This window comes from Carya illinoinensis, chromosome 1 (genome assembly GCF_018687715.1).
Source record: "Carya illinoinensis cultivar Pawnee chromosome 1, C.illinoinensisPawnee_v1, whole genome shotgun sequence".
NCBI classification, from domain to species: domain Eukaryota; kingdom Viridiplantae; phylum Streptophyta; class Magnoliopsida; order Fagales; family Juglandaceae; genus Carya; species Carya illinoinensis.
The window spans coordinates 2,176,097-2,316,496 of record NC_056752.1 but is presented as its reverse complement, the minus strand read 5'-3'; the positions used below and the strand labels follow the sequence as shown (position 1 = coordinate 2,316,496).

Genomic DNA, 140,400 nt, shown 5'->3' with positions numbered 1-140,400 from the left:
AATAAATATAAATTTACATAAAAAATATATAATTTTTTAATAAAAAAATTCTTTTTAAAAAAAAATAACACAACATTTACGCATTTATTTATTACTCTAACTACCATTGATCCTGTATTCATTGAATCATTGGCATTGGTGTTCTTTTATAAGTCTTATGTCCTTCGGATACGCGTTTGAAAAGGTGTGCCCAAAACTCACGTCGCGTACATGAAATAACTCTACTTTTTCTTTTTATTTTCTTCATCTTCAGATCAAAACTTTTGAATTAGACGCAGATGTTTCAACTCTTTTGAATTTGACTGAACCGACTTCAAACATTTTGATTCATTCAACATTTCGATTTTGTAGACTTTTCCCATGAACCTCACACCAAGAACTAATAAAAAGTTTGGTTATTTTCCCTTCTTTTAATTTCGAGTGGCATTTTTCGTTCTTTAAAGTTGCGCTGAATGAATATGAAAGTCGGGAGGAATATGCCAGAGCTGTACCTAGTTCCATTTTGAGAAAAACAATGGTGGATTCGCGTCATGAACAGTGAAAGACCAGACTATATTTTTGTTTTGTCTTGTTCTTCTTTATTCTTGTCCAGCTGACCCGTTTTCCTGCCTTGAAGTATGACATCATGCAGGCTTAGGATGCCAAAAAGTGACAAAAGTTGTGGTTCTGCCTCGTTGGCTTCATTTCACAGCATCTATTATGTACCGTTTTAAATTTGAGAAATGGAAGCATTCTTAATCTTCTACAACTTTCTAATACAATAATATTATTTGAAATATTTATTTTGATTACTTGATGTGTTTAAAATTTTTTTAAAAAAAATATTATTTTATTAAAAAGATGTAGAAAAATTGTAGATGGGTGGTGTGGCTATCATTGCTCATTTGATTTATTTCTGTATCCATGGTAACATAGTTTGCATTCTTCTCCCAGTGAACCACTGTCTCTTCAAACTTGACATGAAAGTATTAGATGTACAAGTTCTAAAGGATTGATAAACACATCCTATAGAAACATCAATTTATTTCCTTAAAAATGTCTAATAGAAAGAATATGTAACTCCTTATAAAATTCAAGATGAATTTATTCATAAGTCATGTGAGACTTTTCAATACGCCCTCTCACGTATGGGCCAATATTTCCGATACCATCATCGTGGATAGGTCACAAGAACCCATCATCGATTATAGATTAGCCTAGCTCTTTGATACTATTTAAGAACATTCATTTTTTCTCTTAAAAGGCCTAATAGGAAAAGTATGATAACTCCTTATAAAATTCAAGATAAATTTACTCTTATACTGTGTGAAACTTCTCAATACATCCAAGAAAGTCCTAAGACATTAGTTTATATAAATTCAACAAGCAGATAGTCTGAAAATCGCCCCGTTAGAAGATGGCAACTGGCATTTGGGGGTAGTTTATGGCAATGACTTGTCCTGCTTTTGCTATTTTTTTTTACAGGTTTACCCAGGTTTAGGTTATAGATGGGGCAATTAATCATGCATTCTATATTTTAACAACATTTTCATCTTAAAAGGCTGAAACTCATAGCTTTAAGCTTTTCGTGTATTAAGTGAACAACAGTGCGTCTATATCCTCTTAGATACTGCACATAGTCATGATGTCATCACGAGGATGCTGGCTGGCTAATTTCAGGGGGGAGAATGGAAAAGGGGTCTGGCTATTGTCAAAGTTTACATGGCTCATCTCCCATTCTGCACAAGTAGTTCTACAAGCATTGCCCAATGTATTGAAGAGAAATTCTGCTCAATCCCAGCTCTATCTTGAGAAGAGTTAAAATTATCAGAGGTTCTCCTATTATAAAGAGTTACAAAAGCTAGCAGAAGTTGTAGCTACCCCATATTCAAACTGTGAAATAATGATGTAAAGTTCTACAAATTTCAAAAATTCGGCTTTTCCATCTTGGCATCTTCCTTGGGGGAACTTCTTCCTCTGTGCATGCTGGTAAAAAGCATGTGAATGACACAGTTGCATATCACGAACAAAAAGATCAGAAAATATGCCTGGAGTCTATTCACCTTATATGTGGTGTCAGTACAAGGTTGTGTTCTGATTTCTTTAGAAGCACGCCTTCGGAATGGACTCTTCCTGGAATGCATGTTTCAAGAGAGCCACTGTCCTTTAGCTCAGATGCTTGTGTATTGAAGGGAAGTGATACTGAAGCCGTGGCTCCCATCTCTATTTCTCTCAACAAATACAGTTCAGATACCCAAAAAGTTCACATGTCAGACCAAGTGCTTAACAATACAGCAAGCCCCGTGGATCGGGCACTTGGATGCTGCAAGCATATTGTTATAAAGAAAAATGAAAGAAAAAAATAAAGGAGAAAGGCCTGGTGACAAACCTAATGGATTGGAATCGAGATTGTTTACATTTGGTTCCTGATGTCGCAAAGCATCCCCCCTGCAGATTTCCTTCAGATCCAACAAATGTAAATTGGCTGGTATCATTTCCTTGATATCATATGCTTTATTCAAGCTTCTACCTTACCTCAGAAGACACATGCAGCTGAAACGGTCCTAAGTGAGCCTGGACTGGTGATTCCAACCCAAAAGAGGTTTGTGAATTGATTATGCTTGACATATTAGGTGCAGATGATGGCTGGTTTGAAGCTATGCGTTGGTTTGGTAGAGTGAACATGTCATGCAGCGGTGTTTCTTTGTTCAAAGAAGGTATTCCAGCAGTATTCAGATGCAGGGGCCTATATTCCTCACCAAAGTCCATTCTCATCTGGGAGAATTGAATAGGCTGCAATGCCCCTGGTAAGCACATAGGATGCAAACTGAAGCCATTTCTCATTGATAACATCTGAAACATGGATCACAAAGTAAACAAATCAGAATCAAATATATGAACTTCCAATCCATTTCTCATTGATTGCACCAGATTTTTGCATTAAAGGAGAGAAATGGAATATTAGCGAACTTCAACAGGATTAGGATTCAGAAATGATGTGAAGCTTTTCAAGATTATAGTGGCTTCCTCTAAAAAATTTTCTCACAGTTGGTTTCAATTACTGTATAATTTCATAGAAAAGTACACAAGACATAATTCACTTCAACAGTTAGTTATTGCGGTTTTCCAAACTAAAAGAAATTGTGGCGGTGGAAATCTGCAAGTGATTGGCAGAATCATGTAGGACATAGAACCCAACAGCTTATCTCTTGATGTTTCAGAAGAAACAAACTGACATAGGTAGGAATCAGTTATATTATGCTTGAGAGATTAATATAACAAAGGCTGCCGAACGGTTATCTAAGTGTTTGTAATATGAGTATTGGACTTGAAGTACTATATATGAGATTGCATCAATTTCAAAGTTGATCTGCTTTATCAACACTAGCTAGCAATATTTGTCCTTATCAAACCCTCTTAACTAAATTATCACAGATTAATCCGAATTTTGAGAGAGGGAGGGGGAAACTTGAAGTGTTGACTCCATAGTCAACACCCCTTCCAAAAGACTTTGGCTATTGGATCCTTCCACTCTTTCTCATGGATGTACTTTCAAAGGCAAGCACATATATCACATCACTGTGTCGTTATATAATTTTCCTTTTAGCTTTCACAATCGATTTCAAACTTTTTTAGCACACAAATCTTGAATTATGAAGTTTTCCACTGAAAAATCAGTGTGAACTTGTAGAAACCAAATCAAATTCTATTCAAGAGTTCTAAGCTATGTATGCAACAACACCAACACCATTCTGTTCCAAAGTATAAGGACAGGAGATTTTTTCTTTTATATGTTACACACAATACTAATTGGAGCCGTTAGAAGTCAACTCTCAACAATATGGGATAGGGGCAATGAGCTAGCTTAACCTGAATACTATTCGTACTGTTATCATAAAAGAAAGACTGGTAGCAGCAACTCAACCAGATGAGACGAGAAACCTAGAAAAGCAAAATGAAAACTTTTGTAGATTAAGGAACCAGTTCTTAACAGAGGGCCACAAACCTGAACTTGAAGCTGAAGCTGCTTTAAGTATTCAATTGCTTCATCAAGCATGGAAGCCTTATCTGTCTGCAGAAAATTAAAAATTATTCAATTCAATAGCCACAATAACTCTCATAAGTTGGAACCATTAAAGTGTTAAAAAGGACAAAGTTGGTTGCACGCGTGTTTGTGTACCTTGTTAGAGTTTGGAATCAGATTTTGCAATGCCTTCATTTTCTCATTAATCCTGCTCCTCCTTCTCTGCCCAACACCCCAAACATTAAAACCCAATACATAACAAAGAAAATAAAAAGGATAGATTTAAGACTACCCCCATTATAAATTCAGAAACAGAGCCTCAAATTGAAAGCCAATCTTAGTATCCTGGATGCCCCCTCCAAGAGGTAGATTAAAGTTGAATCTTGATGGAGCATCTGAAGGGAATCCTGGTGCTGCTCGGTGTGGAGGAGTAATACGTGATTTCCAAGGGAGTTTCCTATATGGTTTTTCTGTAAGTATAGGTACCAATACTTATGCTGAGATTTCAGCTTTAATTGGTAAGTGAAACGGACTCTTTGTTAGTTGTTAATTGTTTTAACAATAGAAAGCAGCCACCATGGGTTTATTTTGAGCTTTGGGAAGACATCATCAGGTTCTCAGAGCATCTTGATTTTTTGATTAAGCATATATACATAGAAGGAAACTTCCTTGCAGATGGCCTTGCTAATGTTGGAGCAGTGGGTGTTGATGGGTTCTTCACCTCTGTTGTTATGCTTCCAAAACAACTGGTGGGTGTTTATGTACTTGATAAATGTAATTTCCCATCTTTCAGATGTAGATAGTTTTCTACACCTATTGTAACTGTTAGACTATCAGAATCTTCATCAGCATCTTCAGCAGAAAATCCAGGAGCATGTGGGCCTATTATTCACTCTATCCATTCTGTTACTAATTCAAAATAATCCAGCTAGTTAGCTTAACTTTCTCCTACAAACGTGTACTTGATTGTTTCCTATTTTGCTCTCGTTTGTTTCCTTATTATACTCTTGACAGTTCGATTGTACATATATAAATATGATGAAAATCTACACGGCTTAAGCATGTTAGCCAAGCCAAAAGATATCTTGTGTGTTTATCTCTCTGTTGAATTCTTAAGATTTTACAGTAACTAGATCCTGATATTGTTAGGCGCGTATAGAATCTATGTTTACATAATTACATAGGTCTCGGTTTTAAATTTGGATTTATGATTTTTAAAGCTTTGTTTTGGGATTCTAATGTACCCCCCAAGCTTTGTTAGTAATATGGTATTCCTCAAGTGAGAGCAATTGATAAAATTGTGTACCGTCCTCTTCCTTAAAAAAAAAAATTGCAAGCCAACCTTTTCAGACAAGTTGTGAACTTCCGCAGCTCTACTCCTCTTGGATGAACTACGAGGAGGGATCGGCTTCTCAGACACATCTTCCACCAACGCTTCAAGACCCTCCTAGGTTCAGAAATCATCAAATAAATTAAATCAAAAAAGAATTAAAAAAAAAAGTAAGACAAACTTTGAGCTAGAAATTCTAATATAACACATTTTGATATTTAATGTTCTCCTGGTTCAAATTTCTATAGATGAAGAACCCCGACAAAAGCCAATTGTGATAAAGAATCGCAAGTCCCAAATTATGAAAAGATAAAGAATCGCAATTCGTTCTCTGCTTTTCCCACATTTTCTCTGCCACCAAAAGGAACAATGGCAACATGCAAACTCTAAAACCACCACGATATCGTATTCCTAGAAAGTTCAGAATCTCTACCAACCCAGTCAGACGCATGGTGCACTTTTAAACGAAGATCCCACTTTTCTCAAGCCTATAAAAGAATGAGAAACGAAAATTTAACTATGTTTGTACGACAACTTTCTCGGCAAGCAAACAGAAAGAAAAGTCCTGACTTTAAGAAAATACAATTACCTCGCTTTCACAGTCATACTCATCAGTCTCATTCTCGCTCGCTCCAAGCGAAGAGGTCGACAAATTGGAGAGGAAGACACCGGAGCCAGTGCTCATGGCACTAGAAGACTCAACAGCCGAGATCCCATCTTGGACGAGCGCTGATCGGCACGATGAACGGTGAGGATTTCCCGGCAAAACGTCGGAGTCGCAGAGCTGTGCTTGCTTACCCGTGTTGGACACAAAAGGAGATGAAGAAGAAGATGAACGGAGAAGGATTTGATGAAGAAAAAGCGAGATTTCGTCTGGAGCACCTGCATGAGAAGATGACGAAGGAAGCAGCTGAGGCTGAGAAGCTGAAGTTGAAGAAGAACATGAATTTTTGTCATACGCATACATATCCCCCATTACTTTCACTTTCTGGGTATTTTGGTTCTCACTAAAACAGAGTCAGAGAGAGAGAGAGAGAGAGAGAGAGATGGAGAAAGATTCTTTTGGTTATGGGCTTTGGTTTTCTTGCATTTGTTCCGCCAGTTGCTTGTCTTTATAAAACGAAAGTGATGTACTTGGCAGAAACACAGTGCGTGCGAGTGATTTTGTATAACTTCGGAAATTGTGGGCGGGGAGTTTATACTCGATAAAGATGAAAGCATAAACCCCACGCGCCATTACAGCGACTGGGGAGGAGAAAAGTTATTTTAAGATACTAACGAATTTTGATGGGCTGGAACTTTATTTTACGACTTTGTTAATTAGATAAACAATTATATACAGGGGTTTGGTTATTTAGATAAAAGTGAGGTGAAAGTTAAAAGTTAAATAAAATATTATTTTTTAATATTATTTTTATTTTAATATTTAAAAATTTTTAATTATTTATTATATTTTATATATAAGTTGAAATAAAATAATTTATGACAGATTTGGTAAGTAAGATAATAATTTTAAATTGAGATGAAAGTTTAAAATATTATTTTTAAATATTATTATTGTTTTGAGATTTGAAAATTTTATATTGGAATTTGAAAATTTTAAATTATTTATTATATTTTATATAAAAATTTAAAAAATTTGATATGTCTTCCAAAACTATCCTAATATGTGTAATCAAACTAGAAAATTATCATAAAATAAAAATTGAATGATTTGGTTTTACAAAATAAGCCTTATGATTTTCTCAAGCCTCTCTTTTTGGAGCTTTTTAGGAATACAGTGATGTTTTTACTTTTGTTTCTTAAAGAATTTTAGAGATGGAGATTCTTGTAGTACTCCAATTTTAGAGCAAATGTTTTGGAGATCTAAACATAGTTCGAGGATTCAAAAATGTTGAACATCTAAAGAATAACATATAACGTTTCAAAAATGTTGTAGAGCTCATTATTTCATTAAATTTTGATTTTACAATTTCAATAAGAGTAATATTATATGTAATATTAAAATATGTAAGCCCTACGTAATTTATTCGAAAAAAATTGAAATCCACAATTAAAAAATACTTTTTTTATATAGATTTTATTTTATCCATCATTTTTAAGTTGAATACGCGAGATTTGTATATTTTAAAATTATAAATATAATTTCTCTTATAATAATAATGTTTGAACTCTTATCCTTGTTTAACTTGGCATATATATATCTATAGTAGTTTTTTTACCTTTAGAGTTAACTTCTAAACGTCATTCATCTATTCTCAATCACACCTTAAGATTTTGAACCAAGTCATACGAAATGCAATTATATATCATGATCACAATTTACTCTAAAAGTTTTTACGTAATAATTTTTATATATGTAAGTTAAGGATAATACTAAACTTAAGTTAGCAGTCTTGCAAATCGAGTTTGCAGTTAACATGATCAGTGACATGTCAATTTGTAAAACCCATCTAGCCAGATCTTATTCTACCTATAACATTACTCATAAATTAGGGTCGATTTAGTTACTAAAAACTAAACTATTCCATCTCATCTAATTATTATAATTTTTTTAAATTTTCATATAAAATATAATAAATAATTTAATTTTTTTAAAATTTAAAGTAAAATTAATATTACAAAATTATATTATAACAATATTTTATTTAATTTTTAATAAAAATTTATTATCTCATTTTATTTTAAACGTATAGCCAAACGAAAATTTTCATCAAAGATTTCAATTTAACACTTACTAAGAAAGTGATGATATCCAATGGGAACTAACAAATGTGACAAATTAACTCAAGGCAAAAGCCCACAACAAAGTCAAGATGGCACACGGGGAATATCCCAATTGAGATGTAGAGAATAACCTCAATTCCTCAAATATCTTGGCATGCCTCCCCTTGTGTGCTTCGTATAAACAAATATTTTGTGCACTGAAAATAACAGCACAAACACCCAAAAACAAAGGATAAAGGGTCATGCTATGAGTCTACAGATAGGGATAGGTGACCGATGCTTTTAATTTTTTTCAAAAACATTAGGAAATATTTTTTAATATTTAACAAAAATAAAAAAGTAATTGAATGCAATTTTTAGTATTTCAAAAAATGCGCCCATCGGTACGAATGTTAGGTAGCTAGCATTTTTCAATGATAAAAGCCAAGCGGTTCTGAAATTATATCAAAATAAATTTATAATTTAATATGATAAATTATATTATAATATTATTTTTATTAAAAAAATATATTTAATATATCTTATAAAAATTATATTAATTTATAAATTTATTTTTATATAAAAATACACTATTTTCTATTTATTTTTTTTAATTGTTGGTCAGATCTATAACCGAGGTCTGACAATTTCTCTTTTACGGAATGGTCAGGACTGTCAAAATGTTAGAAAAGGGATAACAGGCATAGTAATCAAAAGCTGTTTCTTTTCTTTTTGTGTCAGGTGACCTCCACTCCCACCTCGCACGTGAGGCACAATTAAACATTTTCTCTTCTTTATTTTACTTTTCTTTTTTACTCATCTGTCCCTAATTTTAACATATTCGAGGTTTGACCCTCTCAACAAATTGCATTAGGGATCTGTACCTAAAGGAATTTCTGTCCCAGATTTTTGTGATTACTGGAAAAATGGCTTTACTCTGGTCCTGTCTCGTAGAAAAATACGGTTTTTTTTTTTTTTCTCTCATTTTATATCTTTCAAAAAATCTCCCATTTTTAATAATAAATAATAATATTAATAATTTATAGTTTTTGTCTAATTATTTTTGTACATGAATGCCAACCAACTCTCATCTATAAATAATAAATATGATAATAAAAAAATAGACCTTCACGAGTCAGTATACCGCCTCCCACTCCCCTGTCCATCTCTTTGATGTGATGTTTGCACATGTATTGTTATAGATTAAACGGGTCCAAATTTATTCACTAAATAAAAGTATATACACCGCCCTCTTTTGTTTCCATATATTTTATGGTTTATACAATTCAAATAAGAAATTTTATTGAAAATAAAATAAAATATTATTAAAATATAATTTTTTAATATTAATTTTATTATAAAATTTAAAAAAATTAAATTATTTATTATATTTTTATATAAATTTAAAAAATTATAATAATTATATGAGATAATATAATTTGATATTTAACAACCAAACTTGTTTTAAATCAATCATGTAGTTTAAAAACAAAAAAAAATTTAATTCTCAAAGTACAAGTCTTAAATAATAAGATACCATAAAATTAACAGTTTTGCTGCGCACAAATTGATATATTGATGTAATTATATTTTAAAATAATTAGTTAATTATATAATTAGAACTCCGTTGAAATATTATAAAGATAATAAATTTCTCTTTCACTAAACGGTGAGTAATTTATGTGAAAATAAGGCTTATCAATATATATTAAAATAATCCTAAATGGTAATACAATAATAGTAAAGAACTTTGCTATTCATAAGTTTCATATGCTACATAATTTTTTTAATTCTTTTTAAAAAAAGTTTGGTTTTATTTTTCTTAAAATAATTAAATTATTCTACTTATCATTCACATATCACATATTTATTAAGAGAAAAAATTAAAGACAAAAAATAAAAAAAATGATGTATGATGTATGAGATTTATGAATAGAATTTTACAATAGCAAGTAATCTTTGAAAGTGAGAATGAATAAGGTTACGTTTGGTTACACAAATTAGATCAAATGATATGAGATGAGAACTATACAAATAATAATGAAATAATATGAGTTAAGATGTTTTATACAGTTTTAGAAAAGTAGAGAAAAAATGGTTGAATAAAAATATTATAAATTTTAAATATTGTTATTATATAATTTTTTAATAATAAATTTTGTTTTAAAATTTGAAAAAATTAAATTATTTTTTATATTTTATTAAGAAATTTTAAAAAATTAATAATATTATGTATAGTTACTTTTATGTATTTTTTATACACTTGACTAATATGATTAATTTTAAAAAAATAAATATATAATTAATTATATATATAAAATATATAAAAATATATAAAAATGACTATAATTAAAATTTTTATATTATATAACAACACATAAATCTATCTCATCATCCAAACATCCGGTTAAAGTTCTGGTTGGACTGGGGACTAATTCTTGGACCGGAGAGTTACTCCCTTTGAATGAATGAAGATCGGTCAGACAGAATCAGACCTCTCACCATCTTCCTATCTATCTATCACCTCTTTTTCCTTCAACGCAACCCATCACTGTCTTGTCCGACCAAAACGTCACCTTAACCAGACACCAAATATTAATCTTCCCCCAACACACATTTATTAATTATATCTTCTGGCCTCAGTACAGTCACGTGTCCCCATCCCATTCGTTTATAAGATCTCAGTATCCAACCATCCTGTCTGTCCAACCTACGGACGGGACCACCGTAGTATCCGTGTCACATCATCGCACGTCATTCATACGTCCATCAACGACCACACACGGCAAGTAATATACACAGGAGGGAGGACTGTAAACGGGATAGGATGATTGGGTTTTCTCTCGAGATGTGCCCAGTTTTATTTCAAATCCTATGCCTGATCTGACGGTCTAGGATTGCTCTGAAGTCAAATCTGATGGGAGGGATTTGATTGGTGGGCCGTGAATTTTAGGAAAATTAGCATATATTCCCGAGGGAAAAAAACGAAAAGAAGGCAAAGAAGAAGGGGGAAGACGTACGCTCAGCGTACAGGCTATAGGCCCTCCCTCTATAGCTTTTGACTCCGGCTGTCACGAGGGATATAGAACCACTGAAACGTTGCTGGCGCGGGTGGATTTTTTATTTTCTTTTATTTTTATTTTTAATGATTAAATGCACACCTCTGAAATTCCGAATTAATTTTTGAATAATTTTATATATAATTATGAAGTAGATTGTAATTATTTAAAAAATAAATAAAATTTATTATTAAAAAATAAATTTAATTTTATTTGAATCTCTTATTTATTTCTTTTTTTTTAAATAATTACATATTATTTATATATTCATGATTATAATTATTATTTTTTTAATTCTTTTGCTTCTTTTAAGAAAAACTAATCTGTCTTTATTTTTTGTACTTTATTCCTTCCGGTTGTCTCGTCCCAACTCTCCTTAATTTTTGTTCCCCTAGCCGTTTAAGTTTCGTCCCAACTCTCATCTGTGAGGTGACTCGGACTATTTCGAAAGTGGTTGATTTGTCCGGTTTCCCTCTAAAGAACCACCTAAAGGATAGTTCTAGTTCTAGTGAGGTTAAGTCGGCTTATCTTTCCACCTCAACATTAGCTCAGGGATTTAATCACTTTTTAAGGTGGTTGGGTCTACGTCATGCTATGATATGATTTAATCAAACCAAGTTTCCTATCCATTATAATTAAGATTGTTTTGGGTATTTTAAATTAAGATTGTTTTGGGTATTTTAAATAAAGAAATGTTATAGATATAAAGAAATTTTATAAATTGATGTTACTTTATATCATCTATTAAATCTATTTTATAATATGACGTATCACATCAAATTATATTAGTTTATAAATTTACTTTATGTACGTGATTAACTTATTTATTTTTTAAGCCTTGGTTGATTTGGTAAAGTATAAGGTCAATTTTAATATATGATTTTCAAACAAATGGTTGGTTTTAGATGTCAGTAACCTACAAACTACAGCCTTTTTTAGCCAAAATTAATTGTCACCTCTATTCAACGTAACTTCACTCTTAGAAAATGTCCAAAAACTAACCCTAAGAGTCTAAGAGTATCAATTTTCAATCCTATCCATAATCTTTTCTAAGTGACGACATAAACTTTATGAGTTTTTTAATTAAAAAAATATAAAATTACTCCACAAACTTATTTGATGATTAGAAATCAGAATTAAATTTATTTTATAATAAATATTATTTTTAAGATTATTTTACAAGCCTAACATCTTATCAATCTTAAAGTTTGTCCATTTATGTATGTGTCGTTTGAATAGTAAGATAAGATGAGATAATTTTTTATGAAAGTTAAATAAAATATTATTAGAATATTATTTTTTAATATTATTATTATTTTGATATTTAAAAAAATTAAATTATTTATTATATTTTATTAAAAAATTTAAAAAAAATTATAATAATAAGATGGGATGATATCGTTTTATAATCAAACTAAACCTTAGTTGTTACAATCATTTCAATATTTTGGGCCTGACATAAGTTTGGTAACAGTCATTTCATACATAAAATGCCATTCCGTCCGCAAATAATTTGGTAACAGTCATTTCATCGTATTTTAAAAGAGACAAAAGGATAACAGATTACATCAATGCATCACATAAAAGGAAGTTTCACACCGAGATGTTTTTTCTGAGTCGTCCACCGTGCAGTGAAGATACGAGAAAAGGAAGTGATTTAGGGAGACAAGTGAAAAATAGTGGAATGAAGTAAACGTACACGATAGTGAAAGGTAATAATAAACACAAGAATGTGTTCAAACCGTTAAACCAGCAAGGCCATGTGCTCAAAGGTAGTAATGGTATAGGAGAAATGGCCACCGAAATAGACCAAGAAACTAGCTAGAAAAAAATAAATCTTTCTTATGTATAAAGTAATATGGAATAAGAACATGTTTCTCAGTTTGTATCCATTCCAATGGCAATGGCTGTCGAGATGCAGCCAAATGCACATCTGTCTGTCAGGTTAATAAGGTAAAGAAAAATGTTGGTGGTTTTCATCTTAGATTTTGACATTCATGGTCAAATTTATTGATGTGATCATTTAAGTAATTGACATATGAAGTCACTTAAAATATGTTTGGAAATAAATGATCTGAATATCAAGGTTATAACCAGATAATTTAGCCAAAGAACTATGTTGCAGCATCAAAGGAATAAGTTCAAAACCTGGTTTCATTCCGACATGGATAAGAGACAAGCCAAGAAAGCAGCCTTCACGTGAAAAAGGTTGCCATTTTAAAAGAGTTTCAAAACCTCAGTATGGTCTGGAAGTCATAAATTATACCAAATCACATCTAGCTGGAGGATACTGAAGATGCCATCCAAGGGAAGGAAAGCACTTTTCTGGTTTCAGCTCTAATTGAAATTTTGTAAAGGAGCCCTAAAACTAAGTTCCTCTCTCTCTATCAGTCAGGGCCTTCATTTTGCAAATGGGGCAGCAGTTCTTCTGCACTAGCCACTGTTTTATGCAGGTGAAGTGAAAGTTATGTCCACAATCCAGCTTCCCAAGATCATCTCCATCGATGTATTCCTCCTGCAAATAAGTGTTTCCAGAAATGGATAGATTAGAGACCATTAAAGCAAAGAAACTATAACTGAGATAGAATGAGCAGCTGCATGGAAGAATCTTGGTTGCAGGCTACTGAAATAACATACTAGGAAAACAATGTATTGTTCACAAATGAAATTTCGATACCAACTTCATGGAAGACACTGTATAATAGTATTATATATTATAGCTAAGGTAGGAAGGAAAAAAAAAAAAGAATGGCTCCTACCAGACAAATGCAGCACGATTCATCCTTCACTGGAGATCCGGGCTTATATTTCTGCTGCCTCAGATTTGCCACAATAGCTTCTTCACTCAATCCGATGCACACATCCCCTACGTGCTCTCCCAAAGCCAGTAATTGCTATACCCAAAATTTTTATTTTCAAACAATTTTCATAATGAATGATCAAAAGTAAACAGCAAGCAAAATAGTTTACACTAAGATACTTTCAGGTTACTGATTTTTTAGTTCTGTACTTGTAAGAACATGCAAGAAAATACTAAGCATGCAACATGCTATTTTTATGAAGTGTTTAAGAAAGCACCTCATAAGACATGCTATCTACATCAAAGTACATGTCGTCGGGAACTTCAACTTCATCATCCTCAGATATTTCATATAAAACTGAAGGATCCATAACCAAAACATCCTGGAATACCACATCAGTGAGATAGGATCTTAATGAGAATAAAGCAAAAGGGAGCTTGTTTTGTATAGTTGAACACCATTATTGCAAGAACTCCAAGATAATTATTTTCAGGAAGTGCACAGGTATGACGATTTTCCCATCAAGTTTTTTTTTTTAAACACCAGTAATGATTTCAGTATTCCCAAAGTGGAAGTTAAAGATGTTTAGCTTATAACAGCAGAGATGGAACTCCACAGCAACATGCAAAGATCAAGCTAAAGTGTACCTCAATTTGTAAAGTACCACCCCTACGAACAAGTGCCACAGCGTCTCTGACCTATTATGTAAAAAATAAGGAACTTCAACATCCGATGAAGAGATAGTATACTAATAAAATGTGATTAGGGGAGACGTATATATATTTTCTTTCTTCTGACCAGAAACAAATATTTTTATAGCTTGTAGGTGCAAGCACAAACAAAATTATCAAAACAGCAAGACAAATGCAGATGGGAAGTATAGTATTCGTCAAATGACCCTTCTTTTTTTTTTTATAAAGTATTGAACGTGATAGGACCAGTCCCTGATTTAAAAACCAATTTTCTATCAGAATAAACTGCAAAGCCAGTCTTCCTGCACAAAATATATGTTTACAGTTTATAAGTAGTTTGGAAATAAGTAGGAGAGGCAGCAGATGAACTTTTACCCACTTCTCTCAAAAACCTTCACTCACAGATTCCTACTTTCTTAAATAGCCTATCAACATGGGTGGCATCATGCATCCAGGATTTACAAGGCCCTCTAGAAGGAGGTTGTGGATTCCTCGTCATTGAGGACAAGAAGAAAAAAGTACTCTTAGACGTAACCATTAAATATCTTCTTCCATAAAAACTGAACTGCAAATGTTTGAACAGCTAGAGACACTGTCAACCATTGCTGTTCACTGGTAGACAATCAGAGGTAGCAAGTACCCTAATTCTAAGCAATATCTAAGGAAACAAAGCTCCCACATATAACCACCACATTCTGATGGCAAAGTTTGTGATTCCCCAACACCCATCAAAACAGAGAAACTACAATTGGGTTGGCTTTACCCATTACTACATGCTAATCAATTATTTTCAATGTGATCTTGTCCATATGATCACATTGAAAAAATACTGGATTTTGATCAGATTGCCTTCAATAATAAACTCATGCACAGAAGTGGGTAAACAATTAGAAGTTAGTATTCTATTGAGCAGACCTCAGATATCAGTCTGTTTGTCAACTGAGTTGCAACAATGGACTCCAACGCAAAGGGATTTTCAGGATGACTGCCATCTTGTCTCTCAGGACTTATCATCCATCCCGAAGTCTGATATACCTGAAAGGGTCGTACAATACCACCCCTAACTGAAAGATCCATTTCTCGTGCTGCAGCGGAAGTCCTTGCATGTAGTGGGCAGTAAGTACCCCACCCTCTGCACTCAAAGCGACTAAATGCGGTCATAGAGCGATTGATAAAATCTGAAAATCTCTGTCCATATAGTTCGGTCATGCTGGGTTCGGAAACCCGAGTAGGAGCAGATATGAAATGACCACACGAAAGAGTGCCATCTTGAGAGCTAGAAGAAATGTTTCCAGGAGAGTTTGAATTCCCATTGACAAAGTTAAAGGTTATTGGATACAGTGCCACATTTTCCCTATCAGTTTCGGGAACAAGCAGTGTGTTCCTTGAATTTTGTTCTTGCTGCAAAGTACTGCCACCATTGACAGCATGATCAGGAGTAGAGTCATGAGGAAGAGAAGATCCACCGGCTCTTGGCCATGTCAAATCATACCATGGTGAAGGCTGAAGATTTTGCAAATCATCTCGAACCTGTGAAAAAGCCTGCACTGGAGCAGTTCCATTAACCGGTAATGTTTCTGCTAAGCTTGAATTAGGAAATTGAGCAAATGGAGAGAACATGGTTGTTTGAATGGGTGACTGTAAATAAGAATTCCTTGTGGCCCCACTTGGCAACATACTAAGTTGTATAACATCTTGTGGATTTGCAGCTCTCCTAGGCCGAATATTTCTCTGCGAACATTCAACTTCTCCTGCCCCACTAGAAGTTTGGTGCATTCTAGAAACTGCCCCCATCATGCCAGCGCCAATTCTATCCCCCAACTGATCAGGATGACTTACACTTGGAGGAATACTCAGAGTTGATGTATTCAAGTTGCTTTTGACCTTTTCTTGAGCAAGAACAGCTTGCCATTCAGAATTTGCAGATTCTTGACCAGTACTAGAGCTTTCACCCAGATACAGTAGTCCAGGAGCATCTTCAGGTGGTCTTCTTTTGCAGGATATCCGCCTACCATCAGATGACAGACCCTCTCTGCCGTTATTTTCTTCCAACTCATATCCTGATATTCCAGAAGATATCATGACTGGTATAGAAGAATTGCTGGCAGGTGGATTTTGTTTAGCTTCTAGTCCATCGGAATTAAATAGACGCAAGCTTAAACCTGCCCCCATATCCTGATTGGCATCGCTATTACCGATCTCATGCAAGGCATTGAAGTCTATGTTGTGAACACCAGAACTGGACCCATGCAAGATTGATGTCCCATTTGTGACTTGAACATCAATCGGGATCACATTAGCGTTCTGTTGAAAAGGAGCAATATTTGGCTTGGAATGGCTTACTTCAAACGTTTGACCAGTTCCATCAGGGGCACCAATGGAAGAAAGCCATCCATGTCCACCTAATAACTCCTCAGGATTGACCTGGTTGTGGGGATTCACACAGGAACTAGATTGACCCATCCAGCTTATAACTGTAGGGCCAAAATCAACTGCAGAATTAGTTGGAACTCCATTATTCTGCAAAAACCCAGGATTGTTGACATTGGGCCCATGGTCAACATGAAAGGTCTCAGGAAATGAGTTGGAGCTGCTACCTTGACCGTTCATCTTGGCCAAGATATATTCACTTCAGAGGTTAAAAGATTTGCCAGAGGGAATTCAAACAGAAAAGTTCTCGGCAGACCTGAAATGACATCAGCTTGATATAATAAGATCTGGCATAATTCGATTCAATAATTTCATATCGGGAAAGCTTCCTAAAAATGAATATATCAGCAGCAGAATTTTAATAACAGCATCGCATTCATAAAACTGGAGAGAGAGAGAGAGAGAGAGAGAGAGAGAGAGAGAGAGAGAGAGAGAGAGAGAGAGAGAGAGAGAGAGAGAGAGAGAGAGAGAGAGAGAGAGAGAGAGAGAGAGAGAGAGAGAGAGAGAGAGAGAGAGAGAGAGAGAGAGAGAGAGCAACTCAAGAAACAAACATCTGTCCAGTTTCATCAATGCCTACCATAATATATTCAAGACTTTCTGTATTCACTCATTTTAAACGATATCTTACTATATCTCTACTCATTCATCGAAGTATTCCGCAAATCTAAATCTGAACTAACTTTAGATATGAACATTGTTTATTAGTTTTCTACCATTTTCTACAATTTAAATTCCAATCATAACTGGAGTTGCTAACAATAAATCTATTTTCCTTTCATTTCAGCTATACACAATAGTTAAGTAAACCTTCAAAGTGCACTTCTGCTTCCCCTGGGCCCTACCGATCCCTTTATTTATTTATCTCTACCCAAGGAGGATTGCACCAAGGCACAAGAAAGAGATCTCTCTAAAGTGAAGATCTTCAAGTTACTAGTCTTGTGACCAGCCACCTTATTTCATGTTCCTACTGAAGTAGCACTGTCATCAATCTTTCCTTGTCCAAATTATAGTAGAGGTTTTTGCGTTTGGATCCTGAGGTGATTTCGGATATTCTGTGAATAGTAAGTAAAAAGGAGTGAAAAAGTAATAATAAAAGATTGAATAGTAGTGAATAGTAGTACAAAATAAAAAAAAGTATGTGAAAAGTAATGATAAAACAATGAATAATAGTGGAGCATGCTGAGAATACTCCACCACCCAAACTGGTAGAGATTAACTCAAGTATAGTCTGTCAACTCACCAACAGGGATCTCCCCTTAACTATCCTATAAAATTTGTTTCTGTTCTCAACTCCTTGGTATCCATAAATCTAAATATTAGATGTTTTTAGGTTAATAGGGACCATGTGGAGATCCCTTTCTACACTATATATCAATAATCTAAAGATGTAGTCTCACTTGCAGATGTCTCCTTACAAACCCTTCTATCTTCTTTCCCTAGAATAATTATGTTATCTGGAAAAGTATATGGAGATTCATTCCCCATAACCAGTTCGAATCACCAATTGAACTAACCACTTGGTGACTAGGAGCATCTCCTCTTACAGGGAATGCTTGAAGCTTCCAAGCCTCAGATACAAGCTATTCAACACTAATTTTCTCATTTGTTCCCAAATATAGGTATAATTGACCACTTTTTCCCTTCCAAGCAGGTAGCTCTGTTTTTCTTTTAAAAAAGTTAATAATAAATTTACACAGCTAAACCAATAAATCAGTTTCTTGCAGATATTCACCCAATAAAACTAAAATAGGATCTAGGTTGAAAGTTAATAGTTGTGAAGTAACCTCCCTCCCTTACTAGGGCTCTAGTATCCTCTAAATGTGCCAATTGAAGTCTAGGACCTTAGACTTCAAGCAAAAGTGTAGAAAATGAATGGGACTGAGTTAAAGAAAGATGGCATGCTATATGTTGACCAAGTTACCTCAAACACGTTTTATTCAAGTCCCATATTATCAACAGTAATATGCCATTAAATTCCTCAGACAATTAAAATCACATTAGCTAAAGTGGCTAAAATACCATAACATGAAATTATAATTAACCAATTAATTATATTTTCTAAAAGGATGCGATGAATTAAGGTTACCCTCTATTCCATTCTTGATGTATTTTGATCAACCTTCCATTTATAGGCAACTTTATGTGTTCACACAATAAGTACAGCAAGAAACTACAAGTGGATTGCAATAGCACTCTACATTGTACAATATCTGACAATTAAGAATTGAAGATACACATCTCAAAAGCATAAAGCAACACATGTAATATTTATTATGCCCCCCACCTGCAATTTCTTCCGTACTCCAGCCGCGGTCTCACTCAGTGTGGGGAAAATATATTCAGTTACATAATTGCATGTTATATACAGAACACAAGAAATTAATATCAGAAGACTAAATAAAAGAGCATTAAATTTTCAGAAAGGACGCCCAAATGATTTACAAAGAAAAACTTAGAAGAAGATTATGTAAATTCAAAGCAGAAAAAAGTGTGAGTAATTGATAATAATTAAACCAGGCACACCAGCAATTACAATTGTGTTCAAATGTAATAATAATTTTTCATGCAATATGTCATGCCACTACAAAACCTGCTAATCTGATGCATTCTGTCCAAAACTGCAGTAGCAGTAGTTAGGTCAATTTTACTGTTAGCAATTTTTGTGACCAAAAGTGTGTATTAAAGGAGGACAAAATCAAGTGTATAATCAGGGATATAAGAAATGGAAGATGGTTGAAGAGACTAAAGACTTCCACAAGCAGAAAAAAACAAAAGGATCTGAACCAAATGCAAAAATAATATCTAGATAAAAGGCTTAAAAGCTAAACAAATTTATACTTAGTAGTTGAATAAGTATAAGCTGCTACCCATTCAAAATATTCTGAAAAAAAAAAAAAATGATAACTGGACAAATCAAAAATAAATAATGGTACTTTCAAAGATGAACACTAACTCACTCTTGCCTGTAAAAAAATCTCCAAGGAATTACCAGTCATCACAAAAAAGACTCATGCACTTGCAGGAATATGTAAGTGCACAAATAAATATAATTACTTGTATCACTTTCATAAATAGAGAAAGAGAAACATCCAATTAGACACTAGAATCTAAAATGTCATGCCCATCAGGCTCAAGAAGAGATTGTAAAGTATTTACATCAAATGGAGTGGAAGGGAAAAAAGTATTTTCCCGATGTCAGCCCTAACTAATGAGTAGGAAAGTTTTCTTCAAAAGTTTATGAAAACCAGGGGCAATATCAACTTGGCCACAAAAGCATCAGTCCAAACACGACCAAACCCCTACACTCTTTAAATTATGCAAGCACAAAGGGCGGTTATTGATGTTCATGAAACCATAAATACTTGGAGATTGGGATTATGAAATAAATAAAAATCATGAAATAAAAAAAGAATCACAAACATAAAGCCTTTTGCAGCCATTTAATGTAATACCCCATATGATAAAGATAAGGGTAGGTGGTGTATGAGATCCCACATTGCTTGGGAAGTTCTTGCTCTTTATAATGTTCCAATGGGGCTCCAATTGTATCATTGACTAGTCCTTTTGGAGTATAGGCCACGTGGTTTGAGCCTTCCATTGGGACATTACATTTAACCACATTGAAAATAAATACATTAGACAAATTTTACAATAGAAAATATACCATAAAGGTCAATACAACAGTTTAATGTATGCAACCCTACACAGCAGATGGAATAAAAAACCCGGATAAAAGACATGGCACTGATGCATGTGATAAGCATCACAACGAAACTTATAAATAAACCCATTATGAAATTAGTTAATAGCAACTAATAAGTTTTCAAAGAAAACTCTTCAAATCAAATGAAAAAATCAACCTCCCCGCTATTGGTCTCAATCTAAACAGATGCAACAAGGATACTCGGCAGTTATTCATCAAGGTGACATTCATCAAGGTGACATAAATCATGTAGAATCCTCATCAATCCAAAGATCTAGCCATGAACCACTAAAATATGCAGACAATAATGCATTTTCTTATAATTGCAATAATATGATACTGTTTAAGGAGAAAAGAAAATGCTAGAAAAAGGAGCTGCTTAGAGAGAGAGAGAGAAACGATTGAAGAAGAAGGGAACCTCTCTAACCAAACAACAATTCAAAAAGAATACGTAGTACCAGTGAATAGGCCCCAGGAGAGTTACAAAACAGAAATCCCAAAATTGAGGCTACATTGAGAGAAAGAATTTATACATTTAGTTTTAAAAGATGTAGCTGACAACTATTGATGCATGCATGACAAGAAAGCTATACAAAAGCATGAAACTAGATCCGTTGATGCATGTATAAAGAATTATTTGCAGTATTCAAATTGAAGCAACAGAACTGAAAAATTCATGAAATTGACAAGATATTAGCAAATTTCTTAAAGAGAGAGGACTCCAGTAATCTGTGTAACATATGAACCCAGAGCCCATAGATCACAAAGACACCTAGATGGCTAGATTATAAATAAAATTTCAAAAAAGTTTCAATGCTCTAGCTTTTCCCTATAGTAATTCATGACTTTGAAACAAAAATATGTTAAATTAGTCAAGAAATATTATTTCTTGCATTAGAAGAATCCGCACAGAACCGGTTTTATCCCAAGATCACCAGACATAAACTACTATCCTCAATCCACATACTCAGCCCCATATACATGCGCGCGCACGCACACATATACGTACACATAAATTGTGATTATACACATACCAATTTCCGTTTATGCCAATTGACCTTAAACAGACAGCAAAGGATAATCGGATCAAATTGATTGAACCAAATAAACAGTTCCAAAACATGACATCAAAACCCATAAGTTGAAAATCAAGCAGAGGTTAAAAAAATGCATATGGGCGATACTAGCATCCATATATCTCGCATATATACATTATAAAGGAAAGGGGCTATACCAAAGAGAAATGAGGATTGATGAATCCAAGAATTGAAGCCTATGCTACCTCAAAACAATGTCTTTCCCTCGCGGTTCGGTATGAACAAAATAAGAGAGAGAGGGCAGCTTAATAGAGTGAAATGGGGTGGGGCAATAATGGCAGGATTTGGAGGTATTTAAAGGGATGGTAATCAGGGAGAAACGGAAACTGCAAGGATAGACTGGAATCTTTATTTCGTTCAAGAACAGACAACTCTGATAGTAAGGTGGCATTGTTGGCCGTAAACCAATTGGTTGTAAATTCAATTTCAGACCCTCATTCAGGAAGCCTCGTGTCACTTCGCTCTGCATGACTCTCTCTCTCTCTAAGCGAAATATATGGAAACAACTGAGGCCCCCAGCCAGCCCCGTTATTTTGCTGGTACACCCAGTTGTATCTCTTGCTTGATTTCTTTCTCTCTGCACTCCTTTCTGGGTTTTGTTTCAAACTTCCCTTAGGAAACCTTTCCACACGCTTGTGTATGCTGACACGTGTATCCGATTATTATTAATATTTTTTTTTCCTTCATTCTGTTGTTTTTATTTCCCTTAAAGATTTGAATGGTTTTCTGAGATTGTTGGAAACTAAAGGATTAGGATTCATGAAATAAATTTTATTTATACATAAAACATCGAAAGTGATTTATGCCTGAAAATGGTCGAAGAAAATTCACTTTGAAGACTTTAGGATATAACTTTGGGTTATAAACATTACTAACTAAGTGCCAAAAATATTATTCATAGTCTATTTCAATAAGTTGGAATTTAATATTTTATCGTATCGTTTCAAATTAAGTGTCCTAATTATTAGACGGTTATGATACGATATTCTAGTTGACGGTTAAATTATTATTTAGACATAATCGTTATTTGTTGACCGGTATCTAATCACTCGAAGATAACAGCTATTCAACTCGATGACAAAATGGATGTTCTTATGTTGTTCTAGTTTAAATTTAAGGTTGTGCCTGTATTTTAGTCTAATTAGAGTTGTTATTAAATAATATAAGTACGATATTTTCTGTTATAAGTGAAGATTTATTAATAAAATTATGAGTATTATCGAATCGTTATTCAACGAATTCGATTGGTTTAAAATTTCAACTTTATGCTAAATCTATTGGATCTTATTCCTTAAGGTGGTTATATGTTGTTTAGAATGTGTGTCTTCTATGTCAATTTATAAAAACCACTAAATTTCCATACCATCATCAAGTCCATAAAAATCATTCACATCACTAATTCCCTATGATTACATTCCACTAATTTATTGAAGTACTTATGTAGCCAATATTTAAAGACCTATTTTAGAATATTTAAATGATAATTATTCATAATTAGTTTAAAAACTCAAAGTTCAATTTAAAGACGTTAAAAAAGATGACTAAGAAGCTCTTAACACCAATTTAATAAATTCAGAAAAATAAATAATCAATTAAAACTCTGTCTAAACTCAAGTAATTAAAGCTAGCATTAATGACGAATGTCACCCCTTCTTGTCAAAATGTATTTTAAATCGAATGTATTTATATAAAAATAATGTTATTTTTATAATTTTTTTTAAAATAATTATTATTTAAAATATAGTCACGTAAAAGATTGTAAACTTTTTTTAAAAAAAAATTTCCAATTAAAATGGGTTAAAATAATTTCTTATTAAAAAAAACTAAATGTAATTAAGAAATACTTACAAAAAAAAAATTACTTCTTCACGTATTAGTAATTCATATGCTGAAAATCAAGAAATTAGAAATTAAAATTTTGAATTTTAAAATAAAACTAAAAAAATAAATTTTATTTATAAAGTATAAATAAAATTATAAGTGCATATATCACTACTGTTTTCTATTACTTACTTGGCTCTCGTAACGCATAATCCATCCTTAGGTGTGAATAGATTCTGTTTGGCTGCTTAGGCAGTTTTCTCGAGAAAAGAGAGGAGGGTTACAAGTGTGAGGTGTCAGTTCTAAGATGAATACGTTACAAGGAACGTGGCGACAACATCCAAACTCAAGTTACTTACTTCCTGAAGTTGAGTCCAGAAAGCATCAATATTAGCTCCGTCAAGTTAGCCCGTTACAGTTGTAAGGTCAAGTTAGACGGTTACAGTTGTAAAGACAAGTATCCCAAATTAACTTTTCTACCGTAGTAACTACGTATACTTATAATCTTATTTACATTTTTATGTATAAAACTTATTTTTATCAGTCTTTTTTTAGTTCAAATTTTAAATCTTAAATTTCATAATATTCACCATATTAATAACTAACATGCCAGCATGTATTACATAAAAATAATCTTATAAATTGATGTGTCTTCATATGATTTATCAGATTATAAAATTATTTTTATTGTAAAATAAATACAACAAATTATATAAAATTATGCATGTCAGTTTGTGAGATTGTTTTTTTAATCTCTTTATAACTATAATAGATCTATTTTTTATATGCTTACGTGTTTTGGTGTAGGGTCCATTGAAGACGTACGTGAATCCTATGGGCATGTGAGGAGTTTATTCATAATGATGATTTTTGTGGAATATGAAGTTGTACAACTTAAAAAACAAATTTGAGTCAACTTTCCATTATAACAGAGATTGTCATTATTTAAGTCATAATTCGAAGTTATGATTGTTTTACTTTAAAGATGCCTATTGCACGCCCCATATATACAGCTTGGATGCCAAATTATTAAACACTTCAAAACTAGGCACTTGGCCTTCGCATCCATCAATTGCATTCGGAAGGCAAATAAGAGAGATTGTTAGGAGACAACCCAATTATAATGCAATATCACTCTGCGGAAGAATTAGTTTAGCCCAATAATAATTTAAAAGTTAGTCTCCTCTTTGGTTTGGTTTCCCTGACTTTAACAGAGGTGGTGTGTAGGGAGGTTCCTGTGGGTGCCTTCTCTTTGAGCCTCATCTTGGCGGGGAAATAGGGGAATGATAGAAGGCCTTGAGGATCTCTCGAGTCAACTTTGGTTGACTGAAGAGGAAGAAGTGATTATTAACATTCTAGTAGGGAATGCCTAGGAGATTCAGCGGAAAGGAGAAAGGAGTCTCGTTGGTAAGGTTTGTTCGAATCAATTAGTTGGAAAGGAAGTAATATCTAGCACAATGGTGAATATTTGGAGGGTTAGTAAGGGGGCAATTTTTCAGGAAATGAGTCAATTTTTCAATAAATGCAGATAAGCAACGAATTCTTGAAGGCAATCCATGACTGTTTGACAATAGCTAGTTTATCAAATTCTTTTTTTTTTTTTTTGTTTTTTTGTTTTCTAATGATGGAGCCCTCCAGCCTGAGAAGATTAAGTTTGAGTATGAAGTCTTTTGGATTCAAGTTCATAATTTTCCATTTGATTACATGAATAGAGAGTGTTGAATGCAAATTGGAGGTTCAGTGGGTAGAGTTCTTGAGGTAGATGTGGCGGATGATGGAATTGGATGGGGGAAGTCTCTAAGAGTGAAAGTAGAAGTTCCTTTATAGAAAGCTATCGATAGAGGAAGATTCCTTAATGTGAAGGGCAATAAGTTATGGGTGCACTTCAAATACAAAAAACTTCCAAAAATTTGTTTCAAATGTGGTGGGTTGTGGTTGCGTGCTGAAGTCAGTTATAGATGGAGATCCAATATTTCCCTTCCAGAATAGGAGAAAGGCAGTAAGGAAGAGTTTCAAAATTATGAAGGAAGTGATAAATGAGGTGAGGAGGAAAGGTCAGTGAGTAGCACCGATCAAGGGTGGCCATTGAAGAACATGGATGAGGGTTCAGAAAAAGGCAAGAGCAGAAAGTAAGGCAAAAATCAAGGGTCCGTTAGGATTGGTAAGGAACCGACAGAATTTGAGGACATGATAAGGGGAAATCTACTACTAGAGATTTTGAGGGGGCTTCGAATTTGATTGCTCATTTTTCGGGTTCTAAAATTCAAAGAGATCCCATTTTAAATAGGGATGAGGGTGACAGTGGGCAGGAAAAATATTTCAATAGATCGGGCTAGGATGGGTCTTGTTGCCAGTTAAGGCCCAATATGGTGTTTGAAGTTTTTGAGAGGCCCAATGAGATTTTAAGCTTAACAGTGGAAAAGCACACTGAGAATCAGTTAGGAGTGTCAAAGGATTTGGAGATTGTACTAGGTTTGGCAACTTTCAAGTGGGAGAAATACCAGTAAGGGGTAGCAAGTGGAAACGCCGAGCTCGTAAGCAATGTACGATTACATCTTTGACTGGTTGTTTATCTGGAAGTAAGAGGTAATCAAAGAATAAGGGAGAGATTGCCACTTTGCTTAAGGTAGCAAAATGAGGCTATTTTGATATTCAGGAGAGAAGTGCGAATTATTAATGGGAATGGCAGAGGATGCTTGTCAGCCCCGCCAGAAATTATGAAAATTTTAAATTAGAACTGTCAAGAGCTTAGAAACCCCTGAACAGTACAGAGCATTTGCTTATTAGTAAAGGAAAAGTAGCCCGATGTAGTATTTCTGATGGAAACCAAATTATCCAGTAATCATGCTAGAAATATTTAAAAAAGAATCAAGTATGAAGGATATTTATAGTGGATCCAGTGGGTAGGAGTGGGGGATTGATGATTATGTGAAAGCAGGATGTTCAGATTGAGCTTGTCAATAACTCTCAGAGACATATTAGTATAGTTGTTACATATGGCTCTTAACAGGTTTCTATGGGCACCCAAAGTCCAATCAACGGAAAGATGCCTAGAATCTTTATAAGTCTTTTAAACCTGAGGGTATGGGATGGTGTGTGATAGGAAATTTCAATGAGATTTTAGCAAATGATGAGAAGATGGGAGGAAGACCAATAAATGAAAAACAAATAGAGATTTTTAGAAGGAAAAAGAACACCATCAAGAAAATTGTGGATATCGATGGCAAGGTGCTAGCAGAGAAGGAAGAGATTGTGGCACGGGGAATAATTTCTTAGTTGCTTTTCAGTCTTCACATCCCATGGCAAGTAGTATAGAAACGTGGTTACAAGGTGTTGATGGGAGAGTGACAGGAGAAGGGCCTGGACAAAGAATTTACAATAGAGGAAGTAGATGAAGCTTTGAAGCATATGTCACCTTTTAAATCACTTAGGCCAGATGGTTTTTGTTGTCCAGATGACTAACACAAGAGGGGGGTGAATTGAGTTGTATTAAAAAAATAATAATTATAAATCAAATATATAATATAAAATATAAACAAAATATGAAATAATAATAAATATAAAGAGTAAGGGTAAGAGAGAAGCAAACTCAGTATGTTAACGAGGTTCGGCCCCACTGCCTACGTCCTCGCCTCAAGCTACTCCTTCAGGATTTCCAAATTCACTATTCAACCTCCTTCAGGTGGAGATAGAAACCTATTACACCTTTGAACAACACTGCTACAAAAGATCCGTATAGAACACCCTCTACACTTGCAATCACCTTACACGTGGTGATTCAACTATTCCCCGTGTAGAATACTTTCTATACGCACAAGGGTTATACACACCATTTTTCTGATACAAAAGCTGATAGTGGGTAGGTTATCAGAAAACACTCCTCAATGAGTGAAATAAGAACAATACATCGCAAACTATATCTCCCAAAATGAATAAGGATTAAGGCTCAATGCTTAGAGAAGAGAGAATGAAAGCTTTGAATGAATGTTGTATGCTCTTGGTGTTATGAATGTGAAGCTCTCAAATGATCTATTTATAAGCATATGAGACTTTATATTCAAATTAAAAAAGATTCACATGTCAAAGACAACATCATTCACTTTTTCAAAAAATTCAAATAAAAGGTTCTTCTTTTTCAATTGTCAAAAACAACATCATTCATTTTTCAAAAATTTCAAACATAATCTTTTACTTTTGGGATATGACAAAAGGAGCACACTTTTCTTTTCAAACAAATCAAAACTAATCTTTTACTTTTTGCATATGACAAAAGGAGCACACTTAAGTTTTCAAAAAATTCAAACTTAATCTTTTACTTTTTGCATATGACAAAAGGAGCACACTTTACTTTCAAATATTTCAAACAAAATCATCTACATTTTGCATAAGTCAAAAACAGCATCAATCACTTTTGAAAATATTCAAATAAAACATGCACATGTAAAAGATGACAATCAATCATCTTTAATATTTTCAAAATTCAACCCTTTAATCAAGGCATGCACATATAAAAAATGACAATCAATCATCTTTCAAAATTTTCAAATTTAATTTTCAAAAAAATTCATGTACATGTGGAAAATATATTTTAATGCTTTATGATAAAATATTAATTTTGAACCTTAATCCTAATTTCAAATTTTTAAGAGATTTACAACATTACTCTATAATTTTAATGTAAATTTGTTCCCTTCCTGCTCATACTTGTTTCCTTGATGTGCTTGACTCCATTGTATAGACAACTTGAGTTTGAGACTTCTTTATTCTTTGAATTCATTTGTTATCATCAAAATCTATGTGTAGATATATAATTACACAAACCTTGAAACCTTAGGTTCAACAATTTCCCCCTTTTTGATGATGACAAATATTTGATAGAACCTGAAACCTGTATTAATACTTAAACCCCCCCTGAGAATGTGCGTTAATTTTTCAAGCAAAAGTATGAATATAATTCCAAGCATATATAACAAGTTTAGCAATTCAAACAATATTAATGTTCTAGTCTAACACTTCTCCCCCTTTTGGCATCATTAAAAAAGGATCCGCAACAAGTAAATGAACTGAAGAAAACGGTGCATTAGTAGAAACTGTTGATAGTTGAAAAATAAATGGATCCGTCCGTGACCTGAGAAGTGTGGCTGGAGATTTGAAAAAATCGCCTGATGTTATTGACAAACGAGATTGAAGGCTCCGACTTTCTAAAAAGTCATTTTCACCAATCGGTAAAAAAAAATCACATTGCTCTTTGACTTGGATGATAGCTTGTCTTGTTCTTTATGCTATCTCTATAAAATCAGTCCTGAAGTTCATCCAATCCGCATCAAGTTTTCTTCTTATCTCTATAACTCATTTGCATTCATTCAACATTCTCGTTTTAAGCCTTCTATTCTTTTCTCAATGGCTCATTCTTCTAACATTTCTCTAGATCCATCTATGAGGCATTCTGCACCTCAACCTCCTGTTCTTTCAGCAGCTGCCATTGGTGCCATGTTGCAGCAAGAAAATAATAATTTGACTAATAAGTTAGATTCTGATGCTATCTATGACTTGGTGAATCTTGAAACTCGCTACTCTTCCTCTATTGTTGCTCTTTCCCAGCAGCTACAAGCCAAAAAACATGAAGTTAAAAAACTCAAAGAACAGATTGTTGTACTTCAACGAATTGTTCAAGAGTCTCACACAAGGGAAGGAATCATTCGGCAGAAGAATAAACAGTTGAAATCTTTATTAGATTCTTCATTCCGCTTGCTGGTTCCCATGGATAAGAATGTCATGATATTGTATGAAGAGAATGAGCGTCTTAAATATGAGGTTAAGAATCTCAAGTTTATGTAAAAGTATTTAAAAAATCTATCTCTATTTTTATTGACTCTGGTCTATCTTTTAAGAGATATTCATAGTATGCATCATACCTATTTCTCTTCTGATCATACATAATCTATCTTCTGGTAAAGGTTTTGTGAAAATATCTACTAATTGATCGTGTGTGTTTGTGAACTCTAGTATTATATCGCCTTTCTGCACATGATTTCGAAGAAAATGATATCTTATTTCAATATGCTTAGTTCTAGAATGTTGTATTGGGTTCTTTGAAATATTTATAGCACTTGTATTATCACATTTGATTGGAATGTGATTATACATGAGTTTAAAATCTTCAAGTTGTTGCTTCATGTAGAGAACTTGAACACAACAACTATCCGCAGCAACATATTCTGCCTCAGCAGTAGATAGTGTAACAGAATTTTGTTTTTTACTAAATCAGGAAACTAGTGCATGACCTAAGAAATGGCATGCTCCACTAGTACTTTTTCGATCTATTTTACAGCCAGCATAATCTGCATCTGTGTAGCTGATTAGATCGAAAGATGTGTGCTTAGGGTACCATAACCCTAGGTTAATTGTACTACTAAGATATCTAAGAATGCGCTTAACTGCAATTAAATGTGATTCTTTTGGAGATGATTGAAAGCGTGCACATAAACACATACTAAACATAATATCTGGTCTACTGGCTGTTAAATATAATAAGCTACCTGTGACGCCCCCAAATTCCGTTTGGGATTGGACGGACATTTGAAGCGTCGAGACATGCAACACAAGGTTACCTGCCCCCGTTCATGACATATAAGATGTAATAATCCTAACATGCATCTAACATTATGCAATATTCGCAGCGGATAATTTTTTTCTTTAGCAATACTATGCACCAAATTAAAATATCTCAAATACTTAAAACATACTTCATATATATAAAGATACATTGAATAACTAAGATCACAGAACTATTCCAAAATAGTTATGATCTAAAAGTACTGGAGATGCAACTCCATCGTACAAGTAGTAATTTAACTACTATATTAACCTTAACGACGCACCGTCGTTCAGTTGACTGTATCTAGTTGGTCAGCTCCTGATCTTCCTTCAGGTCCTGTAACAAGATCTACCATTCGGGGGGAATGGTAGTTGGGACTACCACAGTGAGATTTGATTACAAATCTCAGCAAGTTAACAAAAAACTTCCATACAGACTAATGATGCATGTATGACAGTAAAAGCATAAATGCATAATCAAATTCATAAGTAATTAAAGTATAACTTAGCGTACAACATAGAATAATTGACATAGCTTAAATTGAATCATGAACTAAACTTGACTTGACATGAATTTGATCTGAAACTTGACTTAGCATGAACTTGCTCTGAAACTTGAATTAACATGAAAAATACATACTCCACAGTTGTTGTGGCCCCATGTATTCTACGTGTAAATACATACTCCACAGTTGTTGTGGCCCCATGTATTCTACACAAACTTGACTTAACATTAAAAATACATACTCCACAGTTGTTGTGGCCCCATGTATTCTACACAATACATACTCCACAGTTGTTGTGGCCCCATGTATTCTACACAAACTTGACTTAACATTAAAAATACATACTCCACAGTTGTTGTGGCCCCATGTATTCTACACAAACTTTACTTAACATTAAAAATACATACTCCACAGTTGTTGTGGCCCCATGTATTCTACGTGTAAATACATACTCCACAGTTGTTGTGGCCCCATGTATTCTACACAAACTGAATGTATTCAAGATGAAACGTGACTGGAAAACGAAAGGACTGGAGCCCTGACGTAACATAACGTGATTTGAACATAATTTGAAATACATAACCAACTTGAAATAGTAACATTTCGTAACATGGCATAACATATAACAAACAACATATTTAGCATGACATATTTGTAATGTATAGTAATACATGACAGAATATATTGTGTAACAGATAAAAATTGATGACAGAATAAATTCTGTATAATAGACAATTACATGATAACTTGGCATGGCATGACATATATGATAACATACATACATACACTGTAATTCTTTTACTTAGCACACATACACAGTAGACTGCTAGTAAGTTAAAAGCTAACTTACCTCGATCTCCGCGTTTCTTATAAAACCTCAAGCGCGATCACGAGGAACTGTAATTAGTGATTCTAAAAGTTAGTACTAAATCACTAATAATTTAAAATATGGAAAAATACTAACTTAAAGAGTAAAATTTTCATTTTACTTTCTACATGTAGGAAAATGACCGTTTTACCCATAACTTAAGAATTTTGCATACTAACTCCAAAAGTCACCAAAATTTACATGCCTCATGTAAATTTTATCCTCAACTCAAATATCAATTTAGAAAAATTTAAAACTAATCACAACTATTAAAACTCCATAGGGCCGAAATTCTCATATGCTATTTCTATTGATTTTTGTTTCCAACTTGTTTTGATCAACCTTTTGATCTATGACTTATAAATACGTGATCTTCAAACCAAACCATCACATGGTTTAAAAAGATGTCCTAAAACATATATAAGCTTCTAATTCAAGATCACATGGTTAAAAATTAACCAAAACATAAATTTAGCCAAGAACATCCACACTTTGGCTTATCTGAATATCTCTTTGCATAAAATTTCATAACTTTGAAACTAACATCAAATATCTTCAAAATAATAATATAAAATGTATATAAGATGCTTAAGATCCTCCAATAAAATTATCAAAGTCATTAGAATAGGTTTAGACCACCAAAGAGTTAAACTTTCTCAAAATAGAAACTGTTTTTCTTCTTCCAGTTTCTAAGTTTCTAAATCTAAGCAAATATTTCATCAAAACCTTCAATCATGCAAAAACTCCTCAACCAATAGTCATATATACATGTTAACAATACTCCATAAAAATTTCGGACCAATATCTATCCATTAGCTTGGTCTAAAACTCCAAACTATAACATATTCTCCAGTTTATCTCCCAGAATGACCTTTTTATAGTTTACACAATATTTGACTGACCAAATGATCTTCAAATGGGGCAAATAAGATATCCATGTAAACTAGACTAAAAAAGGAACAACTTATATGAAGGATACTTTATGATAAAACACTTACAACAGCTTCGAAATGGGCATGCAAAAGAACTCCTAAAAGCTGTCCGAGAGAGAATGTTTGATATTCTTTTAAAGAAACGTGTAAATGAAGATAAGTTCGTGGGTGATGGCTGGAGATGCTTATGGAAGAGATAAGGGAGATGATAAGGCTGGAATTGAGAGTTGAGTGTGGTTTTCTCCCACCCAAAATATCTATAAAATATTATCTCAAAATATTCTATCCAATAATATCTATAAAAATCAGCTCAATATATTTTCCAAATGTGGAGTAGACTTGGAAGAGTAAGGTGGATAAAATCTTTCTATGTGTATTTTAAATCTCTATTCTTAAGATATTTTCCAAATGTGTATTTTGCTTAGGTATCATGATCTCACACCTTGATTTCCTTCACAATTCTATCTAATGGTTTCTCTTTGTGCCAAGTATCTAATACTATTCATTATGTGTGGTTAAGATCTTGCCAAGTGTCCAAATAAAATATCACTATCCTAATTTGGACATTTCACACTATGATTTTGAAAATACTGCGCTCAGTACATTTACCGAGGTTACTATTCACTCCAAAAATAAACGTAATAAACTTAGTACTGAAAAATTCTAAATATTCAATTAAGCCTAGTGGTGTAGACTATAATGTATTCTGACACTTTTAACTATCTCAAATAATTAAAATCGCACTTCTGGCATCATAGTGAGTGATAACACTAACTATGTTGACATGCTAAAATTTATGCGATTAGTCGATTCGTGTAAACTTACAGAGTTTTCACGAGGTTCCTAAAGTCAATAGAAATTCCTTAATTGAATTTCTAGCGGGCTGTTACACTACCAATCATACCTCGATATATCTCCGAGTCAACTGGCTTACCGGATTCATTTTTATCAAGTTTAGTTGATGGGCTCATTGGTGTTCCAATTTCCTTAGCATTTTCCATCCCAAATTTCTTCAGTAATTCTTTAATGTATTTTGATTGATTGATGAATGTCTCACTTTTTGTTAGCTTAATTTGCAATCCAAGAAAGAATTTAAGTTCTCCCATCATACTCATCTCAAATTCTTCCTGCATAGTTTTAGCAAAAACTTGACACATATTTTCATTAGTAGCACCGAATATTATATCATCAACATAAATCTGAATCAAAAGAATATCATCATTTTCATATTTAATGAAAAGAGTTGTGTCGATTTTTCCTCTTGAAAAACCTTTTTCAATCAAGAAACCACTGAGTCTCTCGTACCAAGCTCTAAGAGCTTGTTTAAATCTATATAGTACTTTTGTGAGTTTGAAAACATGATTTAGGGAAATATGATTTTCAAAACCTGGAGGTTGCTCAACATATACCTCTTCATTTATAAAACCATTTAAGAAAGCACTTTTAACATCTATTTTAAAAAATTTGAAATCTTTATAACAAGCATATGCAAGTAACATTCGAATAGCTTCTAATCTTGCGACTGGTGCATATGTTTCATCATAATCGATTCCTTCTTCTTGATTAAAACCTTGGGCTACAAGTCGAACCTTATTTCTAGTAATGACTCCGGACTCATCTTTCTTGTTTCTAAAAACCCATTTTGTTCCAATAATAGTATGATTTTTGGGTTTAAGAATAAGTGTTCAAACATCATTTCTTTCAAATTGATTCAATTCTTCTTGCATAACTAGAATCCAAGATTCATCAAAAAGTGTGTCATCAATATTTTTGGGTTCAATTTGAGATAGAAAAGCAGTATGATTGCAAATATTTCTAAGAGATGATCGAGTACTTACACCTCGTGAAGGTTCTCCCAAAATTTGTTCCACTGGATGATCTTTCACAAATTTTCACTGTTTGATTGCATCTTGTATTAAATTTTGATGATCTTTTCTGATGGCTCCATGTTGAACTTCCTCTATTGTTTTCTCTTTGTTGAAATTGAGACTTTCCGTGTTATTTATACCTCTTGTTTCTTCATCAATAGATTTCTTAAAGAGTGGAGAATTAGATTCATTAAATACTACATGCATAGATTCTTGTATAGTCAAAGTCTTTTTATTGAATACTTTATAAGCTTTACTATTAATAGAATACCCGAAAAAGATACTTTCATCAGATTTTGCATCAAACTTGCCTAAATTATCCCTGTTATTTAAAATAAAACATTTGCATCCAAATACATAAAAGTAACAAATGTTGAATTTTTTCTCATTCCAAATCTCATAGGGGGTTTTATCTAATTTCGACCTTAGCATAATTCTATTTATAATATAACATGCAGTACTTACCGTTTCGGCCCAAAAATAACTAGGTAAGTTGTTCTCATTGAGCATTGTTCTTGTTATCTCTTGAAGAGATCTATTTTTGATCTCTACTACCCCATTTTATTGAGGAGTTCGAGAAGTAGAAAAATTATACACAAAATCATTTTCATTACAAAATGTTTCAATATTTTTATTAACAAACTCTTTTCGCCTATCACTTCGGATACTTGAAATAGTATAGCCATTTTCATTTTGAATTCTCTTGCATAACTTGGTAAAGGCATTATGTGCCTCATCTTTATGAGCAAGAAAGATGATCCAAGTATATCTAGAGAAATCATCAACAATAACAAATGTATAATATTTTTCTTCTAGATTTGCAACTCTATTTGGTCTAAAAGGATCCATGTATATCAGTTGCAATGGTCTAGTAGTGGAAATATGTTTCTTAGTTTTAAAAGAAGTTTTTGTTTGTTTACCAAATTGGCATGCATCACAAATTTTGTCTTTAAGAAAATTTATTTTTGGTAAACCTCTCACAAGATCATTTTTTGAAAGTTTGAAAATAAGTTCCATGTTGGCATGACCTAATCTTCTATGCCATAGCCAACTAGTTTCATTTTGAACTAAAAATCAAATAGCATCTTGTGAGGTAATTTCTTCAAAATCGATTGTATAAACATTATTGTTTCTAAAAGTAATAAAACAAATATTACAATCATGATCATTCAAAATAATGTACTTATCCATTTTGAAAGTAACTGTAAATTTTTTATCACATAATTGAATTATACTCAAAAGATTATGTTTTAGACATTCAACAAGTAGAACATCTTCAATTATGAGAGAAGATTCATTACCAATTTTACCTATTCCCACGATCTTCCATTTCGAGTTGTCTCCAAATGTCACGTGTCCTTCTTCTTTAGATCTAAGATCAAAGAACTTAGTCTTGTCTCCCGTCATGTGTCTTGAACATCCACTATCTAAAAACCACTTGTTTTTACTTGTGGATGACTTCATGCATACCTATAAAAATAATTAAAATGATTTTTCTTGGTACCCAAGTTCTTTGAGTCCTTTATTTATTAGTATTAGAAAAAACAAGACTTTTAGGTACCCATATGGCCCTAATAGTCATTGTATGATTTCTTCTAATAGGACATGTATGATAATTATGACCATTTCTATTACAGAAATTGCAAATAGCATGTGACATATATGAAAAACTTGAATGATTATAATAATATCTTTTTTTTGACAAAATTATTTTTATGAAAAAAATTTTGATTATTGATCTTTGATGTAGAAGGATTATCAAAATTTTTTTTATAAGATTTGTATTTTTGTTTTGACATATATTCCAAATCTGCCTTATCAAAAACACATCTTTGACTACCAAGAAATTTTTCAAAATTTCTTTTTCCATTCGTAAAGTTTTCAATAATATTTTCTAAATCGGTTTTCTTCTTATTCAATTCAAGATTTTCATCTTTCAAAATGATACTTTCTTTTCTTAAAATTTCAATTTCATTTGTTAAAGAAAAATTTTTCTTTTTCAAAGCAGTATATTTGATACCCAATTTTTCAAATTCCTCATGAATCTCTTCTAAAATATTTTGCAATTCTTCATATGAAGGATCTTCAATATTATCAAAATTTGTTACCTCAATGTCATCTTTAGCCGTAAGATAAAGATTTGATGATCCTTCATTGCTTGCTTCACTATCTGAGCTACTTGAATCATCATCCCATGTAGCTTTCATTGCTTTCTTGCCCTTATTTCGATCTTTCTTTAACAGATGATAATCTGGCTTGATATGACCAGGCTTATTGCATTTATAACAAATTAAAGTGTCATTTTTACCTGAATCTTTTTTGGAAAACTTTTTGAAGGATTTTCTCGGAGGAGTTTTATTTTTCTTTAAGAACCTCTGAATTCTTCTTGTTATCATCGCAACTTCTTCATCTTTGTCTTTATTTTTCTCATCTTCATCACTTTCATTTTCATGAGGAACAACTTTAAGTGCCAAGCTCTTCTTTGGCTTTCATTCTTCTTCTCCTTTTTTCAATGTGTACTCATGGGTGATAAATGACCCGATGAGTTCATTCACTTCGAGCTTCTTGAGGTCTCTAACTTCAAGAATCGCTGTCATGTTTGATTCCCAGCGTTTTGGTAGAGAGTTGAGAATTTTTCTTACTATCTCCATCTTGGAATAAACTTTGCCAAGTGCTGTCAAGCTGTTTATGATGTTAGTAAAACGAGTGTGCATACTAGAAATAGATTCATCATCATTCATTTTAAACATTTCATATTCATGAGTAAGAATATAAATTTTTGATTCCTTGACTTGCGAAATTCCTTCATAAGTAACTTCTAAGTTATCCCAAATTTTTTTTGCTGTAGCACAAGTCATTATTCTATTAAACTCATTTCCATTGAGAGCATTAAATAATAAATTCATAGCAGTTAAATTCAAAGTATAAAGTCTATCGTCTTCACGATCAAACTCTTCTTCTTCCTTTTTGACCTTTACTCCATTAACCACTTTTGTTGGAATATAAGGAACATTTACAATGCATTTTCAGATTTTTCGACCTTGAGCCTGAAGGAACATTCTCATTCTAACTTTTCAGAATGAGTAATTATCTCCACAAAAGAGTGGAGACCGACTGCTAGATTGACCTTCACCAAATGAAGCTGAAATGTTAGCCATAAGATCTTAACTCAAAAGATAGTTAATCTTATAATAGAACTTTTAGTTCTGATACCAATTGTTGCCCAGATGATTAACACAAGAGGGGGGGGTGAATTGAGTTGTATTAAAAAAATAACAATTATAAATCAAATATATAATATAAAATATAAACAAAATATGAAATAACAATAAATATAAAGAATAAGGGTAAGAGAGAAGCAAACTCAATATGTTAACGAGGTTCGGCCCCACTGCCTATGTCCTCGCCTCAAGCTACCCTTTGAGGATTCCCAAATTCACTATTCAACCTCCTTCAGGTGGAGATAGAAACTCATTACACCTTTGAACAACACCGCTACAAAGGATCCGTGTAGAACACCCTCTACACTTGCAATCACCTTACACGTGGTGATTCAACTATTTCCCGTGTATAATACTTTCTACACGCACAAGGGTTATACACACCATTTTTCTGATAGAAAAGTTGATAGTGGGTAGGTTATCAGAAAACACTCCTCAGTGAGTGAAATAAGAACAATACAGCGCAAACTATATCTCTCAAAATGAACAAGAATTAAGGCTCAATGCTTAGAGAAAATAGAATGAAAGTTTTGAATGAATGTTGTATGCTCTTGGTGTTGTGAATGTGAAGCTCTTAAATGATCTATTTATAAGCATATGAGACTTCATATTCAAATTAAAAAAGATTCATATGTCAAAGACAATATCATTCACTTTTTCAAAAAATTCAAATAAAAGGTTCTTCTTTTTCAATTGTCAAAGACAACATCATTCATTTTTCAAAAACTTCAAATCTAGTCTTTTACTTTTGACATTTGACAAAAGGAGCACACTTTTCTTTTCAAACAAATCAAACCTAATCTTTTACTTTTTGCATATGACAAAAGGAGCACACTTTACTTTTCAAAAAATTCAAACCTAATATTTTACTTTTTGTATATGACAAAATGAGCACACTTTACTTTCAAATGTTTCAAACAAAATCATCTACCTTTTGCATAAGTAAAAAAAAAACATCAATCACTTTTGAAAATATTCAAATAAAACATGCACATGTGAAAGATGACAATCAATCATCTTTAATATTTTCAAAGTTCAACCCTTTAATTAAGGCATGCACATGTAAAAGATAACAATCAATCATCTTTCAAAATTTTCAAATTTAATTTTCAAAAAAATTCATGCACATGTAGAAAATGTATTTTAATGCTTTATGATAAAATATTAATTTTGAGCCTTAATCCTAATTTCGAATTTTTAAGAGATTTACAACATTACTCTGTAATTTTAATGTGAACTTGTTCCCTTCTTACTCATGCTTGTTTCCTTGATGTGCTTGACTCCATTGTGTAGACAACTTGAGTTTGAGACTTCTTTATTTTTTGAATTAATTTGTTATCATCAAAATCCATGTGTAGATATATAGTTACATAAACCTTGAAATCTTGAGTTCAACAGTTTTGGTGCGGGCTTTTACCAAAATAACTGGAAGATTGTTAGTGGTAATGTTACTCAGACAGTTCTGGATTTTCTGGGGGGTGGAGTTATGCCTAAGTCTCTGAATCACATATATATTGCTCTTATTCTTAAGGTAAATTCTCCTTAGCTGTTCATGATTTCAGACCTATTAGCTTGTGTAATATCTAGTACAAGTTGATCTCAAAATTATTGGCTAATAGGATGACGAAAGTTATCTCAAGGGTCATATATTGGAATCAAAGTGCTTTTATCCCTGGTAAGTTAATTACGAATAATATTATGGTTGCGTATGAATTACTTCATACTATGAAATCAAGATAACTGAGAAGGGAGGGATGTATAGTTATAAAGTTGGACATGTAAAATTCTTACGATAAAGTCGAGTAGAATTTTTTAGAAGCTATGATGGTGAAACTTGGCTTTGGCTTGAAATGGACAAAATGAATTATGCAGTGTGTTCATTCTATGAGCTATTCTGTCTTTATGAATGGGATGCTAGGTGATACTATTTTGCCTTCAATGGGATTGAGACAAGGTGATTCCTTATCAGCTTACCTATTTCTAATATGTGCTGAGGGTCTTAGTACCTTATTACAACAAGCTGAGGCAAAATGGGATATAAGGGGGGTGGCAGTGATAAGGGGAGGTTTGAAGATTAGTCACGTTCTTTTTGCTAACGATCGTATTATTTTTTGTAGAGTAAAGCATGAAGAATGGTATAATGTCAACAATATCCTCATAAGATATGAAAGGGCATCAGGATAGACTCTCAACAAGCAGAAAATTTCTATTCTTTTTAGCTCAAGCACCAAGGCAGCTTAGCTACCAGAGATTTAATTTTTCAACTAATTGAAGGTGTGATGTGCAATAATTATGATAAATGTTTAGGTTTGCCTACGGTGGTGAGGAAATCTAAATACAACACTTTAAGTGGGTTAAACGAGAAGATATGGAAGATGATTAATAGTTGGAAGACTGTACTTCTTTCAACAACGGGTAAGGAAATTCTCTCATTAAAAGTGTATTGCAAGCTATTCTTGCTTACACTATTGAGTCTTTTCAAATTACCTGGAAAGCTGTATAGGGAGATTGAAGCTATGTTGTCTAGGTTTTGGTGGATTCATAACAAGTCTGATAAAGGATTTCACTGGAGAAGCTGGGCCAAGTTGGGTGCTATAAAATTAAATGGAGGTTTGAGATTTAGGGATCTTGAGAGTTTTAATAAATCTTTTCTTACAAAACAAGGATGGAGATTTATTCAAGAGCCTACTTTTTCGATAGCTCAAATTTACAAGGAAAAGTATTTTCAAAAGACTCAATAGCTAGAGGCTAAGTTGGGGAATTGTCCATCTCATATATGGATAAGCTTATGGTCAACCTTGGACTTGTTGAAGGAGGGACTTGTCTGGAGGGTGGAGACTGGGAAAAACATACAAATGTGGAAAGATAAGTGGATTCCTAGTCCTCTTACTTATAAAGTTCAATCTCCCATTAGCATTTTTTATGTTGAAGCAAAAGTATCTACATTAATTGATGAAGATAGCAAGATGTGGAAAAGAGATATGGTAGAAACATTTTTTAATAAGGAGGAAGCTCATAGAATTTGTAGTATTCCCATTAGCATTAGGCGTTGAAGATAAATTAATATGGTGTAAGTCAGCTAAAGGGACATACATAGTGAAAAGTTCATACTTTGTGAATTTTATGAAAAAAGGGTAAAAAGTAGGGAAAACTTCTTGTACAGTTAGGGATAATGAGCAATGGAAAAAGATATGGCAAATGGAAGTCCCGACGCAATTGAAGCAGTTGATTTGGAAAGCACTTAACAATATTCTACATACTCAAGACAATTTGCACTAGAAGAAAATAGTGGAGAGTAGGATGTGTCCAATTTGTTGGTTGTAGGAAGAGACAATTGTTCACACACTTTGGAGTTGCCCTGCATTTTCAGATGTTTGGGCTGAAGAGGTTAGTCCTGTAAAAAAATGGCAAAGTGGACCTATGGATTTTATGCAGTTGTGGTTTGAGTCGTATACTCGATTAGCAACAGATAAATTAGAGTTGGTTTCAACTGTTTTTCATAAGGTATGGTCCAGAAGAAATGCCTTTGTTTTTTATGATAAGTTTAGAAGTCCAATAGCAGTCATGAAAATTGCAGTGAATAAAATTGAAGAATTTAAAGTAGCTCAACCAAAGAGACAATGCAGTATAATTAGGGAGATAGCAGTAAGGGACAGAAATTGTTGGGGAAAGCCAGCTAGTCCTTATTACAAAGACAATTTTGATGTTGCTTATGACAAGGTCAATGAGAGGGTGGGAATTGACATAGTAATCAAGGACCACAACGGAGATATAGTGGCAACTTTACTTGTACACAGAGCTTTCCTTGTTGAATGTTATTCTATGAACAGAGCATTGAGTCTGTGGGAAGAGTTAGGGCTAAGCAAGTTGTTTTTTAAGGGGATTCTAAGACAATGTTGGATGTTGTAAAGTCTGGGAGTGCGATTACTTCTTGGATGGGTCAAGTTATTGAAGACACGAAGAAACTCTTATCTACCCAATGTATATGGACCACTTCATTCACTTACAGAGAAGTAAATGTTGACAACATTTAGAAGTAAAAGAGAAACCTCAGTAATTGAATCCCCTTAAAAAACTTCATTCACTTACAGAGAAGTAATTGCACATAATGTTCTCTTTTATGTTTGACTTATCTTTGACTTATCTTTAAAATGTTGTCAACAGAGAAGTAATTATTTGACTTATCTTTTAAAATATTTTTTACTTCTAATTATGTTGTTGCACATGCTCTTGTCAAATTGGCTATTAAGGCAGAGTTTGAGTTTGTTTGGATAGAGGAGGGACCACCTCCTCTTGTTTCAAAAGATTAGTCTAGTAATGGTTGAAGTTATTGAATGAAGATGATCTTATTTTCTTTCAAAAAAAAAAATTAAAAGTTTAAATTAATATTGTATAATTTGTTAATTCAATAATACTATATACAATTCTAAAATGTATAACTATTACTTAGATTTTTTAATGCCTACCAGGTTTGTCCCGGACATTATGTTTTCTAATTACATCAACATCAATGAAAACTTTTGATTGGAAGCAGCCACGTGGTGGGATTTGTACCAATCAAAGTTTAGCCTGTTGACACCATAGACAATTAATTCACGAAAGGTGCTTGTGGCGATAGGCTATATAGCTGGCATCCTCCTGTTATCTTCTTTTGTGTGCTTCGCGTGTAGATCTGAAAGAGAAGATAAAAATAAAAAGAAAAATGCTAAAACGCACGACACTTTCAACACACGAAAGGCTACACCTTATGAAATGTCCAATTTACATTCTTTTAAGGCACAATCTCATATGTTTTCAGATCATCCTGACCCACGAGCATCAGTCGCAGTTCTCACCCATGAGCATTACACCCTTCTCGGCCGGCTGCTGCTCCCACATCTATTCTATTTTTGTACCCATGAAAACACTGCAAATCTTGGCCAACTGTTGCTCTACATTTTTTTTCAAATTTTTTTTTTAAAGCTGCAGAATGCCTAAAGTATACAAATTCAAATGAAGATAAAATAGATGTTATCACTTTAGTTAAAAATCATGAATTACACATACAAATGAAAATAAAGAATCATTTGGATTTAGAAGCACTTTCAATCTATCTAATTTTATTATTATAATTTTTTTAAATTTTTATATAAAATATAATAAACAATTCAATTTTTTTAAATTCTAAAACAATAATCATATTATTAAAAAAAATTAATTTTTATCTAAATTCATCTCATCTTATCTCATTATCTAAGTAACCTCAAAATGCAAAAAAGGTAATATTGGATTATCAAAAAAAAAAGTGTTTACAAATCACTTACACTCGTTAATGTAGCAGAAGTTCTTAATGTTATTTATTTTCGTGAAGTTGTGCGGGAGGATGAAAGAGCTGTACTGGAGGAGGGAGAAGGAGCTAGCTATTCTGCCACTTGAGTAGCACCGTTCTAATTGACTGCCAGTTACTTTTTTTTCTTTTATTGTTCATTTCACATATTTTGAATATATTTGAATTTTTTTTTTAAATATTAATACACTTAAAATTACTTCTTTAATCACTAAATAAATAAATAAAAAATTTACCGAATGCCGAATGATATACTTGAGAGATACATATTCGGCAGCAGCATATTAGCTTTTTTGGGAGGTAGAAATGCCATAAATCTTTAAGGTTGGGTTTGGATATTGAGTTTAGTTGAATAAAATATTATTAAAATATTAATTTTAAATATTATGAGTGTGTTGGAATTTAAAGAGGTTAAATTTTTTATTATATTTTATATAAAAATTTAAAAAAATATATAAAAATTTAAAAAATATATAATAATAAGATAAAATGAGTTGACGAAAATTCGATAACGAAACGAGACCTATAAAGCTTCGGTTTTACTTTTTCTTGTTTTATTTAGTTTTTTCTTTACCGACTCGGCACTATTCGTGCGCTACGAGGGGCTGTAGCAGCACTCAAATAAAAAACGTAAAGAGATATGATTTATATTTTATACATATTTTAAATAGACAAATTCTGTTTAAATTTTTGTACAGTGTCTCGTCATCATAAATTTATAGCAAATAATCCAAGAAACTTAGGGAATATGATTTAGATTTGAGTCTAATAATGGGAAATATTTTAATTACAAAGCAATTACATCAAAATAAACATACAAATTGATGTATTTTGATATAGTACGTCAGATTGTACAGTTATTTTTATAAAAAAATAGATCTAATAAATTTTATAAAATTATATCAATTTATGAATTTACTTTAAATTTACATGAAAATTGTTGATTTTAAACCCAGATATAAAACCAAATTATTCTATTCAAAAGCAACCTCATTAAAAAATCAAATCCAAATTATTTGAATCTGCGGGGGGGTATAATGAGCTCCAACGTAAAACTTACCAAAAAATCATAAAATTGAAGCCCATCAAGCTAGGGTGGAAGGAAGGAAGAGAAGCCGTAGACGAGGAGTTGATCAGACATAAAGTAAGATGTGGCATAAAATTAGAGGGGAGAAAACATAAAACACTATAGAAAAATTATAAACATGAGCTTACACACTATACATTATATATTTTTTTTCTTTTATCAAATGTTTGATATATGGATAATTAGTAAAACAAATTTAATTAGTTTAAGAAAAATAGATTTAAAAAATATAAAAAAAAAATGTGGTGTGTAATGTGTAAACTTATATATAGCAAAACTCGTTTAGTAAAAATTGAGAGTTTGTACCAACTATACTTATAATAGATTTTACACCTATAATAGTAAACGTAGGTCTAAGTGTCAAATTACGTAAACATTTAAGTTGCATTTGAATGTTAAGTTGAGTTCAGATTAATTGAGTTCTTTACAAATAATAGTGAGTTGAGATGGTTGAGTAAATTTTATGGAACCCACCTAAGATAAGTTTAGATGTATTTGAATGTTAAGAAGATTTTAAATGTATTTATAAGAAATTAAAAAATATTGTAGATATCGCATGTAAAGAGGTAACGAGTTGAAAAAAATTGTAGATCCCATGTATAAAGAGATATTGAATTGAGTGATATTTAATAATTTAGAAATTGTGTATTTAGATGTTGTCTTTTAATAATAAATATTAATGATATACCTGTAACTACTACAAATTTTATAAATTTACCATATACAGAGTTGAAAATAATATAAATTAAAAATTTTACGTATAATCATTTTTATAAATTCTTTTATATATTTTATTAATGTGATTGATTGTATAATATAAAAAAATTGATACAATTAATTATATTAATAGAATGTATAAAAATTATGTAAAAATTATATAATATTATTATAAATGAGGCTATTTAATTATTATACTTTAAAGTTTTCAATTTTTTTTTTTTTTTAAATGGCGAGGTCAATGAAAAGTTAAGCCGAGGACGCCCTCCCGTTATGATTTCCCAAAGAACGGAGGATCTGGACTTTGACCAAATACTGTGGGATTCTTGAAGTGGTGACGAAAACATGAGCGTTCGTGAAGATCCTCTCTTTTTTACTTTTGGCTCACGCAAGGAACCTGCAACTTTCTGACCCTTTCTAACACGTGCAAGAGAAAACCCAGAGGAAACCCCCCTCTCCCTTTGTGCTTGACATGGAGGAAGAGGCAGAGATTGATCGGTTACCGATGGACCTACTGGCTCAAATATTCGTTTTCATCTCTTCCTTCACTGATTTGGCTCAGTATGTCGTATTACTACATATTTGACAAATTTCTTATACCATGAAAATTGATTGTTTTATTGACAGCATGACATCCCCTTGTTTCAGGGCAAGCAGTGTGTGCAAGAAATGGAAACGGGGAGTGAAGCGGTCTCTGGCTCGGAGGGAGTCTCTGAGTTTTGCTGGTTGCAAGATGGATGATGAAACCATCGCCCGTCTCATTCGCCATGCTTACAGCCTCAAAGACATTGACATGTAATCTCTCTCTCTCTCTCTCTCTCTCTCTCTCTCTCTCAGCCACATGTTTCTCGAAATGTCCCTTTGCTGATTCTCTTTATAATTCGCATATAAGTGATGGGTATTATTGTCAGAGGGGATGGAAAGAATTCAACGGGGGGATTTTTATATTAGTGATGATTTTGTGGGATACATGTTCCATTTCCAGAGAATCTGCTATGGCCAGGTACAGTACCAAGGAAAAATAGTGTGTATTCTGATCATTTATGCCTTTCGGGATTTTTTTTTTTAAGTAATACTATTTTATTCAACCAATGCAAGAGGCGAAGCCCATTAAGATTCTGAAATGATAACAAAAGATACACCTAATTACATTCTAAGATTATGAAATGATAACAAAAACTCATGAACAGTCCCTCCATTAAGTACAATAGCTGAAAACCATCGAACCAATGAAAATACAAAAAGTTTCCAGATTTCCTCTGCAGTGCGCTCCCTGTTATTAAAACACCACTCATTCCTTTCCAACCAAATACACCACATAATGCACAAAGGAATCATCTTCCATGCAGCTGCCACTCGAGAACAACTATGAGGCCTCATTACCCAAACCAGCCCTGCTCTACTAAACACACCATCCCATAACACCTTAACCACCTCACAATGTAAAAGTAAATGGTCCACCGATTCACCATATTTCTTACACATGAAGCACAACTCCATGACAATCAAGCCACGCTTTCTCAAATTATCAATTGTCTGAAGATTCCCAAGTGATGCTGTCCAAATAAAAAAGGCAACCTTTGATGGCACATGAGCTCTCCAAATACTCTTCCACGGAAAAGAGAAGTGATGCTGAACAGTCAACATCTTTTAGTATGATCTAACAGAAACTTTTTACTCGATGTATGCTTCCATAACATTCGATCCCTCTCATTTCCTCCAATATCCAGAGAATACAACAAACTGAAAAAATTTGCAACCTCATCAAGTTCTTAATCCTGAACAGCTCTAATAAAACTAACATCCCATTGCACAAACCCATTAGATCGGGTCAACAAATCTGAAACAGAAGCCTTCTGATTTACAACCATTCTTAAAATAGCCCCAAAAACTCTAAAAAGAGCACGCTCACCACAGCAAACATCAAACCAGAAACGAATTCTTGAACCCTCTCCAACCTCAAACTTAATTTGTTTCACAAAATTATCCCACCCCTTTTGGATTATTTTGAAGGCTATAGCCTATAGGTGTGTATTTTCTTACCTTTTTATTGGATAGGCAGGTGTGTATTTTCTTTACTTCATTGGAGATAAATTGATCAAATAGCGCATTAGAAATTTTGGAAGATTGGTAGTCACTAACGTTGAGACGCCAGTTTAATATGGATACATGATATTAGTGCTCTTCACGGACGAGGAAGTTTGTTATTGATATCTTCCTCCAATTGGTGAATTTTGTATGTTGTTTAATTAGTGTCTATTTTCCTAGTAGTTCAATTCTTTGAGTAAGGCTAGACTTAGATTTTGGTGCAGAGATAAATTTGATCTGGGATTAAGCTAAATCCCAATGCGTAGTGCATGGTTATGCAGATGCCGCAACTCCCTACCTCAGTCCACTTCAGGTTAATCGTTAGTCATAGCTATGCCAATATTTCTCACAATAGTTTTTGCTAATTCACAAGAACAGAATATGAATAGACCTGTTTTTTTCTCACTTCTTGGGGAGTGGTCTGCATGCTTCTTGAATAGCTAAACCTACCCGTCATTAATGTCTGTGTAACAGGTTCTTTGTTATTGTGCTTAACAGCAAGCAGTACGAGTTTTGGAGTTAAAATGGGAGGCCTCACTTCATGGTGATCTAAAGAAGGGGGCCTTCAATAGCAAACCCAAACCCTTATTTCATGCAAACCTAGTGTGGCATTCAGTTAATCAACATGTGCTTTTGCCAAGTCTAGAATATAGTTCTTTTGCGTTGAGAATTGACCAGAGCCTGTCCAATATCCTTAATTAGTGGTGCCAGCTTTATATTTGGCCTACTGATAATCCAGGGGCTATAGTATTCTTTCTGATTTCCAGTTTCTTATTATGATTATATAGAGGTATCTTGGCTGCATTCTTATGTCTTCCATGGGGCTGAGCAGTAAAAAGGAATTCATGCAGCCATGGAAAAATATATATATATATATTTATCGACCCTAATCAGTTGAGATTAAAAGCATAATTGAGTTGAGTTAAGCTGAGAATGGCTGCAGTTTTTATATTATTCTGAAAAGCCAGTTGCATACTATGACTTATGAAAAAAGAAAAAACTAGTGACGGACCAACTCACGTAAAACATGGTTAATTCATTTTGAGGTTGAATGAGAATTTCGATGGTTTGAATTGGCAAGTAGATGGTCATTATATGGCAAACTAGTGACAGCTAACTCTTGATATCTTTCTGCAATAAATTGAGTAAAACTGTCATGTTCTGCATCAAGATTTAAAAGGGAGAAAATTTAATTTACAAGTTTCAAAATTCATGACTTATATTGTATTTTTTTCAGTTCAAAGAGCCGTTGGGGTTGCCAAATCACAGATAAAGGTCTTTACAGAATATCTTTGGCCAAGTGTGTCAGCAACCTGACATCCATATCTTTATGGGGTATGACAGGGGTCACGGACAAAGGTGTCGTTCAATTGGTACGTGATAGTTAGAATTAAGCCATGCAGACTAATTCTACAAAATTTCTTGCAACCAAGGATCATGGTTACACAGTTTTTGACGTCTTAATAGACGTGGTAATTTGACTTGAAATAGAATCTAGAACAGTAGGATATCACTTGGATAAAGAAGATCAAGGGTGGCGGTGCCATGCTATCCTGATTCAAGTGGGATCTAGAATTTGAAAACCATCACCCAAAGGTGCTTTTAGGAAAGCTGGTCTGAAACTTTTCACAACCAGTTTTGATGACAACTTATTTCTTTATTTTCCATTTTCATTGTTTAAAACTTTTCACTAACTACTATTTTCATTGTGAGTAGTAGTGAAAAAGTAATAATAGAATATTGAATAGTAGTGAAAAGTAATGAATAGTAATAAAAAGTAAGTGAAAAGTAATAATAAAGTAATGAATAGTAGCGGAGTATTCTAAGAATACTTGAGGTATTCTTGGTACCCAAACCTAGCCTAAATCATCCCAGAATTGATGTTTTCAAGAGATTTGTGGATTCATGCATTTTGCACTATTATATGAGATGATATTTTTTTCCCAACAGATGTCCAGAACTAATTCCTTGCAACACCTGAATATTGGTGGTACATTTATCACAGATGAATCTTTATTTGCCATTGCAGATAACTGTCCACATTTAAAGGTAAGTTAATTGGAATTTCATTGTAGCTATAACTTTTTTCCACAAGGGGTTTTGAACTTTTGAATATTGATTGCTATTTACGTCTAGTTCAGTTTTTTTTATCCCTAAGTATATCTGGACAACCCAAAGCATAAGTAGATGTCACAGATGCTCATGTTCATTGCAGACTTTAGTTCTGTGGAGCTGCCGTCACGTGACTGAGAATGGGCTTCTTGTTCTTGTAAATAAATGTCGGAAGCTTGAATCTATCAATGTATGGGGAACCAGAGTTCCGGTTGGCTGCTTCATGGGTTTGCTTACTATTCATCCAGGTCTTATGATAAAAATATGAGAGGGTTGCTCTGAAACACTTCTCTGTGGCCCCGCTGCATAAGTTATCATACGGTTGCTTTCTCAATTGCTGTGTACAGATTGGTTTTCTCTGTATATCCATCTCAAGGTGAGTTTATCACAATGAAACTACAATAATACCATTAAATTCTGCTTCCATGAATCAAAATTCAAAGGTCTGATTTTACTTTCACTATTTCTAAATCAATCTTGTGCGCCCTTTGGGTATTATATGTTGTTATGGGTTCGAGTCATGAATATTCAACTATATTAAGAACTTCCAAAATGTACGGAAATAATTAATATCTTGAATATAAGTTCACCAGGAAGCTATGTTTATTTATATATCCCTTCAGATGAGACCGAATAAAAATGCTTATTCGGGTGTCTACTAATGACAATGTTTGTTTGCTCTTAAAGAAAATTGGCATGCCTTGTATCATTTCTACCAAACAATTTAACATATTTAACTCTTTTTGTGATAACCATTTAGGGTATTTGAGGGAAAGTTATGAGTTCAAGTCTCTATAGGCGCAATGTTAAAGGAGATGAGATTAATAACATTTGCCAACAGAAGACCCGACCGAAACGCATGAAAAGAAACGTTAATTGAGCACAATGCAACCAATAGAATTTGACAAAATGGGAAATTAAATTTTGTACCCCAAAACTGCTAGCCGTTTTGCTGTATGATATCCAAACTACTACTTTTGAAACATTGTACTATCAAGTTACCAAAAAATCGGAATGTGCACTTTCTATTTAGATTCAGCAGTCACCGAAACAAAGGCATGTCAATTAATCAAAAGCGATGATTCAAAGGAATAATGTGTCAAAAGTGATATTTTGGGTAGATATGGCAAAGGGGATTGCTCGAGAAGAAATTGCAGGTCTACATCTTGCAAATTCAGCAGCAGTACTCAAAACAACTGCAACATTATGAGTTTCACCCCATTTTATCATTATAATGAAGCATCCATAGGAGCAGCGTCTTTACTAGAAAACAACCAAGATATGACATCTAGCAATCAAGGGTAATTATCCATATATTGGAAAAAGATTGCAAAGACAATCCCAACCAATTTGTAATTCAATAAATCTATTTATCATCCATTTTCTCATCCTCCTCTCATCATTCTAAGATGTGGCATTAGATGATTGGTTCACAAGTAAGGTATAATAAATAGTCTTCAATCATCTAATGCTATATCATAAGATGATGAAAGGATGATGAGAATTAGAATGATAAATAACATTACTCTTTATAATTATCTTAGTCACAAGCGGTGTTTCTCCCTGGCTTGACATCATATGCTGGTTACCAACTAGTTCTATTATACATTATTCCTACCAAGAAATTGAGCGGTTGCATTCATCAATGACCCCAAAAAACAAAAAGGTTGCTATGGATTTTGAGTGAGACATGCCATAAGAAGCCTTCATCTTATGAACCAAGAATAATCCACGTACGAGCAAATTTTGTCATTTGATTATTTTGTCAACCAACACCCTTGCTTCTAACCCGAACAGCTATGTTAGCTGCCGTTTGTCTCCCCACCCACAAATATAAAACGCCCACCCACTTGGACCAGTCCTAGTCATCGCCGTTCCAATAATGAGTATAAATTTCTTTCCTGAAATCGAAGCATTGGATTTCAGGATTCAACTGAGGCCTCTGAGAAGGACCTTGTGCAAAAGAGCTAAGAAGGGCAACAGATGTGCACCTCTGCATCAGTCAGAGATTTCACATGGCAGCAAAGAGAAAAGATATGATAAAATCTTGGTATCTGACACATATCGTGTTAAGGGAAAATGTGTACCTGAACCACTTCTTGGTACACTCGTTCCCTCCTATCTTTGTTTTCTTCCGGTCCAAACCCCTACCTCTTCGCCTTAATACAAGAACCTGACATGTTCTTCCTTTACAATGAGATTTCGTAACACCAACAAGCATTTCTTGACCCTCAACTGAATAAGCAAGGGATGCAGTATACCTATTTTGACTATAAGTTAAACGTGCTAACACACTAGCCTCTCATCAAGAAGTAGCCCATGCCTAGTCCTATAATGAGCCGTGGTAATCATAAGAAAACTGCCATCAATGGAAAATAAAACAAGAAAAGAACCAAGCAACTTGGAGAATGGGCTGTTGAAGCAGATCTTGAGAACTGAACAGATCCAGTAAAGCTTCCTGCAGTATTGGTTAATGGGCTTGGATTAGGAACAGGTACATTCTTGCATGACCCAAAAGGTGCTCCAGCCTGCAAAATCTCATCAATATTAGACACCTCCATGCATACAATAAAATGTCATAAGAAGAGCATGGACAAAAGCACATAGCATTCAGAAAATATTGCGGACAATGACATGCCCGCGTCGATGTCCTATGAAGGTCTTTAGAGTTGATACAAAACTGAAAAATGTAAAGATAAAGTTTTCTCCAACAAAATACTTTCATAAGAACAGTTCTTCCTCTCACCCCATTTGACAATTGTTGCATTTTCTTGCATGCAGGAAAAAAGAAGAGAGAAACAGAGCATGGTTTTATAATTTGGTGACTAGTCGCAATATTTGGTCCACTTTTGCTTCAGTAACCCTGAGTTGGGAGTAAAATCAAGGAGGAGACCATCTGTAAAGAACCTTGCTAAAAACATCAGGCAATCTCTGATGTTTGTTGTGAACTCTACTCAAAGTTGACAAACAATTTGGAACAGATAATTTTAGCCAGAGAAAAATCAGCCCAATATCTTGCAATCAATACAATATTGGATTTGAATAAAAAATCATTTTAAACATATGCTCAAGATCAAATGACAGCTCCTTCTCATATATAAGAAGCATGGAAAAAGAGATTATGGGTTCAAAACCCACCGGGTCCATCAAAATGCATAAGAGTTCATAATCTACCAAGAAACATGTGAAATTTGAGCAATAACAACTGAATTAAAGTGAGCAAACCTGGCAGGCAGTAACAGTACTACAACCACATAATGTCTGTCCATTCATTCTATCGGTAGCATCAAACGCGCCTCCTCCATCACTCCTCTGCAATATGTTTTTATCACAGTTATGATGTTTACATGGAATATATTTTCATTTCTGACCCATCCATGAATTAAATCTCCATTACCATGTAAAAGTTGACAGCCAAGAAGTTAGGCATCGAGTTCCCTGCTGCTTTGTAACAGGTACCAACCATCTCAGCCAGTGGAGTTGAATGCTCCTTGCAAGCTTCAGCCTCAACTGGAATTGTTGGGAAGTAATTCTGAAAGAACAGAGATGCACTTCTTGAATTCAGCGGCTTTGACTCTTTTCTCTTAGGACATGAACCTCTTACCACCCCAGGATCTCCAGCTGAAACCAAATCCATTAATAGACCATTTTGGACATTGTGGATAAAGTCATAACAACATTACATTCTTATAAAGCTCACCTTCATTTTCCACCATGTACTTCCACTGATAAGCAATTCCTTCATCCGCTTCCTTTGAAGTGGCAGAAGTAAAAACTAGGAGCCGGTGATTGTCTTGCACCATCTCAGTCACAGTGGGCCAATCTTCACCCTTTTTGGGCATCTTGGACACGGGAAACCAATACTTGTCCAACCCAGCATTGGCAAACAGATTTGTCAACCCTTTGGGAGTTTGCACATAGTCCTCAATAATGATGGTCACAATCTCTGTTGGGTTTTCACTCAAGAATGCTTCCACTTCCTTCAAAGTGTTAATTGCAGGTTGCTGAAAGATTTCAGTGGATACATTATTAAATTTCTTTATGACACTTGTGAAAAGATGACTTCAAAAGCCAGAAGTTGAGGAAGAGAGTATTACAAATGCAGTGAAGTTGAAACATTGCCCTCGAAACGAGTGGCAGAGCCAGATATCATTATCGAAATCGTACATATCCAACATCAATCCCCTCACTCCGTTCTGAACAACACCCATGAAACAACAACACATTAACTGAAGAAAGGTCCTAACAGACATAAAAAGACAACTATTTCTCATACAAAGTATCGTCGCCATAAGTGAGCTCAGCTGCTCATCACTTTGTTTATCAGTATAAAGAACACTAATATATGTAACATTCAGTTTTATTTTATTCTCACAAACCCAAAAAAGGCATCAATGAAATATATTTTTTTTAAAAAACTTGGGCAATAAAAAATAAAACCACATACTCTCAGCTGATTAGTCACGGGGTCTTCTTGATTGTAAAATGTCAGTCTCTGAACACCCGGCAAAGGCGGTGCATCAACAATACTAAACGAATTGTGAGTCACCACCCATGAATACTTATTGAAAGGAAGCCCATTAACCTGGAGACGAAAGGATTGCATTTCAAAGCCACCACCAAATCCACGTAGAACAAGAGATTTAAGACAGCAGATTCAAGCAATTCAGCTCACGTCCATCAAAAAATTTCGAAAACTAAATGCTTACAATTGAAGTGGGAATGGTGGCTTGGCCTCTGGTGCAGAAAGGCTGAGTCTTGCCCAGAGCAGGGCAGTTGCCACAGTAGAGGCCTGCCCCACAGTCTGTGGCAGCCGAACAAGCTTCCAGAACCTGGAAACTCTCGAAAGCTCAGTTCTAAACTCAGAGAAAGGAATTGAATTCACACAGATCTTGAACCAAATGAAATTTTACCACAGAGAGAGAGAGAGAGAGAGAGAGAGAGAGAGAGAGAGAGAAGAGGAACTAACCTGGCAATTCCCATTCGAGCAAGCAGTGGAAGTGGAGAAAAGGACAGAGAAGAAGAGGGAAAGAAAGAGGTACACAATAGCAGGAGCTCTGCACATTCTTCGGTGGTCCGGAAAGCACGCCAACATGGGCAGCTTCCGATGCAGAGCTTCAGAAGCTGTGCGCGTGTGAGAAAGAGAGAGAGAGAGAGAAAGAGAGAGAGAGGGTCACAAAGCAAAAGAGGAATGTTTATACTCTGTAGGGGAGATGACAAGTTTCTTTTGAGATTTTTTTTTTTTTTTTTTTTTTTTTTTTCTGAGTTTCTTTGGAGACTAAACGCGGGCTTTATGCTTTTCTCGCCTTTGTTTCTCTCTTATTTTAAGGTACCAACCGCAACCAAAACACTTTTTTGTTTTGTTTTGCCAAGGTGGAGTTGCACTTAGAGTTAGGACAGCTAGAGCAACGACGTCGTTTCTATTCATGAAATAACTGCATGTTGTGTTTATCAAAGTTCGCTTGGTAAGATAACCTCCCAAAACCTGGAAAATAATATATCGAAGAGAGAGATGAATTGGAATAAAGATGGACCAAACTACTTATGAATGTTTGGTTTTGGTTTTGGTTATGTTTTTCTGTTCTTTTCCATTTTGTCTATGTTGCTATTAATTGTGGTTTTGGCAATCTTAAAGCATTGGGTTTTGGCATTTCAAACAACCCACCCCCCTTCCTCCTCTTTTTTCACCTACTTTTGAAGTGCTTCTCACATGGTGGGGTAGCCTGCTTCTGCTCAGCTGAGCAATGTCTGGCGACCGTTTGCCTTTGCGCGCCCCAACATGATTGGACCTCGCCTAGCAATAAATAAAACATTTATGAATTGCAATCGTGTAGACTAAATGAATAATGACCTCATCACTATTTTACTATTTTTTTACTAATTTTTTAATTTTTTTTACAAAAAATTTTACTTAATAGTTAAAAAAGCAACTATTTATAAAATTATATATTTTTTATTTTTTTTAATAATTAAAGATATTACAAAAATATTTAAAAAAAAAAAAAAGTAATAAAGTGGCGGTAGAAGGATGTAAGTCTATCGTTACCCAGATTAGACTGCTTTGGTCGGTAAGAAAAAACCTCCCTACATTAATCATCAGTTTGGACTTTTGATTCCTTTCCCAAGCGATCAGGGCACATGGTGGGATTTTTGGCCTATAAATGTCTCCTTATATAAAAAATACTTGATGTTAAATGACGAATCATATCGTTAAATCACTAAGCTTGTAGTTCTTTTTCTTTTTTTCCTTTTTGTGAATATATTCAACTCTGAAGTAAATTGAGTTGTTAGAGAATATTCAAGTTAAAATATGGAGATGGCAATGAACGCCACTCTCCCAAAATCAATAAGTATCAAGAATACTCCTTTCCCTATGGTGTCAATGGGAGTAATGCCTCTTCCTGTAAAAGAATGACAAAAATTTTGAATGAGACGTTGAATAAATCCATAGATTATGCGAGCTTCTTGGCACGGCCACTTGAAGGAGCACCGTCCTCCTTTTTTGATCCAGATGCCTCGGGCTTTCGTGCCCAGGCAGGAGCTCTGTCTGGTTCGTATCGGTAATCATAAAAGAGTTCCTCCCCAGCACAAATTCGTTCCTTGGCAAATATACCCACTCTGTGATCCCCGGCAACCATAATAACCTACCTCGAGAGTTTCATTGAACACAATTAGTAATCGGGAGGACACTGCTACTTTCGTACTTTGCAGAATCAGATAATAGGGTAACCACAACCAATGGCAGTCAAAATGGTACCTTAGCATAACAATTTGGATCTGGAGAGTGGTTGGCAAACTTCAATTTGTCACCCTTCCGGTATGCATCAAGGACAAACTGCACAAACAATTTCACAATCTCAATTCATATTTGGAATATAGAAGAAATCTAGATTAGATTCAATCTTCATTAAAAAATCCAAAGATAGTATCTCCCTTGCCTGATCATTCAGATTGAAGAGAAACGAAGAATTTTCACGGTCATAAATCTTTCCACGTTTATCTGCTTCTCGATGCGAAATTAGCTCCCCAGTGTATTCACCAAGATATTCATGCTTGCTTACACTATTCTGGAGGATCGCTAAAAAAATGTCACAAGCAAGAAGGAAACCAAGCACAAGAATAACATCAGATTAATAGATTACCTTTAGGAAAGCTCCCCAGCCAGATACATCAGATCTACCAAGTAAAACCTGCACACAAATGGGAATCAAACTAGGGCCATTATAAGGGTACTGCAAAAAGTAAATAGCGTTTATAAAGCAGCAGTCTGAGCTTTCAATTTTCAAACAAAGCAAGGAGAAACTGGCAGAATACAAAATTCCATGACAAATATTACTGAAAGTGCATGAACATAGAGGGAAAACGATATAAAATATTCAACATAGACACAAAAAATAGAGTACTGTTGCAAAAGTTCACTAACCTACTAAAGTAGACAAGTTGAAATTTTACAATAACAATAAAACGCATATCAGTAAGCCCCTTTAAGTCTAATGAAAACTTGCATTCCTCAATTAAGTGACCCTCAAGGACAGCTACTTAAGGGCATATAGGAATAAGATAAGTTACTCATTTGCACACGTAAGAAAAGTTGACTGAATGGTGTTCACAAGGTAATATGGACTAATAACATAAGATGACAATTTGCAGATTAAAGAGTCACTTCACTTCGATATTTCTCCCCAAAACTAATAGAATAACCCACAAGAAAAGCTCCACCGAACCACTTGAATCAAATAAATTAGAAAATAAAGGGTAAAACCGGAAAAGGGGGGGGGGGGGGGGGGGGGGGGGGGGGGGGGGGGGGAAAGCGGGGGGATGTACAATTACCCTTTGTTGCTGTTTGAGAAGAAGCTTCATATTTCTACATTCATAATTATCACCTCTTTGACTTGGAACCCCAAAAGTACCATCTCCACAGCTGCAAAGCCAATTTTAATGGCACAAAACAGTCAATTTTTATGAAAGAGAGAATTAGAATTGGAATTTATTTAGCTAGCGAATACCATTACAAACACCATTACAAAATATAATCCTGAGGACCTGAATGCAACTAGGTTTTCAAGAAGAAAAATTGACAATGAATGACTTGCAAACCGTGATCCCTCTTTAGGGATATTTGTTATCCCTTTAAAAGGATTTTAAAACTTATTACCTAACGAGAATAAAAAATTCTTCAAACCCCACAGGTATAAGTGCATATTTTTTACCAGCTTTTCTAACTTAGCATATAACCAAACCTTTCGATTGGTCTAGTACTAGCTGATAGCATCATTCAATTTCAAAAACAAAACTGAAACATCAAATTGTATGGCATTTTCTTTTCTTTTTGTTTCTCCTCACCCCCATCCCCAGTTTGGATGAAGGAAACTGTACTTTTATTAACAAGGCAACCTCCAATCTAATATTCACTTACTGAATTTTACTTAAACTGCTTAAAAATAGTTACCTGATTTCTAGAAGTGATCATGTGTACAAGCAGAGAGCATGGGAATTTGCCTGATCCACCCGCTCAGTGATGTGTGCATGATTATTAATTGTCTTCCTAGACACAAGTTTTGTTAAAACATATTTCAACCTAAGGTCTATGAAGTTTTTATTTACAATTACAATCTCATCATAGTATTCTATCTCACATCAACATCCCCCATTTGTATTGCTGAACTACATTTCAACCAAAGAATCTCTTGCGGACAGATTGATAGAAAATGGTGAAACAAAAAATTAAAACATCAACAACTACAAACTCACCTGACCCAACAATTCCTACAAACATCTGGGTCACATTCTCTGTCTGCAGCAAAGCATGGACACTGACGACTTCGACATTGACTTTTAGCACAATGGCAGCCTCTAAAACGGTTCTTGCAACTCTTTGGACATCTAGATTAGGAAAAAATACATCAGCTGGAAGCATCCAGAAAAGTTTAGTAACTTGGCAGAAGGAAAGGGGAAAAACGAGAAAAGCCTTTGTATTTGATTTCAACAATAATCACATTAAAATAAAAAAGGAAACAAAACTCACCCACAGTACTTTTCACAGCAGGTCCCATTTTGAAGACAAGCACACTGCTTTCCACAAGCAGTTTGGCAACCACATGGATTGTACTGCCGGCATGGCTGATCTTTTCTCTCAGTAATTCGTTTCCTGATTGAATGGTAAGCAGCAGACTTCCAGGTATACTTCAAGCGACGAACCCTACCCCTCCTACGTAAAAATCTTGATCTTCTTCTCACTTCATTATTACCCTAGAGTTTATTTCACCCCAGGACAAAAATGGAATCGCTTGTTAAGGCAGGGAGGATTCTAAGACAGATGCACAAGCACAATAAATCACTAAGCATAGTTTGATTTAAATCAACCTTAGAATAGCCTTCAATAAGAGAGTTTGCACCGTCACCAGCTTGGCAGGACAGCTTACTCTCAGAGCAATTCATGTATTGAAAAACCTCCCAACATGTCTTCATACCATTTAGAAGGTTCCTTGCAATTAAACAACTGTCATGACACAAAAGGAACAAACATTAGTGGACAAATTGATAAGCAGTAGGAAGGAGATATCTCATGGTAATAATATGGCAACCAAAGAAATTCAGCAGGGGGAAGAGACAGGCAAAAAATTATCATGTCCGACCTTAGTAGTAGAAAACTACTAATATCCATGGTCTGAAACAAAACCCGAATGCTTTCAATAATTGTTTTATGGCTACATTTTACTTATCAAAAAAATTTATCTGACTCTCAGGCTAAACAGAGTTCAGAAGATTTCAAATATATGGCCAGACCAATTATCTCATGTATACATCATGTCCAATCGTAGTACCAATTATTATTTCAACAGAGAACTGGAAAATCAATATATTTGATACAACATAATTGTATCCACTGACCTATTCCTCCCAAAAATTTCGACACCTTTCTCAAAAAGGCCCTTTTCAAAAGCTTTCCAAGATTTATTATCACTCGATTCTTGTTTATATGCATTTTCATCTACGAACTCTTCTTTCCTCGAGTTGTCATCACTGCTAGCAGCAGGTAGATCTGTAATCATATCATTTGATGAACCATCAGGAACCTCACCCGGCACAACCTTGTAACTGGCTTGAATTGATGATTCCTTCCTTCTCAACCTTCCACTAGTTGGGGATTTCACATTCTTATGAATAGAAGAACTAGTATCATCATTTTCCTTACATGCATTAGATTTAGGTTTCATCTCGCCAGGACAAAGACCTCCACTCACAAAGGAATCACAATCATCAGAAGCTACCATTTTCTTCTGCTTTTTCTGCATGCAAACTAGAACACGTTCGGCAACTCGCTTGCTGTTCCTCTTACCAATTCCACATTTTCCTGAAAGCTTAGTTTTGCGAGGTGATGACTGGTGGGTAGAAGTGGTGTCATGCCCAGGGCCATTCTCAGAGTCACTGCTTTCTGATACATTCTTTGCATTTGATGAAGCACTTTCACTTTGGCAGGACTTCACCTTCTTTCTAGCAAGTGGACCAGACTTCTTCCTGGATGATATCTGAGCCCCAGCACTACCAGATGAAGGGGCAGATTTTTCTTCAAAATCACCATTAATGGAAGAGCTCCCTCTAGCTATTCTTTGTGACTTCAATGCCTGATATGAGTGAATATTAAGCTACTTAAAAGAGTATGTTTTCCAATTCTAAACACATTCCCAGATACACATATCACCACAGTAATGCACTGAACACATACAGATCGATAGCAATGTAGGCCACATGGTATATTTTCCTCATCCGAAGGGCGCCACAAAGGTTGTTTCTCAGTCTGAAAACAACTTGTATTAATAAAGAATGAAAGAATCCAGCAAGATATTTGGATTACCATTTATTAATTGAGGTAAAAATAAAAACTTACAGGAAATACAAGATCCTGTGAGCATCCATGTAATCTGCAATCAAAAACCTGCCAAAAGAAACAGAAGAAGGCAAACAAATCAAAAGAGTCATATCCATGATGTTAGCACAAAACATCACAGAAATGAGTAGAACACGAGGATGGTGCTTACAAGACATCGGCGACAAAATAGGTTGTCAAAAGAATCCAAAGCTGCGTCAAGATCTTTATCAAGAAGAGAATTCCCATTATGCAAAATGTCTTCATTATCACCATTCTTAGAACCTTCCACAGCCTTCTCTTCCTTAATAAGGGTTTCGTATCTTGCCTGTATAAGATGTTTGATCGTGTTTCATATCTCTGTAAAGCCAGCACAAACCAAATGGGAAACGGCTGGACCAAACTTTACACTATGACCAGTCCTAATCAGATCATAAATAGGATAGAAGCATGAAGAAGATACAAAAATGTTTCCCAAAGTTAAAATACAACAAACTAAAATGCAAACCTTGACTTCACAAGGGCTTCTAGAAAAACATTGTGCTAGTGCTTCCAGCACTTGATCTGATAAACCAACTTCCTTGACAGTCATGCTGGCAATGCCACAAGACTAGTGAGTTTCATTTCACATCGAGTATAAATCACTAAAAAAATACAATATAAAACATTTGTAGTATGACTGAAAAATAAGTCTTAAAACATAGCAATAACATAAATATGAAAAATCCATCTCAGGAGAAAATTCTGGAAAAAATAATAATTGAGTAGAGTAATAAGTAAACCACCCAACAAGTTTGTCAAGCAAATGAACAAAGACAACACAGTGTCAAATATGTAAGCAATGTACTTGGCACAATCATTAAAAAAACATGCCAAAAGTGTAACTCTCAAACGCCATACATTTCAATGAGGCGCAAGTCCTGATACACTTTCCATATCTTGAAAATGTTGAGAAAAGTTCTTACTATTTTTATCAGCTGAAAAACAAGTGCATATAAGGAGCCAATATCTCACAAAGAACGAATGAGAAAAACAGGAAAAAAAGTAAGTGGACATGGATGCTTCATCACAAGTTAACATCTAGAACTAATGTCAAAGCAGACCAGAAAACCACCTGAAGAGGCTTCCATCATGTGTAATGAAGGCACTGCTAAGAAATCAGAAAACGGGGGAAATAGTTCTTGAAGCAAATCCAAGCAATCGAAAAAAGGCCTTGTCTAGGTTATCAGGTTTGGTCCAAATACTTAACAAGAATGATGAAGCCAGAAGTTAGAACTGCACCTTCAAACCATCCAGAAGCTTCTGCAAACGTGAGGATTAAACAAGACAACACCACAGATTATTTAAAATTTCTCAATAACGAAAGGTTTGAGAAGGCACAAAAATGAGAGCATGAATGCTTTTCCTTTGTTGAAGGCTATCATTTGTCAAATACTAGCCAGGCCATAGTAGATTGGAATAAAAAAAGCTGCTGAGGATTCATAATTATCATCTGCTATGAAATTAGTCTCATTTACAGAATAAACTATGAATGGGGAGAGGGAGAGCGAGAAACACATACACACACAACAACAAAATGTATAATGTTAGTACACTATGGCCAATTTAATTGTTGTTGGGGAAGCTCAAGACAGATAACCAGGGCAAAGCCTATGGAAATTGCATTTTCTTTCTATAACAAAATAATGATCGTATGCAAATGCACTTGAAATAAAGCTTGGAAAGCAACCAACAAATCACAGACAACACATTAACAATTGCTGACATTTGAGGAACAAAAAGAAAGGGCAACAGAGAACACCGGCTTAAGACTTTTTTTCTATAAGCAAGAAATATTTATTAAAAAGTGCAAAAGGACCAACATAAGACATATGAACCATATTACTCAATACCAACCGAAGTATGTAATCTTCAGATTCTATAAAATCTCTCTTCTCTTCATCCTCAATTAGTTCTTCCTCACTGTCGCTACAAATTAGTGCTTCACCACCATTTTGATCGTAATAGATTCTTCGTCGACCAACCACTGATTGATCCTCTGTCATTCTTTGATTTCTGCACCAGAATTATCATAAGACCACCAATCTCGAGCTAGATAACAACTCTTTTTTTATAAGTTCGAGCTAGATAAAAACTAACTGCAATTAGAAATTGAAAATATGAAAATGACATCGGTAAGATACTATTCAATATAAATTTATATCTTCTTAACTGCCAGTGAGCTTTAGCTCAAATGGTATCTCTTTCCCACCATAAGAACCAGATAGGGGTACGGTTGTGGATTCAAAACCTACCAGATGGTTATGCAATTTACAAATTACAACAAAAAGAAGCAATTTATAAATCCTTAATCAGGTAAAAGCAGCATCCCCTGATTAAGCAACATCTAATGATTGGTAATGGAAAACCAGAATCCACAAACTAACAGTGATTACCACTTTGTGAAGAAGAAAAATTGGTAAAAATCACAATTTCGGTTTTAAACATGTAAGCAGATACGTCATTAATATATTGTGCAAGCAATAGAAGGTACCATCCACAGCCAAACTAGTAATTTTAAGGGAAAAGAGAATAAATCCCAACACACCTGTCCAAGAAAATCCATGTAGTATAAGGAGGCAATCTTTTTGCTTCTGAGATCTTAATGGGACGAACTGCATTCTTCACTGGAACATTAGATCCTAGAAGAACTGCAGTAGAAGCAGGGGCATCTTCTTGAGAGCTACTACTATCCATATCCCCATCACTTGCTTCAACACCATTATGCATATCAAGCGCGTCTTTCTGCCTCTTTGTCAGTAGATCTATACTTCTATCAGTATCATTAGTCCTACCGGTCCTTCTATCCATAGAAAATTTATAAAGATGGTTTGTCACACCAGCCAATTTCTGCCTATTTTCTTCCATTTTATTCTGATAATTAAGAACAAAAAATATTAACAAAGACAATCTCAAAATAGTACTCTCAAAAATAAAATATCAAGACCAAATATTATCAAAGGCATGATAAGAATGCACCTTTACAGAAACAGATCGGCCAGCAGCAACTTGCTTCTTTACAGAATCAATGACTGTTAAAATCTCCTTCCGAATCAGACTTGTTTCCTGCAGTTTCATCATCTGTAACCAATCAACAGGAGTATAAGCTACTTACCACATACAACTCATCTAATAATATAGTCTAAATTAACTTTCCTAAATCACATAAATAAGACATGCACCTTCCCTATTTCAGTAAAATTGATGTAACATACAATTCTTAAAAGCAAAACTCGATGACAATTTGCCTCATAATTATAACAATAATAAAGACAACAACAACAAAATTCTACAGAAACTCCAACTCAAAACCTAAACACAGCGTATTGCACAAGAGAAACTAGTTCATAGATAATTGCATCGAAATCTTTACTTATCCAAAAAAAAAAAAAAAAAATGCATCGAAATCTAATGTGTGAAAACGCTGCAACAGGTGAATTTTCAAAATTTTAAAAGCCTTCCACGAATTTCCTTCCAAGATTTAAGGTGGCATTAGACTTTCTAACGCGAATGCCGTGTGCTGTTGTACATTACGTGCACCAAATAGCCATGCATTTGACAGGCATCCATACCGTTTGCCCTAAAATTCACCGAAATCGACACCAAAACCTAATTAAGCCTTTCAATATACAATGCAGCTAACTATCTCTCTCTAAATAAACCGAATTTACAAAAAAATGTACAAACTTCCATTAACATCATTTCTTTTTAACAAAATAAGGTAATTGAGAAATTAATAAAACCAGAATTCCCATGGAATATATAGAGAGTACGAGATAGGAAGCTCATACCGAAGCGTCTTTGGGAGGATCCAATCCGGTGGTAGAGGCCGAAGGCGAGGCCTTGGACGCCATTGGTGGATACAACGGAGGTCTTTTGGCTTATCCGGACCCGATTCGGCAATGACGGCAGTTGGGATCGGGATCAGATTCATGCAGAGAATGATGCTGGAGATTTGTGGAGGAAAAGTACGTGCTGTAGGGTCTCCATGTTGTTATTTTTGGAGCGATTGAGATTTAGTGGTTGAATGGAAACCCTAGCTAGCCACGTCTTCCACGATTTGGGAATGTTTTGGCCGTTTTAGGTTTATTAGGGATTTTTTTAAAATTTAATAATAGTGTTTATAATACTCTGATTTTAATGGAGAGGTTGGAAAGCGCGTTTCAAACAGCTGGACTTCGTCGTTTTGATTGGTTAAATTATTTGGGGGGAAAAAGGTCAGTGCTGCTCTATTTTGAATTGTACACTGTACAATAGTAGCAGTATGGACTGCATCCCCTTTTGCTGTTTTTTTTTTTTTTTTTCCTAAGCAAATATTAAGTTGAGTTAAACTATAGGAAAACTCTTGATATAAGCAGTTTCAGTGCACCGATGCGCACCGATGTCCTACGTGGCTGTTTATTTAAACGGTGCGTTGGGAGTAAAAAGGGAGCGGGAATAAATTTTGTTTAGAATTGGGATTTGGTAATGAATTTCGCTTGCATCCCCCCCTCCCCCCTCTCTCCATTCTGTTCTCTTCACTTCTCCTCCCCATTCCCGTTCTTTGTGAAACACTTCTCCCCTCCCTTCTGATGTCTATCACTAGTCACTATCGCCGCGGAGTGCCTCTTCTCAAGTTTACTATATTTGGGTTCCGAACCCTAACCCAAAAGAGGAGTGTTGCTGTTGCTTCTTCTCCGTGATTTATCGTAATTGCATATTCTCTCTCTCTCTCTCTCTCTCTCTCTCTCTCTCTCTCTCTCTCTCTCTCTCTCTCTCTCTCTCTCTCTCTCTCTCTCTCTCTCTCTCTCTCTCTCTCTCTCTCTCTCTCTCTCTCTCTCTCTCTCTCTCTCTCTCTCTCTCTTCATTGCTTCGTATTTCTTCTTCTTGGGTAACGGAGTTAATCCTTTGCAGTTAATCCATTTCGCTGGGTAACGGAGTGTGGAATCTGAAGTCTTTGGTCCCAATCTGATTTTTCGTTTGGAATCAGCACCTGAAGGCGAGTTTTCGATTTAATTTTTTTCTTCTTTTTGAATCTCTATATCGCTAAAGTTTTAATGAAGATTGAGGAACAGTGGAGTATGTATTGTTTTTAATCTGTGTTTAATCACGGGAAGCTTGTATTACAGCTCTATGGACTTGAATCTGATTCTTTTCAAAGGGGAATATTTTTCTATTACTAATTATCATGAATTTCCGAGGTTCATATTAGTATCTAAATGCTTGTACGTATAGAAATGAGAAGGATATGTTACTGATTATGAAGTCATATTGACTTGTAAAAATTAACACTTTTTCCTGTTACAAAAGGTATGGAATGGGTGGATTTGGTTGAAAAAGTAAAAAATGGCAAGCTTTTGCTTTGGAATTTACTTGTAGATAGTGGTATCTATGAGAAAGGATTGGGAGTTTTCGATTCATAAGTAGCATACACTCAGGCTTCATGCTTATTGGCATAACATATTTTTGCTAAGTGGCCCGGTTGTGCAAACTGAGCACTAGATATGCAATTATTGTTGTCAAGCATTGTTCACAGCAATGCACTTCTGTTTAGAATGGAACATGCACTTGCTGGGTCCAATTAATTGGTTCGTTCATATTAGTTTCGTTCTCATCAATTAGGTATTATTAATCACACTTGTGGGGACATGTGTATGTGAACTTACATTTGGTGGAATTTCCCTTTTGGGATAGAGAAGTCTACTGACCACATTAAAAAAACCAGGAAAATGTTTAATTTTCTCTTCTTCTTTTTTTTTCCCCTATTAACATGCAACTTGAAGATACTAAGTGTTTTAGTGGAATTTCCCTTTGTTTTTTCATGTTGGAGCAGGTAAGGAAGCCCTACACCATTGTAAAACAAAGAGAAAAATGGACAAAGGAAGAGCACCAGAAGTTTATTGAAGCCTTAAGGCTTTTTGGTCGTGGTTGGCATCAAATCAAAGGTAAGACTGGCAATTGGTGATTTGGGATAGTTTATTCATATCTATTGGGCATCCAATCAAAGTGAAGTTTCTCTCATTTTATGCAGCACATGTAGGCACCAAAACTGAAATTCAGATTCGAAGTCATGCTCAAAAATTCTTCTCTAAGGTTTAATGCCTATATTCAAGGTCTAATTTCTATTATAAAGCATACACAGAATTGTAAAACTACTTCTAGATCAATTAAAATCATATAGAGTGCATTTTTTTGTGGGTTTGTCTAGTTATATCTTTCCTCTGCATTAACCTTTTTTTACTTACTGCTTTCAGGTGGTCCGGGCATCCAGCAACAGCATTGAAAACTCCATCAAACCAATTGAGATACCTCCTCCATGGCCAAAGAAGAAACGCTCGCATCCTTATGATTTTAATTCGCTTGATTCTCCTAATGGAATATCAATAACAAATCAAACTGAAAGGTCTCCATTGCCAAATTTATTGGTGGCCAAGGAAGGCACCAAATCAACTTGTAGTTGTGATGACAAAGTTTTGTATTTTGTTGTAATGGACGTAGCCAGTTGTATTTTGATTTAATGGACATAGTCATGTGTATTTTGTTGTAATGGACATAGCCATGTGTATTTTGATTTAATGAACGTGGTCATGTGTATTTTTTTTTCATGGATGCAAATATGACTATTTTGATTTAATGGACGTAGTCATGTGTATTTTCTTCACTTTGATTTAATGGATGTGCAATTGGATCAGATTTGGAAGATAACTTTTTCTCTAATGATCATATATCACTCATGTTTGGAACAGGTTTTACCTGGAACTTATTTAGGTGGACTTAATTTAACTTTGCTTTCTTGTACTTCGCAACACGAGCTTTAAACCATACGTGCATTGCACGTAGCTGTTGATCTTTTTCCTAGTGGTCTATTTTAGTTCAAATTTTCTTCACACCTGTTAATACTAATAACAAAACTCCCAACACAGAAAACTGCAATACATCAAATCTTTACCATAAGCAGCCCAAAAACTTATTTGTACAACCATTGAACCAAAGCAATTTGCAATAATGGTTCGTATTAAGCTCAGTAAAGGGTGTTCCCATGCTAACTACCCATGAAAAAAAGTGTGTCCTATGTTAACTAGGTTCTCCCAGTCCCAATAAATGAAAGCATAAATACTTTCTTCAGTAGGTGGTTAAAAGCATAAAACTCATAAATATGATTCCTTTTGTTTCCCGCATTTTCCCAACAATCAACGAATCCGAACTTTTGGAGAATTTAGTTAAAAAAAAAAATACAAGGGAGCCGTACTTTTTACCGATTGCAAAAGCAACAATAGTGGAGTGATTCCGCGTAAAGAAATACTTTTTCCCGACTTCCAATTTCCAATCCTCCCTCTCAGAAACTTGCAACTATCCTGTGCTTCTCAATTGCTTCTTTGCCTCATCTAAAATACAATGTATTGACAAACGACCTCAACCTCAATCACTCGTACAAAAAAAAAAAACTACTTGAAGTGCAACGAAACTAGAGAAAGGGAGTGCGAGAGATGACATATGAGAAGTTTCAATTCTTTTATTCTTTTCAGGAAGGAGATTTTTACATATAAACGTCATATGCTGGGTGCGAGGCTTACTGAGACTCCTATGTATTCTAATATAAAGTTTGAGACTGCATAGAAAGAGTTATGTAGTGCTCCAAGAAGATATCAATCAGAAGTAGCAGCTGCAACAGAGGCGATGGTCGTGGAGGGGAGACGAACGAGAGAGATAAAAATGGCAGAAATAACAAATCTTCTTCTTCACGTTTTGTTTTATTTCTGTTTCCCTCTTTTTTTAATATATTGTTCTTTTTTTATTGAAATTGCCAGGTCAGCATCGGTGCACAATGGTGCACAGGACGGCTTGCCTGTAGAAGAACTCTAAACTATAATGTAACAGCCCGCTAGAAATTCAATTGTGAAATTTCTATTAACTTTAGGAACCTCGTGAAAACTCCATAAATTTTCACGAATCCATTAATCGTATAGATTTTTGTCTAACTACATAGTTAGTGTTATTATTTACTATGGTATCAGAAGTGTGTTTTTGATTATTGGAGATAGTTAGAAGTGTCAAAATGTATTATGGTTTGTACCATTAGACTCGGAGGGTTATTTAAAGTCTTATGGTGCAATAACATTTTTTCATATTTTCGGACAAAACGTCTGTTCAAAACTGTAGATATTATTGGATAAAAAGAAATATCTTGAGGTAATTTTCATGAATATTATTGGGTAAAAATATTTTGAGTTGATTTTGTATAGATATTATTAAATAAAAATATCTTAAGTTGATTTTTTGTAGATACTATTGGATAGAATATTATGAGATAATCTTTTATAGATATTTTGGATAGGAGAAAACTACACTCAACTCTCAACTCCAGCCTCGTCTCTTCCATATCTCATCCATAAGTATCTCCAGCCACCTCTCCCCACGAAATTATCTTCATTTACACTTTCCATTGAAAGAATATCAAACACTCTCTCTCGGACAGCTTTTAGGAGGTCTTTTGCGCACCCATTTCGAAACTTTTTTCCTCGTGGTCGCACTTGAAGTTTTATAAGAAACGCGGAGATCGAGGTAAGTTAGTTTTTAACTTACTAGCAGTCTACTGTGTATGTGTGCTAAGTAAAGGAACTACAGTGTATGTATGTGTGTTATCATATATGTCATGCCATGCCAAGTTATCACGTAATTGTCTATTATACAGAATTTATTCTGTCGTCAATTTTTATCTGTTATATAATATATTCTGTCATGTATTACTGTACCTTACAAGTACGTCATACTAAGTATGCCATCTATTACATGTATGTCAAGTCATGTAATATTCATTGTTGCAAGTATGTCATGTTAAATATGTTATCTATTATATGTTATGCAATGTTACGAAATATTTCTATCTCAAGTTGGTCATGTATTTCAAGTTATATTCAAGTCATGTTATGTTACGTTAGGGCTTCAGTCATTTCGTATTCCAGTCACGTTTCATCTTGATTACTTATGTATGGGGTCACAGCAATTGTGACGCATACACTACGTGAGACACAGCAATTGTGACACGTAGAATACATGGGGCCACAACAACTGTGGAGTATGTATTTAAGCAGTTAAAGAATAAGTTTCCGTAGAATACATGGGGCCACAACAACTGTGGAGTATGTATTTTTCATGTTAAGTCAAGTTTGTGTAGAATACATGGGGCCACAACAACTGTGGAGTATGTATTTTTCATTTTAAGTCAAGTTTCAGATCAAGTTCATGTCAAGTCAAGTTCAGTTCATATTTCAATTTAAGTTATGTCAATTATGCTATGTTGTACGTCAAGTTATGCTTTAATTACTTATGAATTTGATTATGCATTTATGCTTTTACTGTCATGCATGCATCATTAGCTTGTGTGGAAGTTTTTTGTTAACTTACTGAGATTTGTAATCAAATCTCACTTTTGTAGTCCCAACTACTATTCCCTTCGAATGGTAGATCTTGTTACAGGACCTGAAGGAGAATCAGGAGCTGATCAACTAGACACAGTTGACTAAGCGACGGTGCGATGTCAATGTTAATATAGTAGTTAACGTAAATTACTACTTGTACAATGGAGTTGCATCTTTAGTACTTTTTGGATCATAACCATTTTGGACTAGTGTTGTGATCTATTCAATGGGTCTTTATGTATGAAGTAGGGGTGGACAGCGGGGGCCCGCCCCCCGCTACCCCGCCCCCGTCCGCCTCGCCTCCGCATGGGCGGACGGGGTACCCCGCACCGCACATGCCGGGGCGGGGGACCCCGCCCCACATGAAAAACACTAAGCGGGGGCGGGGGCCGGGCAGGGCTCAACCCCGCCCCGCTTTTCCCCCGCCCCGCATTTTATATTTATATTTATAAATATATATATTTTATATTTATAAATATATATATTTTTATTTTACAAATTGTATATATATAATATATTACAATTTGTTAAACTTGTTCACAAGAATCACAAGAGAGTTAAGTCCCACATTGCTCAAGTAAGACTCTTGTATGGCCTTAGAGTTCTATATAAATGAGGCCTAGGGTGCCCATGGCATATGCAAGCTTGTGATGAACAAATCTCATTCTCTTGTGATTCTTGTGAACAAGTTTAACAAATTTAAAAATTAGTAACATAATTTTTATGTTATTAGTTTTTAAATTATTATTGTATATATAAATTTTAATTTAAGATTTAATTATATAATAATTTGGGTCTAAAAATAATATTTTTAGACACAAAAATTTTTTTAAGCCTATTAAAATATGGGATTCTTGAAGTGGGCGGGGGGCGGGGCGGATGGGGTGTTCGCCCCACCCCCCCGGCACCGGAGCGGGGGGCCCCGCCCTCGCCTCACGGGGGCGGGGTGCGGATGAAATATTCATCCCCCGCATCATGCGGGGGCTGGGTACGGGGAAGGGGTGCACCCGCCCCGCATGATGCGGGAAGCACCCCTAGTATAAAGTATGTTTTAAGCATTTGAGATATTTTCAATTTGGTGCATAGTATTGCTAAAAAAAAAAAAAAAATTTATCCGCTGCGAATATTGCATAATGTTAGATGCATGTTAGGAACATTGCATCTTATATGTCATGAACGGGGGCAGGTAACCTTGTGTTGTATGTCTCGACGCTTCAAATATCCGTCCGATCCCAAACGGAATTTGGGGGCGTCACAGGGTGGTATCAGAGCAAATACGTCTCTGGGCAGTAAATCCACATGTCCTTAGAAAATGCACCAAACATTAGGCTTGAAATTTTAGTCTTCAGTAAACTTGAATTTCTTAAGGTATGAAAGGTAGTATGTGGTTTTTATACATATACTCGTGTGTTTCAAGAAGGGACACATGACTTGTGATAGAATACCTCGGAATCCTAAGGGAGATAACAATCAAGAGGATCAGAATTTCCCGATGGATGAAGGATTAGTTGAGGTAAACATAGTTAACGTTGATCTGATTGCAATTGATGGTAGTATTGCATTATTGTTATTTTGGAGTAGGTCAAGTCTTTGGGGTTGGTAAATTGTACATTGTTTGATTCAAACGAGTCATTGTTTCTATTAATTGTGGTAGTGCTTGAGAATTCAGCTTGGAAGCTGAATTGTTACCCTAGTGGTAAGAGTAACAATTTTCATTAGAAGTATTATTGTTCATACCAATGTAGATATAGAATGCCTTTTAGTAATATGAGAAAGGATATGTAGGATTGATGAATGATATTCCACATATTTGGAGGATTGTTTCGATTTTGAGAATACGATAGAAATTGTTTTTGGAAGAGTAATTTGATTAGGAGAAGCTTTAGGCTTAGTAGGATTCATTTATGATAATAGTATTACCACGCCGCCAATAAATGATTTCTGGCAAAGCACTATCTTTATGGATACATAGATCGATCTTCTTTTGAAGATTATTATATGGAGAGTAAAATCTTAGTCTTGAGGATTTATGTGAACATTAGAAACAAATCATTTAGAGTTAGAATAATTGATAACTCATGATGGATAGAAGAGTTATGACAATCATAAGAGAGAAAGTCTCAAGTTTATGTTATTAACTGGTCAGTTATCGAAGTACCACATAGGAAGATGACTGATTGTTGCGATTATAAAGAAGTAAGTTAGTCCTAGACCAGTAGAACTCCTTGAGGTTTTTATTAACTTGAAGATTACTGAAAGTTTGGATATGCATGATTAAATGCATATTTATATGAGTCATTGGATCATGTCATATATATGAAAATCCCTGAAAGAAATAAAATGGAGCACATAAAACATCTATCAGAAGATAGAAACACAAATATGAATATTTGTGAAGTATTATTTTATTATCATAAAGCAAAATTACAGAAATTTGAGGCTCTTTGCCTCAATCTTTAAACGCTCTTGCTCTTTAAAAATCTGCATGTCTTTCCTATCTAAAAGAGTAGCCACTCGAAAAGAAGAGTTAAGCAAAGATTTTAAATCTCTGTTCTCTCGCTTTACTGCTTCTATCTTCATGTTGGATTCCATAAGAAGCCTCTGAAGGATAGAAATTTTCTCGTGGAGTTTGTCAACCCCACCAGTCCTGGATTGCAGTCGCTGAGAATATGCGACAATCGCTGATGAGTATCGAGTACCGAGACTCACAAGCTCGTAGATAAGTTCATTATCTGACTTATTAGTCAGATCATTATTGGATTGCATTATAGCACCTACGGAAGAAGCATAAACAACTGGTGAACGAGGTGCAGAATACCTCATATTTTGGTAATGAGAAGATTGCTGAGCCATTGCAAAGTGAGTAAGCAGAAAGAGATTGCAGAGTAAGAATGCAGACTAATTTCAGAAAAGTGAAGAAGATGAGATGAGAAAGAAGATGAACTGAATAATTCTTTTATAGAGAAAATTATGACGAATCATCTCTCGTGAATCATTTCTCTACAAGAGACAAGAGCAATGTAGTATCATAGCTGCGGTGCCTGACAATTACAGAAGAACAAAGTAGTGTCGTAGCTATGCGGCTTGACAACTACAGAAGACCTATAAAAATCATGCGCATCAGAGTTGTCTGGTCTAAAAGAGAGGGCCACCGATTTAAAAAAAAAAAAAAAAAAAACAGAGAGAGAGAGAGGATAACGGCTTAATTTTGATGAATTCTCTACTAACTTTGGTATTTACAAGAACACTTAAAGTATATCGCCTATGTTTTTCTAAAGAAGAGTTTCGGAAGATTATTTACTTGAAATTTTAGGTTTGGAGAGTGTGTCGATACAACTTGACCAACCTTGTGGAAAGAAGTATAATATAATTGTTGATTAAAATAAGAGAATTAAGGAATGACATAATCTCAAAGGCAAATATATACGGGATAGACACCAGGTTGGTAAGTAACACATATTCCTTAACTTGTTATTTCTTACTTATTTCGATTTCGAGGACGAAATCTTTTTTTTAGGAGGGGAGATTGTAACAGCCCGGTAGAAATTCAATTGTGAAATTTCTATTAACCTTAGGAATCTCGTGAAAACCCCATAAGTTTTCACGAATCCATTAATCGTATAGGTTTTTGTCTAACTACATAGTTAGTGTTATTATTTACTATGGTATCAGAAGTGTGTTTTTGATTATTGGAGATAGTTAGAAGTGTCAAAATGTATTATGGTTTGTGCCATTAGACTCGGAGGGTTATTTAAAGTCTTATGGCGCAATAACATTTTTTTATATTTTCGGACAAAACGTCTGTTTAAAACTGTAGATATTATTGGATAAAAAGAAATATCTTGAGGTAATTTTCATGAATATTATTGGGTAAAAATATTTTGAGTTGATTTTTTATAGATATTATTAGATCAAAATATATTAAGTTGATTTTTTGTAGATACTATTGGATAGAATATTATGAGATAATCTTTTATAGATATTTTGGATAGGAGAAAACTACACTCAACTCTCAACTCCAGTCTCATCTCTTTCATATCTCATCCATAAGTATCTCCAGCCACCTCTCCCCACGAAATTATCTTCATTTACATTTTCCATTGAAAGAATATCAAACACTCTCTCTCGGACAGCTTTTAGGAGGTCTTTTGCGCACCCATTTTGAAACTTTTTTCCTCGTGGTCGCACTTGAAGTTTTATAAGAAACACGGAGATCGAGGTAAGTTAGTTTTTAACTTACTAGCAGTCTACTGTGTATGTGTGCTAAGTAAAGGAACTACAATGTATATATATGTGTTATCATATATGTCATGCCATGCCAAGTTATCACGTAATTGTCTATTATACAGAATTTATTCTGTCGTCAATTTTTATCTGTTATATAATATATTCTGTCATGTATTACTGTACCTTACAAGTACGTCATACTAAGTATGCCATCTATTACATGTATGTCAAGTCATGTAATATTCACTGTTGCAAGTATGTCATGTTAAATATGTTATCTATTATATGTTATGCAATGTTACGAAATATTTCTATCTCAAGTTGGTCATGTATTTCAAGTTATATTCAAGTCACGTTATGTTACGTCAGGGCTTCAGTCATTTCGTATTCCAGTCACGTTTCATCTTGATTATTTATGTATGGGGTCACAGTAATTGTGACGCATACACTACGTGAGACACAGCAATTGTGACACGTAGAATACATGGGACCACAACAACTGTGGAGTATGTATTTTTCATGTTAAGTCAAGTTTGTATAGAATACATGGGGCCATAACAACTGTGGAGTATGTATTTACACGTAGAATACATGGGGCCACAACAACTGTGGAGTATGTATTTTTCATGTTAAGTCAAGTTTCAGATCAAGTTCATGTCAAGTCAAGTTCAGTTCATATTTCAATTTAAGTTATGTCAATTATGCTATGTTGTACGCCAAGTTATGCTTTAATTACTTATGAATTTGATTATGCATTTATGCTTTTACTGTCATGCATGCATCATTAGCTTGTGTGGAAGTTTTTTGTTAACTTACTGAGATTTGTAATCAAATCTCACTTTGGTAGTCCCAACTACCATTCCCCCCGAATGGTAGATCTTGTTACAGGACCTGAAGGAGAATCAGGAACTGATCAACTAGACACAGTTGATTAAGCGACGGTGCGACGTCAATGTTAATATAGTAGTTAACGTAAATTACTACTTGTACAATGGAGTTGCATCTTCAGTACTTTTTGGATCATAACCATTTTGGACTAGTGTTGTGATCTATTCAATGGATCTTTATGTATGAAGTATGTTTTAAGTATTTGAGATATTTTCAATTTGGTGCATAGTATTGCTAAAAAAAAAAAAAAAATTTACCCGCTGCGAATATTACATAATGTTAGATGCATGTTAGGAATATTACATCTTATATGTCATGAACGGGGGCAGGTAACCTTGTGTTGCATGTCTCGACGCTTCAAATGTCCGTCCGATCCCAAACGGAATTTGGGGGCGTCACATATAAAGTAGTTACTATAGCAGTGCACACAACGCACACCTTACATTGTTTTTATTTTTGTAAATGTCTTGAATAAAGAAGGACAAATTCATAATTCATCCATTTACTTCTTCCCCTAATTCTAAAATCATCTTTTTCACATTTTGCTTTGTCTCCACTCTCTTCACTCTAATGATCGACGCCTATGTCGACACCACCTCCAAACTCTCACTGATTGAGCCTCATGTTGCTCCACACTTTTGCAAATACTATTACTTCATCGAAGCTCGGTCCACTCGTGTTGATCAATCAGCTTCATCACAGCTCGTGCCCCTTTATCACAAGTAGACGTCCACCTCCACACTCCACTACCCACTATACGCCTCACTGATTGAGTCTCGTGTTGCTCCACACTTTTGCAAATACTATTACTTCATCGAAGCTCGGTCCACTCGTGTTGATCAATCAGCTTCATCACAGCTCGTGCCCCTTTATCACAAGTAGACGTCCACCTCCACACTCCACTACCCACTATACGCCGCATGTATAAGCTCACTCCACCCTTGTGTTGCTCGTTCTATTAGTTTTCCTGGATCAAAGCTACAACAGAGCAAAGCTGTAAAGCTTTTGCAGCTTATTTCTCTATGGTGGATTTGCCCGTTTCCTACTTTATTAACAATGGTTTCCTACTTTATTAACAATGTTTTCAACATAGAAGAGTATTGAAATCATAAAATGAAGGCAAGGAAATAATAGGACAACAAGCTTTAACCATGTTGAAAATATTGTTAAAGCAAATAAATTTAAGAACAATAAGTTTTCAAATATAGAAACGAAAATAAGGAGTTTGAACTTTGAATTTTGACAATGCGAAGATGATCTTTTAACATTAAGGAATGACCAGATGCTAATGAAACTATTGTTGTTAATCAAATGAAGTGAAGATGAGTTGAGATGATATTTTTATTTTTATTTGACTTATTTTAAGTCAGATAAGTAGAGATAAGCTATGCATGTCATAGCATGCGTATGAATAATCATGATTTTAAGTTATAAACATGTAATATTTTATGGAAAATCTTATATTAAGTATGTTTATATTATGATGAGTTTTTAATTGAGTCACTAACTCATTTTAGTCGTTTTATGTATTTTAATAATCCAGAGTCCAAATATTTATAAAGGTAAAGCTACAAAATGAGATTTAGTCGAGGGAGGCGTGACAGTGGCCTAAATCATGTATACAAATGTTAAGTTATGATTTTATATGACATATTTTAAGAAATTTTAATAAATGCTTTTGTGCACTCTCTTTTATAATTTTATTATTTTTAATAAAGAATGATTTCATTATAAGGAATTTTTGTATTTGATGCTTCATTTAGATTAAAATAAAATATTTTAAAGTCAAATTTAATAGTAGCACTCTAGCTTCTCCAAAAATTTATAAAAGTGATTTTATTCTTAAATTTGGAGAGTGTGGTGTTACATTTTAAGATCCTTAACACAATCTTGAATAGGCCCTTGTTATGGATTTTGTTTTTTTTTTTTTTTTAAATAAATTTTTGAGAAGTGCTAAAAGCCTACAACTATAACAAGATTCTATAAAAATAAAATCACAAACTAATATTATTTTATACGGTACATTATATATATTTTATAATAAAAATAATTTTACAATTTAACGTATAATATTAAGTCACATTAATTTGTAAATTTATATTTATAATACTCTTTTGTGGTTAAATTATTACTACTAATGTGGCATACGCGTGACAATTGTGTCTACCACATTGGAGGAGTGACGGGCCTTGTATGCTAGGGTATTGTGAATACTTTCTACAATTTAAAATGGGATGAATACAATCAGAACCAACAATATTTAAAATGTTGTCTATATATGGTAGATGAGAATTCAAAACTAGTTTGGATATTAAGAAATCTAATAATATATTTAAATAGTAGTGAAATAATTTAAATTAATATTTTTATTGAGTTTTAAAAAAGAAAGAGAGAAAATGTTGAATAAAATTATAAAGTTAACAAATTGTTTGAATATTATTTTTATTTAGAAGTTTGAAAAAGTAGTATAGAGTTTTGTGTTTTATTTGGGAGCTTAAAAAATTTATAATAATTAAATGAAAAACGTTAAAAATTTAAATTAAGTAAATTTTTTTTTAATAATATTATGATTTCTTTTTAAAAAATAGAGTTTTGCTATATACAAGTACAGTCGCGCACTAAACTGTGTACCAATACTGACTTATTCATACTTAAAATTTAAATCAATACTGTTTTCAATAAAATTTACTTTTTGACTAATCATATCATATTGGTGTACAGATTAGTGCATAATTGTACTTGCAACTATATTTTTCCTAAAAAATATTTAAAAAAATCATTAAAAAAATACATAAAATATATTAGAGTTTTGTTACGTACAAACAAAATTACGTACTAATTTATGTACCAATACTGATTTTTTCATATTTAAAATTTAACTTAACATTGTCTTTAATAAAATTTATTTTTTGATCAATTATATTAAATTAATGCATATATTAATATATAATTATACTTATAATTATATTTTTTCAATACATTAACGGGAGCGTCCGGCGGGAGCACGCATCGGTGGGCGTGGACCTACCCAACAGAAAAAACAAAAGTAGAAATTGGGACCACGGCGGAAGTAACAAGGAAGATGACAGGTACACCAACAAGTTGTTATTCACCATAATTTTTTATTTTTATTTTTACACAATATTACATCGCTATTATAAAAAGAGAGCATCACACTTATACAGGCCATTGAACTAATTGCCTGGAAAAAATGCAAACAACAACACATGTATTTATATATTCGAATCTCAAATTAAAAAAAAAAAAATGACACCCTTCCCATGAATTCGAATGGATTGAAGTAATATTATGTATAATCATTGAATGCATAAACGTCACGTAATTGTTTTAAAAAAAAAATATGATTAACTATTAAAAAATTAAAATTTTTTCATATGAATTCGTTATTTACTCACTTTTAAAAAAAAAAATTATACGATGATCGGATACTGCAAATATTATTATTTTTTATTTTCTTTGGTTTCACCAATATTTATTTTTGGACTCAAATCTAGTTAATATTCCACCATCTTTGTTCTATCTGTATCGAGAATTTCATGAGGTGATAGCCTGCATAAACTCTGCATCCTTCGCCATCGCATCCAATGTCTCCGGCAAAAGGCAAGCTTCAAAATCAATGCTACCCTCTTCCTTCCCAGGGAACACCGTTAAATTCCCTTCGAATTTTAGCGAAACACCGTTTCGCACTGCGACCGGCCTTCCCCAACCAAAATCATTACCGTACACATTGAATCGTGGGGAGTTTCCGGTGAGCAGTTTAGTACTTCTCATGCCACTAAACTTTACCATCCTAGGGTTTTTCGACCAATCAACCAAGAACTTCCTCTGTTCTTCTTTAATTTTTGAAGCAAGCATATTATTTATATGCCAAGCTGCCCAACCATGTCCGTGCTGTATTAGATCTCCTACTGTGCTTGTGGCCATCACCGCTTGGGCCGCATTCCCGAAGTACTGATTCGGCAATGGGGGGTGCATTCTTTGCCTCGCCCCCACAGCAATCAAGTATTGAACCTCTTGATCATCATTCAGACGACGACTACGAGTTATGGATAGCCAAAAATAACCCAATAGTGCTTGCAAAGATGAGATCTTGTTAGTGTTCATTTCAGCGTTGGCCTTTGCTTTAAGTTCTGCTATCTTTTCTTTTGGAAAATGGAAATACCTCTGTTGCAGCGGTGGATGAACGACCCTCTCAACATTTTCTTTGTAAGGGTTTGGTATGTGGAGGGGGAAGTCGATGATACCGTCAAAAAAACTACGTTCGAATATTGGGAGCGGTGTCGATTTAACGTCATAGGAACCCCGGGAGATTTCAGACCAAGTATTGAAGAAATGCCAGAATGAAGCGCCATCGGCAACCGCATGATTTAGTGAACAACCGATGAAGAAGCCGTCGACAAGGACGGTTACTTGAACAGAGAGCAATGGCTTGGAATTAGTGCCTTCGTAGTTGAGAACACGATTCATAAGAAAGAAGGATTCCACAAATTGTGGAACGTAGATGGGGTCAAGAATATCAGCTACAGTGACACCGTCTGCAACTGCATGGACGAACTGGACTCCAAGATTATTGCAATCCACGAAGAAACTGGCGGTCTTATCGTCGTTTTCGATCATGACGAGGCGGCCGGCAAGGGGATAGAAAATGTCCAGTGTGCGGGAGAGGGAGGCTTTTAGGTGATCAATCACATCGTTTTTGGGTAGATGATGAGCATCTTGTTCTTGTGAAGGTTGAGGTTTGAGATGGAAGAGGAGGCCACCTTGCATATGCTCCTGCAAGAGGAAATTGAGATCCCATGGAGTTAGCTCCATCCTTCCAATTGAGTTACTCATGGATCGGATGGTATCGGTTGAAAGGAAGTGAACCATATTTTTCTGCATTCTGCTTAAGGAATGAAGTGCGTACTTGTGCTGTAACCTCCATTTTTCATGATATTTATAGGCAAATTATTTGCTGATAAACTAAGTTGTGATGAAGCTAACTAGATCAGCAAACAAGGAGTATGGTCAAAGGTATATATCAAATTAATTACGTATGTGGTAGCTAGGTTGGTATATAATACTATTTTTAATATAAATAATAATTTGTACAAATTTTAAATAGATAAATTTCATGTAGTCTCTTTGTTAAAAAGAATGGATCCCACTATGAAAAGTATAAAAAACTTATTTTTTATTTTTAAGAAAAATCTAATTGTAAGCAATTATGTATACTAATAAGCACACATATCCAACGTGATTGGTTAGAAAGTTCGACTTTAATAAAAATGATGTTAATTTAAATTTTAAATATGAATGCAACAACATTGATATGCGGATTGGTATGTATATTCGCTTGTATGTAACAAAATTCTTTTTTATTTTTTAAACTATGATTCATCTTTTTAAAAATGTTCTGTGTACATAAGATTTATCTATTAATTTGTATTTAATATTACTCATTCTTGTTAGTTGTCATTTATGAGCTGCAAAATATTGAAAACTTATAATTGTTTTACTATATACAAATAAAATTATGTATTAATCTGTATATCAATACTGATTTTTTCATATTTAAAATTTAAATTAACACTATTTTTAATAAAATTTATTTTTTAATTAATCACATTAAATTAATATATATATATTAATTTATAATTATATTTACAATTAGATTTTTTCTTTAATTAAAGTCGGTAGAAGAAAGGTGTATAGGTGCATGTCAACTGATATAGCCAGATGCGTTAGTAGTACTTTTCGTGGCACGTGCATTATTGTTAGTCGGTCATAGGATGAGTATAATTCAAGTCAATGGGGGGTAGGCTTTTAATACGTTTAATTAAGTACCACACGAGGAGTAGATCCGTAGAGTTTTTGGACGTTGGAAATAAAATGAAATAAAAATTTTATGAAGAGTAATAAAATAATTTTTTGTGAATAATTATGAGATAATTTAAATTAAATATTTATTAAATTTTGGAAAGTGAGAGAGTAATTTTTTAATATATTTATTTTTGAATATGAAAAAATTGACTTATTTTTTAATTAGAAGTTTATAAAAATTATAATTATTAAAAGTTAGAGAAAGTTAAAAAATTTAAAATTAATATTTTATTTAACTTTTAACTTTATCTTAATTATCATATCAAATAAAGTATAATTAACGTTACCGTGACGGTTTTTGTATGTAACTGTAGATAGTACTACACTAACCACAAAATCGCAAAAATGTTTTTTTATAAATATCATTCTCTTCCACGAGAGATGATTGAAAATCGAGTCCTCGTACTTTCAATTTCTTCGGAAAAAAACTTACAAAATAAGCAAAATTGTTAATTATTGAGAGCTATGTGTAGCAAACTTTTGAATGACGCAGCATGAAGGATGAGGATGAATTAGCATGAACGGGTATCAACTGAACTGACCAATTAATATTGTACGTAATTAATTAGTAGGTGTGAGATGAGGATGAATCGAAAATGATGGAGGGAGGTTTGGATGATAAATTGAATAAAATAATATTTTTATTTTAAATTTTAAATTATTTATTATATTTTATTTATAAATTTAAAAAAATTATAATTGAAAACCTAACGTCCGCTTGCTCATATATTTTGTTAATAGAAGTGCTCACTATTTCAAAACAAAAATGGGCTTTAATATATTATGAACAAAAGAAAAATAATATTTATAGTTTAAAAGTATGCAATGTCTGGTATTTATTTAAAAAAATTAAAATTTATATAAAAAAATTATTTTTTAATAATAATTTCTATTTTTATTTTAAAAGAAGTGTATGAAATTTAAAACAATATATATATTTTATTCTAAATAAAATAGGTAGTGGGCTAACTGGGCATAGCATGGTAGATCGTGTCGGGCCTTGACTTGGGCCCATGACAATTCATGGATCCACTGAGACCGAAAGAAAGAGAAGATAAAAGAAAGACGAACCGATAAGCACCAAAAGAAATCGGTTGCTGAAAGAATGAAGCTTGGTGGCGGCGTGGTGTACGGTGGTCCAAGTGGCGCCGCTCTGCCCACTCTGCTTCTCGGCCATGGAAGAACTCGTCTTCGTTGCTCTGCTTTCTCTCCAGCTCCCGGTAAGTCTTAATCATCAAACATCAAATTTATTTGCGCACGTAATGTAATGCAATGTGCGAATGGATTTGAAGTTAATTAACGTACTATTCGCGTGGTTCTGATTTTGGGAAGTGCTTGAGTTTCATTGTTGGCCTTGTTGAAAATGTAGACCACATGACTTTCATAAAGGATGTGGCGGCGGCTCAGCCTCCCGAGCATCTGGGTCAGTTGCTGGGAATGCTTAAGACTAGAGGTGGGTCATCATCCATTGCTCGAACTGTTAATCTTTTTTGTTTGGTAATCTGTAAATTTTACTGAAAATGAATATTATTCATATAGTTCAGTTAAAGGTTATGTTGTTCCTAGATTTTCCAGAGGTTGATAACGTTTTTTTTCTCGTCATTGGGTTTCAGTATTGTTATTATACATCTTGTTACATTATTGTGTAGTGCATATGTCCAATTCCAAAATAGCAAAACTTCAATCATTTCAGTGTTGTTTCCTTCAATGCCGTGTTATGACATTGAACATCTTGTTACTTAGACAGTTTCACGCGTGATGACATCTCATAGAGAGTAATAAGCTAATTACAATGCGAGTGAGTAGCTAATATAATACTATTGTGTCTGAACCCATAAACTTAACTTTTGGCTTCTTGTCACTTGAAGGCAATCCAGGTTTCTATTTCCCCTGCATTATTCATCACAGAATTTATATTTTTCTATGAAAAATGTAGTCGCAGAACTTATTCTTGCGATTCTTTCTTTTTACTGATTGAAAAAATGTTTGCAGAATTTTTTTAGCATGTGAAAACACAGTACTAAGTTACGGAACTTGGAGATTAAATACTTTGCCTCAGAATGAGAATTCATGCTTATAATTGAATGGGGCATTTTGGGTCCTTGATTTTTGTAGTCTTTGATCAGCAATCTCGTCAGACGGAAACATTCTATGAATTGCGTCATTGCAAAGAAAATGTCTGATAGTACAAAATAAAAACTAGTTGCAAGCACAATTACGTACTAATATGTGCATCAATTTAATGTGATTGGTCAAAAAGTAGATTTTATTGAAAACAGTGCTAATTTAAATTTTGAATATGAATGAATCAGTATTAGTACGCAGATTAGTACACGACTTTGTTTGTATATAGCAAAACTCCTGATATTATATGGGTTTTTGAGATTTTATCTACTTCCAGTGTTGTCTTCCTTCTTACTTTGCATACAAACATGCGGCAAGAGTCTTATGCCTTCCTCGAGTTTTCACTTTTCACCATCTATGTTTGCTGATGTTTCCTTGATATTCTAATCATGAATTTCCTCTGTCAAAAGTCTCGGCATCCAGGGAGCCAAAAAATATGGATTAGATGCATATACACTGCACAAGTACCATACAATGACCAACACTTTCCCCATGAGTTCTATACTTTTATATGTAGGAATACTTCTTGTTCCCCATTCTCATAACTCGGAATCCTAATGTGATTCTGCATATTTATTGATCGTAATAGGTGAATCCATTTTGTCTCCTGTAGCCAAGCAGGGGTTAATCCCCCTTGCCATTCCACTGACAAAAAACAGCTCAGGTATAGCTATGTCATTGCATGTATTTGGCACTGCATATACCTCAGAAATATATTGAGCTGAAGCGTTATATCATTGCCTTGTTATTAGGTGCTGTAACTGCACTGCTGAGATGGCCTACAGCTCCACCTGGGTATGTATAATTCACAACAATTTTGTGGATAATTTTGTTCTGCTTGATTGATCTTTGATAACCACAGGATGGAGATGCCAGTGGTGGAAGTCAGAAAGCATGGAGTATGGCTTTTAGCCAAGAATGTTAGTGACATGTGAATATTCTTGTGCATTACAGCATGGAAAGAATCCACTATAAATGCCTTTTCGTTTTGCCCCTCTTCTGGATACAGGTAGACCAATTTATGCACAGAATATTAGTTGAAGAAGATGCCAACAACCCTTCAGAAAGCAATGAGGAGCTATTTCATGCTGCAGCTGATGCTGGGGAGAAACTTTACAGAAAGGGTGACTATGCCAAGTCTCAGATCTCAAATCTAGATGTCTACCTCTTTAAAAAGGTATAATAAGGATTTCTGGTGGTACTCAACCATTGAATATGGTACTTGCACCGTTATGGATCTCAAATAGATTGTTAGAAACAATTCATCTTTCAGGTTGGTTTGTTTCCAGATGTCTTAGAGCGTAAAGTGAAGCGCCATTTTGAAGAGGGTGACCATGTAAGATGACTGATTTGGTGATGCTGTTTCTAAGTGGTATTTGGTTAGTGAAACATAAAATGTTAATTACTTATATGTGCTTTGTGAAAGGTTTCAGCTTTGGTGACTGGAGAATTTTATACCAAGAAGGAGCATTTTCCAGGATTTGCTCGACCATTTGTGTTCAATGCAGAGGTTTTACTGAGGTTCCCAGTATCATCTCTTACCGGCATCTCTCAGGAGTTCTAAACTTTTACTACATGCTTAGCTTTCATCCTCAAAGGAATTATTTTGGGCTATTTTATAGGGTTGGTCGTAAACTAGAAGCTAAAGACGCTGCCAGGGGAGCCCTAAAATCGCCATGGTGGACTTTGGGCTGTAAGTACCAGGTGTGGACCCTTTGCATGATATTTCCCGCATTGACTTTATAAGCTCTCTCTTATTTTGTTCTTTTCATACTTTCCTTTTTTGGTACTCTATGCAAGATTAGTCTACATGCAGGAAGTAGCAGAAATAGCACAATGGGAGGATGAGCAGATTGAGTACATTAAGGAGAAAGTGACAGAAGAGGGAAAGGAAGCTGATCTTAAGAAGGGAAAGGCGCCTGCTCAGGTACCAATACTTGCAGCTCAGTTACCTTCTCTGTTGGATACTATGGATACTCCAAGTGTCAAATCCATCTGAGAAGAATCATAACGGTAGTGTATGCCATCTTCATCCGTTCTACTTCTTGAAATCAAATGTGTAGGTTGCATTGGACGAAGCTGCCTTCTTGTTGGATTTATCCTCCATTGAAGGGAATTGGGATGACTCCGTGGAAAGGATTGCTGAATGTTATAAAGAGGCAGGACTCCCTGATGTTGCGAAATTTGTACTGTACAGAGATTGAGGAGGGAGTTATCCGTTTCTTTCTCTATCACTTTCTGTAAGCAATCTTATATACCTGTATAAGGTCAAATTTTGGATGTCATTATTGCTACTGAACGCAGAAGGGAATCATATAGAAGTGTTTTTGACTTATGGGCTCGTTATCGAGTATCATTATCAATTGATTTTTATTTGAAAGAAGCTTTTATTTATTTATTTTTGGAAGTTTCAACTGGTGATCAGGTGCCGGCTTTGGGTGCAGACTAACCACTAGTTTGAAATACGGCGGCGAATTTTGCTCGCTGAGATGTGGCGTATGCATCATGGGTTCATGGTGGTACTATAGGAAATATAATGGAATATTGTACTTGATAAAAGGATCACGTCGAGTTTATGTCTGTATTCAAGGAATTTGAAGTTGACTCTCATTTCGCAGTATGGGAGTTGTGAAAATTCTGTGCATACCAAAATGCACATAGAGCTGAGAATATTGCGTACGCTCGTCCTACCGTGCTGCAGAAATCTACCCAAACCAAATTATAGGCTTTGAATCCTTTTTTCATTGGGTTTTAGTGTTCACATAAGGGTTGTATGCATTCTTGTGCCGAAAGGGGGAAATGGAATAGAAATTACCGTGAAAATTCTAATATTTCTCTGGCATGGAAGATAGCAGACAAAGTCAATCACTGTTTTGAAAAACCAAGAACGTCGCATTTGCAATTTCTAATACGCAACTATCAAGCATGGCTCAAGTAAAAAGTTTTCACCTTTTAGGAGCATCTTCAGTGCGCTGTAACCTCTATAATTGTCAGGGCATCAGTTCTATATACAGCAGTAACAAACACAATATCAAATCCCCCCCCCCCCCCCCCCCCCCCCCCCCCCCCCCCCCCTCTCTCTCTCTCTCTCTCTCTCTCAAATGACTGGTAAATGCCAAGACTTGTTATCTCCCACTTTCCCCACTACAAACCAAACAACAACATTGGTGAAAAAGAAGGAACCTGAGCAACAAGCTTGCCATCACTTTATTACTATTAAGACGTTTGTCATGGGACAAACAGGAGAGGCGCTTTCTTGCTGGTACCCTTCTTTCTCCACAACAGCTTTCTCCATAAACTCCCACCTCCCCGTTTTTTGCTAGCCACAATAGCAAGGCTCCTGGCTGAGGTGTTGTCATCCTCGTATCTAACCCCATTTAAGACGACAATATTTTCTGGAGGCTGGAATGGCCCGTTAATTTTTCTTGTGAAATTTCCATCTATTTCTTTGGTCTTTGGAGATTGAAGATTCTTAGCTACAGCATCATCCTCCGCTAGCATCTTATCAAGTAAAGACGTGCGCTGGTTCATGATCTTATCCTTGGGTGGGGCTGGCATTGTAGCTGTGGTGGGGGTGGTGGGCATGGGGCTAGCTATGACCTTGTCAAAAAGGGCGGCTTCCTTTGGTGCAGCCAATGCCTTCAACTGCTTTCCAAGGTTTAGGATCTCTCCTGGCACTCTGCCAACTTCTCTGAAGCAGCTGTAATCTCCCAATCCTGCAAGATTGATCAACAGCACTATACTAAAGACCACAGTAATGTGCTAAAAATGCAACTTCAGTACTACCAAGTAAATATTGTAACGTTCATAAATTAGATGACCTTGGTAATAGTGATATTAAATATATTACAATAAATTTCTCTCATTTGCTTTTGTTTATTTTATTTTCAACATTAAGTCCTCGCTTTTTGCCAATGACAGATCCTCCTGTGCCATTCAAAAAGAGAAGAGAGGGGGTCGTAAAGCAAACCTAGCATTCTGTTTATTAGTTTTTATTTATAAAAACTAATTTTTTGTAGTCTGAAGTATATTCTCTCCAAGCAACAAGAAAAGTTTACCACTTAATACCTTCTCTGCATTGTAAATGTTCATCGATTATTTGTATACACTTCCAAAGACTACATTCTAGTGAGGCAGCTTCAGTTGTCATTAAATGTACCGGACCGTAAAAAAGATAAGAAAAATATGGAGTATTTCCCCCACAATCAAGGTACATCTAGTAAGAAAATAAGAACTTACAGTCCGAAGTTGCTTTTCTTCCTGATTGGGGTCACTGCTCGGGCTTCCTTCTTTGCAACGCTAAACATACATCAGATAAAAGAGAAACCTCAGTAATTCAAATAATTAGAAGTAAAAAATATTTTAAAAGATAAGTCAAATCGTAAAAAAAAAAATCTAAATATAAAGGTATATATATATACATACTAGTACCTTTCAAACTGGAGCTGCAGTTCAAGACATGTGGCCTCTAATTCTTCACAACAGTTCCTTTTGTCATCCAGCTCCACTTCTAGTGACGAAAACTTCTGTTGTGCTTCATTCAGTTCCACTCTGGCCACTGTAAGCTGTCTGTCAAGATCTTCATTTGTCAACTTGTGACTTTTGATTTGATTCTCAATCCTTTGTGTCGATTTTTTTAGAGTTTCCAGCTCTGTTTGCAAGCTTGCAATGGTTTTTTCGGATTCATGGAGCTGACTCATCAAGGATTCACTGGTATCAGTAGCTGACTGAGGCCTTCCTTCCAAGTCTTTCTTTGCAGACTTCAAATTCATAAGACGATTGCCATTTGAAGCAGCAGTGAGGGGCAAATATGATAAATATTCTCTTGGAACACGTCCTGCTTCGGAAAAATGGCCAATTCTTCCAACTTCTGCCTCGCTTTCACTTCGTGATTCATCACAATCAAAATGCTTCATAATCGCCTCCCTCATGTTGGAAACATCTTATAGGGAAAAGCAATGGTTCATAATCCACTCTAAAGAAATAGTTAATTCTTGGGCAAATTTGTCAATATTAGCCCTTCCACTCAACAGATCATCACAAATACGAACAAATTGTTGTAAAACAGCACCGAGTTCAGAAATTGTCCACTGGAAAACCCGGACCATGTACCCAGACGCTGTTTCCGAATTCTTGCATGTGAATGTATTGCCATGCTTTCTGGCCAACGTATCGGGGTTATCATAATCCAGAGATGACAAACTGATCCCTTCAATAAGCTCAATTATTTTTCCTATTGACTTTCTAAGATCCAATTGCAACTGCGGGTTGCTCTTTTCTGTCAACGAGACGTCAACATCTGATAAAACCATAGCTATTATAAAATAAAAATTCTATGTATAGTTATTTTTGTAGATTCTTTTGTGCACTTCAGTGATATGATTAGTTGTGTATTAAAAAAAAATTAATCCAACCAATCATATCAGTAGAGTGCGCAAGGAGTATGCAAAAATGACTGTACGTAGTATTACTCATTATAAAAAGATATCATATTATTAAACTTTGTTATTCACAATAATTTTTTATTTTTATTTTTACACAATATTACATCGCTATTATAAAAAGGGAGCATCACACTTATACAGGCCATTGAACTAATTGCCTGGAAAAAATGCAAACAACAACACAGGTATTTATATATTCCAATCTCAAATTTTTTTGGCACCCTTCCCATGAAATCGAATGGATTGAAGTAATATTATGTATAATCATTGAATGCATAAATGTCATGTAATTGTTTTAAAAAAGATTATGATTAATTATTAAAAAATTAAATTTTTTTCATATAAATTCATTATTTACTCATTTTAAAAAAAAAAATTATACGATAATTAGATACTTCACGACTGCAAATATTATTATTTTTTATTTTCTTTGATTTCACCAATATTTATTTTTGGACTCAAATCTAGTTAATATTCCACCATCTTTGTTCTATCTGTATCGAGAATTTCATAAGGTGATAGCCTGCATAAACTCTGCATCCTTTGCCATCGCATCCAATGTCTCTGGCAAAAGGCAAGCTTCGAAATCAATGCTACCCTCTTCCTTCCCAGGGAACACCATTAAATTTCCTTCGAACTTTAGCGAAACACCGTTTCGCACTGCGACCGGCCTTCCCCAACCAAAATCATTACCGTACACATTGAATCGTGGGGAGTTTCCGGTGAGCAGTTTGGTACTTCTCATGCCACTAAACTTTACCATCCTAGGGTTTTTCGACCAATCAACCAAGAACTTCCTCTGTTCTTCTTTAATTTTTGAAGCAAGCATATTATTTATATGCCAAGCTGCCCAACCATGTCCGTGCTGTATTAGATCTCCTACTGTGCTTGTGGCCATCCCCACTTGGGCCGCATTCCCGAAGTACTGATTCGGCAATGGCGGGTGCATTCTTTGCCTCACCCCCACAGCAATCAAGTACTGAACCTCTTGATCATCATTCAGACGACGACTACGAGTTATGGATAGCCAAAAATAACCCAATAGTGCTTGCAAAGATGAGATCTTGTCAGTGTTCATTTCAGCGTTGGCCTTTGCTTTAAGTTCTGCTATCTTTTCTTTTGGAAAATGGAAATACCTCTGTTGCAGCGGTGGATGAACGACCCTCTCAACATTTTCTTTGTAAGGGTTTGGTATGTGGAGGGGGAAGTCGATGATACCGTCAAAAAAACTACGTTCGAATATTGGGAGCGGTGTCGATTTAACGTCATAGGAACCCCGGGAGATTTCGGACCAAGTATTGAAGAAATGCCAGAATGAAGCGCCATCGGCAACCGCATGATTTAGTGAACAACCGATGAAGAAGCCGTCGACAAGGACGGTTACTTGAACAGAGAGCAATGGCTTGGAATTAGTGCTTTCGTAGTTGAGAACACGATTCATAAGAAAGAAGGATTCCACAATTTGTGGAACGTAAATGGGGTCAAGAATATCAGCTACAGTGACGCCGTCTGCAACTGCATGGACGAACTGGACTCCAAGATTATTGCAATCCACGAAGAAACTGGCGGTCTTATCGTCGTTTTCGATCATGACGAGGCGGCCGGCAAGGGGATAGAAAATGTCCAGTGTTCGGGAGAGGGAGGCTTTTAGGTGATCAATCACATCGTTTTTGGGTAAATGATGAGCATCTTGTTCTTGTGAAGGTTGAGGTTTGAGATGGAAGAGGAGGCCACCTTGCACATGCTCCTGCAAGAGCAAATTGAGATCCCATGGAGTTAGCTCCATCCTTCGAATTGAGTTACTCGTGGATCGGATGGTATCGGTTGAAAGGAAGCGAACCATGTTTTTCTGCATTCTGCTAAAGGAATGAAGTGCGTACTTGTGCTGTAACCTCCATTTTTCATGATATTTATAGGCAAATTATTTGCTAATAAACTAAGTTTTGATGAAGCTAACTAGATCAGCAAACGAAGGAGTATGGTCAAAGGTATATATCAAATTAATTACGAATGTGGTAGCTAGATTTGTATATAATACTATTTTTAATATAAGTAATGATTTATACAAATTTTAAATAGATAAGTTACGTGCAGTCTCTTTGCTAAAAAGAGTGGATCCCACTGTGAAAAGTGTTAAAAACTTATTTTTTATTTTTAAGAAAAATCTAATTGTAAGCAATTATGTGTACTAATGAGCACATATATTCAACGTGATTGGTTAGAAAGTTAAATTTTAATGAAAATGAAGCTAATTTAAATTTTAAATATGAATACAACAGCATTGATATGCGGATTGGTATGTAGATTTGCTTGTATGTAACAAATTTTTTTTTTTTTTAAATTATGATTCATCTTTTTACAAATGTTCTGTGTACATAGGATTTATTTATTAATTTGTACTTAATATTACTTATTATAGATGTGTTAGTTGTCATTTATGAGCTGCAAAATGCTAGAAACTTATAATTGTTTTGTTATATACAAACAAAGTTACGTATTAATTTGCATATCAATACTGATTTTTTCATATTTAAAATTTAAATTAGCACTGTTTTTAATAAGATTTACTTTTTAACCAATCACATTAAATCGGTACACATATTAATACACAATTATATTTGCAACTAGATTTTTCCTATAATTAAAGTCGGTAAAAGAAAGGTGTATAGGTGTGTTAGTTGTGTTACTCATTTTTCCTATAATTAGTTGCGTTACTCATTATAGATGTGTTAGTTGTCATTTATGAGTTGCAAAATGCTGAAAACTTATAATTGTTTTGCTATATATAAATAAAGTTACGTACTAATCTGCATACCAATACTGATTATTTCATATTTAAAATTTAAATTAGCACTGTTTTTAATAAGATTTACTTTTTGACCAATTACATTAGATTGGTACACATATTAATGCACAATTATATTTGCAACTAGATTTTTCCTATAATTAAAATCGGTAAAAGAAAGGTGTATAGGTGTGTTAGTTGTATTACTCATTTTTCCTATAATTAGTTATGTTACTCATTATAGATGTGTTAGTTGTCATTTATGAGCTGCAAAATGCTGAAAACTTATAATTGTTTTGCTATATATAAATAAAGTTACGTACTAATCTGCATACCAATACTGATTCTTTCATATTTAAAATTTAAATTAGCATTGTTTTTAATAAGATTTACTTTTTGACCTATTACATTAGATTGGTGCATATATTAATGTATAATTATGTTTGGAACTAGATTTTTCCTATAATTAAAGTCGGTAGAAGAAAGGTGTATAGGTGTGTTAGTTGTGTTACTCATTTTTCCTATAATTAGTTGTGTTACTCATTATAGATGTGTTAGTTGTCATTTATGAGCTGCAAAATACTGAAAACTTATAATTGTTTTGTTATATACAAACAAAGTTATGTACTAATCTACATATAAATACTGATTCTTGCATATTTAAAATTTAAATTGGCACTGTTTTTAATAATATTTACTTTTTGATCAATCACATTAGATTAGTGTACATATTAATATACAATTATATTTTCAACTAGATTTTTCCTATAATTAAAGTCGGTAGAAGAAAGGTGTATTAGGTGTGTTAGTTGTGTTACTCATTTTTCCTATAATTAGTTATGTTACTCATTATAGATGTGTTAGTTATCATTTATGAGCTGCAAAATGATGAAGATTTATAATTGTTTTGTTATATAAAAATAAAGTTACGTATTAATCTGTATATTAATATTAATTTTTTTATATTTAAAATTTAAATTAATATTATTTTTAATAAAATTTATTTTTTAATCAATTATATTAAATTAATGTACATATTAATACATGCTAAAGTCGGTAAAAGAAAGGTATACAGGTGCATATCAACTTATATAGGCAGATGCGTTGGTGGTACTTTTCGTGGGACGTGCATTATAGTTAGTCGGTCATAGGACGAGTATAATTCGAGTGAATGGGGGGTAGGCTTTTAATATGTTTAATTAAGTACCACACGAGGAGTAGATCCGTAGAGTTTTTGGATGTTGAAAATAAAATGAAATAAAAATTTTATGAATAGTAATAAAATAATTTTTTGTGAATAATAATGAGATAATTTAAATTAAATATTTATTAAATTTTGGAAAGTGAGAGAGTAATTTTTTAATATTTTTATTTTTGAATTTGAAAAATTGACTTATTTTTTTAATTAGAAATTTATAAAAATTATAATTATTAAAAGTTTGAAAAAATTAAAAAAATTTAAAATTAATATTTTATTTAACTTTTAACTTTACCTCAACTATCGTATCAAATAAAATATAATTAATATTGTCCTGATGGTTTTTGTATGCAACTGTGGATGGTACTACACTAACCACAAAATCGCAAAAATGTTTTTTTATAAATATCATTCTCTTCCACGAGAGATGATTGAAAATGGAGTCCTCGTATTTTCAATTTCTTCGGAAAAAACCTTACAAAATAAGCAAAATTGTTAATTATTGAGAGTTATGTGTTGCAAACTTTTGAATGACGTAGCACGAAGGCCGGCAGGTAAACGGGTATCAACTGAACTGACCAATTAATATTGTACGTAATTAATTAGTAGGTGTGAGATGAGGTTGAATCGAAAATGATGGAAGGAGGTTTGGATAATAAATTGAGATTAAAGTTAAATAAAATAATATTTTTATTTTAAAATTTTAAATTATTTATTATATTTTATTTATAAATTTAAAAAAATTAAAATTTAAAACCTAACGTTTGCTTGCTCATGTGCTTTGTTAATGGAAGTGCTCATTATTTCAAAACAAAAATGGGCTTTAATATATCATGAATAAAAGAAAATTAATATTTATATTTTAAAAGTGTGCAACGTATTTATTTAAAAAAATTAAAATTTATATAAAAAATTAATTTTTAATAAAAAATTTTATTTTTATTTTAGAAAAGTGTATGAAATTTGGACGTCTAAAACTATGTCTAACGTTATTCTAAATAAAATAGCTAGTGGGCTAACTGGGCATAGCATGGTAGATCGTGTCGGGCCTTGACTTGGGCCCATGACAATTCATGGATCCACTGAGACCGAAAGAAAGAGAAGATAAAAGAAAGACGAACCGATAAGCACCAAAAGAAATCGGTTGCTGAAAGAATGAAGCTTGGTGGCGGAGTGGTGTACGGTGGTCCAAGTGGCGCCGCTCTGCCCACTCTGCTTCTCGGCCATGGAAGAACTCGTCTTCGTTGCTCTGCTTTCTCTCCAGCTCCCGGTAAGTCTTAATCATCAAACATCAAATTTATTTGCGCACGTAATGTAATGCAATGTGCGAATGGATTTGAGGTTAATTAACGTACCATTCGCGTGGTTCTGATTTTGGGAAGTGCTTGAGTTTCATAGTTGGCCTTGTTGAAAATGTAGACCACATGACTTTCATAAAGGATGTGGCGGCGGCTCAGCCTCCCGAGCATCTGGGTCAGTTGCTGAGAATGCTTAAGACTAGAGGTGGGTCATCATCCATTGCTCGAACTCTTAATCTTTTTGTTTGGTAATCGGTAAATTTTATTGAAAAATGAATATTATTCATATAGTTCAGTTAAAGGTTATGTTGTTCCTAGATTTTCCAGAGGTTGATAACATTTTTTTTCTCGTCATTGGGATTTAGTGTTGTTATTATACATCTTGTTACATTATTGTGTAGTGCATATGTCCAATTCCAAAATAGCAAAACTTCAATCATTTCAATTTGTTGTTTCCTTCAATGCCGTGTTAGACAGTTTCACGCGTGATGAAATCTCGTAGAGAGTAATAAAGTAATTACAATGAGAGTGAGTAGCTAATATAATACTATTGCGTCTGAACCCATAAACTTAACTTTTGGCTTCTTGTCACTTGAAGGCCATCCAGGTTTCTATTTCCCCTGCATTATTCATCACAGAATTTATACTTTTCTATGAAAAATGTAGTCGCAGAACTTTTGCTTGCGATTCTTTCTTTTTACCGATTGAAAAAATATTTGCAGAATTTTTTTAGCATGCGAAAACACAGTACTAAGTTACAGAACTTGGAGATTAAATACTTTGCCTCAGAATGAGAATTCATGCTTATAATTGAATGGGGCATTTTGGGTCCTTGATTTTTGTAGTCTTTGATCAGCAATCTCGTCAGACCGAAACATTCTATGAATTGTGTCATTGCAAAGAAAATGTCTGATATTACGAAAAAAAACTAGTTGCAAGCTCAATTGTGTACTAATATGTGCACCAATCTAATGTGATTGGTCAAAAAATAGATTTTATTAAAAACAGTCCCAATTTAAATTTTGAATATGAATGGATCAGTATTGGTACGCAGATTAGTTCACAATTTTTCTTGTACATAGCAAAACTTCTGATATTATATGGGTCTTTGAGATTTTATCTACTTCCAGTGTTGTCTTCCTTCTTACTGTGCATACAAACATGCGGCAAGAGTCTCATGCCTTCCTCAAGTTTTCACTTTTCACCATCTATGTTTGCTGATGTTTCCTTGATATTCTAATCATGAATTTCCTCTGTCAAAAGTCTCGGCATCCAGGGAGCCAAAAAATATGGATCAGATGCATATACACTGCACAAGTACCATAAAATGACCAACACTTACCCCATGAGTTCTATACTTTTATATGTAGGAATACTTCTTGTTCCCCGTTCTCATAACTCGGAATCCTAATGTGATTCTGCATATTTATTGATCGTAATAGGTGAATCCATTTTGTCTCCTGGAGCCAAGCAGGGGTTAATCCCCCTTGCCATTCCACTGACAAAAAACAGCTCAGGTATAGCTATGTCATTGCATGTATTTGGCACTGCATATACCTCAGAAATATATTGAGCTGAAGCGTTATATCATTGCCTTGTTATTAGGTGCTGTAACTGCACTGCTGAGATGGCCTACAGCTCCACCTGGGTATGTATAATTCACAACAATTTTGTGGATAATTTTGTTCTGCTTGATTGATCTTTGATACCCACAGGATGGAGATGCCAGTGGTGGAAGTCAGAAAGCATGGAGTATGGCTTTTAGCCAAGAATGTTAGTGACGTGTGAATATTCTTGTGCATTACAGCATGGATAGAATCCACTATAAATGCCTTTTCGTTTTGCCCCTCTTCTGGATACAGGTAGACCGATTTATGCACAGAATATTAGTTGAAGAAGATGCCAACAGCCCTTCACAAAGCAACGACGAGCTATTTCATGCTGCAGCTGATGCTGGGGAGAAACTTTACAGAAAGGGTGACTATGCCAAGTCTCAGATCTCAAATCTAGATGTCTACCTCTTAAAAAAGGTATAATAAGGATTTCTGGTGGTACTCAACCATTGAATATGGTACTTGCACTGTTATGGATCTCAAATAGATTGTTAGAAACAATTCATCTTTCAGGTTGGTTTGTTTCCAGATGTCTTAGAGCGTAAAGTGAAGCGCCATTTTGAAGAGGGTGACCATGTAAGATGACTGATTTGGTGATGCTGTTTCTAAGTGGTATTTGGTTAGTGAAACATAAAATGTTAATTACTTATATGTGCTTTGTGAAAGGTTTCAGCTTTGGTGACTGGAGAATTTTATACCAAGAAGGAGCATTTTCCAGGATTTGCTCGACCATTTGTGTTCAATGCAGAGGTTTTACTGAGGTTCCCAGTATCATCTCTTACTGGCATCTCTCAGGAGTTCTAAACTTTTACTACATGCTTAGCTTTCATCCTCAAAGGAATTATTTTGGGCTATTTTATAGGGTTGGTCGTAAACTAGAAGCTAAAGACGCTGCCAGGGGAGCCCTAAAATCGCCATGGTGGACTTTGGGCTGTAAGTACCAGGTGTGGACCCTTTGCATGATATTTCCCGCATTGACTTTATAAGCTCTCTCTTATTTTGTTCTTTTCATATTCTCCTTTTTTGGTACTCTATGCAAGATTAGTCTACATGCAGGAAGTAGCAGAAATAGCACAATGGGAGGATGAGCAGATTGAGTACATTAAGGAGAAAGTGACAGAAGAGGGAAAGGAAGCTGATCTTAGGAAGGGAAAGGCGCCTGCTCAGGTACTAATACTTGCAGCTCAGTTACCTTCTCTGTTGGATACTATGGATACTCCAAGTGTCAAATCCATCTGAGAAGAATCATAACGGTAGTGTATGCCATCTTCATCCGTTCTACTTCTTGAAATCAAATGTGTAGGTTGCATTGGACGAAGCTGCCTTCTTGTTGGATTTATCCTCCATTGAAGGGAATTGGGATGACTCCGTGGAAAGGATTGCTGAATGTTATAAAGAGGCAGGACTCCCTGATGTTGCGAAATTTGTACTGTACAGAGATTGAGGAGGGAGTTATCCGTTTCTTTCTCTAGCACTTTCTGTAAGCAATCTTATATACCTGTATAAGGTCAAATTTTGGATGTCATTATTGCTACTGAACGCAGAAGGGAATCATTTAGAAGTGTTTTTGACTTATGGGCTCGTTATCGAGTATCATTATCAATTCATTTTTATTTGAAAGAAGCTTTTATTTATTTATTTTTTGAAGTTTCAACTGGTGATCAGGTGCCGGCTTTGGGTGGCAGACTAACCACTAGTTTGAAATACGGCGGCGAATTTTGCTCGCTGAGATGTGGCATATGCATCATGGGTTCATGGTGGTACTATAGGAAAAATAATGGAATATTGTACTTGATAAAAGGATCACGTCGAGTTTATGTCTGTATTCAAGGAATTTTAAGTTGACTCTCATTTCGCAGTATGGGAGTTGTGAAAATTCTGTGTATACCAAAATGCACATAGAGCTGAGAATTATTGCGTATGCTCGTCCTACCGTGCTGCAGAAATCTACCCAAACCAAATTATAGGCTTTGAATCCTTTTTTCATTGGGTTTTAGTGTTCACATAAGGGTTGTATGCATTCTTGTGCCGAAAGGGGGAAATGGAATAGAAATTACCATGACAATTCTTCTATTTCTCTGGCATGGAAGATAGCAGATAAAGTCAATCACTGTTTTGAAAAACCAAGAACGGCGCATTTGCAATTTCTAATACGCAACTATCAAGCATGGCTCAGGTAAAAAGTTTTCACCTTTTAGGAGCATCTTCAGTGCGCTGTAACCTCTATAATTGTCAGGGCATCAGTTCTATATACAGCAGTAACAAACACAATATCAAATCCCCCCCACCCCCTTCTCTCTCTCTCTCTCTCTCTCTCATATGACTGGTAAATTCCAAGACTTATTATCTCCCACTTTCCCCACAACAAACCAAACAACAACATTGGTGAAAAAGAAGGAACCTGAGCAACAAGCTTGCCATCACTTTATTACTATTAAGACGTTTGTCATGGGACAAACAGGAGAGGCGCTTTCTTGCTGGTACCCTTCTTTCTCCACAACAGCTTTCTCCATAAACTCCCACCTCCCCGTTTTTTGCTAGCCACAATAGCAAGGCTCCTGGCTGAGGTGTTGTCATCCTCGTATCTAACCCCATTTAAGACGACAATATTTTCTGGAGGCTGGAATGGCCCGTTAATTTTTCTTGTGAAATTTCCATCTATTTCTTTGGTCTTTGGAGATTGAAGATTCTTAGCTACAGCATCATCCTCCGCTAGCATCTTATCAAGTAAAGACGTGCGCTGGTTCATGATCTTATCCTTGGGTGGGGCTGGCGTTGTAGCTGTGGTGGGGGTGGTGGGCATGGGGCTAGCTATGACCTTGTCAAAAAGGGCGGCTTCCTTTGGTGCAGCCAATGCCTTCAACTGCTTTCCAAGGTTTAGGATCGTCTCCTGGCACTCTGCCAACTTCTCTGAAGCAGCTGTAATCTCCCAATCCTGCAAGATTGATCAACAGCACTATACTAAAGACCACAGTAATGTGCTAAAAATGCAAATTCAGTACTACCAAGTAAATATTGTAAAGTTCATAAATTAGATGACATTGGTAATAGTGATATTAAATATATTACAATAAATTTCTCTCATTTGCTTTTGTTTATCTTATTTTCAACATTAAGTCCTCGCTTTTTGCCAATGACAGATCCTCCGGTGCCATTCAAAAAGAGAAGAGGGGGTTGTAAAGCAAACCTAGTATTCTGTTTATTAGTTTTTATTTCTAAAAACAAATTTTTTCTAGTCTGAAGTATATTCTCTCCAAGCAACAAGAAAAGTTTACCACTTAAAATACCTTCTCTGCATTGTAAATGTTCATCGATTATTTATATACACTTCCAAAGACTACATTCTAGTGAGGCAGCTTCAGTTGTCATTAAATGTACCAGATCGTAAAAAAGATAAGAAAAATATGGAGTATTTCCCCCACAATCAAGGTACATCTAGTAAGAAAATAAGAACTTACAGTCCGAAGTTGCTTTTCTTCCTGATTGGGGTCACTGCTCGGGCTTTCCTTCTTTGTAACGCTAAACATACATCAGATAAGAGAGAAACCTCAGTAATTCAAATAATTAGAAGTAAAAAATATTTTAAAAGATAAGTCAAATCATAAAAAAAAAAATCTAAATATAAAGGTATATATATACGTACTAGTACCTTTCAAGCTGGAGCTGCAGTTCAAGACATGTGGCCTCTAATTCTTCACAACAGTTCCTTTTGTCATCCAGCTCCACTTCTAGTGACGAAAACTTCTGTTGTGCTTCATTTAGTTCCACTCTGGCCACTGTAAGCTGTCTGTCAAGATCTTCATTTGTCAACTTGTGACTTTTGATTTGATTCTCAATCCTTTGTGTTGATTTTTTTAGAGTTTCCAGCTCTGTTTGCAAGCTTGCAATGGTTTTTTCGGATTCATGGAGCTGACTCATCAAGGATTCACTGGTATCAGTAGCTGACTGAGGCCTTCCTTCCAAGTCTTTCTTTGCAGACTTCAAATTCATAAGCCGATTGCCATTTGAAGCAGCAGTGAGGGGCAAATATGATAAATATTCTCTTGGAACACGTCCTGCTTCGGAAAAATGACCAATTGTTCCAACTTCTGCCTCGCTTTCACTTCGTGATTCATCACAATCAAAATGCTTCATAATCGCCTCCCTCATGTTGGAAACATCTTGTAGGGAAAAGCAATGGTTCATAATCCACTCTAAAGAAATAGTTAATTCTTGGGCAAATTTGTCAATATTAGCCCTTCCACTCAACAGATCATCACAAATACGAACAAATTGTTGTAAAACAGCACCAAGTTCAGAAATTTTCCACTGGAAAACCCGGACCATGTACCCAGACGCTGTTTCCGAATTCTTGCATGTGAATGTATTGCCATCCTTTCTGGCCAACGTATTGGGGTTATCATAATCCAGAGATGACAAACTGATCCCTTCAATAAGCTCAATTATTTTTCCTATTGACTTTCTAAGATCCAATTGCAACTGCGGGTTGCTCTTTTCTGTCAACGAGACATCAACATCTGATAAAACCATCGCTGAAGATTTATTTGATGCTTTCTCTGAGATGTAGCCACTCAGGACTGGGGCATTAAATGCATCAGGATTGTTTGATCTTTCCCCTGCATCAACAACACTGATGGAATTTGGACTATAGATACATGGCAAAGCTTCTCTGATATCCTCAAGTAATTCATCCAGGTTTCTCTGCGTGATGCGGTTTTGCTCCAATAACACTTTTAGTATATCCTGAAGCCAACCTGGAACTTTACTGATAGATGTATCTTTGGACCTGATTTCCTGGTTTGACACATTGAAGCCTGATTCAGAGTCAGACAATGGAACTATCTGCATTCCAGCTAACTCTGAGGAACTCTCATCCAAGGGGCGAGAAATTGCATTAGCTTCAAGTGAAGAAGCCTGAGAACTCCCAAATGGTTTATCAACAGAGACTAAAGCTAATCTTTCCATCTCAACGAAGTCATCCATCAGGTTGATGTCTGAAGTTCCAATAGTTTTAGATGATGGTGAACCCTTTTGTTTTCCATTTCGAAAGTGTTCCAGTTCTGTAATCAAAGCAGAAGCCCACGATTCAGCACAGCTAACCTTATCATCACTGCCAATGTCAGACATTGATGCCAGAGAGAGATCATGTGACATAAGAGCAATCCTTGTTGGCTCTACAATGCTCTGACCTTTGGACACTTCTTCAAGCTGCGATTCCACTTGTGATAATTGAGATGCTGAACGAGCATACATTACCCTCGAAAATTGCAGTTCATTGGCTTTTTTATGAAGGGTTTCCTTGAGATTCTTATTCTCTTCTTCCATAGCACATAATTGGTCAGCAAGAATACCAATCCTTTTAGTTGGATTCTCAGGAGAGTCATCAACTACAGAGTCAACCATGAAAGCAGTTGTATTCAACTTCCTTCTCCTCATGTCAACTGAATCCCTTCCCAGCATCTCAACTTCATTTTTCATTTTTGCTAAAGCAGCAGGTCCTGGCAGTCGCTTCCTGACTAGGAGACGCAACCTCTGACACTCTGATTCTAACTTTGCTATTTTCTTCACACTCTCTAGGTGTTGCTTGTGAGATGCATCAGCTGTTCGACGATTAAATTCTCTTTCCTCATTTCGGATCTCAAGCTCCTTCTCGAGGACTCGAACCTCATACTTCAGAGAAGCATTATCTTTCTCCATGGATTGTAATCTAGTCATTAGTGCACTAAAATCTACTTCCTTCTGACTCAACTGTTTATTAACATCTTCAATTGACTTTTCCTTTGCTAAGAGAGCGTTGGTAAGGTGAGAATTTTCAATGCCTATTTTGGCAAGCCTCTTACTGGTCTCTGCTAACTTCTCCTCTAAAACCATCTGAGATTTTTCAAATTCTTTAGACGTCTTCATAACGGCATCGTGAATTCTTTTCTCCTGCTCTTCTCGAACAAAACGTAGCTGTTGCATACATTCCCTGAGTGCCACGTCCAATTGCACTGACCTTTCTTCACCAGCTACTCTCTGTTGCAAAGCTTCATCTAATTCTCGCTTTAGGGATGCTACTTCTGCTTCAGCCTTCTCCCAGTCTTCAAAAAATCAGTCAACAAAGGGATTACTATGCTGTCAAATGAAGACATAATTTAACAGCATCCACATCATAAGGCAATCGGTAATTTTGCGAACCATATACGAAAAAGTTTCACTTTTTGAACAAGAGAAGTACACAGTGCAATCCATACTTTTCCAACAAATTACAAGGGAACTGGAAAGGGGGTAAAACAACATTATATCACCTGAAATTGCTTCCTGGGCTGTCTTTGCGTGCTTCTTCTCAAGTTCATCTTTAGCTTCACACTCGGAGAGGGCTGAAGAAAGCTTATCATTTAGGATTTTCAGGTCTTTCTCCAATTCGGCTTTCTCGGTTAGAAGTGTCTGTATCTAAAGAGAAAAAGAGTCCAGGTACTAATAATGCCTCTTAAGTCCATAAAACAGCTCCCAAACGAAAACGAAAATGATAAATAAATAAATAAATAATCCATATGGAAAATGTTCAGCAAGTGAGGACAGGCAGCAGAAAGCTGCTCAATTGAGAATGCCTCTAGGGATCATTTGTTTTTAAGTTTTCTTTGCTAGTAATGGCAGGGACCAACTTCTGAATGACAATCACTAGGTAAATTCTGGTAAAGCATGTACATCCAGGAACCACACGTGAAGCATATCTAGTATTCATTGGAAGGTACACCACACAGATGCAATCTTTTCTTTCATTAACAAAAGTACAAATTATTTTAACCAAACAAGGAGCCTTAATTTGAGGAGATGGATGATTCAAAGCAAGCCAATGTGTCTCAGTTCTAAAAATCATCCAATGGAAACAAATCCTTCTATTAAAAATTTAAACGTTATGGTAATTTCGTTTTTATGAACATACAACACAAGCTTTTCAGCGATAACCTCCAACTAATGTGCAAAATCAATCTAAAAGCAGAAGGCTTCATGGAAAAGCTTGCAGATAAAAGTTTCTCAGTTCTAAAAATCTGATTCAGATGTTTATCAGCCAGCCCCTCCTCCCTTTTGGAATACTAATTAGCAGGACCCCCCAATAAGAAAAAGATAGAAATAGTTGATTCAAAACCTGATTCCATCAAGACTAATGACTAAAAAAATTCACTTTGCTTGGTCCCCTGCCTTGAAGCGATGCATAGCAAATTATTATCTATGTTAAATTTCCATCCTTAAATCTACATACATTTTTTTTTTTTTAATTGTAGTTCAAAAAGTCGATCATCTGATAACTGAAATTTACCTCCTTAATAAAGTGAAAACTTCTATCACTAGACTAGGTGAAATAATCCCAAACACCACTGATTTCAAGCTGACAAAGAAATAACTGACCAAGCAAAACATTAATGAATTACCTCTTCTTCATTTCCTTTTGAAGAGTTGTGTATCGTGTCAGCTGAGATGATGGTCTTCTCAGAAGATTTCTTCCTCCAAAGCCATGTCTTGTGGTCCATTATGCTACCCATTCCAGCTTGAATAGTGAAAGGACTTTATAGAAAGAATCTGCACAGAACATTGAAAGAAAAAATGCATGATTGCTGTTTCATATCAGACACTAATCTGGATCACATAGTCATATACAGTAATCTTAAAAAATCTTCTTGCAACAAACTTTCTTGAAATTATAGTTCCATTCATTAGATATTTTTCAAAATTTTTTAAGAGTAAAGTAAACATTAAAAAGCACAGAGGGATGCCATCTAAGCACACAAGAAGCATACTGTCTCAAGAGCATTGACGCTTTGCCACCAGAAACTGCATCTCAACAGGCCAAAAATTGAAAAGAAATTCGGAAGCATAACAGAAAGCATGCATGTACGTCACTCAGAATGGTTACCGGCCATATGCACTCCACTAATAAGTCAGTTACCACATCCTGAAAAACTGAAGGCAAACAAAAAGGCCATGATACTGCCTATCCCTGTATATACAAATCAAAATCTTAACATTAAAATTTTTTTCTGATGGAACATTCTGAATGTATTTCCCTTCCTCTCCTGAATCTAAAAAAAAAATGCTGCCAAAACAAGAGCATACCACAGTCTCTTCTTCCGAATCAAACCATCAGCAGCACGACAATTTTACTTCCTATAACTAAATTTCGCAAATTCACACAACCTTGTGCCTTCGCATTATGGCATAGACCCCGTATCAAGCATTACATTCAACAGATTTAATTAATAAACGCAAAACTCACAAGCAAGAGGCAAGACCAGTGGTTTTGCCACTAAGCTACAGTCAATAAGGCAGCAAATCTGAATGCTTTTAAGGCTGTCTCTCACCTTTGACAGTGAAGCCACCAGGTTTCACTGCGCATGGGTTATCAGAACCGAGAACAAGGCCTAGAAAGCGGAGATATACTACTCTAGAGTACAAACTTGCTATTTCCAGAAAGCTGCAACAAGCAAAGAGAACCCAGAGACATCATGCATTTATATAATAATGTATAATAATATGTAACAGGTTTCGAACTCACCGACACACCGACTTGCAGAGAGAAATGGGTAGGAGGAAGCAAGAGAATCAGCACAAGCTTATAGAAGAGAGTACTATAACAGTGTCTGCCTGTGTTTGGTAAGTAGGAAAAGTAATACTACCTTCTTAAAAAGAGAGTTGTGGAGTTGAAAAAAACGAGAGAGAGAGAGAGAGAGGGCGGGGGGGTAAAGTGTCGGCTGAGATCTGACGCATAGAAGGGACGCGTTGGTGCGTCCGTGGTCGTTGGTGGTTCGACGGGTTTCGTTGCGTTGAGCGCGGTTTTGGGTTTGCATTTGCTTTCTCTTTTTGATCGAACGGACAGGAAGAGCGGAGGTCTTTGTTGATTGTTCGGTCCGTCCATCAGGTTCTCTGTCTCTATTTTTAATTATTTTCACTTCATTAAATAAATAAATTATAAATATTATTGATGTCACTATATATATATTTCTATGAACAAAAACATAGTTTTCCTTTAGATTTAGGAAATTTTAACAAGGGATTAAAAAAAAGCTTAATATTGTACTTAAATACAATATTAATTTTCTTTTTATAAATAGGCAGGGGGTTTGAACCTAAATTTTCGATTTAAAGAATCGGACTATATGTCATCAAATTACATGCTCTTGACAAAACAAATATTAATTTAAGTAGATTGGTTTTTATGAGAATTTGAGAAATTAGTAGTTAAATTTTGGAAAAAATTTAAGTAATTATAATATCTTAAGGCCTATTTTGTTGGTATGAAATTATTAGCTAATAATAAGTTTTGATATATTATATATATTAATTTTTTTTTTTACAAAAGAAATTAAGATAAGCTCATGAATAATTTTATTTTATTAATTTTGTGTAGAAGGGGGGAAGTATTGTCTTTATTTTAATTTTACAGAGAAAACCTTTTTTTCTTACAGTGAAAAATATTATTTGGGAATTGACAGCCTACCCCCCCCCCTCTCTCTCTCTCTCTCTATATATATATATATATATACTCATTTTATTTGTCTTGGAAGTGGAGTAGGTGACTTTATAACATGGAATAAATGCCATTTTTTTTAAAGAATAATGTTGCATGCTTTTATTTATTTATTATCGTAAAAAATAATAATGTTTTTTTTTTATGTCTCTCTCTCTCTCTCTATCTTTCTTTCTTTTTCCCCCGTTCCTAAGCATGCTGCTTTTAGTCAGAATCGACCATTAAGATAAGATCAAAGATCATCCACATATCATAATATAGTGTGTAATGATTAAGCTTACTCTTGGAATCAGTCTCTGTTAGCTAATTTAATTAAAATAAATATGATAATGACTATTTTGTTGGCCACTGGTCCCTCTCTTTTGCAGTGCATTCCATCGGTTGTTGAGTTTCACCTACAACCAAAACCAATGTGCCCCTATTCTTTATTACTCTTCTTCCTTTTGTTTTTTCTGATCCAATCTTTCTTTGTTACGTGGGACACTTCAACTTTATATGTTATTCTGATGGCTCTTTGCATTTATAAGCAAGCACGATGGGGATGCATGCTTGATAAATTGGATAATGAAGTTTGAGTTTGGCTTCTAAAGTAAATTATTAGAGTAATGATTTGTAAAAGAATAATGTTTTATACAGTAGTAGAATGTATAAATGCTGCGTAATCACTTTGAAAGAGAGTGAACTTTATAATTAAAAAGTTAGTTTTTTTTTTTTTTTATGTGAGTCCTATATTAATTAACTTTTTTTCAAAAGACTGCACAACTCTTTTATTTATCATCATTACACTACACATGATTTGCTAAAAATAAATAGATAAATAAAAACATATGTGCGATGTAAAAATTAGGGGTGTATAGGAACCGACTGGACCGGTCGCAACCGACGGGAATTGGTGAAGAACCGATCGGCCGGTGGTATATATTTACTCAAACTAATATCAGTTGGTTCAGTCCCTATTTGAACCATTGTCAAACCGCCGAACCGGCTGATGGTAGATATAAGTTTTTCTCTTATATATGAAATGACGTTGTTTCATTTAATTGAGTGAAATGTAAGATAAAACAGTGCCTGCTGTGTTTAAAGTAGGGTTTAATAACTCTCTAGTCCCTCCTCTCTCCCCTGCCGCCCCCACTCTCTTCTTTTTCTTCTTCTTCCTCTCGATGCTCGATGTCTCTCCTAGTTCCCATAGCTCCCAGAGTCCCTGTAACAGCCCGCTAGAAATTCAATTGTGGAATTTCTTTTGACCTTAAGAACCTCGTGAAAATTCCGTAAGTTTACACGAATCGACTAATCGCATAGGTTTTAGCCTGTCAACATAGTTAGTATTATCACTCACTATGGTGCCAGAAATGCGATTTTAATTATTTGAGATAGTTAGAAGTGTCAGAATACATTATAGTCTACACCACTAGGCTTAATTGAATATTTAGGATTTTTCAGTACTAAGTTTATTACGTTTATTTTTGGAGTGAATAGTAATCTCGGTAAACGTACTAAATGCAGTGTTTTCAAAATCACAGTGTGAAATATCCAAATTAGGTTAGCGAAATTTTATTTGGATACTTGGCAAGATCTTAACCACACATAATGAATAGTATTAGATACTTAGCACAAAGAGAAACCATTAGATGGAATTGTGAAGGAAATCAAGGTGTGAGATCATGACACCTAAGCAAAATACTCATTTGAAAAATATCTTAAGAACATAGATTTAAAATACACATGGAAAGATTTTAACCACCTTACTCTTCCAAGTCTACTCCACATTTAGAAAATATTTTGAACTAATTTCGTGGATATTATTGGGTAAAAATATCTTGAGTTGATTTTTGTAGATATTATTAGGTAAGAGAGTCCTACACTCCACTCTCACTCCGGTAAAAGAGTCCTACACTTAACTCTCACTTCGGGTAAGAGAGTCCTACACTTAACTCTCACTCCAGCCTCATCTCTTCCATATCTTATCCACAAATATCCCCAGCCATCCCTCCTCACGAAATTATCTTCATTTATGCTTTCCATTGAAAGAATACCAAACACTCTCTCTCGGACAACTTTTAGGAGTTCTTTTGCACACCCATTTCGAAGCTTTTGTAAGTGTTTTATCATAAAGTCTCCTTCATATAAGTTGTTCCTCTTTGAGTCTAGTTTCCGTAGATGCATTTTTCGTATCATTCCATGGTCATTTGGTCGGTCAAAAGTATTTTTAACCATAGAAAGGTCATTCTGGGCGTGAATCTAGAGAGTATGTTATAGTTTGGAGTTTTTGACCAAGCTAATGGATAGATATTGGTCCGAAATTTTTATGGAGTATTGTTAACATGTATATATGACTATTGGTTGAGGATTTTTGCATGATTAAAGGTTTTGATGAAAGATTTTCTTAGATTTAGAAACTTAGAAACTGGAAGAGGAAAAACAGTTTCTGTTTTGAGAAAGTTTAACTCTTTGGTGGTCTAAACCTATTCTAATGACTTTGATAATTTTATTGGAGGATCCTAAACATCTTATATACATGTTATATTATTATTTTGAAGATATTTGATGTTAGTTTCAAAGATATGAAATTTTATGCAAAGAGATATTCAGATAAGCCAAAGTGTGGATATTCTTGGCTAAATTTATGTTTTGATTAATTTCTAACCATGTGATCTTGAATTAGAAGCTTGTATATGTTTTAGGACATCTTTTTAAACCATGTAATGGTTTGGTTTGAAGATCATATATTTATAAGTCATAGATCAAGAGATTTATCAAAACTAGTTGAGGAAAAAGTTTCTGTTTTTGGACTAAGTGTAAAACCAAAAACTCCAAATTTTATTTTGTGATTTTGGTGACTTTAGTTTGATGATTTAAAGCATGGTTGATGTTAGGATGATATTATGAATATGTTAGAAGTAAGATTTGATTTTTGAAATTCTTGGAGATGTTTTGATTTAAGGTCAAAACTTGTGATTCAAGTGCTTGGATCTTTTTACAAAAAAGTTTGGTGTTGATTATTAGCTTTTTCTAAATGAATGTTTTAAGTATGGTTTTGAACTTAGGATTGGAAGATGTTTGTTGCAAAATTTTGGTTTAAGCATGAGTTTTGAAGTTGGAAGGAATTGCAACAAAAATAAAGGGAAATGGCCTATGGATGTTTAAACTATAGTGTGTTCTTCATAGTTGTGTTTTGTTTTAAATTTTTCTGAGTTGATATTTAAGTTTAGGATAAAATTTACATGAGGAATGTAAATTTTAGAAACTTTTAGAGTTAGTATGCAAAATCCTTAAGTTATGGGTAAAACGGTCATTTTTCCACATGTAGAGAGTAAAATGAAAATTTTACTCTTTAAGTTAGTATTTTCCATATTTCAAATTATTAGTGATTTAGTTCTAACTTTTAGAATTACTAATTACAGTTCCTCGTGATCGCACTTGAAGTTTTATAAGAAACGTGGAGATCGAGGTAAGTTAGCTTTTAACTTACTAGCAGTCTACTGTGTATGTGTGCTAAGTAAAAGAACTACAGTGTATGTATGTATGTTATCATATGTGTCATGCCATGTCAAGTTATCATGTAATTGTCTATTATACAGAATTTATTCTGTCATCAATTTTTATCTGTTACATAATATATTCTGTTATATATTACTGTATATTACAAGTACGTCATGCTAAGTATGTTATCCATTACATGTAAGTTAAGTCATGTAATATTCACTGTTGCAAGTATGTCATGTTAAATATGTTGTCTATTATATGTTATGCCATGTTACGAAATGTTTCTATCTCAAGTTGGTCATGTATTCTAAGTTATGTTCAAGTCACGTTATGTCACGTCAGGACTTCAGTCCTTTCGTATTCCAGTCACATTTCATCTTGAGTACATTATGATGTGTAGAATACATGGGGCCACAACAACTGTGGAGTATGTATTTTTAATGTTAAGTCAAGTTTGTGTAGAATACATGGGGCCACAACAACTGTGGAGTATGTATTTAACTACAATTGTGATGCGTAAAATACATGGGGCCACAACAACTGTGGAGTATGTATTTTTCATGTTAAGTCAAGTTTGTGTAGAATACATGGGGCCACAACAACTGTGGAGTATGTATTTTTAATGTTAAGTCAAGTTTGTGTAGAATACATGGGGCCACAACAACTGTGGAGTATGTATTTAACTACAATTGTGATGCGTAAAATACATGGGGCCATAACGACTGTGGAGTATGTATTTTTCATGTTAAGTCAAGTTTGTGTAGAATACATGGGGCCACAACAACTGTGGAGTATGTATTTTTAATGTTAAGTCAAGTTTGTGTAGAATACATGGGGCCACAACAACTGTGGAGTATGTATTTACACGTAGAATACATGGGGCCATAACAACTGTGGAGTATGTATTTTTCATGTTAATTCAAGTTTCAGAGCAAGTTTATGCTAAGTCAAGTTCAGTTCATGTTTCAATTTAAGTTATGTCAATTATGCTATATTGTACGCTAAGTTATTCTTTAATTACTTATGAATTTGATTATGCATTTATGCTTTTACTGTCATCCATGCATCATTAGTCTGTGTGGAAGTTTTTTGTTAACTTGCTGAGATTTGTAATCAAATCTCACTGTGGTAGTCCCAACTACCATTCCTCCCGAATGATAGATCTTGTTACAGGACCTAAAAGAGGACCAGGAGCTGACCAACTAGACACAGTCGACTGAACGACGGTGCGTCGTTAATGTTAATATAGTAGTTAAATTACTACTTGTACGATGGAGTTGCATCTCCAGTACTTTTGGATCATAACTATTTTGGAATAGTGCTGTGATCTTAGTTATTCAATGGATTTTTATGTATGAAGTATGTTTTAAGTATTGAGATATTTTCAGTTTGGTGCATAGTATTGCTAAAGAAAAAAATTATCTGCTGCGAATATTGCATAATGTTAGATGCATGTTAGGATTATTGCATCTTATATGTCATGAACGGGGGCAGGTAACCTTGTGTTGCATGTCTCGATGCTTCAAATGTCCGTCCGATCCCAAACGGAATTTGGGGGCGTCACAGTCCCAACTCCCAAGTCCCACTATCCCAACTTCCTCCCGATTCTCAGACCCCCACAAAAATGAAGCTGTTGCGCCCAACCTTGCAGACTCCCACATTGCCGCCACACTTCATTAATCAAAGCCACGAATCACCAAGCTTCTCTCAACTTTGTTTGTTTGTTATTTTCATTTGTGATTTTTATTTTGAGTTTATTTATTATGTATTTTTTAATTTTTTGTGATGTGTTGATTTGTTGTGAAATTGTGATGTAAATTTGCTTATTTGGAGATGGGCTAATCATCGATAAATCGACCATCGAATCGATCAACACCAGCCATAAGATTCCGACGGGTTCTTTTCCTTCCTGGAAGTCAGTTTCGATCGATATCTTAATGCAAAAGTACTGTAATTTTGGTTTTGTATCGAAATCGCACTATTGCGTTTGGTTTAAAATTTTTCTTATTGAAATGATTAATAATGGTTTAAGAATAATCTAGTGACATAAGAATAATCTAGTGACAGCATGGCAAGGACTCTCATATCACATATGACCAGACGGACACCAACTCCTAGGTACGCATGCAAAAGCATTGACCTACTATTTGTTTTTCTCCCTTTTTCGTGGGTGAAGATAAGCAAGTACTTGATTATTTTTTTCCACATAGGATTCTACTCGACATGAATCCAGCCAGCATGCATGTATGGAATTTTCTATGCTGAATAAACTTTAATGACTACTCACCAAACCGAACCCTCTTTACTGAATTTTGTCACATCGCCTTCTAACACTGCCGGCCCACATGATTTGCCAGATATAAAGCACTAACGTCCCCGAATAAATATTATGGACTTTTCCTGCTGGAATCGTACCACTTTTAACCCTATCTTATTTAGTAAAAATATTTCAATTTCATCAACAATGAGCTTATTGAAAGAAAGAATTACATAAAATTAATAATCACTTTATAACTATAGCACTTCTCTTATATATATATAGAAAATCTAGAAAGAAAATCCACCTTATGAGTGTGCCAAATAGGGGTTGTACAGAAGAGTCCAAGAGAGAATTTATAAGAATTACATAATGTAAGCTAAACCCCTAAAGTGGTGATGTTTCAAGAGCTATGGCTACATGCTATTGGCACGAATTTAATTAAGTTTTGTAGAATAATCATGATTTTGGGAAGTGTAGATCTAAATTTTTGGCAAGCACAGACATCAAGGGTGCTACGTATGGATCTTAATCTATGACCTAAATTTTGAAAAAAGTTGAAAGCTAATCGATTATGATCATCATGTATACATGAATGTGATGATGCATATCGTGCATTTCTTATGTAATTCCTCACATCTGCTAGCTATAAAGTACTACATCAACATGATCAGCTGCTCCTTTTTTTTGTCAAGTCTTTTCGTTTTCATTCATCTCATTACGTTGGTTTGAAGCCGAACCATTCTTCTTCTATGGTCGCGTGTAAAAGCAATATCATTGCAGTCCTTGGCAGACAACTTAATTTGGAGTGTCTTAATTGGTTTAGCTTGCTGTCAAGAATGGACCACTATTCATTCTTGTTGCAACATATTGATCATCATGCAGTACATGAGGCAGAGTTACTGCCAAATGATGCTCACCCGCTTGCATGCATGGTATATATACACAGAACTATTGCATATATAAAAAGATTATATAAAAATAAATATATAAATTAATATAATTTTATGGGATACGTTATATTTATTTTATAATAAAAATAATTTTACAATTTGACGTATCTCATTAAATCACATTAATTTATAAATTTATTTTTGTGTAATGTCTTTGTGTATAAAATATTTGGTATATATATATAGTTACCATGTATATATATATAGTTATTTTATTTTCAAGTCAGTATATAGAATACACTTACCTTCACCTCACTTAAATGGTAAAATTTGATTTGTAAGATCTAAATTTTAAAATTTATCTTTCAAATAAAATTATGCTATGTTAATATTTTATAACTGGGTATTTATGCTCTATACACCGACTTAAGAATAAAATTTTTCTACCTATATATATATGCTAAGTAATTCGTAAATAACTAGATCGAGTAATTAATTAAGCCATTTATAATATTGTTTAGCAATAATGCACCCAAAGACAAAGGGTCTCGTTGAAGAGACTGTGCAACATCCATCCATCAAGTCGTTTAACCAACTGGACTTTAACTCATAACCTAACTTAATTTGCAATGATACGCCAGTTTATACATGCAAACTTGTTGTACTGGACTTCAAGTAATCCAATCTAATCTGCAATTCTTGTCAATTAATTGATCATCTCTACCTCTTTATTTTCGTTTGAGCCAATGATCCAATATTTAAGTTGCTTTGATGCCACACTAAGTGTTCATTCCCGTGAATCAATGATGATTATTGCTTAAAGTCTAATCCCAATGATCATCTCTTTGTCTAGGAACTGATCAATAAGTCTTAGTCAGGCTGCATACAATACACATTTGTATAAAGACTCTCCAAAGTAATTGATCAAGCTTTCAAGTTGGAAATATATAGTTATAATTTGATATGGGTACGATATATAATACTTACTAAAAAGAAATGTTTTAGTTACAAAAAGATTTTATCAAAATAAATTAATCATATACTGACATGGGTTGATATAATACGTTAAAATTTAAATTATAAACTTACTTTGATTGTAAATTGATAGATTTTTAGGTCCCGTTTTATTGTAAGAATTAATTAAAATTAACTTAGCCCAGTTTAATTTTAAACTGAGTCTAATATCCAAATACCAAATTCTTAAGTTTTTAGACTCATCTCAATTCAAAATATTTTTACACGTGGGGGCTACAACATTTTTCATTTCAACACTTCTTTATACGTGAGATTCGCAATCCATTTCAACTTTCTATAAATAGTATTAAACTTATCTTAACATCCAAATACATCTAAACTTATTTTAGATGGGTCCTAGATAACTCACTCCATCAACTCAACTCATTATTATTCATAAAGAACTTAACTCAGTTCAACATTTAAACGCAACCTTAACATATCATAAGAAGTTAAGTGATCATTTTCTAATCAATTTATTTTTATAAAATCTTTTTGTAACTGTAGTATTTCGAAAGACAATCGTACGTATTACTTCGTGCATATATCACTTGAAATAGAGAGAGGGTATAATAATACGATGTGTGTTATATATATGGTGTCCATCATTACCAAGTGTTGATCATATAATCTTGTAACCAAAATATGTGATATGTCCGTCAAAACGTGCTGCTTGTGTGTCCCAAATGGGCTACCGCGCGCCGATCCTGCTAATTAATTTTGATTGTATTCTTGGGATCGGAGTAACATGAATCATGATCATATCAAAGCAACTTAAGATAAAGTTGGACCATGTCTCAAAATTTAAGGTCAACGAAACATTTCGAATATTACGTTGAAAGAAAAGATGTAACTATGTTTAATAAAAATAATTAGTTGGTGGCCCGTATAATCATTAATGTACTAACGATTATTGAGTGGTTACATGATCAATATCATAAGGCGATCGACTTGAGCATTTTTTTTTTTTTTTTTTTTGAGTATTGCCATTATATATATGAAAGAGCAATTTTATATAGATATATATCATATATGTGATGGTTATGGAATTTGTGGTTGCCCTTTAAAGAAACTTTCAAATCAATGAAATCCATATCTCTCTCTCTCTCTCTGGTTGTTTAAGTTAGAATAATTTAAAATGAGTCTTAACGAATCTCAGTATTGATTTGTCGTGCACCTTCGCATCCAAAACTAGTTTAATTAATCAAATGGTTTTATTATGACAAAAATTTTGTTAATTCTGCCCTGAGTAGCACTACCTAAAAAACCATTCTGATCAACGCGAAAATGCTCTCAACCAAAGCCTAAAAATCTCCTCATGTCCGTTCACATCTCTGTCCAGAATGGGATGGAACTAGTTTCGGCTCTACCGACCCTCCTTTTGTCCAACTTATCCTAGAATTGAGCATCGATTTTTTTTATTTTTTTGCCACTTTTTTCTTTGTTTTCCAACTATAGCATGGAGATACTCTGATCTATTGCTTTCCGGCTACCCACAACTGCCATGCACTGCATTGCAAGATTCTCCAATTGTTGATATTTCGAATGACAAAAGAATAAGATAGTCAGAAAGAGCAGCGTATACGTTTCATGGGTGGCTCAAATCTAGTGTGCTATTCACCCATTGCCATGCCAAAGAGAATCTTTCGTTGCCGTGCGCATTACTATTAGGGTCAACTACTTTGAATATCTTAAATCCGACTAACATCCTTTCTTCAAGAGTGGTGCATGACCTTCATGCGCCTTCACAGTCACAGACAATCGTCCGTTGGCGATTCGATCCATATTCCGCTTGTCATTTCCTTGTGTTCTTGCTTCTTTTAACTAAGAATCGAGATAAAAAAGGTAGTGAAAGTCTTTTTCAACCAATCCAAACCATCAAAATGCAACAATCCATTGCGACATCCAGTCATAGTAAACGGGCTGCACCAAAATTATTTCAGACAGGTCCCCTTTGTGAGAAATGGGTGAGAGTTAAGTCATTGGTTCTAGATTTTTTTTTTTAATTTTTTTTATTTATGTCATTCTTGTGTTATATTAACTAATTTGAGATAATTATTGGGGCTTCCCACTTTGTTGACTCTTGTATCTTATAACTGTTAAATATATTTATAACATGCTTGCTTAGAAAAAAAATCTGCCCTTAATATGCCGTATTGGTTGACAAAAATAAAAATTAGGAATTTGAAACTCTTTGAATTGTTGGAGTGACTAGCGAGTGCATGCAATATTGTCTCTCGTGTCCAGTCGTCATGTTCATCCTTATAACATCCCAACAAAGGACATGAACTTCAACCAAGCTCAGGCCTTCTTATGAAGTGGAGATTTTCAAAGGAAAAGAAAAGGCTATGGTTCTCATAATTGGCTGCTAAGGGCTAACGATATAAGATACATAAAAATGTAGTTATTCTAAGACCTCTAGACCTCTAAACTATATATTGCTTACATGTTATATTTTGATTTAAAAAATGAATTTTAAAATTTGAACTTTACAAATTAAATCTTACCATTTAAGTAATTATAAATTAAATTTTATTATTTAAGTAATGTGAATGATATACTCTACGCACTAACTTGAGAATTAGGAGTGAAAATTGACGCCGACCGATGCCGTTAATGAGGGAGAAGCCACCGATCGTAACAGGTTGATGGAGAGGAAGAAAACAAACTGTATCGATTTTAGCAGTTCTCTATCGATTCTCGATCAGTTTTTGATTATTTTAGTGGTTTAATTCGCCTAATAGAGTAGAGAGTGTTGCAGAGGAGAGAGGGAGGGAGCCGGTGCAACATATGCGAGGAACAAAAAAAAGAAGAAGCTAGAGGTTGAAGATGGTCTGATCTTAAAATGATGCCATTTGGTTTAAAATAAGTGATATTATTTCAATTAAATTTTCTTTTTTATATGTCTTAAATGATTTCAATTATCTGTTATATACTTATATGTAAAAAGCGATGCCATTCCTGTCGAACAGACGTTGATGGTTTTGAATAAATTTTATCGTACGCCGACCGGTTCACCATCAGTTCTTGATACGGCCGATCGGTTAGCGTCAGTGACGACCAATTTTTCGATTTTCTGTACACTCCTATTGAGAATAACAGTTTTGAATTGAACCTTTGTTGAAACGAAATCTTATATTAAAGCGACTTAAGTTGACACAACAACCGTAACGGATCAGCAACTTTCTTTTTAAGCTCGACTAGGGCCCGAAACATTTGAACCCGAAAAGCAAGCAAAGAGACAGAAGAAGGCCGAACCCACTTTCGCTGAAGGCCCATGGACCTTGACGTTGCACGAGGCACTGCCGCTACAAGTTTTTTGATCTCTCTCTAATCTGAACTCAGTGAGGCTCTGTAAATAATCGGAAGGAAACGGTGTTGGATTCGGAGAAGGATGGTGAAGACAAAGCACCAAAGCCGGAAACCTATGAAGAAGCAGCCTCGTGTAAACATTCATTCCCCATAATTGTTGTCCTCGTTATTCTTTTATTTGTTCTTGTCTCATTGGCTGTATTCGCCAAAGCTTATGCATTATCGCTTACAAATCTTGTTTCTATTTCGGATTTAGTAGTACAGTTTTTCTTAAACGAAACTATCTCTGCAGGCTCACAAATTTTGTAACAGTTGATACGGACTATATTGTATATTTGACTTTCAACTTTGTTTATTAAATTTGTATCGAGTTTTTGTTATTCTTATTTTTACTCACTTGTTTAATTTTTCGGTCCATGATTTGGGTTTGGTTCAATTAGAGAAGTTTGTGATATCTGAATACGGAGAGCTAAAGCTATGTAGCGAAGAATTTGAGGCTGCGAGGGGGTAAAGAATTATTGGTAAAGAAACCTCAGTTTTTCTAAGGATAATTCCGGTAATAGTAGCAGTTAAGCTGCTAATTGTAGTATATATTTTCCGAGCATTAATTTATCTGCACGTCTCTATGATATGGTAACGAAGCAAAATCTGCATTTTGGAGACTGTTTAATAGGATAAGTCGTTTGCCTTTGATCAAGTGTGATTATTATTATTATTTTTTGGTTGAAATTCGAGATTAGATGAAGTGTGCGGTATCTCAATGAGATGTCGTGCAGCATTTTTCCTTAGATGATTGTTTTAGCCGATGGGATTGATTGGAGGATGCGCATGACAATTTGACCCCTGAAGGAGTGAATAATCAGACGAGCTTATTTTTGCCAAGCTTAGATTGTATGGTCTTTTGGATGATGGGAGGATTGTTTATCAAGTTAAATAATTTGGCTGTATTTGGCATAATGCTTTAATAAATGGTTCATTTTAAAAATTCTAAAACAATTGGTGAATGGAAATTTAATTGGTTGACAGGTCAAAAAGCAGGGAAAGCCGGCGGATCTTTCTCAGTTCCGTGCTCAGCTTGATGCATTGGGCCTAAAAATTGTCCAAGTGACTGCAGATGGCAATTGTTTTTTCAGGCGAGTATTAATTCCATGGCCTCATCTTAATCTGGCTACTTACAGTATGTACCGTGTGGTGTAATTGTACTTCTGAAATTCTTATATTGATAGGTTTTAAGGTTGCATTCTAACCATGCACATGTACGTAGATTATTCAACTTTTCTTGTGTCTGATCCGTGTCTTACAATTTACCTACAAAATAAAGGCATCAAATACTTTCTGTAATAACGCAGTTTAATTTGTTTATTTGCAGGGCGCTTGCAGATCAGTTGGAAGGAAATGAAGAGGAACATAAAAAATATCGCAGCATGGTGGTAGAATATATTTTGGTACTTGGCCTTTGAGAGAAATTAAACCTTTTGTTTCCATGAGTACCCTCTCTTTTTCTTCTCTTTTTTTATCCTTTTTCATTTGGTGAGTCTTTTGGTGAGAATATTGATCTTGCACCTTTTCCTTTTCTCGATTTTGTGGTGTTTTACAACAGTATGCAGTTCTTAATCCGTTATACACACACTCTTGTTTTAGAAGTAGATTTGTACTACAATGATTAGTGATATGTTGTTCTAATAAGCATAGAGGGACTTTGTGATATAAATGGCAGTCGGTATGAAAGAAATGGTATTTGAAATACTTGTTTCTTATACTTGGAAATGTGACAGTTAAGCTGTTACATGTTTTTTCTGAGCTTATGGTCTTAAAGTTACTTCATTTTACTTTCATTTTTTCTAGCACGTAAACAGGTAAAAACCTGCCTGTCAATGTGAAATCTCTTTTTATTTTAATGGCCTTTGCAACTCTGTTTATTGTTGTTTGCAAGAATTTTTATTCTGTGTATTGTTTTTGTTTACAATGACTTGGGTTTTTTTGGCAAACTGGATGGATGATTTACTTTGTTCTCCCACTCGCTCCCCCCAAGCCTCAATCCCAACCCCATTTTTTTGGACAATCAGCTTGTAAAGGTTTTGACATTGGAGTTGTAACTAACAGAAGAATCGCGAAATGTTTGAACCATTTATCGAGGATGAGGTACCATTTGATGAATATTGCCAATCCATGGAAAAGGAAGGCACATGGGCTGGACATATGGAATTGCAGGCTGCTTCTCTTGTTACCCATTGTAATATATGCATTCACAGAGTGAGACCCTTTTCTTCTGTGTTAGCATCTATTACTAGCACTCATCTATATACTCTCTTGATCGGGATAATATACTTATTTTCCCCTTTCTTTTTTCCTCTTTTTTTTTCCTTATATTTTGGCGTTTCAGTTTTGCACCATTAAGCTAGTCTTTTAAGTGCTTTAGTCAAACTTAATGGGAAATTCTCTCTGTGGTACAAGCTGAGGCTGCCTCTCAGTACTGATTGCATTAAATATTTTCAAGAGACTCTAGACCAATTTTTAAATCTAGTCTTAGAGACTTAAAGCTCCAGGGAATTTCAATATTTAACTGTATAGGATATATTTTTCTTAGGTATATGTTTATTAAAAAACATACAAAAGAAAAAAATATCGTCGGTCTGTATGCATGTATGCATCAAATGATAGTATGAAACTTTACTCTTAGCAGTATTCTATTGATTTTCCTGAGTTGTCTCCTTTTCTTCTTGATTTAGAGTATGCACCATATATTTGTTTTATAGTGTGAAAAATTAAAATGGTAGTCATGAAATGAATTCACAAATGTGATATTACCAGAAAAAATTATGACTATTCTTCCTGAAACTTAAATAATGACATTGAAGAGTGTATATGTAGCCTTTGAGTTTTGATTCATATAAGTTTCTGCAACAAATTTGCATAGGCAGAAAATGCCATAGTAATGTGCCCACTCCATCTGGCATTGCCGTGTTACAAAATTCATCCAGTCAAAACATTCATACACAACTTAAATTGAAGAAATCATGCATTTGTACTTCAACATGAACTCATACATATGCTTTCCCTCGCTATGCACCATGCTTTTCCTTTGTCCTATGTGGGATGGATCTTACTTGTTGCAGAATATGTCACCCCGCTGGTACATTCGTAATTTTGATGAACGTGAAGCTCGGATGGTCCATTTGTAAGTTTTCTAGAATCTTAATCCTGATTATAATATGCTTTGCATATCTTTTGATTGCGTGTAAGGTGTCAACCTCTCCTTGCAATTTGTATATTTGTGGAAAATATCTTCTACAATGGCCTTAATAGATCTGATGGGTGGGAAAGGATTATGTAGCCAATCTTGAATTTATGGGCCATGCTTTATTGAGTTGAGTGATGACAGTTGCTTTGACATATGGTACGTTCTAAGAACGCTAATAAATTTGGAACTGAGAGTTAGTTTTGTTGTAAATGTGTTTTAGTGTCTATATGATCTTCAATGTGCATTGTAAAATTATATTGGTAGGTGAGGACTCATAAGGTTAAGCTTTAAGAGGAAAAAAAAATTAAATACTGTCTAGTGCTTCTGTAGGACGTATTAATTACCAAACTTTTAATTAGAATGTGAGCAACTCACGTAATACAGAATCAACTAATTCTTTTCCATCCACAGAAAAATACATCTTTTTAGTGCTACAAGGAATGGCAGCCAGTTTTCTCTAGTGGTGCCACAATCATTACACTAATTATTTGTATGGGGTTTGATGCTTTGAGATATATCATCAGCTCAGTTTGGATCCACTTCTTTGTTTAGTAAAGGCTTCCTCCTATTATAGATGGTTGGTGTTTTTGTTCTGGAATATCATATGCAATTGTTTTTTCAGATCTTATCACGATGAAGAACATTACAATAGCGTGCGGTTAAAGGAAGACACTTGTGATGGGCCAGCTAGGCCAATCATTATCAAGGTAGGTTTGTACTTTTTTTTTTTTCTCTCTTTTACAAACTTTACCTTATCACTACAATGGTAATCTATATATGAGTCCAAACATTTACCGTGTTCCATATCCTGATAAACTATAGTTTGTGAAAGGCGGATGCTGATCTTTCAGCAACAGCTCATCAATCAAAAGTTGCAGTCAATCGATCCAAAGGGGGAACAGGCGAGGGTTGTATTCATGCTGGATCCATCAAAATGGTTATGGCAGGAAGTGGATGTCAAGATTCTGAAAAAGTGAATCAGGTGAGTGATAACCAGCTGCCTTTAATTTTATTTATTTTTGCTTCCCCCAAATCCTTCTTGTTTGACTGCAGTATCTCATAATGCTAACATCTTAAACTTCTATTTGCTGGTATGCTTAGACGGCTTGGAACTTTTAGGTGTTCCATGTTCCTTACGTATGTTTTTTCATACCAGGTTCTAGGGCAAGTACATGGTGATGTTGATCTTGCGATAGAGTTTCTTATAGCAGAACAAGGAACAGAAGACTGCTTGGTGAAAACCGATTCATTTCCTGGTCAAGCAGATACTTCCAATGGTAATGGCCGGTCAGTAGTTTTTGCACTCTCTAGATAATTAAATTAGGCTTTACCTGGATATGATGCCAGTTTTTTTCCTAAATAATAAGCTTTTTACATTCTACATAAATAGTTGTGTATGTGTTTTCTTGCCATTTTTTAGTTTATTCTGTAGGTGTTATCTTTGCTGAATAGTTTTATTCTTAAAAAGAAACCTTGAATGGAAGTCTAGATGCAAGGATTTCCAGCATTTTCATTTTAGAGAACCTAACCACTAGATTCTTATAGAATCAAGCAAATGTCAAGAGTCCTCTCCCTGCTTACTTCTGCTGGAAACGATATCAGATTACCTAGCATAAAATATTTAAAATCCTTACAACCTTCTTCTTTTGCAATTTATGGGGAAAAAAATATTGCCAGTCCACATTTTAATGTCAGTTAAGGGGCCGTGTCTTAAAATAATCAGAGGAAGGAAATGGGTGTTATTATGGTAGTTTTCTTGTTAGGAAATCATGCAATGGGTTTAAGCGTTCATGTGATGGGATGATTTGGAAGCAAATATTGCTTTATTTAGTGTTGTATATTTTAATCTGCAGTATCTATTTGTTTCTTACAATTGGTAAATTGGAAGGGTGTTTCGTTGATGACTTGGAAGCTGTTCTTTGTTTGTCTTTTTTAAATTGTTCTGCTTCTTTTGGTCTATTAATTAGTTGGTGTATTAGGACATTTTTCCTGGGAGTTTCTATTTTCTCAATCCATCCCAGTCCAAGTTTGAAAAGGGAGGATTGAACCTAAAGAGTGGAGAAATTTGTAACTTCTACTTGAAAAAGAGTGAATAAAAACTGGTGCAGCTTTAATTTGATTTGAGGTAGAAAGTTAAACTTGGGTTTTGGTTTTCAAGGCAATAGATCATTATTACTTACCTCATCTATTTTCTAACTATATGATTCAATTATAATCCATGGTTGGTTCACATTGTGGAATATTTCATGGTTCTTGTTTTTGTCTTTAGTGTTCTGATTTTAAAATTTTAAGGATGTCCAGGTGTAGATGAAAATGGAAATTGTGAGCAACATGAGGAAAAACAAGTAGAGAACATTGACAAACAAGATGTTTCCAGTAATAGCGTTGAAAGAAGTCGTGATGATAGTAGTTCCCAGCCAGATGACAAGGTTTTTTTGATATGATGAAAATTTGAAATCCTTTTTTGCTTCCATTTAAAATGAGGACTGTTTGTTCATCTTCCTTCCCTGCAGAGGATCTCAAGAAATAAGGTCTGTCCATGTGGTTCAAAGAAGAAATACAAGGCTTGTTGCGGAGCAGTCGCTGGAAGATCCTCTGCGAAGTTTGTTGTGTATGCCTTTTGAACTCCTATTTTCAAGGAATGTTTAAATCTTTCAGAACACAGTCATGCACACACTCATTCACTCTCACACACACACACAGAGACAGAGGTATGCATGTATTCACGTTCTTGTCTGGATCTCGAGAGGAGTTGGTTTGTTGTCTGGTTTAAACTTTAAACCATTGAGATATAATGAGAAGTCCTGCCCCTTAAACACTCCCATGCTCCTTCAGTCTTATTACAAATAGAGACAGAAATCTTAATACATTATTTTATTCATGCCTTGGCACCTCTGATAAAAAAATTCTGGGTCCTTCCCTGAATACAAATGTGGTGTTGTTATTTGTATCAGAAACCATTCAATTGACTCTAGAAAGGCTAGAAAGGAACGGCAGCAAGGCAAGAAAGGTGGAACTGCTAAAGCTGCACCAATTCATGGATCCGATGGAGGGCCGCCTGACATGGGTGCACTTTGTATTTGATCTGGATCTGAAAGTGTGAGTAATAACTTCTATGGGGGTGCTCTGTAATATTCCTTTTCTGAGCATTTGAGGAATATAATTCTTCCCCTTTATTCCTCTTTTAACAGCTGATAACTTCTGCTCTCGCAGAAAGAGAGGAACACCGGTATTACAGGTCAGTAATAAGTCAAATGATATGGTTTGTTCATTATTCTACTTATTTGCCTACTTGCAACGGATTTGTGGTATTTTTCTTCTTTGTTGCATACCGCCATGTGTTGTGCATATATATAGAATTTGTTCTACTTGGTTAATATCTTTGTTCTATATTCCTTGGAAAATAGATGTTCTGATTCGGTGCCTGAAATTGATACCTGTGTCATGTCTGTTTATTTTATAGCAGTTGATGTGAATAACGGAAGACCAGTACTTAAACGTTTGCACGCATGCATATCAGACCTGAAAAAGAGCAATCCAGTGACCTATCAAGCTACACAGTTGCGCGCATCATTATCTGCACAGACCAAACCGGCTTGACATGTAGTTGTTATTGTATATTGAGTTACTCCATACGGCATACGGTGGAATGACAGATCACCATGGTGTTACATGTTCATAGATGAAAATAGTTACATTAAAAAATGCTGAAAAATCATGTTAACACCATTAAAACAGGATAATTGAAGTGCAGAAAATTTGATGAAACCTGATCTGTTCCTATTTCTTTATAATGCCCATACATTTGTTGCCATGCTCAGATTTACCTTATCTATCACTTACGATCCTCTCAGTTTGTGTTATTGAGAGCGACTTTTTCTTTACAAATAATTATGGTTTTAAGGCATTTCCTTGGATGTACTGTAGCGCTATTTGAAGTTGCCAAGTAAATGAGGTTGGAATTGAAATTGACGCAACATGTTAAAAGTATGAATTAAAGGATTAAATTTACAATTTTACGTGGAATTTTTTTATATAAGAAGTGATTTGATATCTTATATTTTCCAGTTGAGTTTTCCCATCAGCTAATCCTTTTCAGACAAACAGTGATTCAACACCCTATTTGAATCCTACTACTCTAAGCTATATATGTGCCGTGATTTAGTTGAATGATACCATGACTAGCTTACAAGTATAAATCAATCACAGCTAGCCTGGATTTGGGTCAGATTTCTTTCTTAATAGAGTTGCTTGCCCAAACCTAATACATATATATATAGCTACAAACTTGGCTTGTTATCTTTTGATATTCGACCAAATTAGCTAATGGCTAAAAACTCTTTGATTTTGGGGTGCAAAGATACATGAAGAGACCTAAAAATAAATATTAAATTGTCGGTAGCTGAAAATACAATGAATTCATTCGTATGAATTGTTACTTAAGAGAACTAGGGGACAAAAAGTTATGAGAATTTGGTAATATTATATACAAATCTCAAATAGACAAGTCTCATGGAAGTTTTTTTACACCTTTTTTTAAGTAGGGTTCATTTGTTTATAAAGACTTGTGTGGAGCTCATCTATTTAAGGATCATTTCTCTTTGAAATTATCTTTTGTTCTGTTTGAACTACTCAATTGGTATTAGCAAAAGGTAGGGTAGCTTTGAGGTTAGGCCAGACTTAATTCTAGGCCAAGTATTCCAATATCTAGAGATGAACTTCCTCGCAATTTCCAGGCCAAAAATTAATAATTTAAAGCGATCGAAAACTTTTTAGCAAAATAGGGAGGCAGCTTATAGAGTAGTTGAAACTTGTAAATATGGCATCTCCCATTGTTAGAGTCTACAACTACAATATCAGGTCGACGCATGCCAGTTTTGGCAACCGGAATAACCTATTTCAAACAGTTGAAAATTCTCCTTGTTTTCACTCATCAAACTTACAACAAATGGGAAAAGAAGAATTGGGAAAATGGGAGGGCGGCTTTCAAAATTGCAAAAATAAGGGACACATGCATATGATTATATGCTTATCTTAGCAAGTGAGAAATGTCTGAAATTGACAACAAGAGTAGTTCATGTTTTCAACGAGGGAAAACAAGTGCATACACCATCCACGTAACAACCACAACCAACAAAATGGGGGTCAGCCAAGAAAACCCGAAAGAGAAAAATAATAGCCTTTAATGAAACGCTAAACCCAGCCCCTTTTTCTTGTTTTGGAAAGGTAGGTTTTAGACTACTCGTACTAGTCTTCTGATGATCTCTTCTACTTATATGCTCACCAAAGATCGATCGAGTGGTGTGCTTGATTAGACACCACAAACTTTTCTCGTGAAAAAACTTATTCATTGGGGGATCGAAATAATGCAAAAGTCTTTCTTCCCAAATAGGAAACTCGTAAACGTCCATCCCTCCCAACACAACAAGGAAATTTTCATTTTCATCATGATGTGTGAATATACATGAAGAGGTACAGTCGTATCCTTTTGAGTGATCATGTGTGTTCTTCTCCCCATTCACGTTTTCCAGGTCAGTACGGATATATATAGCTCATAATCATATGCTATTTACATGATACATGCATGGCTATTTTTTCCTGGTTGTTAATGATCAATGTATCTGATCATCTGCTTTTCCATGCAGCACGCATTGTGGCCAGGGAAGCCATCTGTAATTTTCGTGGAATTATGTGAAAAACGAGGGCTAACATTGATAAATACCCAGAAAGTTTTTTTCTTTTTCTTTTTATTTTTTTTATTTTTTATGGAAACCCAGAAACCTGTTTTACGTTTGCAGACTTTTGAGCTTCCCAAGTTTGACAATTGTGACAGTTTAGTGCATTGGGTGGTGAGCTTATGAGGTAATCTCTTCTATCTATGTACAATAGAACTATACGAGTACCGGTGCAATTGGTGAGTTTCCATGAATAAGCCATCCAATCGTTTATAAGCTCAGAACTCGAATAAATAAATAAATTAATAAATAAAATAAGAAAAAATTATTATATTCAAGAAAACATCCTATTAAAATAAATTTAAAAAGTTGACATAATTTTATATGATATATAAAATATATTTATTAAAAAAATATTTATCAATAAAAAATCTCCTCTCACCTTAGCTCTTTCATATCAATATCTTATTAACAAACTATTGGAAAAAAAAAAATTTGGGTGGCAAAAGTAATTTTCCTAATAAAGAAACCTAAAATTCTTTTTTTCTAATTTCTAAAACTTCTTCTTCTCATGCGAAATATATAACATTAATTATAATTTTTATATGGATGATATAAATATTAGGAAATTAGCTTATTATGTTTATTTTCTTAAAATTAGAATATTTTTGTCAAACACGTGGAGCGTTACTTTTGTGAAGCCCACTTGCCACTTTTCAAAATAATGAATACCACCTAAAGGGGGAAACGAGTGGCTTGAGATGATTGGGTTTGTGGTGCCCATTGTTAAAGACTCACCTACATCCACGTCCATACCTTTCCATAATAGGAAAGTATCTTCAAGCAACTTTAATATGATATATATATATAATAAAATAATAAAATTTTGTTAAAGAAAAAAAAATCACCACAAAAGAAAATTTAAAAACTAAATAATTGAAAACTTTTTTATCCCCTATGTGTAATAAATATTTAGAGCACTATATCTATAAATTAATATGGCTTTACTCATCCGTTAAATATATTTATAATAAAAATATTTTTATCATTTAATTTATCACGTCAAATCAGTTTAATTTATGAATTTACTTTTATGAAATTTTTTTATAGGCAGAACATTTATTTGTAGGCAGAACATTTATCAAATATTAAATATTATCATTCATATTATATTTGTCATTTCTAATCACATCGATTGATTTATTACATTTTAATTGATTTTTTATTTAAATATAACATTAAAGAAATTATTCTGGTTATGTTTTGTTGGTTGAGTGAACTCAATCTATCTTAAATCAATCATTAACAGGATTTATTATTTTTCTAATTTTTCATAAAAAAATTAAACTCGTCTAAATTTATTTTATACATTTATACATATATATCAGCTTATTTATATTTTAATATATTTCAATAGAATCTACAAAATATTATTATTTACAAATTAACTCATATTATCTAAGGTCATCTTAACATCTAAACATAGCTAAACACGTAGCTAGCATAGACAACAAATTCAAGACAAATAGCATTAACATTGCTTGACAAATTATAATAAGTGATCATGATCTTTTCTTATGCATGGCCACATATTTGATGATGGCAACCTAAACGTGACTGCTATAAATAAGATGCCTATTGTATGTACATGTGAAGATAAGAAAGAGTTCAATGTTGGCATCAGAGTCCTGCATCCTCATTCTTGATAAGAGGGACCACGGCCAACCTTCTATGAATCTAGGTTTTGGTCTCGAAGGACTTTTGTGGTCCAGTTGCTTTAAAGTTTAGAGTACCATATATATATATGTCGACTCTTCAGCTACAGGACCTCAATTTTCTCCGCAATTTACATATGTGGGCCTGGGAATAATAGATATTTTTTTGGCATGTATGTTGATTAAATTATTAATTTATTTTTCCCGGACAATATAAATTAAAAAAAATCATATTACCAAGTCGGTGTGTAGAATACACTATTAAAAAATATATATATATATATATAATAAAATCTGATATGTAAGATAAATTTTAAAACCCGAATTCTTATCAAAGCTTATCAATCCTTAATCATTCCAAAGCATTCATTTCTTAATTATCAAGCCAAGGTTGTATCAACTTAATTTAAAAGTGAATTTCTAATTCAGTCCAAATATATGTATCCACCATCATTCATCTTCCCTTTTTACTTTTTGGTGAAAGATTAACAATAAAAGTTACGAGATTAAGATAACGTTTAGGTAATGAGGTGATTTTAAATATTTTGTTAATAGTAATAAAAAAATTAATGATAAAATAGTGAATAATAATAAAAAATAATGAAAAATATATAAGTGAAAAGTAATAATAAAATAATACTAAATTAGAAAAGAGAATTCAGAAAGATAGAACCATAGATAAAGTAGAGAATGCTCTATGAGAACCAAAGAGCATGGGGATGATTTTGAAAATATGGATTAATACTCAAATCAAGCCAAATCCAAATAGCTAAATAGCTAAAGAGAATTCCACATCAAGGAGATTATGCTATACATACGACTAATTGAATTGTCGAAATAGTGATCACTAGGCATGATGATAAAGTGTAACCCTGACGTGTGTGCATCAAAAAATAACTTTTTAAATTAGAGTCTTATGCGTGATTATGATATTTATAGTCAAAATTATAGCTAAAATGTTGTCATAATGCTTTGAAGTCGCAATTCTCTTTTATCAATATTGAGTACATGTTCATTCTAAAGATATTTCAACGCCATCGGCATTGACTTTGAAAATCAAACGTCTCAGGTATCACCTTCACTTTTATCACCCCAATTTATTAAGTATAGAAAAATAATTAGGTGACATGATGATTAACAACTTTGGCTGACCTTAAGATTCGTAATTAAAAGGAGGCGTGAATTCCTTAAAAAAAAAAAAAAGGGGCCTAGCTAGGGACCTAAGATATTCAAAGACTAACAAAGCATCTAATAGAAATAATGCCATCATCCTTATCCGCTCATATAGAAACCCTAAAGTCAGCAACCTTGCCCACATATTCATGTACAAGTTACTGATAATCTGTTATTCATGTTAAGGCAGAATGAAAGATGCGAATGGATAGTAAACTTGTGGACTCAATGACAACGCAAAAGCATACCATAAAAGGAAAGTGCATGAAAGCGAAGGCAGAGAGAGAGAGAGAGAGAGATGAACTTTTTCTGGGTATGTAAGATAAGGCAAAGCACAGGTCGGGGTTATAGAAAGAGATGCAGAGAGAGAGAGAGAGAGCGTAATAGCTCGTCCTATAAAGGGAAACCAAAGGAGGAGTTTGTCTGAGTGGATGATGAAAGCGATCTAACACTTCACAGCACAATATATAGAGGACCAATCTAATGCCCCCACAGTCAAGTCCCAGTCGCAGTCAGTTCACAGTGTGTGTGTATATAGTATATATCAGACAAACACAAACACAAAAAACACACCCTCTTGTCAATTATTAAGTCTTTGTATAAAAGAACTCCAAACGATTTCCAACCGTTGAAGAGATCCCATTTTTGGAAACCCTCATCTTTAAAGGCAAAAAAGTTGTCTTAACCCAACCCCCCCATCTTTTAATTACTCTTTTGGATTCCTGGCTTAGCTTAGCTCCCCTTTCAATTTTGTTCATATTTTTCCACGCTTTATCTGTCCCCCACAAGTTCTCCATCCTGGCTAGTCTGTCTACTCTCTCTGTGCAATGCACCGCGGCTAAGTATTTCTTTCTCTCTTTTTTTACGCCAAACATTTGATGGTAAAAAGAGAAGCATAAAGAAAGAGAGATGAATCTGTCTGTCTGAGTTTTTGCTTTTGCAGTGCTTCGTAGATCCGATGCCAAGGAAAGGATCTAAGGAGAGGAGAGCCTTAACCTATTGTACAGGACAGTCACTTTGTTTCCTTTTGGAAATTGATTTTTCTTCTTTTCTTTCTTTTCCTTTTTCTTTTCTCCCCCACATAGAATGAATGAGCGTGGCATCATTTGTGCTGTGGTGTGTGGACCACCTTTTTGTTGCTATTCAATGGAGAACTACACCCAAATCAATATATTTACATCTTGTTATCTATCGGCTCAGTGCTCTCAATATGGTCAAAAGAGAAGAAAGTTGGACCAAAGATCAGAAGGGTATGATTCTTTGCTCAAAAGCTTATCAAGGCAATTCCTGCATGGCAACACAAATAGACAAAATAATATAAATGGAAGAGGGGAAAAATAAGAAATATATATATACACACCCTTACAACCATTATTATATCAAATAAATGAATAATACTACGTCCATAGCTTCATGAAGATGTTCTTGGGAGTTTCCATGCCACCATTAATATCACAACACATCTCTATCTTGTCCTCGTACAGAATCTTCGCAAGTCTCTTTAACCCAAAACCCAAAAAACTATTTTGTTTATTGCAAAGCGCCTTCCGTCCTTTCAGTTTTTCCTCTCTGTGGGTAAAACCTAGTTTAACCCCTACAACGGCACAAACTTTTTTTCGTTGTATCCCTACATCTGAATACAGTAACACGTTAACTCTAACCCCAATCCTTAGACCCTTTTACTCTCTCTATCTCTCTCTCTCTCTACCAGAAGAAGTGTCCCCGGAAACCTTTGGGCTACAATATTGATAGGTCCCTCTCATCATAATAGCCATGTCTGACTGCTTTTCGCCAAACAGAACTGATTCAAAGGACACCGATGACAATGACGATTCATCACTATCCGGTGATACTTCCAATACCATTAAAAGAAATACAAGTCTAGATTTATACAGGCAATCTCTCTCTCTCTCTCTCTCTAATGGAAAATTTAAGCAGATATTTTTCCAGTATTTCACATCACTTTTGACATTTAACAATAATAGGTGTAAGCATGTAGCTAGAGCGCTCCTAGCATTCTCCATCAGAGAAGCAAACAATCAAAATTCTCTAAAATTTGAACCGCCCATAAAAATATCCTAACCACAAATGGATCGATGCCAATCTGTGAGAATTTTATCCAAATAACTAGAAAAAGGCATAAAAATAGATCACATATGGCATGTTTAACCATGCCAAGTACGTATAGAAGAAAACTAGCGTGCGCAGCTAATAATTAAATACCATGAGACGGCAAAACATAGTACACATAAGAGATCTAAAGGAATTATGAAGACGACCAGTGAATTTCAGTCAGACGCCAGAAAATCTTGCCGTGTGATTCACTGTGTAGTAGTTAGTTTGACCAAGAACCAGCATTCCCGGTAAAGTTGGGACTTTCTTCGTTCCGATTCTCTATACAACAAATTTGGTTTTTCTTTCGGTAGCTAGAGGGTTTGAACATTAATTAAAAATACGTGTAGAAAAATCATTGATCTTTCACTTGCTTAGCAATAAAATGGGGCAGTCCGAAAAGATCAAATTATCAGCAGACCGTTGGAAATGCATAGTGGATATATGTATCGATCGGATTCAGGAGGGTCTCATGAAAGAGTGAAATCCATTTTTGTACGGCCAGTGTTGAGAAGGTCTAATGTGAGCTGGTGGGAATCCTGATGATGCTGCAGCGGCTGCAAACAAGGGGGAAGGACCGGGCTGCCATTGTTGCTCATTCATAGACTGAGACAGATCACCAATTCGGCCTCCAAAGCTGCTGCTTGGATGCTGAACCTAATTAAAAATGTGACAATTTACCAAAAAAATATCTTCATCATAGGTATCCCAAAAAATGTGTACAGAGTTTAATAGGCAATACCCACTTGATAATTGGGTGAATTAAGGTATTCGGGAAATAAATTGGGACGCATCTGGGTCTCTTCAGGCCTTCTGAATTGCCCATATCTTGGCATGTCTCTAGATGGAGGACATTGAAGATGGGTTAGGCTCAGAAGCTGCATGGTTTCATTCTCCATTAACCCATCACTGTCGCCTCTACTAGATTGTTCCTGGTTACAACATCATGAACATGCAAAGATCGGTTTCTTGCATATTTGAGCGCAATTAAGAAGGATGAGAATCAAACTAAAACCACGTCATTAGATAAATGAACCTTTGGCATAAGCCCTCCATTCCGCCAATTAGCTTCGAACCGCATTGGAGCCGAATGCTGTCCCGTTGCAACATTGTGATTATCATTATTCCTCAACCCCAAATTACTACCATGCTTTGAGTTTGAATTGCCCAAACTCAAATCAAGATTGTGATCTGCAGTAGCATTACCTGAAGATTCTACGAAATATATTCTAAATGAAATAGGAGCCGAGACTAAAAAAGCATAAACGTCTTTTAAATTGAAATTAATACTTACCAGTTGACTTAAGCTCGTTTTCGTAGATGCTCGGATCGAAGTTGGTGACAGCTTCTTTGCCATTGCACTTAATTGCAGCTTTGTCATAAGCCCTACATGTGCACCATAAACTTCAAATTCCCACCGAACCAATATTTATTCTTGACCAATACAGTACAATCCATGCCGGAAGTACTGTAATTGAGGAAGAGTGAAAATTAAAGCACACACCTTGCGGCTTCAATCTCGGTATCGAATAAACCCAGATAAACGTATCTGTTAAATCAGATTAAAAGTTGGTTATACAACACAAAAGAGAAAGGTACATACACACCAAAATAGAAAGAGAAAAAAATGGGATGAAAAGCAAGACGGGGTCCAAGAGATTGGAGTTGAAGTAGAGGAAGATGAGGTTTACTTTTTGCCTAAAAATTGGCCCATTCGAGCCTCCCATCTTCCGCACTTGTGCAAGGTCACACCTCTATACTTGGAGCTCCCTCTCGGAAATCCGGTGCTCTGTCGCCGAAGTACGTGCACAAACTCTTCCTTTGTCAGATTGCTCATCTATTATTACACACACCTCCATTCGTAAATGATACAATTTCAATTGCCAAATTAATAACAAATAGTAGCAATTCCACATATCATAAATATACTGTAGAAGGTAAGGAAAAAAAGAAAATGTTCGAGATAACATAATTTAATGCCATGAGAAATCTCTCTCTCTCTCTCTCTCTCACACACACACACCTGTTTCAAGTCTTCCTCATAGTCTTCAATGCTAAAATTGATGTCTGCCTCCACACCCCGGAACTTGATGGCCGCCCTATCATATGCACTGTACAAAAAATTTTCTTTTCAATTTCCCATTTTCGAATGTGAATCTTATTCGTTCATTCGCTTCAAGTTGAAAGAGAGGTAATAGATCAACAAGCTTATTAAACGAAGAGAGGAAGAAGCAAAGAGCTCACCGAGCAGCTGCATGTGCAGTATCAAATCCACCTGCAATGAGGATAATTTCATTTCACTTACTTATACTCTCAACAGTCAAAGGCAAAGAATTCAATTTATTCCACCATAAAAATAAAATTTAAAATTTAAAAAATAAAAAATAAAAAATAAAAGATTAAAGAACATAAACATTAAGCCAGTCTTACCCAGATAAACTTGCTTTCCGCAATCCCTGCATTAAGCACAAAAAAACACACAACTGTGATATGGCAATCGTAGAAGAGAAGAAGACAGGATTCGTTGATCACACGTATAAGAAGACTAACCATATGTGAGACTCCCACCGGCCAGTTCTCCGGTAAAACGTAACACCGCGATATTGGGAGCTCCTCGACCTCGGTCCCCGCCGGCTTTTCTTCATGGGCTGCGAGACCTCCGCCGACTTTCCCGGGCTAAGTGAATCCGATTGGCAAAACTTGACCCCAACCCAGTGGGCCCGAGGGAACGAAACAGCAGCAGTGGGACCAGCTCCGGCATCGGATGTAACTCCCATTTCTGACTCGTCTACAGGAAAAAACTGACGGGTCACTGGTGCCGGGTCGCTCTCCATAAACGAGAACCCGAATAACTTGTTGTTGCTGCCTCCCCGCCTCTTGATCATTTTCCCTCTTTCGACGTCCTGATCGTCGTCGGATCCGTCCTCGATGACCACCGCGGAGGAGCTAGAATTCGACACGGATCCGACCCTTTTTCCCTTTTCATCGTCTCCATCAAACGAGGTCTTCTGGGAAGAATAGCCTTCGGATTCGTCGTCTCGTCTTTGATCAGGCGAGTCATTAAGATCCCACATTTTTTCTTGTTTTTTTTCCCTGGCTTCGTTGTGATCTCTCCAAAGGACAAGACCTTATTGTTCCGCGGTACAAATTGAGATCCTTATTCTCCCATAGAAGCCAGAATATATATGTTAGAAAACCATAAAAAAAAAAAAAAAAATTCTTAGTTGTTTTTTAGGAAGAGGAGATGTGTGTGGGAAAGAGAGGCGAAGGTTGAGAAGATCAGAGTTATGCAGAAAACCTAGGACAAGGAAAGAGAGAGGAGGCGTTGGGTGTGTGTTGCAAGAAGTTGGAGGCGTTCCGAGATCCTTTTTATCCCTCGCTGTCCAATACACAGCAAGACGAGGCCAGTTTGAGCAGCAAGCGTAGCCGAAAGCAACCCACCCTCTCCGTATTACCTCTCTCTCTCTCTAACCACTTGCCTCTCTTCATCTTCTTTTCAGTGACTCATAATTCACTTTCACTCAGACACACACACTCTCTCTCTCTCTTATTACCACTGCTCCTACCATTTTTTTTTGCTCTTTTTTTCTTCTCGTTAATCATTCATAAATCCGTTTCTGTATCTCGGGCTTCTTTATTTTAACCGTCCTTTCTGTTTATTTAAACTTCGTGTACGAACTTTACTGTTCTCGCTTAGGACTACAAATGATGTTTCTTTTTTGTTTTTGTTTTTGTTTTTCTTATTGGTGGGTTCCAAAGAACATTAGTTGGGAAAATGGGAAAGAAATGAAAGAACCATCTCTTTCCTTATACAACTTTCCCACGTTAACCAAATCGAAAAGCATCCACTCTCTCTCTCCCCCCGCCAAACCACCCACCCACTAATGGAAATAGACAGCACAGGAACCATACGAGATAGCTAATTACTCAATTACCTTTATTAGCTAAGGAGTAATTACTAATCATTCACGTCACAAGTCACCTCCATCTCCATTTCCATCCATCTCCAAAACTATTCTTTTTGTGCTTTTTTCTTTCTCTTTCTTTCCAGTGGGTTACTTTTCCACTGGTATATATAGACATCAGTAAATGAAAAGTTTTAAGGAGAAGGGGTTGGTTTAGGAATGAGGCTGTGTAGAATTATTTTTGCCAAAGGGCAGGCCGGAGAGAGAGAGATGGTTTGGTCGTTGAAGAGGAAATGGGAATAATGGTAGGAAAAGGAAACCCTTTCCCGAAAGGTCCAATCCAAGAGTACGGGAAGAGGGCCACCTTTACCGCTTTCGTCTCCCTTGTGACCACTGGCCTTCCTATTTGGTACCTCGTATTTATGACTCTGTCTCCCTTTTCCACTCTCAATCCACAGCGCGTTTCAGGCTTGTATTCGCTTAACCTAATCTTACATTTTTCTAAATACTGATAATATCCTGATAAAAAAATAAAAAATAAAAATAAATACTGATAATATATATTATTATTCTATATGGGATGAGAGAATTCCTATAATCTATTATATTTTTATTACTATCTTTTTTTATTTTTCTCTTCAATTAAGTTTAATGTGTTTAATATATCATCTATTGTTAAACCTATTATATTAATAAAAAGAATCAAAATATTAATATTTTTTTAAAATTTTGATGTCACTTGCTTTTATATCAATAATATATTTGGTATGTCAATAAAAATATTTGTAAATAGATTTTATTCATATTACTGTACAATGAATTAAAATATTTTCATCCTCTCAAAAATTGATGTTAAGTTAGAAATTTTGTTATCATAATTTTTTTTATAATTAGATAAAATGTTAATAATTAATATAAGAATAATTCTACTCAACATCCCACGTATCATTTTTTTTTTTAATTTTATTTTTTTCCATAACAAGTATGTGGTGTATATATGATAAGTAAAATAACTTAATTAGTTTAGCAAAAATAAAATATGTATAGTATGTGATGTGAAATTATTATTAAATATGAAAGAATATGTAATTTTTTTTATAAAAAAAGTATTTAAAATTATTTAAAAATATAGATAAAAAAAAGGTAAAATAACACACAAAATTAAGTAGCAAGAGCCCCAAAGAGTCACCATTTTTTTTATTAAGTAATGATACATGTATAAATTTGTTATAATTATGTTTTAAATTGAGAATATTGTTATAAAATAATATTTTTTTATAATTTATTTTATAAAATTAATGTTAATTCAAAATGAAATTATATAAATGATTGTAAAAATAAGTTGTATATGTTTCATTCTACTTTTTTTTTTTTTTTGTAATTTATTTAAAATATGTGTTATTAATCAATAGGGTAAAAAGCTGATAAATTCAAAATAATAAAAGGGTTTTTTTTGGGGGAATTGGCAGCGTGGAGAGAACGCGAAAGAGGAGAGTGTGGGTCTGACATCTGACTCAAAAACCATAGGAAGATTGATAGATAGATTCGTAGATTAACAGATTTCATCACCCTTGACATCATCGATTATTATTATATTATTATTACTCAAAAATATCAGCCATTTAAATACTATAAATTATCATATTTTATTCTAACATTTATTTATTACTAAAATATAACAAATTTCGTCTGGAAGTGGACCCCCCTCCCAATGAAACAAGATGTAAAATACTTAAAAATAAATAAATAAATAAATTAGCCACGTCACAACGCACCCGGATGAAATTCCCCCAATAGGCCCAACCCAAATGCGTCTGTTCCGTCTAATCTCTCTCTTAACCTTCCAATAATGGAAGCGGGACGAGGCCACACCACAATGGGTAGTTTTCCACAAACTGCAAACAGTAATTCTTAGGTACAGTTTAATTGTAAGATTTAGTTCAAATCAATTTAATTTAATTTAATTTTAATTTATTTTTAATATTCAAACATTCAATTTTAAAATTATTAAACTTAAGTCAATTCAAAACTTCTTTATATGTGAAATTGATAATCTTTTTTAACTCAACGCATCTTTATATATGAGATCTATAATTTTTTTTAATTTTCTATAAATAATATTAAACTCATCTTAATATCTAAATTTATTTTAGATAGGCCTTATATAACTTGCTTAACCTACTCAACTCAATACTATTAATAAAAAGTTTAGCTGAACATCCATGCACAGACTTAAAACAAATATGATATTTGTAGTCTTGTATTGTACATTTTCTAGGTATACAGTTTATTTTAATAGCAACCTTCACTTTTTTTCAAATGTAATGTACAAATAATTCAAGTTTCAAGATTATATATAATATTACTTATTTTCCAATTGGAGTCTCTCTTTTTAACTATCTAAAGTTTGAGTGAGGAATCTTACTATTTATTTAAGATTTTATAACCTTTAGATATACATGTTGATATAACATCATTATGAGTTTTGCTACACTTAATGGGTCAAATCTTTTTCTAAAATCCTCCCACTCAAACTCTCCATCTCATAAATCTTAGTGCCGACACTCTTCTTCTTAAATTATCTTTCAAAAATCCTAGTGCCGACACTCTTCATCTCAAAATCTCTTTTATAAATCCTCCAAATCGTTGAAGGAGGATGTCCTCCTTCTCTTTTTCCTTTCTCATTCCCTCGTATCCTTTCCTCATTTCTCTTCATTTTTCCCTCTTATTTCCTCATCTCTCCATCCCTCTTTCCCTCATCTTCTCCCTCTCATTCCCTCCATTCTCTTATTTTTCTTAATTTATCTTTCTATTTTCATTGTTATTTCCTTTTATTTAGTTAAAAAATGGATTATTGTCTCTTAGATATTTTATCCATAGAAATTAAGTCATTTCCTCCTATAGATGGTGGGATATGAGTCTATATTTTAGATAGAGTACTATCATTTAGACGATTTGTCTAGAAAGAACTACAACAACAGCTAAGACTATACTAGTCATAAAAGAATTTGTTCTTTTGTGCGGGTGGAACTTCAAATGCAATAATTGGCTTGTGATCAAGGAATTTTCCTATATATATTCAACTATGGATGAAACTTTTATTTGATGAATGAATGAAGTTAATTTTTCATAAAAATAAAATATAAAATAACGAGATCTATTATAACTTAAAAAAAATAAAAATTAAAACACCAATAATTTTTTAGTATAATTATATCAGTAATGTGTTAGATCTATGAAAATAAAATAAGATTTATAAATATAATTTTTTCACCCATATAATAGTTCCGTATAACAACTATTTAAATGAACAATCATTTAAAATGTATTGCATCAGTAAATATGATCAAAGCTACTAATAATAATAATAATAATAATAATAATATTTCTTTTAAATTTTGATTTGAAGTCTAAAGCTCGAAAATTAAATAAATAAACAAATAAAATGAGTCATATAATAACTATAAGTTATTTAATATTATTTTTAAAAAAATTTACTCAAATAGTTATAAATAATGTATGGTTTATTCTGTGATATGATTCTCGTTTAAAGTTTTAAACTCTAAAATTTGAATACAAAATGATATGTATATACCTATTTTATAAATAATTTATATAATTATATTTTAGATAAGTGATATTTTTTTATAATAATGAATAAAAATAATATTATTTTATAAAAATATTTTTAATTTAAAATATAATTATATAAAGAATTGTAAAAATAAAAAAATCATTCGACTCCATTTACGCAATTATGCGATTCCCAGGCCCACCTCTCATTTTCTCTCACTTGAGTTACTGTCCTTGACCGTTTACCTCTGTTTAATGTTCACGACCTAACTTCTTCCTCGTTCCGAACTCTTTTCTGTACTTGCACTGTTGGTTTTTGTCTTCCAAATTTCTCGTATCAACGAAATACAAAACAATCTCTGAGGTCTCTCGACTTCAAATATTTGCAACATTGTATGGTTGTTACGTGTTCTGTTTCAATTATAAGACAAACTGGCTGGAAGTGCATGTCTTTTTCAGATGGAAATCAATGTTCCAACCGATGCTTTTGTTTTGTGCAATTTTTTTTTGTAGTTAAAATATTCCTTAATAGCCATAACTTTACAAAAATTCATGTTAATTGAATTTTATTATTATTATTATTATTATTATTGTGTGCCTAATTTTTTTTATATAATAGAAATAATTAAATCTGTCTATTTTTATCGGTTTAAATTTTTTAGAAGAGTCATATTAGATTTAATTATAGGTTGTGTAAGTGTCACATATTTATTTTAAAAAATAGTTTAATCTAGGTTTAAAAAATTAATCTCATAATTACTTATTTTTTTAAAAAGAGTACTCGGTATTTATATAATCTATAACTGTAAATATCATTTTTATTTTTAAAATAAATTATGATTTCATATGATATTAACACAGAAGTTCAAATTTTAAATTTAAAACTTATGAACTCTAGAGAATTTATGATCAAAATGTTTATTGCAACGGTAATAGGAAGGAAGGTAGATCCAAATCGAGCATGGTTAAAAAAAGATAATAAAGAAGAGATACGTGATGGTGACAGTCACGTGCAGTTCCTATAAATGGGAAAGAACATATCCTAAGACTAATATCTATTTCTATATTTTTAGAAAGCCAGCGAACGAAAACCCCCCAAAGGAATCCTATGGGATAATTTCGGGTTTCAACATCTCTCTCACACATCAAGTGGGTCTTTTGGAATTTTATAATATCTTTCCTATGACAGGTTGTCCGAAGTGGCCCATTTGCATGATTGGGCCGGCCGGTTGGTCCCTCTAATATAGAACTCTTACTTTTTTTAAAAAAAATTTGTGGATGAGAAATATCCTTATTGTCCTATGCATTGAGGCCACATTTTTCTTTTGGTTCAGAGAAATAATATGCCAAAATGATGGATAATAAATTCGTCAATGTCTTTCTGGTTCAATAATTAGTAGCGCTATATAAAATTGTAGAGTATATAATTATCACTTTTTTTTAAGCGATTACGCGACACTTAATAACTCTACAATTATAAATATCATTCTCTATTATCAATTGGACCGAATTGGAACTGTTTCTTGCAATCATCTTGAATTGAAGTTTTGATTTCTTTTTCCTTTTGGTCTGGTTTTGCAAGTTACATCTATATTTCCAAGTTTATAAAATGAGATGTATTACATATAGTTACTTTTACATATTCTTTATACACACTACCGATGTGATCGGCCAAAACAATTATTTTATATTTAAAAAAGTGATGTAATCAATCATATTAGTAGAGTGCACAATGAGTACACAAAAGTGATTACATATAGAATTTTTGTTATGAAATTCACACCCTGTTGGCATTAAGCCTCAATGTGTTATAAAACCCATTTATATGTAAACTGTACATTATTTGAAGAAATGAGCATGATACATAGACGTGGCATGATATTTTGGTAGGGAGGTGATTTGTACATAAAACTGTAGAAATGACATTTTGTAGAAAGATGCACTCTGCTTCTCGAGTATGGATACGTAATATTCTCATTTTACATTAACATGTCATGTAAATTAAAACTAATGTTTACATAAGCAAGCAATTTAAATGACATTACATGCTCAGATAGAATGAGAGTACCGTGTCATTCATGCTCCGAAAATATCTAATAATTTTTCATGTGCAATCCTCATTTCTATTGGTACTACCAATCGTATTATGTTGAGCTTAAGGTCATTAGATGTTAAGACTCCTCGAGAAAAAGAAAACTAACATCCCTATACCTAACCAACATCTCGTGAACTGCAGCTTTGAGATAGTGTGCATATTCTGTCTGCTTTTGAAAGAAAACGTTTAGCATCAGTTTGGTGAGGATTTGCTACTATTGTTTGTTGGTGCAAAAGGGGCTGCAAAACAAAAATTATGAGAGAAAGTTTACTTCAAAGAGCGTTACAAATGTCGCTTTCCTTAAAATAATATTCGCCCCCACCAATTACAGTATGTGCACGAGTTACAAGTAAATTTGCCTTCAAGATACAATGAAGTCCAGAACAAGTCTGTTTATCTAACTGCATTATGCACACACGAAATTAGACCCCAAATACTCTCAGATTTTACTATTCAATCAAGAGATTGAAAATCTATTATCTTCAAAATGAATAGATCTTAATAATAAGTTTTGAAGAAATGAAGACTTTTGAGAGAGAGAGAATTTCAAAATTGCCTTATGTATTTTGTCAATTATGTTTTTCTTATCTTTAAATTCGTAGGCCAATGGGTCTATTTATAGATGGCCAAAGGATGTGAATAAAAAGTTACAACTTTTCATTTTTCTATGATCTGATTCAAACAGGTATATTTATTATACCTGTTGCCAAGTGACACAAAGGTTGGACCCAGTCCAACGGTCCAACCTTTGTGTTGTTTTTGATATTTAGTGATTCATCTGATGTTATTGATATTTGTGCTGTTTTTTATGAAACTCAGGATTATGGCACACAGGTTTGGCAACAGAAATTTGAGGAGTTGCCTAAAAAATGTGGAAAACAGATTCCTGTAAGTATGAAAGTACCAAGAGTTAAATTGAAATCTTTGCCTAAGTCTAAAGTCTATAAGGTTAAAATGAAAACATTTCATGATAAAAATATTCTTAAGAAGAGATTTAAACCTAATGACCGAATATGCTTATATGATTTTGGATTTCACAAGCACAAAGGAAAACTTTGGTTTAGGTGGACTGACCCATTTCTAGTGAAAAATATTTTTGTAAATGGGGTGGTAGAAATAGAGGATCCTAAGGAGGGTCGGATCTTTAAAGTAAATGGTCAACGTTTTAAAATATTAATTGATAGGCAAGTTCCGGAAGTGGAAGATATTCCACTTGTGGATCCAATCTATCAACCTTGACCACACCACCAAGGTATGTGTTTCTTTATTTATTTTGTTGCTTTATTTTATTTTTGTTTTTTCTTATTTTCTTTCTTTTCCTTTTTGTTTACTATTGTTTTCTTTGTTTTTGATTGCAGGATAGTTTCATTTCGTCATTTCAGATTACCATCTTTGGTGTTTAGGGAGCTACCCACGTCACTCATCAGATGTATTCTACCATTTTCAGTTACTCCTCATTCAATTTTGATTCTTAAACATTGAGGACAATGTTTCATTTAAGTTGGGGGGTGGTGGTGCAAATTCAGTATTTAAAATGCTTGTTGGAACTCTGTGGCATATTTTCATGTGTCAATTTTTTTTTTAATTTGCATCACACGTGCATCATTTTCACATGTGTACTCATTCTCATTCATAGCCATCTTCGTGAATTCACCAAACCCACCAAATCATTTTTTGCTGAAACATTCACAGAATCCTTAATGCATTTATCCAAGTTTT

The 140,400-nt window shown here is 34.3% G+C and overlaps 13 protein-coding genes across 42 annotated transcripts; 4 read left to right on the top strand and 9 right to left on the bottom strand.

The window, feature by feature from the left end:
• Positions 1-1,687: 1,687 nt before the first annotated feature.
• Positions 1,688-6,483, bottom strand: LOC122305448 (transcription factor SPATULA). The gene is made up of 8 exons (XM_043118003.1): positions 5,923-6,483; positions 5,346-5,450; positions 4,160-4,225; positions 3,986-4,051; positions 2,515-2,832; positions 2,369-2,438; positions 2,043-2,202; positions 1,688-1,965 (listed from the first exon to the last, which is right to left on the bottom strand). Exons 1-8 carry the CDS (start codon positions 6,307-6,309, stop codon positions 1,905-1,907), a joined length of 1,233 nt encoding a protein of 410 aa, XP_042973937.1. The 5' UTR covers positions 6,310-6,483; the 3' UTR covers positions 1,688-1,904.
• A 6,751-nt stretch (positions 6,484-13,234) lies between these two features.
• Positions 13,235-22,401, bottom strand: LOC122305405 (E3 ubiquitin-protein ligase MBR2-like). Of its 8 annotated transcripts, none has more exons than XM_043117992.1 (7): positions 21,959-22,401; positions 19,306-19,339; positions 15,507-17,277; positions 14,547-14,597; positions 14,177-14,281; positions 13,858-13,992; positions 13,235-13,613 (listed from the first exon to the last, which is right to left on the bottom strand). In XM_043117992.1, the coding sequence occupies exons 3-7, from the start codon at positions 17,199-17,201 to the stop codon at positions 13,467-13,469; spliced, it is 2,133 nt and encodes a 710-aa protein (XP_042973926.1). In that variant the 5' UTR covers positions 17,202-17,277; positions 19,306-19,339; positions 21,959-22,401; the 3' UTR covers positions 13,235-13,466. The 8 variants fall into 8 exon arrangements, with proteins under 8 accessions (XP_042973926.1, XP_042973918.1, XP_042973894.1 ...); XM_043117984.1 differs by having other exon boundaries at positions 19,306-19,335; XM_043117960.1 differs by lacking the exon at positions 19,306-19,339 and adding an exon at positions 17,829-18,073.
• A 22,623-nt stretch (positions 22,402-45,024) lies between these two features.
• Positions 45,025-49,574, top strand: LOC122305393 (F-box protein At5g67140). 2 transcript variants are annotated; one of them, XM_043117914.1, is made up of 5 exons: positions 45,027-45,325; positions 45,413-45,559; positions 48,090-48,225; positions 48,803-48,901; positions 49,068-49,574. In XM_043117914.1, exons 1-5 carry the CDS (start codon positions 45,237-45,239, stop codon positions 49,230-49,232), a joined length of 636 nt encoding a protein of 211 aa, XP_042973848.1. In that variant the 5' UTR covers positions 45,027-45,236; the 3' UTR covers positions 49,233-49,574. The 2 variants fall into 2 exon arrangements, with proteins under 2 accessions (XP_042973856.1, XP_042973848.1); XM_043117922.1 differs by lacking the exon at positions 48,803-48,901 and having other exon boundaries at positions 45,025-45,325.
• A 1,406-nt stretch (positions 49,575-50,980) lies between these two features.
• On the bottom strand, positions 50,981-54,205 carry LOC122305389 (PI-PLC X domain-containing protein At5g67130). The gene is made up of 8 exons (XM_043117899.1): positions 53,934-54,205; positions 53,674-53,796; positions 53,412-53,549; positions 53,062-53,160; positions 52,665-52,968; positions 52,362-52,585; positions 52,190-52,276; positions 50,981-51,492 (listed from the first exon to the last, which is right to left on the bottom strand). Exons 1-8 carry the CDS (start codon positions 54,057-54,059, stop codon positions 51,313-51,315), a joined length of 1,281 nt encoding a protein of 426 aa, XP_042973833.1. The 5' UTR covers positions 54,060-54,205; the 3' UTR covers positions 50,981-51,312.
• A 969-nt stretch (positions 54,206-55,174) lies between these two features.
• Positions 55,175-63,969, bottom strand: LOC122305368 (histone-lysine N-methyltransferase CLF). 4 transcript variants are annotated; one of them, XM_043117860.1, is made up of 17 exons: positions 63,662-63,969; positions 62,850-62,951; positions 62,419-62,744; positions 61,728-61,886; positions 60,340-60,424; positions 60,004-60,159; positions 59,853-59,900; positions 59,691-59,762; positions 58,856-59,610; positions 58,328-58,463; positions 57,990-58,213; positions 57,716-57,847; positions 56,795-56,885; positions 56,107-56,154; positions 55,903-56,031; positions 55,722-55,799; positions 55,175-55,608 (listed from the first exon to the last, which is right to left on the bottom strand). In XM_043117860.1, the coding sequence occupies exons 1-17, from the start codon at positions 63,722-63,724 to the stop codon at positions 55,417-55,419; spliced, it is 2,796 nt and encodes a 931-aa protein (XP_042973794.1). In that variant the 5' UTR covers positions 63,725-63,969; the 3' UTR covers positions 55,175-55,416. The 4 variants fall into 4 exon arrangements, with proteins under 4 accessions (XP_042973794.1, XP_042973802.1, XP_042973818.1 ...); XM_043117868.1 differs by having other exon boundaries at positions 62,850-62,936; XM_043117884.1 differs by having other exon boundaries at positions 58,856-59,589; positions 62,850-62,936.
• Positions 63,970-77,473: 13,504 nt separating this feature from the next.
• LOC122305362 (protein ENHANCED PSEUDOMONAS SUSCEPTIBILITY 1-like) lies at positions 77,474-79,310 on the bottom strand. The gene has a single exon (XM_043117847.1). It carries the CDS (start codon positions 79,283-79,285, stop codon positions 77,939-77,941), a length of 1,347 nt encoding a protein of 448 aa, XP_042973781.1. The 5' UTR covers positions 79,286-79,310; the 3' UTR covers positions 77,474-77,938.
• A 2,021-nt stretch (positions 79,311-81,331) lies between these two features.
• LOC122305342 (protein IN CHLOROPLAST ATPASE BIOGENESIS, chloroplastic-like) lies at positions 81,332-85,000 on the top strand. 5 transcript variants are annotated; one of them, XM_043117816.1, is made up of 12 exons: positions 81,332-81,486; positions 81,636-81,719; positions 82,980-83,054; positions 83,143-83,185; positions 83,253-83,310; positions 83,400-83,567; positions 83,664-83,726; positions 83,817-83,911; positions 84,013-84,094; positions 84,207-84,317; positions 84,454-84,630; positions 84,835-85,000. In XM_043117816.1, exons 1-11 carry the CDS (start codon positions 81,372-81,374, stop codon positions 84,592-84,594), a joined length of 1,035 nt encoding a protein of 344 aa, XP_042973750.1. In that variant the 5' UTR covers positions 81,332-81,371; the 3' UTR covers positions 84,595-84,630; positions 84,835-85,000. The 5 variants fall into 5 exon arrangements, with proteins under 5 accessions (XP_042973750.1, XP_042973741.1, XP_042973760.1 ...); XM_043117807.1 differs by having other exon boundaries at positions 84,816-85,000; XM_043117826.1 differs by having other exon boundaries at positions 84,799-85,000.
• Positions 85,001-85,340: 340 nt separating this feature from the next.
• On the bottom strand, positions 85,341-89,724 carry LOC122305341 (protein ENHANCED PSEUDOMONAS SUSCEPTIBILITY 1-like). The gene is made up of 3 exons (XM_043117781.1): positions 86,822-89,724; positions 86,630-86,689; positions 85,341-86,106 (listed from the first exon to the last, which is right to left on the bottom strand). Exon 1 carries the CDS (start codon positions 89,687-89,689, stop codon positions 88,343-88,345), a length of 1,347 nt encoding a protein of 448 aa, XP_042973715.1. The 5' UTR covers positions 89,690-89,724; the 3' UTR covers positions 85,341-86,106; positions 86,630-86,689; positions 86,822-88,342.
• On the bottom strand, positions 85,619-87,321 carry LOC122293325 (filament-like plant protein 7). Its single transcript, XM_043101872.1, has 4 exons — positions 86,822-87,321; positions 86,630-86,689; positions 86,459-86,463; positions 85,619-86,106 (listed from the first exon to the last, which is right to left on the bottom strand). Exons 1-4 carry the CDS (start codon positions 87,319-87,321, stop codon positions 85,619-85,621), a joined length of 1,053 nt encoding a protein of 350 aa, XP_042957806.1.
• A 3,205-nt stretch (positions 89,725-92,929) lies between the features above and the next one.
• On the top strand, positions 92,930-96,653 carry LOC122305310 (protein IN CHLOROPLAST ATPASE BIOGENESIS, chloroplastic-like). Of its 6 annotated transcripts, none has more exons than XM_043117736.1 (12): positions 92,940-93,087; positions 93,216-93,320; positions 94,558-94,632; positions 94,721-94,763; positions 94,831-94,888; positions 94,978-95,145; positions 95,224-95,304; positions 95,395-95,489; positions 95,591-95,672; positions 95,785-95,895; positions 96,032-96,208; positions 96,394-96,653. In XM_043117736.1, exons 1-11 carry the CDS (start codon positions 92,973-92,975, stop codon positions 96,170-96,172), a joined length of 1,074 nt encoding a protein of 357 aa, XP_042973670.1. In that variant the 5' UTR covers positions 92,940-92,972; the 3' UTR covers positions 96,173-96,208; positions 96,394-96,653. The 6 variants fall into 6 exon arrangements, with proteins under 6 accessions (XP_042973700.1, XP_042973690.1, XP_042973670.1 ...); XM_043117741.1 differs by having other exon boundaries at positions 96,377-96,653; XM_043117766.1 differs by lacking the exon at positions 96,394-96,653 and having other exon boundaries at positions 92,930-93,087; positions 93,237-93,320; positions 95,242-95,304; positions 96,032-96,366.
• A 247-nt stretch (positions 96,654-96,900) lies between these two features.
• On the bottom strand, positions 96,901-103,479 carry LOC122305301 (filament-like plant protein 7). Of its 2 annotated transcripts, XM_043117715.1 has the most exons (7): positions 103,262-103,478; positions 103,068-103,180; positions 102,141-102,288; positions 101,016-101,160; positions 98,378-100,808; positions 98,187-98,247; positions 96,901-97,663 (listed from the first exon to the last, which is right to left on the bottom strand). In XM_043117715.1, exons 3-7 carry the CDS (start codon positions 102,249-102,251, stop codon positions 97,175-97,177), a joined length of 3,237 nt encoding a protein of 1,078 aa, XP_042973649.1. In that variant the 5' UTR covers positions 102,252-102,288; positions 103,068-103,180; positions 103,262-103,478; the 3' UTR covers positions 96,901-97,174. The 2 variants fall into 2 exon arrangements, with proteins under 2 accessions (XP_042973649.1, XP_042973657.1); XM_043117723.1 differs by lacking the exon at positions 103,068-103,180 and having other exon boundaries at positions 103,262-103,479.
• Positions 103,480-115,175: 11,696 nt separating this feature from the next.
• On the top strand, positions 115,176-122,201 carry LOC122305287 (OVARIAN TUMOR DOMAIN-containing deubiquitinating enzyme 7). 5 transcript variants are annotated; one of them, XR_006241102.1, is made up of 13 exons: positions 115,176-115,325; positions 116,219-116,325; positions 116,562-116,637; positions 117,296-117,445; positions 118,309-118,370; positions 119,056-119,140; positions 119,266-119,415; positions 119,590-119,710; positions 120,735-120,862; positions 120,947-121,044; positions 121,388-121,532; positions 121,625-121,671; positions 121,900-122,201. XR_006241102.1 is itself a non-coding variant. In XM_043117703.1 (13 exons), exons 1-11 carry the CDS (start codon positions 115,275-115,277, stop codon positions 121,515-121,517), a joined length of 1,167 nt encoding a protein of 388 aa, XP_042973637.1. In that variant the 5' UTR covers positions 115,176-115,274; the 3' UTR covers positions 121,518-121,532; positions 121,647-121,671; positions 121,900-122,201. The 5 variants fall into 5 exon arrangements, 2 of the variants coding, with proteins under 2 accessions (XP_042973637.1, XP_042973640.1); XR_006241070.1 differs by having other exon boundaries at positions 120,726-120,862; XR_006241074.1 differs by having other exon boundaries at positions 120,726-120,862; positions 121,897-122,201.
• Positions 122,202-129,250: 7,049 nt separating this feature from the next.
• LOC122305263 (floral homeotic protein APETALA 2) lies at positions 129,251-132,768 on the bottom strand. 5 transcript variants are annotated; one of them, XM_043117671.1, is made up of 11 exons: positions 132,407-132,754; positions 131,659-132,264; positions 131,539-131,564; positions 131,353-131,383; positions 131,132-131,219; positions 130,800-130,945; positions 130,613-130,657; positions 130,403-130,494; positions 130,145-130,323; positions 129,855-130,040; positions 129,251-129,765 (listed from the first exon to the last, which is right to left on the bottom strand). In XM_043117671.1, the coding sequence occupies exons 2-11, from the start codon at positions 132,180-132,182 to the stop codon at positions 129,568-129,570; spliced, it is 1,515 nt and encodes a 504-aa protein (XP_042973605.1). In that variant the 5' UTR covers positions 132,183-132,264; positions 132,407-132,754; the 3' UTR covers positions 129,251-129,567. The 5 variants fall into 5 exon arrangements, with proteins under 5 accessions (XP_042973605.1, XP_042973599.1, XP_042973613.1 ...); XM_043117665.1 differs by having other exon boundaries at positions 131,659-132,270; positions 132,407-132,753; XM_043117679.1 differs by having other exon boundaries at positions 130,145-130,314; positions 131,659-132,761.
• Between the last annotated feature and the right edge of the window lie 7,632 nt (positions 132,769-140,400).

Excerpts from the sequence above, each read along its gene's own strand:
- LOC122305448 (XM_043118003.1), bottom strand. The coding sequence starts at position 6,309 with ATGGGGGATATGTATGCGTATGACAAAAATTCATGTTCTTCTTCAACT. Across the intron at positions 2,833-3,985 it reads AGCTTCAGCTTCAAGTTCAG|ATGTTATCAATGAGAAATGG; the intron begins GTTTGTGGCCCT and ends TCCATGTTTCAG. Across the intron at positions 2,439-2,514 it reads AGCTGCATGTGTCTTCTGAG|GAAATCTGCAGGGGGGATGC; the intron begins GTAAGGTAGAAG and ends TTGGATCTGAAG.
- LOC122305405 (XM_043117992.1), bottom strand. The coding sequence starts at position 17,201 with ATGAACGGTCAAGGTAGCAGCTCCAACTCATTTCCTGAGACCTTTCAT. Across the intron at positions 14,598-15,506 it reads CAAACAGACTGATATCTGAG|GTCAGAGACGCTGTGGCACT; the intron begins GTCTGCTCAATA and ends TTTACATAATAG. Across the intron at positions 13,993-14,176 it reads TAGATAGCATGTCTTATGAG|CAATTACTGGCTTTGGGAGA; the intron begins GTGCTTTCTTAA and ends TTTTGGGTATAG.
- LOC122305393 (XM_043117914.1), top strand. The coding sequence starts at position 45,237 with ATGGAGGAAGAGGCAGAGATTGATCGGTTACCGATGGACCTACTGGCT. Across the intron at positions 45,326-45,412 it reads TCCTTCACTGATTTGGCTCA|GGCAAGCAGTGTGTGCAAGA; the intron begins GTATGTCGTATT and ends CCCTTGTTTCAG. Across the intron at positions 45,560-48,089 it reads AGCCTCAAAGACATTGACAT|TTCAAAGAGCCGTTGGGGTT; the intron begins GTAATCTCTCTC and ends TATTTTTTTCAG.
- LOC122305389 (XM_043117899.1), bottom strand. The coding sequence starts at position 54,059 with ATGTTGGCGTGCTTTCCGGACCACCGAAGAATGTGCAGAGCTCCTGCT. Across the intron at positions 52,586-52,664 it reads GTACATGGTGGAAAATGAAG|CTGGAGATCCTGGGGTGGTA; the intron begins GTGAGCTTTATA and ends ATTTGGTTTCAG. Across the intron at positions 51,493-52,189 it reads GTACTGTTACTGCCTGCCAG|GCTGGAGCACCTTTTGGGTC; the intron begins GTTTGCTCACTT and ends GAGATTTTGCAG.
- LOC122305368 (XM_043117860.1), bottom strand. The coding sequence starts at position 63,724 with ATGGCGTCCAAGGCCTCGCCTTCGGCCTCTACCACCGGATTGGATCCT. Across the intron at positions 59,763-59,852 it reads CACAGGATCTTGTATTTCCT|ACTGAGAAACAACCTTTGTG; the intron begins GTAAGTTTTTAT and ends AGTTGTTTTCAG. Across the intron at positions 58,464-58,855 it reads GAAATTTTTGGGAGGAATAG|TTGTTTAATTGCAAGGAACC; the intron begins GTCAGTGGATAC and ends GTGTCATGACAG.
- LOC122305362 (XM_043117847.1), bottom strand. The coding sequence starts at position 79,285 with ATGCAGAAAAATATGGTTCACTTCCTTTCAACCGATACCATCCGATCC.
- LOC122305342 (XM_043117816.1), top strand. The coding sequence starts at position 81,372 with ATGAAGCTTGGTGGCGGCGTGGTGTACGGTGGTCCAAGTGGCGCCGCT. Across the intron at positions 81,720-82,979 it reads GGGAATGCTTAAGACTAGAG|GTGAATCCATTTTGTCTCCT; the intron begins GTGGGTCATCAT and ends TGATCGTAATAG. Across the intron at positions 83,727-83,816 it reads ATTTTGAAGAGGGTGACCAT|GTTTCAGCTTTGGTGACTGG; the intron begins GTAAGATGACTG and ends GCTTTGTGAAAG.
- LOC122293325 (XM_043101872.1), bottom strand. The coding sequence starts at position 87,321 with ATGAGGGAGGCGATTATGAAGCATTTTGATTGTGATGAATCACGAAGT. Across the intron at positions 86,690-86,821 it reads CTGCAGCTCCAGTTTGAAAG|CGTTGCAAAGAAGGAAGCCC; the intron begins GTACTAGTATGT and ends ATGTATGTTTAG.
- LOC122305341 (XM_043117781.1), bottom strand. The coding sequence starts at position 89,689 with ATGCAGAAAAACATGGTTCGCTTCCTTTCAACCGATACCATCCGATCC.
- LOC122305310 (XM_043117736.1), top strand. The coding sequence starts at position 92,973 with ATGAAGCTTGGTGGCGGAGTGGTGTACGGTGGTCCAAGTGGCGCCGCT. Across the intron at positions 94,633-94,720 it reads ACTGACAAAAAACAGCTCAG|GTGCTGTAACTGCACTGCTG; the intron begins GTATAGCTATGT and ends CCTTGTTATTAG. Across the intron at positions 95,673-95,784 it reads CTTTGGGCTGTAAGTACCAG|GAAGTAGCAGAAATAGCACA; the intron begins GTGTGGACCCTT and ends GTCTACATGCAG.
- LOC122305301 (XM_043117723.1), bottom strand. The coding sequence starts at position 102,251 with ATGGGTAGCATAATGGACCACAAGACATGGCTTTGGAGGAAGAAATCT. Across the intron at positions 98,248-98,377 it reads CTGCAGCTCCAGCTTGAAAG|CGTTACAAAGAAGGAAAGCC; the intron begins GTACTAGTACGT and ends ATGTATGTTTAG. Across the intron at positions 97,664-98,186 it reads AAGAAAAGCAACTTCGGACT|GATTGGGAGATTACAGCTGC; the intron begins GTAAGTTCTTAT and ends TCAATCTTGCAG.
- LOC122305287 (XM_043117703.1), top strand. The coding sequence starts at position 115,275 with ATGGTGAAGACAAAGCACCAAAGCCGGAAACCTATGAAGAAGCAGCCT. Across the intron at positions 118,371-119,055 it reads GAAGCTCGGATGGTCCATTT|ATCTTATCACGATGAAGAAC; the intron begins GTAAGTTTTCTA and ends TTGTTTTTTCAG. Across the intron at positions 119,416-119,589 it reads ATTCTGAAAAAGTGAATCAG|GTTCTAGGGCAAGTACATGG; the intron begins GTGAGTGATAAC and ends TTTTCATACCAG.
- LOC122305263 (XM_043117671.1), bottom strand. The coding sequence starts at position 132,182 with ATGTGGGATCTTAATGACTCGCCTGATCAAAGACGAGACGACGAATCC. Across the intron at positions 131,384-131,538 it reads CGGAAAGCAAGTTTATCTGG|GTGGATTTGATACTGCACAT; the intron begins GTAAGACTGGCT and ends TCCTCATTGCAG. Across the intron at positions 130,658-130,799 it reads GGCCAATTTTTAGGCAAAAA|ATACGTTTATCTGGGTTTAT; the intron begins GTAAACCTCATC and ends CTGATTTAACAG.